At 42.5% G+C, this 144179-nt stretch overlaps 3 protein-coding genes across 4 annotated transcripts; all 3 read right to left on the reverse strand.

Moving 5' to 3' along the window:
- Positions 1 to 727: 727 nt before the first annotated feature.
- Positions 728 to 38563, reverse strand: NSG2 (neuronal vesicle trafficking associated 2). Its single transcript, XM_037398476.1, has 5 exons — positions 38370 to 38563; positions 37841 to 37991; positions 23824 to 23943; positions 4254 to 4364; positions 728 to 2701 (listed from the first exon to the last, which is right to left on the reverse strand). The coding sequence occupies exons 2-5, from the start codon at positions 37967 to 37969 to the stop codon at positions 2510 to 2512; spliced, it is 552 nt and encodes a 183-aa protein (XP_037254373.1). The 5' UTR covers positions 37970 to 37991; positions 38370 to 38563; the 3' UTR covers positions 728 to 2509.
- Positions 38564 to 49760: 11197 nt separating this feature from the next.
- On the reverse strand, positions 49761 to 56146 carry C8H5orf47 (chromosome 8 C5orf47 homolog). Its single transcript, XM_037397452.1, has 5 exons — positions 55681 to 56146; positions 53962 to 54050; positions 52415 to 52517; positions 50164 to 50213; positions 49761 to 49787 (listed from the first exon to the last, which is right to left on the reverse strand). The coding sequence occupies exons 1-5, from the start codon at positions 56144 to 56146 to the stop codon at positions 49761 to 49763; spliced, it is 735 nt and encodes a 244-aa protein (XP_037253349.1).
- An 8150-nt stretch (positions 56147 to 64296) lies between these two features.
- Positions 64297 to 109617, reverse strand: CPEB4 (cytoplasmic polyadenylation element binding protein 4). 2 transcript variants are annotated; one of them, XM_037398904.1, is made up of 9 exons: positions 106565 to 109617; positions 96378 to 96459; positions 78908 to 78931; positions 76762 to 76935; positions 74258 to 74347; positions 73515 to 73633; positions 72480 to 72594; positions 72086 to 72267; positions 64297 to 68730 (listed from the first exon to the last, which is right to left on the reverse strand). In XM_037398904.1, the coding sequence occupies exons 1-9, from the start codon at positions 107684 to 107686 to the stop codon at positions 68503 to 68505; spliced, it is 2136 nt and encodes a 711-aa protein (XP_037254801.1). In that variant the 5' UTR covers positions 107687 to 109617; the 3' UTR covers positions 64297 to 68502. The 2 variants fall into 2 exon arrangements, with proteins under 2 accessions (XP_037254801.1, XP_037254802.1); XM_037398905.1 differs by lacking the exon at positions 78908 to 78931 and having other exon boundaries at positions 68361 to 68730; positions 106565 to 109616.
- Positions 109618 to 144179: the final 34562 nt, after the last annotated feature.

Raw genomic sequence — 144179 nt, forward strand, 5'->3', positions numbered from 1 at the left:
ACAACTCTGAACACACTTTTTTTTTTTTTTTTTTTTTTTTTTAAGGAAAGCCATCCAAAGGTTTTTATAAACCATTCTTTAGCTTTTGGGAATGAGCCAATTTAATGCCAGGGTATCATTCCATTTCAAAGAGTTGAAGGATTTGAGGAAATGCAATCTGCTTTCTGAACAATGTGAGATGAATATAGTTGTGGTTTCGTTAAAAACCAAGCTGCAGAGTTTGGGCACAGAGCTCAACTTTTCCCAAGTTCAGCTGTGGCTCTCAGTTTGTCAGCTGTATTTCCCTGCAGCGCTCGCTTTTCCTAACAGCCCTCTCCTGGAGCCTGAGCCAGCACACGTGAGCACTTGTATCTGGAGTAGATGGCACAGGCGACATTGCTGCCAGCCAAAGTTTCTATCATTTGTTGGCCTTAAAATGAGAAGGGAGAGGAGGTCCCTCCGTAAAGTCAAGAATCACCAATAGATCAGCTTGAGTTTTATTACTGTTTTTCCATTTGCAATTGAAAAGATGGGCAGGAATGAAGGGAATAAACCCCCAGCCATTAAAGGGGAAAAGAGCAAGCTCTGAAAATGCCTCCTGAAAGCCAGTCACCTCGGGGTCCCGTGCAAAGGTGCAGGCTCTGCTGCAGCCACACTGGCAGCACCAGGCACCCACACATCACCACCCACCACCTCCCAGCCCACAGCACGAGTCACAAAAAATAAACCTGCTGGAGCCACAGAGACGCTCAGTCACATCTAGCTTTATTTTAATCCTGTCAGAAAAGTTCAAGAATTACACCAAAAAATACTTCAGTCTCTGCTACCTACTGACAAAAAATACACCACAAAATTATAAACTGTTCAGTGGTTTGCTGGAGTTTTGATTATTGGTGGAGGGGGTGGTTTGTACATTTTGGGTGAGAAATGAATTTACAGGTGGCAGGGGCAGGAAGGATATGAAATCAGACAATGGCATTTGGCACTACATTTTTAGCTACACTATACAGTTTTTTTATCATGACGCCTGTTAGGACTGAGGAGTTCTGCCCTCATTTACACCCTCTAGTGTCTACGTATGTGAAATGGAGGGCAAAACTGCCAATGCAGGGGAAGAAGGGACCAGTTCCTAATTTCCATCCCAGTCTAGCCACAAATCTGAAAAAGCAGCCTTAGTCAAATGTGAACCTTGCCTTCCCTGGGCACTCTGCTCCTGCTGCCCAGTCTCACCATGCCTGCGACACTGAGGAGCAGAGCTGCTTTGCAGCACAGCTTGCAACTCTGAAAAAAAAGAAACTTTTTTTTTTTTTTTTTTAATCCCACCAGTCTGCACTAATTGCACAAGCCATTTGTGGGGAGAGGATGTTTTACATTGGCCAGGACTGGATTAAGCCTGGGGTCTGGTCTGTGCTTGCAAGCAGAGATTTGATGGGACCCTTGTACTCTGAAAGCATGCTTAAGCCATCCCTCTCCAATTACCTAGAATGACATTAAATACTGAAGTATCCAAAACTGAAGAAGGGAAGCAGGAGCATCCCATTTCATGGGTGAGGGAAAATTAGGGGCCAAAACGTCAGAGGCTCAGTACTCTTCTATAATGTCACCACTATTGAGAAGCTCCCCAGTTCATAATGGCATTTGTTTGCCTTTTGGTGACCCTCAGGGAGAGGTCCCAAAAGATAAAGTCTCATGTAAATCGCCAAAGGTCATGCAGGAAATCTGTGCCAGAAGCAGAAGTAAAGCCCCAATCTCCTGACTCCTAGTCCTGTGCTCAGAAGTATAATGCTGTCACTATAGCAGCCTCTGTCTGCTTCCATCCTGCTCCATATCCAACCAGGATTTCAGCCTCAGAGCCCAGCCAAGAACAGCAGCATGGTGGTGGCTCATTAAAAATGCCTAGATCTTTCTGGACTTATTTAGGCCACTGCACAGGGGTGCATGTACATGTGTGTTTGCACATGTGTATGTTTGAGGGAGGAGGGGATGCTTGTATTTCTCTATCAGCAAATGAACACTGATACTAGATTCAATTCGACAGCAAAATATCCCCCCCTTGGCAAGCTAAACATCATCACAATGTCTATGTACCAGGTTCTTTCTGCCTTCTCTCTCAAAAAGATTTCAGCTGTACCTTCACTGCATATTAAGCCTCTCACACAGCTTTCCAGCAATGATAAAACTTTGTGGGATTCTCTTTGCTGCTTTTATCCTCCCTGGTTGTTTATCTAATTTGCTTTTTTTGTTTTTTAATTTCTTTTTCTAACAAATAGTTAAGCAATGATTTAAAAATATTTTTACATCGTAAGGTACAGTCAACATCAAACATGCCTTTGTACAAGAAAGAGCTCGACTCAGTTACAAATCAACGAGAACAATGCACGAAAAGAAATATCCATTAAGATGACTCCTGCACTTGGGTTTTATTTATTCCTGTTGTGCTGTTAGCACAGCACCCTCAGCTAGAGCAATGCAGTATAGACATGGTGTTGTCCCCCCACCCTCCCACTTTGCCCATCACCACTCGTTAACTTTAATGACCTTCTGTCTTGGCAGCCTTGGCTTCGTGGTTTACGGATCCTGAAGACAGCCAGGGTGATACGGCCCGGGAGCTGGTCTGCTTGGCCATGCTGTAGTGGCTGATGACGGTGTAGAACCTGCCCCGCGAGTTGGAATCCTGTGCAGAGTAGTACGCGTCCAGCGAGGCCGGGATGCACCGCTTGTGCTGTAAAGGGGAAGAAAGCAAAAGTAAAGAGTAGTCCCATCAGCCTCAGGCTCTTGCTTTAAAAATCTCAGGGTTAGCTGTTTGCATGGATGACGTTTGACTCAGACTTGGTGCAGCGAGAGCATCTGCTGCGCAGCCCCAACTGCCTTTCAGCGCCGTGGGAATGCACAAAGTTTAGAGTTGGGCAGCAGCCTTCGAAACCTGTTGCTATTGGCAACCCTGATTGCAGGCTGATTTCATCTGTGGATGGGAAACGGGGACTGCAAAATGAAGACCTGACTGGTTTGGTACATTACTGGCATGCACAGAGACCAAGGCCCCTTGCTGGAGCCCTAGCAGGGCTGGCTGAGCAGCCGGCTCTTATCACGTGCTGGACTGAAAGCTCGGTACAGCTAAGTCCAGAATTAATCCTCAGACAAGCAGAGGACAGGCAGAGCAGAGTAAGCTGCTTACATGCTGCTCTGTTACCGTGTGTTATCTCTGACCACCTTGGTTGGGGATGGTAGGAAGCGCAGCCCAACTGGCCAGCCCTTGTCAGAGCTTCTTGCCTGTACAGATGCTGCCCGTGCATCTCCGCTGTGCTAGTGCAGACACTTGTGTGCTAAAAACTGCACAGATAAAACAATTTGCTTTGCAACAGCTGTAAAAGAGCAATCAAATGGTAACAGATGTCAGACTGGTGGGTATTCACCAGCGTCGAAGTAGCACCAAGGATACAAAGGGCCCCAGGTACAATTATTATTGAATTATGAGATACTCCAACTCCCAGTTCAGTATGATCAGCTGAAATCTGAGTCAGCTTTTCAGAAGTTCAGGTTGGGATCTGATTCTGAAATTCATGAGTCTGTCCTAACCATTTTTGTATGACCTAAGAGAATAATTCACAATGACTAATGCACCAACATCCTTACTCTATTTTCCAGCCCACAGATTATCCCCAGCATGGTCAAGGCTTCTGTAAGCTTAGGAGTTTACTCACAGTAAGGAGTCAGTGAACTATTTTACAAACTTTTTTTTTTTTTTTTTAAATCTCAACAGTCCGGGAAAATAGTTCTCTGTGAATATTCATTATAAAATCATTGGGCCGTGGGATTTAGCAATTAAAGTTACATAGTTTTGCTCTTGATAGAAGCTCAAAAGCACCTAAATATGAACTGCATGGGCAAATTCAGGTTTCCTTTACAAAGGGCAGATGTGCCAGCACTCTGGGAGTTTGCTTTGCCAGTACGTATGCCAGTAAACCTCAGTTACTTGAATGTGTGGGAAGCAAACATGGGATTCCAGCTGCAATAAATCCATTCACAAATATGAGGGATTGTTCCTGAACATCTGTCTGTAGTGTTCACCAAATGCTAATCCCAACAATTACAGTGTAACAGTAGCTGATGGAGGCAGATGCGAGTCCACATTTCCCATCACACTTTTCCCATTTCAACACATACTTGCCAAATGTCCTCTTTAGCCTGGTCAAAAAAGCAGACTAGACTGTAACCATGTAGTCAATTAGAGTCTATCGTTATCTCAGGCAATTCATCTGTCTGAAGTTTCTTACCTTATAAACAAATCCATCTGGGCAACTGTGGTCGTAAGTAAAGGCTTTGTATACCACAAGAAACACTATGCAGGCAAGGAATGCAAGAGCCAGACTTATGAGAATAGTGACCTACAAAAGAAGGATAATGTTACTCTACATATGTTAAAATGGCATATGAGCAACCTCATAATTAAATGACTTATAGTAACGGCCATCCTAACAGACTGCAGTCTTCACTCCACTGTGCAGTACTTAACTAAGCATGGTAATTGAATGAATGCTGGATCCAATAGCCCTGAATTCTCACAGTCGCTTCCATCCCCCCCCAGACCTTCAGGAGCGCACATTCCTGTGTTTAACCCCTTGCAAATGTATGGATTTTGCTGAGGTGTTTGGTGTTCCCAGTGGCTTTGTGTTCCCATGCTCTCAGCTGTTCAACCGGCAGCATCAGCTGCTGGCCCAGCAGGACCCGCCAGCAGCCAGAGTCCACATCGAGGTCTAATCTGTGCAGATAAGCTGCCCTGTAACCATGGCGAGATCCTACTTGTCCAACAGCAGAGGCAGGTGAGCAGATAGGAAGAATGAAGCCTTTGTAGCACAGATCCCTTTGCGCCTTCTGGGCAATGCAACAAGGATCATTTGTACCTCAAGCACCTTGCAGAAGGGGCTACGGGAGAAAGGGAATCCTTCTCTATTTATCAAAGCTGTAAAAGGACAATACCCCGACCACTAACAAAACCCAGCATGTAAATCCCACAGCATGTACAAGAGCAGATGCTGTGTTTGAGGTGCCAGACACAATTCCCTCTTTGGGGCTCAAATATTCCCCCTCTCCTCATTCCCAAGCAGGTTACTTTGCTGCACCATCCTGTTTCTTTGCTGTAGCTCCCTTCTCTCCAGCCCTGCCAGGTCCTTCTTAAATATTTCATTCAACAGCAAGTTTCCTGGCCCCATTCAGATGTCTGGACTGAGGCTCTGATCCTTAATTTTAGCTGAGCTGTCTCCTCCCTAAGGACTGTGCATGGGTCCCAAACGTGGTCCCGTTCTCCACCTCCCCAAAGCTTTCTTGGTCCCAGCTGGTAAATCCACAAATGCAGCACAAATGGCTCTGGACTTCTATCGCCTACATTACAGCAACCCATCCTGTCGAGACTGCTGTCTCACACTGATCGGGATTGGCATGAAAAAAATATCATAATCCCTGGGGCTCCAGTGTTACCATGCAAACTGGAGTTCCTAATCAAATGAACTCACTCACAGAGATGATGGGGGCGGGAACAGCAGTAGGGGAAACATTTAATGCCGCTGCATGGCCAGCAGCATGGGGAGGGAGCTGCAGCAGCTCCCCAGCTTGCTTTGCCTCGCTGGGGCTGAGCACCAGCAGCATGCATTTTGCAGGATGTGAGCCTGCATGGGGAAGGGGCTGCAACGCTCCTGTGCCAGGTGAGCCCATGAGCGCTCATGCCGAGGAAGTTCGTACAGCAAAAGTTTGAGGTCAGGGTTTACAGGAGGGATGGCAAACAACGAGGCTTTCTCCTACCCACAGCCTCAGTCTGTTGGCTTCAGAATCCCACTTCCTCATCATGTCACCAGAAGCCAAGCCCAGGGCGGCAGATTTTCCCTGGTCACATCAAAAGCCACCCACTGAGAGAACTGCAATGGCAGGACGCAGCAGGGACTGTGTACCTGACCCTGGCTAACGGTCCCACATGTTAAACATGCCCCCATCCCCAGATCAGGGTTGATCCAACTTGTACTAAAAGCAATCACTATCATTTACTGCCCGAGCGAGGGAAAGCCACACATTTTTCAGCTCCCTCTAGTCATTCAGGGTTCATCTGCCCTTTTGTTGTTACTGTCATGTCAGAATCCTCTTTATTTTCTTGCATGGGTGTTCAAGGAAATTGAATAGTAGGTACAGGCAGAAGTTGTTCCTTATCTAATATACAGGAGACTGGTGATGGCAGAAAGTGGGGAAATACAGGGATAATGCCTACAGTATAGAGGACAGGTTTGTCAGGAACAGCAGCTAATAAAGAGCAAGGTGGCCACATCTCAGAATTCATCAATAGAATTTTATCAATATAACAATAATATTATGTAATATTAGTACTATTATATCAGAAAAGATATACTAATTGCTTAATATCGGTTCACACTGAAGTTTGCTCTAACTCTCCCCTTTGGTTATCATATCAGCTGTAATTCTGAGAACCTGTATGACAGGCAATCCCTGCACAGACTTGAAGGGGCCACTGTAATTACTTGCTGTGCAGGAAAAGACTTCTCACCCTCACCAATCCTGCAGAATGATGCATTGCCTGGTGAGATATATTCCTACACCGCACACAGCACAGTGGGACTATTAGGGAAGCTAAAGCAGCCCTGGCAATGCCACCTGCAGTGCTGGAAGATCCTGAGCTACAATTTTGGTGGCTGTTTTAAGACAAAAAGAAAGAATGAAGGTAAATCTGCATGCATGGTGTTAAATCCGACCCAGCACATCCAGTTCAGAACTCAGGAAAGAGAGAGGTGTGGAGACTACATCTAGCAGGAGAGATTCATAAGTTCATTGTTAAGTCAGAATATTTTAGAATAAAGCGTAAAAAAGTAAGAAGATTGGGGCTAACAGTTTTTTCCCATGATGAACAGGTCACTGAAGTCCTGACCTGCCTTTTAGAATAACTGCTCATATTAACCTCCTCCTTGGGGCCTAATCTGCTGCAAAACGGGTCAATTAAGCAAAAGGCAGCTGCAGAGGGAGAAGCACTTACTGCCGGATCTCATAAGAGAACATGTGTAAGAGAGTCCCAATGAGCAGGAAAGGTAGCTGGTAGGAAAGGAGTGCGGTGGTATGAATTGCACTAGTCTGACCAAGCAAATATGGGCTCCACCTCCTCTCCATCAAAGTGCACGAGCCTGCAAGTTTGAATAGAAATATCTCAGAGCAGCTTTATGGTAGCCCATGGGTTCCCAACCTAGGGGAGCAATATCCCTTTTCATAGTGCTGAAGTCTCAGTTGGATTCAGGGAGATGGAAAAGGAATTTGCTTTGTTTTCTGCCCCCAAAAGAAACTATATTATACCTGAAAAAAAATGAAAAAAGGTCACTTTGAAAAAGTGTAGTCAAAACGAGAGACTTCCGTGATTAAGTATGCTAACACTCTCTACTTTTTCCAAGAGGAGACCTAGGAAGAAAGACCCCTTTCCACAAAGACCCATCACAACCCAGCTCTGGCAGGCCAATGTAGAAGAGCATTTCTCCCTGCAGAATACATGTCCACCAACTCTTCTTCATTTAAAAGGGGAGCACATTAGGTCTTGTACTTCCTCCAATAATAATTTATATAGTAATACAAAGACGACAATGGCACAAGACCCTTTGAGGTTAGTTTGAGGGCACTAAAGGAAGACATACATCTTGCTCTACCAAAGCCGATGCTTAGAGGGCAGCCCTGGCTAGAAATTCAGAAAATAAGAAATTCTCAGCTCTCCAGTTTGGTTGCTCTGCCCTAAATACAATGTACAATGAAATTAGAAATCTTGCTTGGGTTAGGCTGAAGGAACAAACTTGTGCTCAGGGCAAAGGAAGAGACAAAGGGCAACGAAATTACACTGAATGCCACCTGGGAATGCATGGAGCGTAACTCGGTGAGAAAGTACCTCTTGTTCCTAAGAAGTGAGAAGCTGCTCATCCTCTAGTCCTCTTTAGTAAATACAACCTGCATCATCAGGGCTAGCAAGAACTGCACACCAGCAGGATGCATGCACCCTGTGCTGATTCCTCCTGCTCTAATGTCTGCCTGGTTCCTTTCTTCCCCTCTGCATCACCGTTTCCTCCATCCCAGAGGGATTCATCAGGGCTGACTGCAGCCAGACAAGAGGCTGTGAAAGGGGAATATCCCTGAACTGTCAGATGTCTCCCTCGCCCGGGATGGCTGTGTCTGTCTTCCCCAAGAGTTGCCACCAAAGTTGCTTTGAAGACTTCCCACTCCAACCAGTTAACATGGACAAGTTCTTCCTTTAGCCTTCAGAAAAAGAAAGAACCAAGCTGTCTGGAGCGAGAATGAACGTCCCTTCTTTTGTTAAATCCCACGTACATGCACAGCTCATGGAAATGACCACCAGTAATGCCACCTGACAGGTTCCTTTCCTCCTGTCTGCCCACTGAGCCCCTAAAAATAATAAATCCCCCTCTGTTCTGTCTCTCTGCTCTGGCAAAGTGCTGACACCTAATTCATTACCTCCCAGGAACTGGTCCCTCTGCTGAGCTCTCCCCTCCCTCCAGGGTGTAATTGAGCCCATTCTCACCTCCCTCCTGTGGTTTCATGCACTTGCAAAATTACAGCGTGACACAATATTACACATGATGATACATAGTGTAAAATTGCTCTGGGATGAAATGTCATGTAAGATGTTAAAACCCAGAGGAAAGGGAAGAAACCTCCCCCCCCCCCTCCCCGATATTTTGCCATGCCAGAGGTAAGATCTACCTCTCCAGCTATTCCAAGAGCATACAAAGCATCGTTAACATTCAAACACCAAAGAATCACAGAGCTGCAATACCTAATAAACCTCCACTTTTTTTTATGATTAACATGAACCTTGGCAGTCTCTAAGCAATATAAACATTCACAGAGGGGAAATAAAATTTAGTGAGCAGATAAAACCGAGAAGTGCTGCAGGCATGAATCTGTCATGTGTGACTGCTGGAGAGGATAAAAGAAGGGAGGGATTTGCCTGCCCTTTCCCCAAAGTCTTATACGATTCCCATAGGTTCCCTTAAGAAGGGAGTGTCTGCTGGAATGGAGGAGAGAGAGCATCGTTACCACACTAAGAAACTCCCCATCCTCCACAAACACAGAAAAAGGCCCTTAACATCTCTGAAAGATGATGTCAACCTCACATTAACAGCAGCCCACTTGGCTTGGTCCCTCCCCACCTTTTCCATAGATGAAGTACATGTTGCACTTTCACAACAGCACGGATATAAGAAAGATATATCCTCATCAGGCAACAGGACATCAGCTGACAATAGGTTTTGCTCTAGTGAGGTACCTAATTGCAACGCTGTTCTAGTTAACCTGGCTTTCATGCTGTCCATTGGAGTATCCTTCCTACACTCTTTGATTTCAACAGCTGCCCCTGATTTTTTTTTTTCATCAAAAATTCCTTTTTGCCCTCTCTATCTACAATGAAAAGCCTTATTTAAAAGCAAACCAGAGAACAATGCCACATCCAAACAGCAGGGCATTCTTTTAATAGGCTTTTCCATTGTAAGGTTTCTACATTTTTATTCCTTATTGTTTTCCTTGGCAAAAATTTGCACTCTTGATTTTCAGAGAGGGTGTACACCCTTCACTGCTCATGGAAGTCAACAAGAGAGGGGAGCTGCTGGTCCCTCCAAAAATCGAGCCTTAGGGGCTCTGACAAGCTGCTGAGCTACAGAGCCTGCAGGTAGCTACACACCAGCACAGGGCTGGCACTGTCACACAAACCCGTGAGGTACTTCAGTGCCTGAGAGTCCTGGGAAACCTGAACTCTCTGGAAATACCCAGGGGGAAAAAAAGGAAGCAGAGAAAGGCGGATCCTGAACAGGGGTTGAAGGGAATACTACTGCACAGAGCCAATATTCATAAGGATGGATTTTCAGACAGTGTAGGTGGGGGAAGGGTCTGTCAGCAGATGGCAGTTCCCTCAAATTTATGCACTGTTTGAACTGAGTTGACAAATATTTCTTTCCCCAGTGGGGACTGGATGCAGACAGCTCTCTATTAGCATGCAGCATCCAGCCTGTGCTGGGGAGTTGTGGGCTGTGTGGTTTTGTTCCCACTTAAGCCACATATTACTTGCATTAGCAGCTGGAGGAACATAACTTACAATCACAGCCCCGGCATCAGGGCTTGTCATTCCACCTTTATGTTTCGTTCTCAGGCTCCACTGATGGTGTCACACACTGTGAGGACTCAGCATAAAAATGGTTAAAATAAAAATTGGATCGGGAAAGAAAATAACATGGGCATTCAAATGCAATGCACTTTGTAGTGAAACACGAAAGAAAACATCCTACAAAACTGTGAAGCAACGCTTCTTGAAGAAGGGTTGTTTTTTCTAACCCAAACCACAGTTCTTCTATGAAATTAATCACAATTAATCTACCAAATTTATTCTGTATAATATGATGAACAGAAGGAGCTCAGTAAGATTCGACAAAGGTAAAGCATTCATATGGAGAGCCCCCACATGGTTTGAAGTAGGGCTTAATAAAAGAAATACAGCCCCCTCTTCTCCCACCGAGTTCCCATATTTGATGGCATGAACCAGTCACTTAGACCTAGATCCATAAAGGCAGTCAGGTGTCTAAATCTCCTTTAGTTTCCTATAGGACACAAGCATCATTAGGCACCTTCTGTAGGCTTAGGTGTCTTCAGAGGGGTAAGAAATTGTCCATTTTGGATTTTCACACATTGCTCTGACACATCTGCCTTCAGGTCACTAAAATGGGTTTCCAAATGGGATGGTCAACTAGCTGGTACGGCACTGCAATCCTTTGCGCTCCACTGCTAAAGCTCAAACCCATCACTGCTCACACTCAGGCAGTAGCATTATCTACTGTCTAAAAATCATTTGGAAAACCACTGTGCTGCCCTCTCTTTGGTGGAAAACAGCTGCATTCGGTCCAGCTTTGGAGGAACTCAGCAAGTATCACCTGGTGTTTGTGGATCAGGCATAAGCCCCAGGTGCCCAGGCACTTGAAATCACCCTCCATTTGCCAACTAAGAGGAGCAATTCTCAGGATGCAAACAGATGATGTGATGTCTATCAATCTGTCTGAAGAAAACAGTGCAGAACATCTCTTCTGTTCTCATGCAGCTCTTGTGAGAGGCTAGCAAGCAGGGGGTTTCATCTGTGTGGGTGGCACTTCTTCAATATCAAGCATGATTTTTTTCCAGAAGCTGGCAAATAAATGTTTGACTCTGGACACCTTTCCCAGTGCTCAGGGCATGCAATAGATACACTTATATACACTCAAAATAGGAGTACAGCCAAGAAGATGCCACAACCAGGAAAAGCATTTATGTCTACAGGAAAATCAGCCAGACAAGCAGCACCCAGAGAAGAGTTAGTGCTCTCAGAGCGTAGAGTTGTGTGTTAGGAGATCAGTTTAACTCCCAGATAAAGATAATTTATCATGGAAAAATCCCCACAAAGTTCTGCGGTCTTCCTAGTCCTAGCTGTAACGTGAATAAGGGATCTCAGAAGCCAGATGCCTCCGTTCCTGCAGTGCAGCCTCACCCTCTTCACATTCAAGTTGTCAGGAAAGGATGCCACTGCTGATGCCATGCCTGGTTCTGCAAGATACCTTCAATGTTGATGGGTATTGGGAAATTTTGTGACCTTTAATAGGCAATTCAGTTGAAGAAATTATCTTGGTTTTAATTTTCTCTTTGTAGAAGAAGACAGACTCTGAATGAGACAAAATTTGTTATAAACAACATTGGCAGAAATTCTGTCAAGGTTATTTCCACAGAAGGGCATAAGAGCTATGCTTGGGTAGGCAACAAGGTTCTTTCCATAGTCCATGGCAATGCCATTACACCTGGAGACTTATTAATCCATTGACAACCTAGTTAACTTGCATGCAAGAAAAAAATATGACAAAATCATCAATCCATTTGCCACAGGGCCAGTCCCTGAGGTCTTGCCGCTCAGCAGAACGGTTTCAGCTGTTAAGGGCATCTCAGTAGATGTTCATACACTCATCATGTCATTACAGGGATTTCTGCTTGACAGTGAAAAATTCAGGAAGGTAATTTTTTTCTCCTTCATCTCATAACTTCTTTCAGCTGATAATTAGATTGACAACATTAGATCTTGACATGAAAACTACAGCTAAAGTGAAAGACTCAGGAGCACTTCCGAGCTCTTGGATCCAGCTGTCTATCCTGGCTGCGTCCCACCTGTACGCCAGGATGAAATCCAAGTGTGAACCACCCCACCATTTGAACCCAGGTTGCTACTGTAAGAAAGCTCAGGCATGTAGGCAGGGAGTGAGCCATGGGCTGGCAGGATACAGAGGGATCGACCAAGGCAATAAGGAGTCTGAAATACCCTCCAGGAAGAGCTGCTCCACCGTTCCGACTCAGACAGAGAAAAGCTGTGGTGCATTGCCCAGCACCCTGTTATACAGCTGGATCCTTTCTGCAGGTAATGATTTGGCTGCACTCCAAAAATGGCATTTCACTCCAGATTGTTAAGAATCTTTTTGCAATAAGCTGCTGATTTTGCTGATTTTATGGCAACAGCTTAGCCTCTGAAATTTTGAAAGGCTAACTGAAAAAAAGCGACACAATTGGGTCTTCACATTTGCTTAGTATGGTTCAAGATGTAGGATTTGTCCTTTACTATTACAGCACAGCTTTATTCCAGATGGTGTGCAGATTCCTAAGTAACATCTCTTGGGAGATGCTTTATAAGAGGGAAACGTCCTTCATCACGTATCTAAATCTTCCAAACCACGGGAAAATACTCAGTGCTGCATGGCTTCTTACAGGAAGCTTAAGGGATTGGGGGTTTTGTTCCTTTATCTTAGAATTCATAATTGTAAACCAGCTTGGCCCCAGTTCTCCTAAGAACACTGAACGCTGCCCATGAGGACAGTATAATCTTGGGGTCCAAAAACATCTCACGTTTGCTTCAGTATTTCATGGGTTCCTTTCAGACCACACAGCCCAGCAACCAAAGTCCAAAAGACACACAGAGCAGAGCAAAGGGAGGGTCATTTCTCCAACTGCCCTAAAGCTCCCAAAGTATGCACCTGAAACAGCACTAGCTGTCTGCCACCCAGTTTGCTATCCCAGCCATGTCCCCCGTGCCTCGACCCATCCCTGCGTACACTGCCCCACCACAACTAAACCAGTGAACCTCCCCCAAGTTTGCAAATCTTAAAAAAAAAAAATTCTCTCTTCCAAGATGACTACATACCCACCAGCAATTCCTCTGCTCTGCGCCTCATAATGCTGCAAGTGCAGCACAAGTGTAGAACAAGAACACCGTGTTTCTAAGCAATTTGTCAAATAATTAAATTATGCACACAATAACTAGCTGGCTCAATTATATTAGCCAGTCTCCATCATGTAATATAATTTCTAGTGGCTGTTTAGGCACTAATAGCCTCAGATCCTTTTAACTGTGTCTGGTGCCAGCTGCGGTCTGCATGATGTCTCTCTGTGCCAAGTCAAACCCCTTGAATGGAAAATTCACGGCTCAGTTTCCAAGCCCCCCTTCCTTATGGAAGTTCTAAAATGCCATTTTCAATAAGGATGCTTCCAACATTGAATAGTGCAGAATTTTCACTTAGGTAAATAAAAAGCTCCATTTGGTTTGCTTTTTCTTTTTCTGCCATTTAATGCCATAAAAAGAATCCTTCATCAGAATAGGCTGGTATATTGAGATGCTATAAAACTGTTTCTAGGAATACCAAATAAATACATGGACTTTTTGGCAGACCATAAAGGTATTTAAAGGTCTTTTCCCCCACCTCCTACAAGAATATCTTCTTCCTTTTTCAAATATCGTATGCCTTCCCTTCTAATTTCTGTGACTCTGCTGCCTTCAAAAGAAGAGAAGCAAACCCCCAAAATTACACAAGCGTGATGACTCAGGAACACCGCTTATAAAGGTGCTTTGTTTCCCAAACCCATGGTCCTAATAATGCCTGACAAACCATCTCATGAGCTGAGCAACGCTGGAAGGGGCTTCCTTCCAAATCGCTAATTTGAGACTGGTTTTCTGTTAGTGGTATTGCAGCGGACAGATACGTCACCTCCCCAGCCAGCCCCGCATCAGTGACATGCTGCTATGTCCCACTGCACTGTGCAAAGCTTGGCTGTGACCCTTCCTCCGGTCACTTCACATGGGACATGGCAATGGATGCCTCAGCTCATCGAGGCCCCTTTTTAAATGCATTAACACGCATACAAGATATATCAAGTCATCAGTAAAACGTCTCCTTGCCCACCTTCTGCCTGCCAAGACGCCTCTGAAGAGTCTCACACATGCAAATCCTCCCCCTCTCCCTGCTTCCCTCACATTGGATTTGGTGCAGGGAAAGCATTAGGAGCCCTGAGCAAGAACAGGTTCAGGGATCAGCACACGGCAGCACTCCTGGGAAATGCAGGTTGTGTTGCTTGTTCTGCTGGTGGCTTTCTTTGACACCTGAGGCACACTCGGGCCCAGCTCCACATCTTACTCCCCACTGCTACTCACAGACACTCCAGCAAGATCCACCCAAAGCTGCAAGCATCTAAGTCCCCAAAAGCTTGGCTTTTTCTGGGCCCGTCTGGGCAAAACCACCCATCAACATCATTCCACGGCCAAGGATCAGGCTGGTTCTAGGGAAAAGCTGAGGTCTGTTTGCTTTATGGAATTACCTTCTTTCACAGGCAGGGCAATTTTCAAAGCAAACCTTTCAGACTTGAGTATTGATGTACTGGACTAAGGCACAAAATGGTATTCCTCCAGGCATGGTTTTTCATGTATTTGCTTTTCTCATCACTTTATTGTATTTTGATTTTACTTATGACACTACCATTTTCTTCATCAGCCAGCAACAACAGAAGACTGGATTTAAAATTGCCCAGAACAATTTAAGCTCTTTATATGCCAGGGCACATGATAACTTTCTCCTGCCACTTCCCAGTCCCATGGACTTCTTAGATAAAATGAAATCAAAGGTTAAGCTTGCACAAATTAAAACACCTTTGTTCAGTGCACTCTTGTGGTTAAAAAAAATAATCAGTTGGAAGTTCGTTCCTTCAAGAAGGTCAACATATTCACATGATTTCAGCACCTATGTCTACTATCATGGGTCAGGAAATCCAGTTAATAATATGACAGCACTCATGGTCCAGTGCACCCATCTCTCTCAGAAAACTTACTCTTATTATGTGGGTGCTTCATATGAGGACGAAGTGATGACTTGGCGAGCAAAGTGTCCCCTGGGTAACTTAAGAATTAAAAGGCTTTCCATTTTAAATTAGAAATGTGAAGCTTTATTGCTGCAAATGACTTACAAAAGCTACTCTTTTAAAAACAAACAACAAAAATGAATAATCTAGCTGATTATGATGCCTTCAGAGGCGTGAGGCCAGTTCCATTAGCTGTGGATCTGACCCAACAGGCTTAATACATCTGCAAGTACTAACAAGAGGGAGCTCAGGTCTGTTTAACATTCAGTCAGAAGCCTGTGCTGCTTTATAAATACAGAGAATGAAACATTATATGGAAAAAAAAATGTACCAGTGAAGCATTTCACTTCCCTGATTATTATTTTTTTTTTTTTAGCATTCTGTGGTTTGGCTACAAGACTCAAAATGCACTTCACGACAGTCAATAAACTTTGCCTTGGCTTCAGTCAGCTGAAAACTCTTTCCTCCTCCATCCCATTCGGTCCCTTTTGCTACATTAGCCAAACTATCATTAGGCATATTTCATTCCACCTCAAACGATGACAAGAAAATTACCCAACAAATAAGGTTTACTGTGGAGTGGCAGAGGTACCAGAATGAAACATGCATTGTGCTGTTGAAGACAAAGATGCAGTGTAAGAAATCATTCAGACTAAGTGGAAACCGCAATTATGTTTTGTAATTAGCAGGATGGGTATCACCATGCAGATGCTTATGAAAGTCTTCAAGCATTTTATTCCAAAGCAAAGGGTCGGTTGAGGTTTCTGCTCTTTCATCCACCAATGTATCACGGTTTAGAGAATTTATTCAGCAGGTCTACCCCACAAACCCTTAGGCATGTGAATATTCTCTGTGACTTCCAATTTTAGACATTTTCTACATAGCAATTAACTTTCTTCTTCTCTCCAAAAATCAATTAAAGGAAAAAAATAACCCTGAACTAATCTCTGCAGCTGATTACACTGTCAGTGCTCACAGATGGCAAAAATAAAATATATTTCAGATGTTTTTTCTGACTTTGCAAAAGAGAATGTGTCTGTGTTTCTGTAAAAAAGAATATAAACCAAGAACACACTTTAAGGAACGATCCACTTCCTATAAAAGCCATGGTGGTTTTCTTGTGCTTTGCTAGGTGGTCCCTAAGCCAGTCATATAGAGCATTCTAATTAAATCAAACTACACTTTCCTTGTGTGTGTTTTAGACATGGAAATTCTTCCTGGCTTTACCTTGTTGGGACCTAGCCTGTACCAGAAAGCCAGGTATTAGCTGGGAACACTTAAAAAAACACACAGACTTTTACCCAACCAGAGGAAACCTTGTGGGGTTTATAGTACCATACCTGGTGATGTGATCAGAAATATCTGTTTTCTGGCAGCTGAGCCAAAAATCCACATTTGGTTCATCCTCACAACTCCGAATTGTCAACCGATGATCACAAATGGCTCCATCAATCTACCTCCACACAAGCTGCGAGGCCAACCGGGACAGATATGACCTATCCTCTTCTCTTACCATTACAGCCAGAGGAGGAGAAGAGTGATTTCTGAGCTCAGGCAGAAGGACGATGAGCAACATCTCTCCTGCCCTTTCACACACACCACAGGTGAGTCTGAATCCATGCACATGCTAGTTTGTAAGTAGACGCAAGACCAGGTGGGGCTAGGAAGTGGATTTTTGAGAAAGGGGATATTGTGACCCTCTGCACTGCAATGGAAAATATTCAACCTCTGAAGACAAGACAAAGCTTGGGCTCCAAAGACAAGTCACTCCATCACTGTCTGGAGAAGACTTAGGTGCAGCCAGAGCTGCCTGACACCCCTGCCAGAAGAACATGCCCACCGCATCTGAGCCCACTGGGAGATGAGATTGCCTGATGATAGTTGAGAATTCCCAAAGGGAGTCAAAGCCTTTGAATCAGTCCCTGGAGACTGAAATCAACCCCTTCATACTGACACGTCCCCCTAAGCCCCTGTTTGAATGCGAGGCTCAACAGGAGACCACCGTACCGTCCCCGATGCTGGTGCCAGTGCCACAAAATGCCTGAATGCTATTGCCACTGCTCCTCTGTGCCTGCCACCTTCCTCTGCTTTGTCCCTTGCTCTCCAAAATCACACCGCTCATCCAAGTGCTGTGCAGCTTGGAAACAACATCTCAGCCACATTAGCAATTATTACCGAAGTGAGAAAAATCTCTGTGTATTAGAGCATGTTCCCTCCCTGGAGCACCACTCGCATTAGTCAGTGTAATGGGATCTTTCAGCAGCCACTCTGCATCTTCCAGATAACTGATGCCATGTGGCAGTTGCCATGGTAACATTGTTATTGTTAGTATTAAAAAGCAGTAAGGAAAACTGTCCTGCTCACACTCAGAGGAGTCCTTTCTGTGAGTAACTCCTGCCCTGTGGTACCTTAACAATTAAAGGAATCTTTAAATTTATTTAGCTATTGAATGGGCACAATGAAAAGCCCCATGCCATTTTTCTGGGATTCATTCCTCTGCAGATTAGAGGAAAAACTGTCAGCATAAAGCAAGAGACTACAGGTGAAAGCAGAACATCTATGGAGAAATTTGCAGGAACCATGGCATGGAAGGGGAGTTTGGAAAGGGGGAGCAGGGGGAGCCGAATGAGAGGAATGCCACATTTGGGGCTGGGGGGGTGTGCAGCAAAGCAAGGGAGAGTTGCCGCCTACACAGCTGCAAGGGTTATGTGCCCTTTAAAAACAAGGGCAGGGTGGGCTGGTAGATAAATATATGCATTCAGGGAAATGAGGTGTTTCTCAGAGCTACGCTCACGGTGCAGACATTTGGCAGTGCAGAGGCCACACAGCAAGTCTCTGCATGCCACTGTACAAGACATCTTGTGCTCACATCTCAACGGATCTTACCTGCAGAAAGAAAGGGACCGAGACCTGCTCCTCACCTTCCTCCACAGGCATAAAAACCTGGGACTTTCCTTCCTTCTGAATTGCAATGCCTGTCACAGGAGGATCCCTCCACTACAAGATCTAGCTGAATACCCTAGGGATTCAATGGGTCACATTCTAGTGATGGGAGCAGAGGAAGCATCTTCCATTTCAGCAAAGCTGCTAATAACAGGAAATCAAACCCTGGCCCTGGCCCAGAAAAATCTTTCTTAATTAGGAGCTAAGCATTTCCGATACTGGCTTGTTTTTTATAATAAACAATTACTGCATCAGTGTCTGCTTTGTAGGGTGTGGCTGGAGACAAAACCGATTTTGTTCTTTCACATTAGGTCAGAGGAAAATAATTGTTTCAGTATGAGCATTTCAATAACTGAAATACTTGAATGGGTTCCACTATATTTTAAGAACCTGATGAAAAGTGTGGCCAATAATTACATCCACTGGTTACTGGATCTGCATGTATCAGAACAGTTTTAGGGTGGAGGGAGAAGAGAGCTGGTCTAATAAGAAATACAGTCATTGCATACTCAACAGGAATGGATTACACAGCCAGTGACTCTGAAGATGGATCTTGCCAACTTGTAGCAAAACGAGTGAAGTTCCCAGTCTTCTTCAGTGAAGTAATGATCAATACTTACAGATGATTTTTCCAGGTAGATAAACTGCTCATAAGAAAACATCTTACATACCTCACTTCCTCCCCCATACGCCCACTCCTAACTTGTTCTGTTAAAGACAAGTACATAGTTTAATTATTCCAACCCTGAAAGACCGGTAACTGCAACTTTCTTAAGAAAATGATCCATGAAAAGGAAAGAACTGTGGAAGACATGAGAAGTCAGATAACTATGGTAGGCAACTATCACCCAACTAACCGTCATTAAATCCCTGTCTCCCTGAAAAGGCAGTAATTAATAGCTCCGTGGCACTTAGCGATAACAGAGGTCAAACTCGTTGCATGTGAACTTACTTGTGTAATAAAGACAGCAATTGGCACAAAACCAGTAACCGGCAGGCAGTTATGTGTGTCAACCCAACGCTCCGCGTTGTGCACCTACACTGAAAGACCCCTCCAATATCTTTCCTGGTGCTATTTGGAGATAAAAAAATCTGGGCAAACTCAGAGCTAGCACAGCTCTACCTCTGCTCACTGGGTGTGACTGGATAAAGCACAAAATTCATCAGCAGCTATTCTCCAGCTTGTTTCATCTTAAGCAGGGTCGTGATGTCTTGAACAGAAGGTTCAGCTAAGTGACTGTCAAGAAAGTGGATAGAAGCTCACTCTTCACCTTATAAATGCTTCTGGTTGTTCTCTGTGTTATCTGGACTGATTGGAAGACAAAAGGAGTCACTGGAAACCCTGTCCTCCAGAAGTAACAAGTTTCATTCAATGGATAACCTGCTTGAAAAGCAAAAGAGCATTTGATCTCATTTCAGTACTGATAAAAAGAAGTAAGGGCAGAAACTCATGGGAATGATGATACTCACATATAAGAGACTGTTCTTAAAAGCTGTAACACAGGATATCACTGGCAAAAAGAAGTAGTAAGCCCTGCCTCAAATGCAACAGGTTAGATCTGTTGTCCCGCACAGGAACATCACACCTGCAGACTTTTTCTAATGCACCTCGGTGTCACCACTGGATGCCAAAGCACGGTAACTTGAGCTACCTTCAAAGCATGCAAAATGGAAGGCAAACACCAGACACCATTCCCCTCCAGACTGAGAAACCTCGGTATACATCATTACTGCAAAATAAGATCTTTGCAGTTCAAAAACATCCTAGAGGGACACACTCCAAAGGTATAAACAGTCTGGAGGAGGCAAGGTCTATAAAATCACTGCCAGTCAGCTTAGCAAAAACGTTGTCATTGCTCCTCTGTGAAGGAGTAAAATGATAAAAAAAAAAATATTTTATGTACGGATGGCTCAACGATAATGCTATTTTAACATCATTTTCTTGTAACCCATCTACACACAAGTATTTAAACAGCTGTTATAAAGTATGTATGGGGTGACTCATCCAGCTGAAGAATAAGCCTAATTGGTCAGACTTCCAGGACACTGTGTGCTGAGCTATAGAGAATCATAATCTCATCTATTAGGAGATGTGACAAGTTGCAGAAGCTATCTAAAATTCCTGGAAGAGGTAGTGTGAAATAAGAACCGTTGCCTAGGGACAGTCTCTTCTTTACAATAATTAAAGAGCTCAGATCTGTGCTATTCTGGATGGATGAAAAATATGCATGCATAAGCTTAAATTCTGGCTTTGGCTTACTCATGCGAGAAAGTTGTCTAATAATTCATTAGCCTCTTCAATAAAAGATGCCCAAAAGGCAGAATAAAGGGCATCTGTGGATTTGACTGTCATGTTCATATGGTCCCAAAATTTCCCCCAGAGATCCTGCTCTTCTGTATAATGCAACTACATGACTCAGAAAAAAACCCCCAAGAACTTGGGAAGAGTTTCCTTCTTCCCTGAGAACATTCTCTCTCACACCAAGTGACCAGAAGTAGAGAGGGAAGAAAAACACTTCACAGACTGAAACAGAAATGTTAAAAACCCCTCCAGAGAGGTTATTAGTGGGTGGGGAGCACAGTCATAAATATGGAGTCCAGCAGCATTTTTTCACACACACATTAATTTTATTCACTTTGCTGTATTTCTGTTTGAATTGCTGGTAATGCTACCATTTGGGTGAAAAATAAAATACAAGGTGTCTTACTCTGTATTCACCAGTAGCAGACAGGATAGGATCTCTGGGCTATTTTCACATCCTCTTACTGTCCTTTCTCTTTCCCCAATGTACAGGTACCATGTGCTGAGATGTATTGCTCCTCACACACAGACTAGTAGAGCTGTAGTAGCAAAATGGCTCCCTACGAAAACCCTTGAACTCAAGCATTGCTGTGGACTCACACTAGTTGTACATGCATTTCCCATACAGCTCTCACACATTTGGCGTGCACTAAACCACAGTTTAGTTTAAACATCCAAGTCTACCCTTGGATGGACTATTGGCCTTTCCCTCCATCATTTCTTTTGCAGAAATCCAGGGGATTATTTACGTGCTTCTACCAGTGTGTAGCTACCAACAGCCCAGTTCAAGTATAGAGGAATACTTCAATTTTAATCAACATGTTAACAATAAGATGTGGATGATATTTCCAACACATCACATACTGGAAGGCTATAGCATAGCATATAGAATAGCAATCAGCCAGCAAAAGAAAACACAATGATCTCATTTATATTATCTTTTTTTAAGCTTTTAAAAGTGTAGCCAAACTGAGATAATAAAAATTAAGTATTTACTATGATTTCTTCTTACAAAAAACAAATGTAAAATGATTTCATCAGTACCAGATAATAGGCCTGCTTATAACCAGAGGGCAGTATTTTTAATAACTTCACTAAAAATATGCACCGGTACAAAAATGTAGCGCAATAAAAAAAAAGTACAAAAGGTAATGAAATATTACCTATTATCTCAGCTCATTTTTGTCAGGAAATAATACTACAAACTTAATACGATAAATGGAAGCCTTATGAAAAGCAGGCAGGGAGAGGCTTATAGTCTTATCCAGTATTAGACGAGAGGCTGAGTGATTAATAAGTTGACATTGAAGAGCAGAGAATGGAAATCATATGGACTTTGGGGAAAGGAAATAGCTTAAAAATGAAACTGTCATGCTGCCAGGCTGCCTAGGAAGAGGCACAGCTCCCACAGCCAGCCCCAGCGTGCCACAAAGGGGAAGGCAGCTTAAACCTCTGTCGGTCCGTGCACGCGGCTGGAGCCCCCAGCAGCACTTGAAGAATGGGAAAAATAAGGTATTCTATAGAAGGAAAAGATTAAACGAGATTTATCCATAGCAGTGGATGAGCTATACGTCTAACTTATGAGCCTCCTGCACACACAGTGTGTAAGGCTGACCTGCTCTTGATTGCCTTTTTAAATAGCAAGGCCAGATCTTTTGACAGGATTGAAACTTTGTCTTACACTGACCTTAACGCCGTTCAGGGCTGCAAGATTAAGTTTTAAATAGCCAGTGAAACACCACTACTTACAATATCAACAATGCCATTTACTGAGGGTCACAAGCCAAAACATCACTTCCAGGAGGCACTACACTTACTGGTGTTTCTCAGGCACATTGTGTCTGCTTCTGATCTGCATATCGCTCACCCTGAAAAACCTCTGCTGCAGTTTCCAAGGCTGGGGTTTTAACTGTGGCTAATTCGTTTACGTTAAACAGAGTATTTTTTATATATATATATATATATATAAAATATAAAATCAGTATAAAAATAAGATGTTTACTTTACTAGTGGTACCAATGGAGAGTCACCGTTGGTGGTAAACAGATGCTACACATGCAATAAGATCAGTAAAGAATTCAACCAAAAGCAACAGCCTGTAAGCCCCTGGCGAGCTGTTTAGATCAAAACATGTGATGTCCACTTAAAAAAACCCCAAGAATCTATAAACACTTATTCACAGACTTCTTAAGAATAAATTATGGCTGTAAATATCGTGGATAAAAGCAACAGAGTTGTCCTTGAGAAATAAATAATAGTGAATTTCTGGAAAATACATAGTGCCATTCTGTAGTGCTTCAGAAGAGAGTAGATAAACATTTCTTCTTTAACTAAGTTGAACAAGCCTTACCTTGAAGGTTATCAAGGATGTATGGTAACAAATTTTCCTGTATCACATTCCAATTTTAGAAGTGATAGTTTTCTTCTAAAGTATTGGAAAATAATTAAACTTCTTTGTTTCTTTCAAAACTGAGAACAACTGAGCCAAATGAAAGACTGTGCAGTTCCCTGAACCAATTCCTGTTAACTGTTGAGGATTACACCCTTTCACAAAAATTCGTAAGCCAAACACCAGCTTTTCAAGCAGCAGGACTATAGCTAGGCACTGTCTCCTCAAATAATTTCCTCTGACTTTGGAAATGTAAAATCAGATCTTGCGGTTTTATCACTCCCATTGTCTGTGGTTTAGGAAAAAGCACCATATATCTTCTCAAAGAAAAAGGAAAAAATACTAGCAGCTATACGTTTGGAGACTAATTTTAGGAAGAACTGAGCCATTCTGATATGCTGCAGTCAACAGGAACTGAGGGCGCTCAATAATTCATGAGTTTCTTTCCATGTTTGAGCTTGTTGAAAATTTCTCAAGGAAACATTTTTCATCAGAAAATTCCAACTCCTGTGAACCAAAACTGCATACACGACAGGATATCCTTGGATACTTGTCTAGTATCTCTCCTTTAATCCAGTTTGAAATGGCTTTTAATCTACAATAATATAATTATATAATAATAAAATATTTAAAATATTAAATAGGTTGCTTGACTACAAGACAAAAGAATTTCTAAAAGGTGAAACAAACTATTTCGATCAATCTTCACCGTGATTTTTTGTTCTTTTAAAACACAAATGTTTGAGAAGAAAAAAAGATTAGAACTTGTTTTTACCTTCAGTTTGAGCTGCAAAATATTTTCATAACATTTCCTGGGAAAAGGTAAACATTTCCTACTTTAGATCTAGTTATGAATGGATTTTTATGCCTCTTCTTAGTGATGAGTGGTGTGTTAAATTTGTTATGTCTTTACTGTCGCTTTGATCCCGTTATTTTAAAATGAATGGCATTTGCATCAGAAGGCAGCATAATAACCTTTTCTTACCTTTAGTCTTTCTGTTACACCATCAGTGAAACTGACTGTGAATTCAGCAATTTTGGGCACTCTGAGTTTTCCTTTGTTCTTCTGGTCAGGCTGATATTCTGTTCTTGTTTTCACAATTACCTGGAAAATATCAACACGTTAAAGGTTTCTGCACACATGATATGTTTTTTCTGTTATCTAAGCTTTTCTGTACAAACCATCCCCTGGACCTACACAAGTACCTTAGAACCATAAATTAACACCAACTCATCGTACCCTCAGGAACCGAGACAGAGAAATGAATAGTCAGGCAGATACACAGACCTAGGCCAGTGAGCTTATCATCATACCGAGTCTTAAAATAGCTGACAGCAAAATGTTTGACACCCACTTTTGTTTAGGACTAGGCATATAATTTTTATATCGTCTCCAATGGGTAGAACGCACAGAAAAACAGCCCATCCTAAAGAAGAGCCTCACTTACTAAAAACCCCATCCCAACAGTTCCACTGAAGCCAATTTAAACTTGGGCCATTTGGTGTCTCATTTATTTAGGTTCCAAATTATCAATATTAATCTCATGCTATCACCTTGGGTTTTCCCCAGAAAATCACAGTGTCATTTGCTGACTAGTCCAGGTCCTACTAGCCTTACAAAAATGAGAACTGAGAAGTCCTAAGTGGCTTTAAAAGGGAATGGTCAAATTACCAACACTGCATTGTCAATCTACACTGAATTTACTTGTAATCTAGAATAACCCTAAATATTTTGGGTAAAATGCACCCATTGTAAACACAGAAAAAGTAACACCTAATGCCAGCTGCTCTCAGAGGGGACGAGCATCAGGGCTATACTCTGAAACCAACAGCCCTTCAGAGGAGTGAGCGTATCCATCCCAATATACACAAGAATCTTAAAAGACTACCCATCCATGAGCCTATGCAGCTAAATAGCATCATGAGAACATGCCAGCATAGCCACACTAGCTTACTCTGGCTCAAAAAATGCAAGAGAAGACAAAACGGCCTTGTCTTCAGCACTGGCCAAGAGCTGGAGCTCATCCCTGGAGAGGGGAGCTGTGGTTGTGAGCACACGCTACCGCTGCGCTTCTGCAGAGGGTTAGAAACCCGGAGCAAGGTCCGCAAAGCATACGATGGGTTGGTGTGGTCTACAGGGCTTGGGCAGATTAAACAAAAAGGACAGAAAGAACACTGAAGCTCTTGATCCTGGGGCCAACACTTCCACTTCTTTGCCTCCCATCCCAAACTGCAGGACTTAGGCAGCTGTCAGCCTTGCCAAGGTGAAAAGTAAATATTTCAGGAGTGGTGACTGGTTCATACGCGAGTGACAAGAATGATCCAAAAGCTCTTTGTTAGAAACAAAATGTCTTGAAGGACTGAAAAAGATTAAGTGATGCACAAGGCTGAGTTACCAGCTAATGAAGAACTTATTTGCAAATGAAGATGGCAAAGTCTGGTTTGGACCAGAGAAAACCCCAGGTATTTAATCCTCCTGCACTTAATGCCACGAGAAAATCAGAGTGAGAGAAAATCAGTGAGGAGTCATAAGCCAATTTTCTGGATTCAAATGCAAATCATTAAGGACTGATGAATATTTACATCCCTCAGCAAATCCCTCTCGATAGCATTTACTACAGTAGCATTTGCAACATTAGGACTCGGGAAGAAGAAGAGACAAAAAGCCACCCAAATATATTTATATTAGTAGTTTGGAACTCAGAATTTCTAATGACACGACATAGCTGATGGGAAATGACACATGGGGACAAGCCTGATTCGGTGGGTTTGGGATGAACCCTGACACTGCTCTGAACCTACTATTGCACCAAACCCCGCAGTGCTCTGAAATGCAGTCCAGCACACTGTGGACCAAAAAAAGCAAAGCTCCCTCTCCAGCCCAGACAAACGGGCCCAGGTTAGCTCTGAGCTACAACAGGCGATAACCTCATTTTCTTACTCAAAAGAAGGCGAGTGCAGTCAGGACTCCATGCAGCTGGCCCCCAGCTTCCCAGTCTCCTCACTGGCCTTTTGTAAGCCCAGTACAGTAAGTTACAGACTGTCGGCCATCAACACCTGCCAGCCAGTGTTCAGAAATTGCACTCGTTCTGTTTTCAAACTACCAGTCACAATATCCAGTTCTCCCAAATTCATGCTTCCTGCTTGATATAAATCTTACTGCAGACAAAAGTGTTAAATATACATGAGGGCTCTTCCACAGACTCTAATGTTAGGTCTTAATGAAGGACCACAAAGACAGAATATAAGAAAAAAAAAAAAAAGAAAAAAAAAAGCACCTTACTTGTTTCTAGATATAATTTAATTTTATTCCATTCTTTGTCATTAATGTCAGTTTTATTACGGGTATTCATTAACTGTTGTTACATTCAACAAATACCTGCTAAGCAGGAAAGTTTAAATTATGCTGTCTACAGGGATACAGCATGAGACTGAAAATAAACCCACACAGCCCTTCACCAGGCAAGTCCAGTAGCAATGTCAGTCATGTCTGCGAATAAATAAATTAGCTCAGTCCCCAGCCAGATCAGAACCTACTTGAAACACAATTTGCTGACTGTGCCAGCAGCGAAATGTGTGTGTGCGCACAGCCATAGTCATCCTGCTGGTCAGTGTTTTGCAGAGAAATTTGCAGAGGTGTTGAAAAGCTTCACTAGACGAGGTAAGAAGTGCTTTTGCTAAATGCCTTTTGGCATTGCAAAAGCTAAATATCTGCTCTCCAGAAGTATCTTTGTCAGACACCTGGTGGAGTTACTCAGCAGAAGAAAGACAGTCAGTAAGGTCTCCTCTTTAAAGGAGAGTGGAAACCTGTAGTGTAGGGGTAGCAAGCATTCAATATTGTGGCAGTAATGATAAAAATGTCATTTTGTCGAGGGCACGGGCTGCACATTGAAAGGAAAAGAGCTAACTCTTGCTTAGTCCCCTACAGCCTAAATAAATAAGCCTGAGCACGGGTGCCACTTTTGCAGCCACGTTCACCCCTTCTCCATCCGACAAGCTGCCATCCCCACCCCATGCAAAGGCTTCTGGAAACTGAGTTGTGTTCATCACACTCCTTGAGCATTACCGAGGCCACACCAGCCACGGCGACCATAGCAATATCCAGAGAAAGGAGCAAACACTGTCAGATGGCAACGCACGGATACGCACACACACACGCACCACACACAGTTGTCAGCGGAGCGTTTGCTACAGCGACAGCCGCCCAGGCACGTCAGTTGTGAGTGCCTCTGAAACAAGTTCAAATGAGAGCTGCTCAAAACCCCAAAGAAATTTTCTAAAGCACAAAGTATTAATCTAAGTGCAAATTTAGAAAAGGAATAGTTAATCTTGTAAAGATTTTTTTTTTTATCTTTTTAGCATTATTGGGGTTTTGCTATTTTGGTTGGTGGTTCTCCTTTCATTTTCCAGTTTTCTCATTTGGGTTGGATGGGAAAGAAGATTTGCCTTCCCCCTGTTCCCTGCCATCACTCCATTTTTACCTTTTCTTTCTATTTTGTCACTGAGAAAAAATTCCTGCCAGTAAAGTCTTTCAGATATTCTAACCAAATTGCTGTTGGATGTACAGTAATAAAAATCGCACTGACTCCACAGCCAGTGCAATGATCAGCATTCATTTATCACCGGCTGCCCCAGAGCAGTTCCATCAGAGCCCAGGATCCCACTGTTCCGATGCAAACAAGGTACATTCATCTCACACCATGACAGGTTTCCTGGGAGAGCTACTGGCGTTTGTTACAAACCACAGCAAACGGAACGATCCCCATTCCTTCCCCCTGCCTGTTTTGCAGCTTTGCTGACTTCCATAGAGTTATTCTTCATCGAAACCAGAGGAAGGGAGTGTAAGACTGGGGTCCTGTGCAGGTCGCAATTCAAAGCAAACTGAAGTGAAAGAAATGCCCATCTCCTCATTCCCTGCTCTGCAGTGCTGTGAGGGTAGAAATGAACCGCTGAAAGGGGGTAACTTCCAGAGCTGGCAGCAATGCTTGGCTGCGCTCTGGCCTCCCGAGTACAGACAATAAATGCAAACAACTGAACCAGTGCTTAAATGGACAAGTAGTCTCTTGGAATGTTCCCAAAAAAGACAATTAGCTCCTTCTCCATCCCCACTGCAGAAACACCGTTCTGCTTATTCTCCACACTTGCCACCATGAGCTCTCACCTCCTCCTGCATGCTCCCTAAGGCTTGTCTTAACTCATACTCATGGTGAGAAGGGTCTGGCTGTTTCAGGTTGGCATCCCTACCCGTGAGCTTACTCGGGCAGAGAATTATTGCTACGATTTTTATTCACCTCATGAAGCAAGCCCGCACACCTAAAAATTAACATCAAAGAGCAAGGACAGTCCCATCAACTTTTTGGATTGCCTAAGCCTTTGTCTTGTCAGCCTTTGTGTTTTATTATTTAGGTCCTGATCCAGCACCAGCTTATGCCTGTGCCCCACTTTGTGTGTTGTGATCAGCCACCACAGAGAGCAGCCTCTCCGCCAGCTCAGTCCAGCCTACCCGCAGTCCTTTAAAGCTGGTACTGTGGATGAAGCCTAGATGAACGCTAGCTCAGGGGATGGCCCTGCAAATTATGTTGCTACCATGACCTGTTCTTAAAGTTTTCACGCTATTTCCCAGAAACTCTCCACCTTTAAATTGCAGAGAGACTGTGCTGCTCATGGCAGATGCAGTAAAGGGGACACAAATAAATTACTTGGGACTTCCTTCATTTTATATCCAAAATAAAATTGTTCTTTGAAAGTTGCTTCCTAGATGAAGTACTACTAGATGACGTACTACTGACTCTAGTACAGGAAGAGAGAAAAGGGTTTCCAAGGACCAGCAAAACGACATCTCTAATTACAGGAATCCACACTGCAGTCCTTGCAGCTTACTCCATAACCAGGTTTATCTAGCATTTGAACTCATTAACTTCCAATTCAGCAAAGCACTTAAGCTTGCAATTAGTCCTATTAACATCAGCAGGATTAGTCAGATATTTAAAGTTAAGTGTGCATTTAGGTGCTTTGGCCAGATCAGAGCTTAAACTGGCATCAGTCACCTTCCTACAGCCAGTTATAATACTGATGCAAGGCTCCTGTGGCATTCTTTGGCAAGATCGCTCAACGCGCTTCACATACCAGCATGACCCCAGTATCCCCATATTACTGATGGCGGAGTAGGGAAAAAAAAAAGAAAGAAAAAAAAAGTTTAGTAATCATAGAATTTTCACAGAATGGTTTGGGTTGGAAGGGACCTTGAAGATCATCTAGTTCCTGCCCCCCAGCCATGGGCAGGGACACCTTCCACCAGGGCAGGGTGCTCAGAGCCCCGTCCAGCCTGGCCTTGAGCATCCCAGGGATGGGGCATCCACAGCTGCTCTGAGCAACCTGCTCCAGTGTCTCACCACCCTACTGTGCTGAGTCACACCAGCAATTGGTGGCTGAGTCAGGAATATGACAGACCACAGCTCGCTGCTACTTACAGTGCACTGTGTTTTCTCAGGTTTTCATTAATTGAGTGATAACAGTAGCTCCAGCACATTCTCCATTTAAATATAACATTCTTGGGATTAGGGGCTAGCAAAATATGGCTGGGGTGGGCAGGAAGTCAGCTGTCCTATGGAAAATGGCAGCTCCCTGCAGAATCGTTGTCCTCAATCATCCTAGGCTGGCAGCTGAAATAATACTCTCCATGTCTTGAAAGGTATTTATTTTCTGTCCTTTTTTTTTGCATCTTCTGGTTCCCCATTCCAATCCCTCAGACACTTTTCTGCAAAAGCTCAGTAGCGGTCTATACAGAATGGCCTGTGAAAGTCATAAAACCTCAGACACGACAGGACAACAAGCCGTATCTATCATGCTGCTCCACACAAGAAAGATTTTTCTAATGATGCTGTTTGCTAACACACTTATCGAGTCCTACACCTAAATGCACTTATTATTCTAGGCTTAATGCTAGTGACACCACTGGAATCAATAGAAAACCTTTCCTCAGCTTTAATGAATGCAGGACCAGGCACCTTCTCTGTAGTGATGCTTTGGAAAATTATAGGTGTGCTGAGGTGAGAAACAACAGATGAGAGTCTGCGTACACCAGCAGGAAATCCATCATCAACCACCTTGAAAAAGTAAACAGTAGGAGACTGCTGGGAAATCTAGAGATTTTGGATGCTGAAAGAAAAAAGAAAGAAAGCTTCTAACGAAGTGAACTATACTAAAAGCATTTGCTTTGAGGAGGAAGGAGCAGAGTGGACATGAAGTAGGACAAATGGAAAACCAGCACATTAAGCATGGAACCTGAAAAAGGGTTTTCCTGCAATGGGATGAAGTAAGTGTTTCAGAAAATGAACTGATATGAATTCTGAGTCTTGTCTCAGACTGACTAAACGCAACATCATTTACTGCCACTTTATATTTGCGTTTGAGCTCTATGGTTTTCCCTGAAGAAATGAGTAATAATATTTAACATAACTGGCATTGTGTTTAAATTATTCATTTGGAAAAAGACATGCAGCCCTTCTGTAATTCCCACTTCACTGCCACGGTGCATGTAATATATTGTGGTTCAGGTGCTGCAAAGTGCAAACCATAAAAATTTAAAATACTACTTCCCGGGATTATTAATAATGAAGAGTCTCTCACTCAGAGTGGCTGTCAGCTTGACAGAAGAGATAAACAAAATGTGTTTCTCCTAACAAGGAGAAAGGTTTCTTCCAAGTTCAAAGCCGGACTTTGTAGTCCCACAAAATGGTTGTTAACACGCCCATCAGCTTCCATACGGATTAGTCATGCTCACTTTTAAATGAAAATGAGACTCTCGGCTTCATTCCTTTCTATGTCTTTCTTCCTCTCTTGCAGAGAAAGAACCAGAAAATATAAACTTACCACTGGCACCAACGACGTGGTTTCCTTTGCCTTCATTACCCAACTGAGCACCAACAGCTGAGAAAGACCTTAGAGAGAGTCCCCGCTGTAGCATGCCATCCAGGTTACTGACAACAGCAAAATGGTGACCCCCAGTCCTGGCGCCAGATCTGCTCTGGCTGAGTTGGTTTCTATGCTTATGTGCTGCAAGCCAGGGCTTGGCTAAAATTCACCACCTGCTCCCACACCAAATTCTCCAGTGACCTACCAGCTCTAATCCTCACACATAGCCAGCTTCAAAGAGCAAACGAGATGTTCACGTTGCCAAAGTAGCTGAAGTTAAAATACTTAGCAGTAGAAGAGTACAGGAAAAGAGATGGAAAAATCATGTTTCAGGGCTTAAAACAATCTCTTCCTTTGCGGGCTTAGGATGAAACATTGATAGACATGAGCAGGTCCATGCCTACTGCAGCATCTCCTGTACCTTCTGCTGACTCTTGCACTGACTACTACTGCTAATACCAGGACACGCTGGACTGATTGGATCAGTAATCTCAGATTACCTGGCAATCACTGTGCTGCCAATTCCCAGATCTTTAAACAATCAGGTCTTTAAAAAATTTCCTAAATAATTATGACTATGTCCCATCCCATGGGAGAGGCAGCTATGCTTCCAAATATACAGGATGGACACATCTCAGCAGGCACACCTCCCAGAGATTAATATTAAAATTGGCATTTGGGATGTATGTAATGGTAGTCCCCATGGCATCCTAGTCACTATCTGAACACATAAAACACCTAAAATATCAAGCAGAAAAAAGAAGGGGGGGGGGGGGGGAAGAAAGAAAGTTTAAGCAAAGGATACCCTGAGAACAAATCCATAGTCAATAGAGAAAGCCACAGTCAGTAGAAACACTGCTTTTTCTCCCCTGTATCAGCTCATCTAATGGGTGTTGTGCTGGAAATGAGTTTCACAGAGGGTGGTAGAAAAAAAGTGGTCTCCTGAATCAGTGCCAGGAGGATATTCCAGGCATAAGGAACATCACAAAAGGACAAAGACAGCAAATGTAATCAGCCCTGACATCACCGATGAAAGGCAGCACAAAATGCAAAGGCTGCACTGGGAGCTGAAAGCAGCTCAGAAGGGAAAGACATAGTTTGCAAGCACAAAGGGAGCTTGGAAATTATTCAGCTAAGTCCCCCTACAAATCCCTAGGTGACCATAACCATCAGGAACCCACAGGAGGCTGAGAATGGGTGACAAAAATTTATTTCAGTAGGTTCAGCCAGGAGAAGGTATAGCAAAGCAGGAAAAAGAATCAATCACTCTGCTGTAGTGATGGTAAATTGGCCAGGGTAAATTAGCAGAGCTCCATTGATTTCATCTAAACTACACTGATTTATACTGGTCAAGAATTCTGCCCAGTCTTACTTTCGAGACCAGTAACTGCTATGTGGGGTTCACTTCACGGTCTTGCTAAAATAACTACCACCTGCAGCAACGGGCTTTCATGTTAGGAGAAAGACTTGATTACAACAGGCTTAGCCAAGCATCCGTACCCTAACACACTTCTCTTGTGTCCATTTCTGCTGTTTCTGCAGAACGCAGCTCTAAGAAGTGCAGTGCAGACATAACAGGGTTTAAGAGAGGCAACGGAGGTCACAAAAACGGGCACGCGGTGGCTTTAAACCACCTAAGCAGTGCAGTTAAGGAGAGACATGTCTGCACAGGCTGTACAAATCCCGAGATTTTCTACAGTGAAGATCTGCAGCAGCAACACGTTATCTGTATGCAAGCGAGGCAGTTGAACGCTACCCCAGGTGTCTGCGAAGGCTGCGAGCACATGCCTGGATTGCAGTGCAGCCCTGCACGAGCGGATCGCCGGCGAGCAGAGGTCTTCGGTGCCAGGGGAAGGCTAGCCCAACAGCAGCCATGTCCAAAGAAGAGGAGCTTCTTTGAACTGCCAAGAGCCTGAAGTGGGGCTGTCCAAAACATGCAAACAAAACCAAAAAGGTTACCCTGAAACCCTGCGCTGCCACAGTGTGTGTTGCTGCAAATATTTATTACAGCTTAATGAGCAGAGGCGATGTTTACATTCAAATACACACCTAGAGGACAAATGGATTTGCGCAGCGTGGGAGGAGGACAATGTCACAGGAGAGGAAGGCTCAGACTTTGGTATTTGTGGGGATTAGGCAGAGTATCCCAAGTGGAGAAAAGAAAGGATGGAGAAAGGCAAGACAGCCTGCCCATTCCTTCATATTCTCAGTACTCCCTTTTTATTCCCTTCCTTTCTTTGATTCATGCTTTATTTCCCTTCGCATCCTCCTCCTGCCTTTTACTCTTCCTTCTTTCAACTGCCACTATTACTAGCCCTGCCCCATCTCTCCTTTTGCCATTTGCTCCATCCCACCCAATTCAGCAGCAGCTGCACAGCAGCACAGACGCCTGCCTCTGGCTGCATCAGGAGCCCCACAGGCAGTGGCAGGGAAGGCTGAGCTGCCTCTGGCCCCACCACACGTAGCAGCACCCCGAAATCAGCTCCATGCTGCCCCGATGGCGTGTGCCTTCAGGCTGGCTAGAGCTGCCATGTGCTGCTGGGCTTCGCCGAGGGCAGACTGACATCAGTATTTCAAGACAGAGTTGCAAGTAGTCCCCCAGGTACAAAAGCACTCATCCAGCATACTATTAATTATGCCTGCTCAGCTGGCCAGGACAAAACATTATTTTCTGTAAAACCAATAGGGACAGGCTGTGAACACAAGGGACCCCCCTGATTTTCAGGAACTCCTGATTACTCTGTGTGAATGCGTGGCCTCGGCCACTCAGAGAGGGGTGCCACTGAGGAGGGCAAGTGGCAGGAGGATGGGATGGGAAAAGCATCTGAAGAGAGCACTTACATCTATTTTTTTTCTTTCTTGGGCTGGATGGTAGGAATTTGTCACTAGAGAAATTATTTCTCAAGCCTCCAGATGCATTCAAAATAAAGAACAATGGGCCACATGATAAGCCTTCTGCAGCCTTCACCACAAAAGAGATGCCGGATGTTTTTTTCAGCCCTGACAATAGCGTTCATGCACTTTTGTGTTATGTAAAATTGGGATTTTTACTGCCAGAACAGAGGCATTTCCTGCTGGATTATACTGAAGTGAGCCTATGAGACCAAGGGGTCCCCAGTTGTTGATCTCATTTAAAATTTCAGTGAAACAGTATGGTCCCTGAAAAGCCGCGTATCTTTTAGCATTATCATTGCAGAGACATGTAACAATTACAGGCAAAGCTTTGTCTATACCTAGGAAAACAAGTGAAGAGCTAGCATTTTTCCCTTTGGTCCTAAAAGAAAAAAAGACTTTTTTTTTTTCTCTCTCTTTTCTTTTTGAATAAGAAGAAATTAAATTCAGAGACTTAAAAAGCCAGGTCAGGAGCTTGTCACCAGTGATGGCTATTATTCCTGTTACATAGATGGATTTCAGCAAAAAGGCCACGCAGAAATGATTTAAGAGCATCTGTCTCTGCCTTCTGCAAATGTGCCACCCCAGCAAGAGAACAGGGGGCAAGGGAAATGCTTGAAGATAGTCAATAAATACAAATACTCAGCACGCTTAGCACCCTGAGGGAGAAATTACTGTCCCAGGTACATTTCTCCCCTTGCAGCCATACAACTGCTGACAGAACGAGGAGAATGCTGATGCTGCAGGAGGAACAGCACAGGTCTTAGGAGGAGACATCCTCATTTGGTGGAAAAGGAAACAGTCAGTCCAGTGGCCAATAATTTTTAGAAAAGGTTACCAAATTCCAGCCTCCTGAATTCCTGCCTGCATTTTTTCAACAGCGTCAAGGTGGAAGTCGGAGGGAGCTGCTAAGCTCACAGTGCTTTAGAAAACAAGCCTGTTAGGAAAGCATCTCCAAAAGGACGGACAGTAAGTTTAAGCACGCCTTTAGGAAAGCGCTTCCCCCTATCACCCCCCACATGATTTCTTATCATCAAGGAGCAATCTGAAAAGAGACGGGTTTCAGGGATTACATCACATGAGCAAAAGCCTCATTTTTATATTCTTTCACTGTATCCTCTCTCTGAAAGGGGCGCCAGACACAGCAAACACTTCGAAAGAGATGAAGCTACGGTGAAACAGCTACAGAGGTTAATGCTGAGAGTCACTTCAAGTGACTCTCAAGTGATCCAGTGACAAAAATATCCTTCAAATGAAGAATCAGGTATTTAAAGCCCTTAAAACATGATTTTTCAGTCTGTAGATTCCATAGGCTTCATGGGGTGCTTTTAGGGAGCTGCAAAGGGAAGTATACTGACAAACAAAAGGTTTCTCTTCAACAGGCAGGCAGGCGGCTAAGACTTAATTAGAAAAAGCCTACCAATTAAGACAGCTTGCAAACCTTTGCCATGCAATATACATAGACCAGGCGAAGGCATTCTGGCACACTGGCAGTAGCAGCACTTGGGTTGCCCAGCACAGTATACTCTTGGATTGCTAGCCAGAGCTGGTACTGCTCCTCCTTTACCAGGCAGACTGAAGCTAGAGCAAGCACACAGCCCCAGGCTGCAGCCAAACCTCCTTGCTCTGGTTTTCATGCACCCTGGACTGCCCTAGACCCAAGGTTAGACCCAGGCTGACAGCCAAGTTTCTTAAATGACGATACCCTCTCACGGAGAAGAGAAGCCCAGAAAAGGGAGTATTTAGCAGGGTTTTTTTCCCTAGATCTCACTCACAGGAAAATGCCAGGGCACACCAGCTCTTTGTTGCAGTGGCAAAGGCGATGTGATCAGCAGCTGGTGGGCGGGCAGGGAGCAGGGCCGGGAGCATTGCCTCCCTGTCGTTAAAAGTGAGCGGCAATGGGTTTGCATTTAAGAAAACAAGCAAGCAAAGTCCTTCTGAGCTGTTGGCACGCAGACCCCAACACCAAAGATGGTTTGGCTCTGGTTGTTCATGCAGCATCCCACGCAAGAGGCACAGAAAGAGCCTTGGCTTATGTTCTCACTCTCCCAAGCTAAAAATCAACTGCTGCCAGGTTTTAGGAATAGATGGAAAAAAAGTCAAATCGATTTTAGGTCAGCTTTTTTTTCAACCTTGTCTCCCGACTGCAAGGCAAGTCCAAACAACAGACTCTGAAAGACTTGAAATCCATGTCTGCTCTTCCTCAGGCTCACAGACTGACTGAATTCAGTAGAAGTTTCGCTTTCCTAAGTAGAAACCTGAAGTTTCCCCCTATCACTTAGCCTTTGCCCAAGCTTTTCACCTGAGGCTCAACTCGTTATTAGACACTCTTTAAATAGACCCTCTGCCCTAGGGTGAACTCACCCCAGCAGAATCTGTTCTACAAAAAGCAAAGGAAACAGATTGTGAATTATTTTGCTTTTACCATAAATAACCGCTCCTTCTTGTGAATGGGTCTCCATTTGCTGTTAACTCCAGGCCTACTGCACACAGGAGCTGAACCACAGCCTGCAGAAATCAATACCATTGACTCTAATGAGTTCTGAATCACGCTTAGCACTCCTGGAGATACATCCCACTCTTCCAGCAAAGAAAAATATGGATGTCAGTAGATGCATTGACAGTAATGTATGCTAATGAAGGTAATGTAACCTAACAACATGTGAATTATTGATGTAGGCATGTTTAAACAGAAAAATCAGCAAGGAATCACACCAGACCAATACACTCCACTGTTTGTTCACCAACAGGCAATTGGAACGTGGTGGTTGTTAGAACACTCATTACCACTTTATTAGCTTGAATGGATTTTTGTTGGGTTATCCATGTCTCACCTGATACGTGAGTCCTTTCACATCGTGTGACACTGCGTGATCTCAATGAGCCTTTGTACTAGCACCAAATAAGCTACTTTTACACATCTATGGTTTCCTCTGAGCTTTTCAGATGTTTGTGATAAATCGTACTGCTTTGCCTGAATTATTTTGCTCAATCTTATTTATCGGTCATAGATAAGGGCTGGTTTAGCTCTTCATTCACAACAATTCATGTAAGTGTAACTCTCCTGAAATGCAGCAAAGTTGCTCCTGATTGTCATGAGGCACACAGAGAACAAAACTAGCTCCTTTGTCTGGCACAGCTCTGGTCCCCAGGATGTCAAGGCAGTTGACACAGCTCTATCATAAAATAAATACAGTTTGTCTATCTAGACAGTTTTGTCATATCCATCATCATGTTCTCCTAATGTATTTAGAGAAAAAACGTTTTGTACTACAGTAAACACAGGATATATATTCAATAATCATCAGTGTAAATTTTACTATTATTCCATTAGCCTGTGAGATGTAATCATTCTGTCTGTACTTATGGGTGAGTTGGCTCCATCTCTGTGGTATCTGGGAACTACATTGCAGACAGGCTTTGTTTTTGTAAGGACTGTTGGGGCATACAGATTTTTACAGTCTCATCATGTCCTCACCAGGTTACATTGATATGCATCATCACCCCATCGATATAGACAAAAGATTTCCTAGTACATACTGCATCGAAAAAATCCCAACCACCGAACCGCAGGCGATTGCCGATGCACGTTATCTGGGCATTTTGGTGCTGCATCCAGGTCTGAGAGGGCTGAGTGGGAAGGGGATAAAGCTGTCCCCGGGCTGGAGCCAACTGGGGGGAGCAAGCCCTGGATTGCTCCATCACCACCCTACGCACGAGGGAACTCTGCCACTCTCTCCAGAGAGATCAGCATCCCCAGTGCCCAAATAAGCTTTGCAAAGCCATAGGGAGAAAAACAAACGTTAACTGGCTTAATAATTAAAATTAAACTCGGAAGAGTTACCATGTTACTCTCAATGCAGGCAATTAATCTTACTGATAATAAGGCATTGTAAACTGCTCCTCAGTTTCTCCAGTGCCTGCAAGAGGAACGCACTAAGCTTTTCCCAGTTGTATTTCTGGAGGGATATTTGGGGTTTTTTTTTGAGGAGGGAAGGAGTCAGGGGGCAGTTGCGTGCTTATTGCCCGCGTTAAAACAGATAAACACGCTACGAGAGATAAGCCCTTTTATTTATCGACCAGCCACTACGCCACAGCTCATATCATCGGAGACCAGCAAGACCCCAAGGCGGTGAGAGCCAAGGGGCATGTACGTGTGCGCAGCCATGCCGGAGCAGCGCCTGATCCCGTTTTACCTTTTCCGGAGCCGGGAACTGCAGGTGATTTACTTCCAAAGGCGTGATCAAAGGAACCGTCTGAAAACCATCTTCGGTGGATGGTGGTTTGTTGTTCTTGTCGTTCAAATTACTCCCCAGCTTCACCATCCTCGGACCTTGCTTTCCAGACCTACAGCCAGCGAGAGGGTCAGCGTCAGGCGGGTGGCGGGAAGGGGACGGTTGCCGCGTGCCCGGCCCTGACGCCTGGCTGCCCCCCGCCCGGCAGGGTGCCTGCACGGACACCCCGCAGCACCCCCAGCGCCCCGCGCCACCCGTGGCACCGCCACCGCCAGCCGCCGCGGTGCAGCCCCTGGGGGGATTTTGATTTGACACCCCGCCCTCCCATTTATGTGCAGCCCCCACCCCGGGTGCCGAAAGGGGGGGTTGGGGTCCATCCTCCCGCCTGCCCGGGGGCGGCGGGGCTGGGGGGGGGGGAAGCTGGGGAGAGCGGGGGTGCGGGCTTACCCCCCCCCCCGCGCCCCGCCCGCGCCGCCGAGCCCCTACTTACTGCAAACCACGCGGTCACCGGCGGCGGCTGGGCCCGGGCGCGGCGGGGGGTGGCGCGGCGGCGGGGGCAGGTTCCCGCTGAGGCCCGTGCGCGGCGCGGGGCGCGGGGAGCGGTGCTGAAGGGACAGCGCTGCGCCCTGCGCTCGGTGCGGCTCCGCAAGCGCGACTGAGGGCGGGCGCGGGCGGGCGGCTCCCCCCGCCCCCCCCCCAACCCCCCCCTCCCGCCACCGCCCGCTCGCCGCGCGCGCGCCCGCCCCGCGCGGCCTCGGGCACCCCCTGGCGTCCCCGCCGCGCACGGCCGCGCGCCCCGGCGGGCGGTGGCGCCCCCTGCAGGTCGCGAGTGGCGCTGGCGGGGGCGGGGCGGCGCGGGGGGGCTGCGGCGGGGGGGGAGGGGGGGGCGGGGCTATGAGGGCACCGCGCCGCTGCGCACGGGGACGGGTGCAGCCGGGGAGGGCGGGGGGCGCAGGGCGCGGGTGCCGCAGCGGGGTCAAGTGCGCACCCCACTGTCCCTCCCAATGCCCCTGGCAGCGCCCCTCACCCCACTGCCCCCCCGCCCGCATTGCCCCGGAGGTGCCACTCACCCCACTGCCCCCCCCCACATTGCCCCTGGCAGCGCCCCTCACCCCATTGCCCCCCCCCCCCACATTGCCCCTTGCAATGCCACTCACCCCACTGCCCCCCCCCACATTGCCCCTGGCAGCGCCCCTCACCCCATTGCCCCCCCCCCCCACATTGCCCCTGGCAGCGCCCCTCACCCCATTGCCCCCCCCCCTTGCCCCTGGCAGTGCCCCTCAGCAGCACGCTGTGCTCGGTCAGTCCCTGCTCCCCACAGCCCGGCTGGCTGGGAACAACCCCCGGCCCTGCTCGGCTTTGCCCAGGATTCACCTCCCGTTTGCAGAAGCGGGGCCGGTAACGCATCACCGCCACGGCAGCGCTGCCGTAGCCTGCCCGCCAACGCCGGCCCACCCGCCAGCACCCCCGAAACCACCAGCACCCCCAAAACCACCAGCACCTCCGAAATCACCAGCACCCCCGAAACCGCCAGCCCCTGCGGGATGGGGCCAAAGCACTTTGCTTGGAGACAGAGATACTTTGGGACGACTTTAGCCTGATTTGTTTATAAATATAGAATTTGCCTCCAGAGCTTGCAACTTGGCATCTTTTAGAAGACCTAAATATACTCCTGAAAGGCATGAACTGTTTCCGTAATAAAGCCTTTTAGAACTCACTTGTGAAAATTCCTTTAAGGCCGTGCTTTGGCGGGGCGAGGGAGAGCTGGCTGCAGCGCTCAGGGCTTGCTGCAGCGCGGTGGGTCAGAGGCAGGCAGAGGTGTGGCAGCTACAACTCACTTACTACTGACATACCTTACACGGCCCATTAAAGAACCTGTTTCCAACAGCTTCGCCGGTTTTTAACGCCTGGGTTGGAATTTTCCGTATCACATTTCTGCACAAGGCTAAACTTCTATGGTAAATTTCATCCAAGAGTTCTTCTGGTTTTAAGAATAAGGTTCTACCATATGTAAAGTTTAACTTGGAATAACTCTTGCTCAGAGTGTTAAAAATTGTTGGCGGGTAGCTTTTGGATGTTCTCAGATTTATCTGCAACAAATCAGTCGCATCATAAGGTTTGGGGAGTTCATACTCAGGGAATTCTGGAAAAAAAATCTTAAGCTCAGTAGCAGAGATCCTCTCAGATCCCCTCCATCAGAGGCACATTCAGCCCAAGACTGAGCAAGATTCTCACTGTAGCTATCACTCCAGGCTGCTGCAGACTAGACCAGGAACAGATACCCACAAAGCAAGCTGGCAGGTTGCATCCCACAGACATGGGGATGCACTATAGATCTGAAGAAGCACATAAAAACACTCAATGAAGATTATTGATTACATTGCTACAATAAAATGTTCTAATATTGCAGTGACACCAGAAATCAACCATTAATGTCCATCTGGGCTAGGATCTGTGCAAATATATAGCAAGTTATAAACCCTGCAAAGTCTTTTTCTCATGCTCTTCACAGAGGCGAATGTCACTGTGACAGTTTGGCTCAGGATGATAATTAGGACCTTCAAAATGTGGAGGCTGTAAGAAAATCCCAAAGCACATATTTTACAAAGGATGACAGAAGCCCAGCCTTGTCCCAGACACTGCCCATCCTCCAGACCCTGAGCCAAAGCCCTCTGACCCTAGAGGGGCACTGGACCAGGCTCCTGCCCAAGCCTTTTGTATCATTCATGTGCAGCATCAGTGAGGCTGGCAGGAACCTCTGGAGGCTGTCCAGTGCTCTCCTCCTTCTCAAAGCAGGGACAGCAAGAGCAGGTTGCTCAGGGTCATTTCCAGTTGGGCTTTGACTATATCCAAGGATGGAGACAGCACAAATGCTCTGGGAAACCTGTTCCAGTGTTCAGCCACCCTCACAGCAGAAGCATTTTTCTTCTGTTTAAATGAAATTTCCTGTGTTTCAGTTTGGGCCCATTGTCCCTTGTCCTGTCATTAGGCACAACTGGGAAGAGACTGGCTCTGGGCCCACTGAACCTTCTCTGGGCTGAACAATCCCGACTCTGTCCGCCTCTCCCCACGTGGCAGATGCTCCAAGCAAGCAAGTACAATTGCAGCAACTCTTTCCTCAACTTTCAATATATTACGGATTATATCATCTAAAGTGATTTGATGACTTAAGAGATTCACAGCCTCTACAGCTATCTTCCACTGAATGCACACATTTGAACTAGTCTAGCTTCTCCATCAGCAAAATGGCTATTTTCAACTCAGGGACTAGGAGTTACTATTAGAAAATGCGAAGGAAACATCGCGTTGTAACTTCATAGAAATGGCATTGGGGTGGTCCGCCTGAATCTGGTAATCACCAAGGGACACGAGAGCACTTTGTTGAAAAAACAAAGTGATGTCTTTCATAGCTTGCAGATGCATTCTGTGATCAGAAAACCGAATTATTTTCATGCACGTCAACATTGGTAGCGAGTATCCTGCTAGCCAAAATAGTACCTTAGCAACACCTGGGCAGACCCTCTGACTTAAGAGATGCTTTAAGCAATGCTTCACACACACACTGATGCTAAATCTCCGAATCACTAGTGCAAACCCATGGAAAGTATGGTTATACAATGAAAAATAAGGTTATCTGCTTGCTCGGCATATCTACTCACCAGAACGCACTGATATGCTCGCAGAGCTTAATATATTAACTTTTTTTTGGTTATACTTGAATACCCTTCAGAGTAACATAGCTAAGGGGCAATGAGGTGAATCCTATTTTTTGTGCATCGCTACCACCGTAAAACACCTTTCACGTAGCTGCCAATCTACTGATAACTAAGCAGGGCTAACTCCTCTGGAGATATTTTATATAACCCAGAGAACGCAGCTGAACTTCGCGAGCACTCGGGCACTGGCAGTTAGAGCCACTTTTTCACTAGAAGACTTTCAGTTGTGAGTACTAGCAGCAAGAACCTGCGATAAGCAAGCAGGTGCTGCTTTTACGTTAAGACTTTTCAGGGTAGAAGCACCTTTTAAGCAACACCTTTCAGTGGCACCATACGAGGATTTTGGCAGCGTGGTGGAGGGAGATGTGCAGACATATTGAATCTCCCAGAGCCCTCCTTGGCATCACATCCAGTAACTTCCATTTCCTCCATGAGACTGAACTAGCCCTGTAACTACTCGGGGTCAGTATGCCCCATTAAATTTGAAAATGCCTCTTTGCAAAATGCCTCTTTCACATACAAACAAACTACCAGGAGTAAATTTACATAGCCGGATGCTTTATGGAAAAAATAGATGCCTAAAGTTGCCAGCAGGATCCTGAACATGACCATTCTTTAGGGACGGCATTAAAGCAAACCCAACTGAGCATGAGAAATCAAAGAGTAAGATACCGATTTTCTTATGGCGCAAATACAGTCCCTGGCATTTCCACCCACACAGAGCAGCTCAGCCATGGTCAATAAGACAAAGCAGCAACATGAGCAACATAAGACTCCAGAGGAATAAACAAATTATTTTTTCTGTCAACAAAAATATATGCCTCTCTTCATTCATTTAATGTTTTCCATGATATATAAATGTATCAGGTTTGCATGGTGAGGGTTTGGTAGCGGGGGGGCTGCAGGGGTGGCTTCTGCAAGAAGGTGCCAGAAGGTTCCTCCATTCCCGATGGAGCCAGTGCCAGCCGGCTCCCAGCCGGACCCAACATTGGCCGTGGCCGAGCCCATCGGCGATGGGGCAGTGCCTCTGGGGCAGCGTGTTTATGAAGGGGTGAAACCCCTGTGCGATGGCAGCTGGAGAGAGGAGGGAGCTACGTGGGAGCAACAGCCCTGAGGGCACCAGCTCGGGGCAGGGGGGCAGGGGGGCTCCAGGGGCCGAGCAGGGGCTCCCCGGCAGCCCGGGGAAGGCCATGGCCAGGCAGGCTGTGGCCCCAGCCCACGGAGCACAGAGGGGAGCCGGTCCCCCCGCAGCCTGGGGACCCCGCGCCGGGGCAGGGTGTGAGGACCCTCCCCTGCAGGGCAGGGGCGGCTGTGAGGGACCGACCCCAGCCCTATTCCCCATCCCCTGCGCCACCCGGGGAGTGGGAACAGAAACCGGGAGTGGGGTTGAAGGGAGAGGTGGGGGGAAGGTGTTTTTAAGGTTTGGGTTTATTTCCCATTACCCTACTCTGGTTTGATAGGTAATAAATTAAAAAAATCTCCCCAAGCCGAGTGCGTTCTGCCCATGATGGTCATTGCTCAGTGCTCTCCCCGTCCTCATCTCCACCCACGAGCATTCTGTTATATTTTCTCTTCCCCAGTCCACTTGAGGAGGGCAGTGATGGAGTGGCTTTGGTGGCCACCTGACCTCCAGCCAGGGTCAACCCACCACAGTTATTTTCTATTTTCAGTTAAACAAATCAGAGCAGAATTTCTGTTTTCATTGTCAGTTTACACTGAAGATTACTGGCCATAGTTAAGAGGCATAATATTTGTAATAGGGCTTGGGTATAACATTTCACTGTATTGTAAATTCTGCAACTTGTAAACAGAATGTCAGTCACAGAGTAGTTCAACCTCTACCCACTTCATGCCTGAACATATAAATCAACTTCTCTGCAGTGTTGATGAATATTGTTTTACTTATTTGGTCCTTGATTTGTGAAATTCTTATACTCATTTTTTGTCTTCATAAAATAAATTTCCTGCACACTATGCATTTCCTAGGAAATCACCCACCTCAGATTCTTCTGCCAAAAGATCACATTTGTTTCTCAAGTAGTTGTGTTAATTCATTTCAAAATTAGTCTCATACAGCAATGAAAACTAGTACAAAAGTGCAGGAGACAGCTTAAGCCAAACCCAGCCCTGAACTGAGTCCTATGACTTAAAAAATACATACAGCCAGAATTCAGATCTATGTTTCCCTGGAGAAAACACCATGACGTGGACGGAAAGTAACATTTAGACAGAGCACATCAACATGGGAAGGAATCTCACCACAACCTCCAAGTAAACCCCAGATACGGGACTATCGCCATTAAATGCTTGCCTGGCGGAACTTCAGACCTGTAGAAGTTATAAAGGGACGAGTCTCTGTTCCCTGCTCATGCTCCAAACTGCTCGCCACGGCTCAAGCCCTGATGTTTCGCTCGGTCTAGGACAACAGAGTCAAGCGAGGAGGGTTTTTAAGTTCTTTTCCTTGGGAGAACCTTCCACAGACGAATTAGCACCACAGTCAAGAATTTTGACCCTCTATGTAGTTGAAGGAATTTAAAATACCAAGGGGTCTAAAAAGTGATCATGTACATTCTAAACTGGGGTTAACTGCTTGCAGTCATTGCTGTGGAGGAGCTCATCCGTTACACAGAATTACATCGGCGCCACTGACTTCCTGTCACACACACATTAGGAACAAGAAAATAAGCATACAGCAGAACAAGGGAGGAAAAAAGCCACCTAAATTTATTATTCATTTCAAAATACAAGAGATTGCAAAGATCCTGGAAGAGAAGGAGCATTTGTCAGCGCCTTAGTGAACCTTCCTGCACAGCTCTCCTAATTTGCCTCCATTGCTTGCCCATGCAGGAATGCCGGGTGTGCAATAACTTCCACACATTCACAGCATGAAAGTATTCTTGGCATAATCTCTGGGAGACTACACCATCATCCATCCGCTCCGTACATACAGCACAAGAGACACAATATAGCCCATTCTAAGAGGTGCCACAGTCAATGGGAGGTGAAAGTACTCAGCATCTTCCCGGAGGTATTCAACCTCTCTCAGGATCAAGGCATGCTCCTTTTCTCCTTAGGGGCCTCCATATCTTTTGCTTCTAACAAAAAGAAACTGCAGCTACACACATTGATTTTCACTACCCACAAGGCAGGCAGAAACTTTCAAACATGAATTTTTCTGCATCAGATCAGATGGCCGCGATGCTGTCACTAACAAGCGAGCAAATTCCTGTGATATTTATTTAAAATTCACTGCGGTGTTAATATGCTTCAATAAATTTTTGCTCTATTCCTCTAAAAGTAAGCTCCCACTTAAGCCATATTTTGCCCTGCTACTTCAATTTGCTGGAAAGCTTGTAAAGTTAAATCCATCAAAGTATGGCTGCTTTGGCTTTTTATGCAAATTCCTCTCATGATAGTTATGTAAGTGCTTATGCAATGAAAATATACATAATACACAAACCTGCCCATGTCACTGAGAATTATTTACAAGAGCCATAAATCAAAATTACATCCTGTCTTGTTTTATATTTAAGGACCTATTGTACATACAAAATGTCACATGTGCCCAAAATTTGCTTTCAGTCACTTCCCCCAAAAAATCCCTCAGAATTGAACTGCCTGCTGAAGGCTATTCTTTAGTCAGAGTCCATGCAAAATTGTGTTAGAAGCTGTGAAGTTAAAACATGCACATTGACTACCAGAGCGGGCCCTAAAGACACAGACATTTACTGGATGTAAATGTTCAGTGGAGACAAAGGTCACCTTATCCTTTCCCAAAATCTGATCATGTTAGAAACTCCACATCCCGCTCTCAAGTTTTGCTCCAGCGCTGAAATGTTTCCATGGAAGGAATTAGCAATGAAACGTTATTAAGCTTGGTGATTGATTACATTGTAACGGCCAAGTTACGATAACCTCACAGGCCACGGGACTGCAGAACCTCTGCTGTTAGGGCAGAGGACTGATTCATCACACCACCGGAGCAGATGGGGCACGAGCAGAAGAGCTGCCTGGCAAGCCAAGCCTCCAGCGTGCAGGAAATGAGGTTTTATCTGAATTGGTGGCTCTGGTCCAAATCAAGCAGTAAACAAACTCTTTTGAAAATGCCCACAAACTGGAAATTCCCAGAAAGGTCACTTCAGAAACATCAAAACACTTCCAAAACACATTTCCCAAGTTCCCAAGCCGGCAGCTGATCCGTGACATAGTCTCTGGCAATAGCTGCAGCATCTGCAAACGCCAGCTCCACACAGTAGCTGTGGGAGCTCCCAAGACCCTCCGGCTCCACCACAGCCTCGATGCTGAGGACTACCCCAGGAAGCCTGCCCAAAGTCACAGCTCCACACCAGGGAGTGCAGGAGCTCCGGCAGTCCTGCTTCAGCCAAACCTCTTAGCACTTCCAGACATGGAAATCAAAGTGGAGTTCACGCTCCCAGGCCTTCCCTGCTTTTTTACAGCAGGTTGGACGTGGTAGCCCAAGACCACCAGCTGGAATTTCAAGCCCCCAAGCCCTGGATGGTCCTTGGTGCCATTGGACAGACTATGCCAAGAGAGGAGAGGCTGCATTGCCTGGGCTGATCTGCCAAGAAGTGCTCCAGGAACCAGGGGAGCTCAGTTTGGCAAGAACTCACCAAATGGGATGACTTCAATTGAAACATTTCAGGCCCAGCAGATGTGCTATTTCGAGCTAAACTTTGTTTTATCAATACATCTCTAACTAGCATGGAATAACAATATAAAAACCAATGACCTTACTCTCTATTGTTTCCTTCATACAGTGTCATTTGTACTTATGAAACTCAGTACAAAAGAGCACTTATTCCCACCAGCTTTAAGATCTCGAGACAAGTGGCTGACACTATTATTTACGGATAACAAGAATGCAGCAGCAATGCCTTAAGCTACTCTGTGTGCCCTGGCTGCTCCCTCCCATCTCTGTGCTGCAAGGTGCCTCCTCAGATCCCTTGGCAACTGTTCACAGGGCTGAGATGAAAAATTTTCAAACTTATAGAACAAGCTAGAGGGTTTTTTCTGTGTAGAAAGGTAAATTATGTACTGAGAACAAGGTAAAGCGAAGACCAAGCGTGACCTCTATATTTGCACATCTGCTTCGGTTCACACTCCAAGTGAGATTTGTTATTAAAAACTTCAGGTAACTGATATGCATTTTGAACAATATGAAAGAACAACATTGCTTCCCAGGAACCACAGCAGGATGGTACGGCACTTGCTTTTGGTTCTGCAGTGATGATTAAGGACTTCAGAGGAGGATCAGCTGTTTTCTGAATCTCAAGTATACGATCTAATGCTCTGAGGTTCCCTTATTTATTTATGGCTCCTTTTAACATAGAGTGTTTAAATAAAGCTTTTCCTGTGTAAACCAACCCTTTTTTTTAACTTGTGGAAAATGTTACTTACTTGGACCATCTAAGCCTATTTTAATGCAATACTACAATTACTTTCTCTTTTGCAATTTACACTTAAAACAGTCATCTGAAATAAAAAGAAGAATGTATTACTACAGGAGTCCGAGCGGATGGTAGTGGTGTACGTGTCAGCTGGTCTTGTTTGCTTACCTTGAGCTCAGTTCTTCTCCAGACTCGTTATTCAGCAGTTTAACTGCTCTGACTACCCTTGTTCATAGCAGTACCTTTGAAATCTGGTCACTACAGCAGAAAGCTAGGCTTCCTCACCCAGAGTTGGAAACTGAACCTGAATCATATGTCTTTTTGCCCCACTGCATCAGCTGTTCTGGTCCAAAGTGATTTTAAATGTAAGAGCCCTTTCAAAGCACTGCCAACTGAACAGTCTGCTCTGTTCATAGATCCCAACCAATTAATTAAGTCACCACCACCACAGGGTTTCTGAGGAGGGGGCTGCTGTCTCTTACTTGCTGTTTCCCACATGTTGCAGGCTGAGTTGGAGACTGCTGCTCACCAGCCTCTGCTCTGGTGAGACCTGCATTCTGGAGTGAGCTGGAAGCAAGGTGAAAGCAGAACAGCGGCGTGTCGGGCAAGGGCTAAGTCAAGCAGGCAAGATTTGCTGGGATTAATAAGGAAGGCAGCAGTTACTTCTTTTGCTTGATGAGCAGGTTGTTAACAAGTATAAAACCATACGGCAAGGTGGATGCTGCATAGGCCCTCCCCTCAGATCACACCTGGGTGAAAACAAAGCAGCACAGCACGTTAAGTCCAGGTTACTCTGACTCCCCGCAAAATCTAGCAAAGCCGTTGTATTTTTCCCTAAAGGCTTGTTATAATATTAGATCTGTAATTCCCCCCTCCAAGCAATTTCACAACACTGGGCAAGGCTGGGGCTAGACTATTGCACCGCACTGGTCTCTGAACACACGAAGGAGAAGCTGGTACTCGTCCATTCCCGCATGTGTACCAATAACAGATCAAATCTGTTTTACAGGGCCTGAGTCTTCCCTTGCACCTTCTGGTCATTTATGCACACAAAGTGGCTGCAGCAAGCAGGTAAAACGCTATGAAGATCACCCTGGCAGCTACTGACAGCCAACCTGCATGGACTTTCCAGACTGTAAAATGTATATGTATAGGAATGATCTAGGGCCATATTTCATAATTTCTTTCTTTCAAAATTATTTAGCACTATCCCACAGACAAAGGTCTATATTTATCCAAAGAACTTCCACAAGTTGGCTGAAGTTCATTCAGAGATTTAGATCAATGCGTCTCATCTATCCTGTAAAAGTAGCCATTACACATCTGGAAGAAAAACTTGGTTTCCAGGGCCCTTTAAGTCTGTGCCAGTAAAGGTGCTAACTACAGCTGTAGTTTACAAGAAAAGAAACATTAGAGTAACAACTCTACAATTTAAATCCAGGATTATAAACTAAATGCCCACTATGCAAACATTTCATTGACAGAACTGTGGGAACAGGGAGATCATGTCATTTAGTACAAAAACAAACAAAAAAATCCAACAAAAAACCCCAAACATGTGACTCCAAACTTGTATTATGAAAATACCAAAGAACTATGACATTTTTGCTCTCCCAGAAAAATGATCACATCTTGACTGAGTACTTTGCTTTCTCACTTCCTCTTCCAAGCTGAAATGTCAACTATTTTAAGTAAAATCAGAATATTACTCAACCACATATCAGAAAAGAACCTCGATGCCAGAGCTGTCATCAAAAAGGCACATTCCAGTTACACACTTGCAGTTTTACTATTAAGAAAACAAGAGATGAAACCCCTACACATGCTTTGCTGCTTAACAACACAATCACTAGCATGTTAGTAAAGCTCAGCACTGATACTCCAGTCATTATATCTGCAAACAGTAAGACACTATGCAGTGAGAAAACAAATCTTTTATTGAAACCAAGGATGTCTAATTGTGACAGGTGAATGCTTTACCTACAGAGATTAAATCCATATACATACTGGTTTTATGCAGTCTTCATGTTCTATTTACACAATTTGCTTGCTTAAAAGGGTTTAACAGTCAATCAAGGGTTCAAGTATGAAATTCCACAACAGAAGAAAATTACATCGTGTTATTGAAGTCAGCTAGATAAACAATGCCTTCTGATTATGATGATATCATTATGTGCTTCACGATGAACAGAAACGACAGAAAACATTCACCTGGTTTCATATTCAAAATACTTGCTGAGATTCATGTATAAATGGATGAATGAACAGAAGGGTAATTGTGTATTATTTTAATATAATAAAGTCAAATTTATTCGAATCAGTAAGAAAAAAATGGTTCTTTCTATCTTGTGTGGAGTTCTGCCTTACTGCATTTGTGTTTGTTTATGATTCTGACAAGCTACCAAAAAAAAGATATAAATACAGAGTCAACGCTAAATGTGTATCTCTATTCTTTTGCAAGCAAAGTGTCACAATATTATGCTCATTAAAAAGCTTTCAAAGCCTAATAGCTAAGTGAAACACTAGACCTAATGACTTGAAATAAATATCTTGCAACCGAGCTGTTTAAGCCACCATAAAAACAAACCTCTTAAACACCAGAAGTGCACACAAGCCAAACCAACAACAGAGGACCTGTGTTCACTGAAATCACTTGCAGTCTTGCCCCTGACTTCAGTAAGAACTCTCACTACTCAAAATAAAAACTCTCACTACTTTTGTCTTTCCTTTAGGATTGAATCTTCTTTTATTGGCTTGCTATACCCAGCCAAAGATGGACTCCTCCTAGAGAAAAAAAGATGACAAAAGTGATACGTTCCCTTTAATATAAAAAAAGTCAGATACGAAGCATGACAAAGACTTTATTCAGATTCTTCAGATTTTACTTTAGACCATCACAGGATTTAGCTCAATGAAAAGGCAGAATCTACCTCTCAGCCTTGGCAATGCACACAGCCCTTCCAGCTGAGGACAGAGCTGTTCTGCTTCCCAAACTTGACTGAAATCTTGAAAAACATTTAAGCCCAATGTCATTAATACTGAAGTATAAAACCAGTGCTTATTAACAACATTGATCAATATCAGTGCATCTTTTTATTATGATTCTTTTGATTATTTTCTCATTTCAGCTTGCTTGGCAATTAATGGACTACATACATACCCTGTCCAGGTAGGATACCTCATCCTGTGAACTCTGGTTCATATCATTGCCTGTGGGAGAATATTATGTCATCATTTTCAGTCATGCTGAATCTAATCTTAATTACAACATTCCAAGGAGTAAATAGGTAGCATTAGAAATCAAGTAGATTTTTGTTCTCCCAAGAAAAATATTTATAGAGGCAATAAAATACAGCATTAATTTTCTAGCTTTATTAATCTAGTTTTTTAAAAAAAGATAAAAATTAACCCAGTTTATTCAGATTTGTTGATCCATATCTAAATGTCTGCTAGAATTATTCTATTTGCTTCTTGTTTAATGAAAAATTCAGATCAATAGAAACTTATCTCCTGGATTTGAAGTTGTATAAAATCTGCTAATTAGAAAGAAGGTATTAGAATTGATGGTTTTCACATAAATAGGGCTTAATAGTAGATTCTCAATTAAAGCTCATGAAAAGTGAGGTACAATTACAATTAAGGGTAGAGTAAGTGTTGGGGGAGGGAGGGGCTGGTTAGTTTGGGTTTGGGTTTTTAAATCACTGGAAATTGTATACAAAGATAATGTTCTCCCTCCAGATGACAAAAAGAAATGCGTAGCTGAAAAGGGAATGGGCCCTGTCCATAGATACAAGCCTGACAAAGCAGCACATTGCATATCCATAACAAACAGAAAAGCTGATTAGCAGTCATTATGTTATGGTGGTAAATCCACCTAGGAGATCGTATAGCAGCCGACTTCGGGGGTTTTGTTTTACAGTAACTTGAAATTTTGGAGATAATCTCTTGTTAAAGATTTCTTCTCCTTTTTCCTTGCCTCTTGTTCTCCTTTTTCTTGAAAGCAAGCAAACAAAAATCCTGGAAGACTTTATTATTTCCTTCAGTGTCCTAGACACACATGTGTATGTCCTACATACACACATATATGCCCACTGTTCCAGTTGACCCTGAGATTTACTGGCCCTGCCTGGGGAGAGGCGGACAGCTTCCCGACTTGCAGTGTGTCTGGAGTGCTTATGGTTGGACTTGATGATCCTAATAGCCTTTTTCCAACCTAAATGATTCCATGACAGAGGCCAATGGGATCTTGATTGGTATAAAAAATATGAATAGCACATAATTAATAAGCAGCATCTCGTAATATCAGAATTAATCAGGAAATTGTTTTAAAGCAAACAGAAGTGCTTTTCCACATAATGCAGAATATTTGCAGAATAATTGCAGAATATATTATTGCAGCATATTTTGGAATTTCTTCTACTGTTCCAGTAACATCCCCTGTAGGTCGCAGGGGACATTCATTGGGGTAGACAGATTTCTGTTTTGAACCTGAATAGCACTTCTGTTCTCGTGAAGAAAATCTTTGAGGGAGTGTTTTGTGGTCACGTATGTGGAAATCTAATCAGTATTCAACATACAACATTTTACAAAAATAAGATACTGGCAACAATGGGCATTCATTTTGGCATATACTCTAACATGCCTACATGTGGAAAACTTCCATCAACACAAATGTAAGCTAGGCATAAGTGGTGTAGGTGAATATGCCATTTTTTAACTTGCCTGGTAACTCTTCATGGATTAGTATATTATTTTCCCTAAAAACTCATCAGACTGTGAAGTTGGAAATTCCAATTACATTTGAAAGCATACACTGTATTATCTTAAATTGCGCAGCAACTACAATGTGTCTAATTGAAATTGGCGCAATGCAGAGCACCAGTTTTAATTCCTGAGTCATTTTCCAGTAATGAAATAGCTGTATTCAGGGCACAGTGTGAGAACATGTTTGAGGGTTACGTTAACTTGTACTACAGCTACCTTTGGGGAACATCTATTCATTGTCTGTATGACACCAACCACTATTTTTCCTATGTGAAAAAATATATTATTATTCCTACAAGTACTGCCTTAGACTAACCTGTGAATAATAGCTTAATTACATATTTCACATGTTCAGAAAAACTTGCAGGTATTTTCTGTTCATGTCTTTAATGTTAGACTGCAGCAAACACTTCTGCCGTCCTTCCCCCAAATGAATACATATAAGACCCTCAATGGCACACAAAGTTTTTTTCAAATATGGCTATAAGTGTCTAAAGTATGCAATGAATTCCATAATTTGTGAGTTCTAAAACCTACTACCCAAAGCAAACCGCTAAATGGGCCTTAAACCTAGGGATCTTATGTCAAAGCACTTGCATCAATTTGTTTTTTCTAGTACAACAAAACATTACCAGTTCATTGACTACCTTCTCCACTGAACTGACTGCAGGTTAAGAGTCGACTTCTGAACTTTTCATTTTCTTCAAGCATTCTTGAAATTACTTTCCAGACCTTAAGCCAGACTTTGGACTGAAAGGTAAAATTGAACTTTCTCAGTGAAGCATATAAAAAGTTTGCATTAAAACACCTATAGGGCAGAACTTTGAATTCTTCAGCATGATTAGGAAGTCCAACTGTTTTTTTGCTGAGGACTGAGATGGGGGAGGTGTGGAGGAGGGAAATATATGTGGGATATACTGGAAAAATCACCTCTAAAAATAAAAAAAACATAAATTACTCCACAATTTTCCACATGAAATATCCTCCTCCTTTCTTGCCTGGAGCTCTTGTTTATCCAGGACTAGTAAAGTGACCTTCTAGACAAGAAGAGCTTATGGAAACGGTGTGAGAGCCATCAGACTCTCTTCAAAGTCATCCAAAATGGGGGGAATAACATTGCTTATTTTTCCAGGAGCAAAAACTATCCCATGTAATCCCTCAACAGCAGCATGCTCAGATTCCAGAACAGCAACAGCCTTGCCTATTTCATATAAAATCCATATTAATCTATTTTGTAGATGTTGATGACCTTTATTTTAGAGGCACAAAGCTCCATATATAGTGGGCACGTTTCAGATATGTGCACTGAACACATTAAATAGGAACTGTTGACAAAGACATTCAGAGAGGCAGCCAAACAAATATAAATGCCTCTTAACATGCTAACATGGCTTTTGCTGGACCCCATCTGTGAAAATAGTTTAAATCTAAAGATAATTCTTTTCTCATGGGCATTTATTGCTAAAACATAATACATTTTCCTGATTCTTTTTGAAGACTGTTGAATGTACTAGAGGAGTAACATTATAGTATGCTATTAGCTGTTCCTCTGAAGTCATTAGTATTTTGCTGGTTTTAAATCAAGCATCTGTGACATGACTATATTGTAGTCTAGCTGATTACTTGTACATCACACATTACAAAATCTCATAATGAGTTATTGGTTTAATAAATGTGCCTTTTAAAATTTCAAGCATTTGTTGAACTACTGAACAGGAACAGAAATACGTTTGTGAAACAGAAAGTAATTTCATATTGCTACTAGTCTGGTGCTAATACCTCGGATTCTTGCCTTCGCTTATTTGTAACCTGTAGGATTTCTTTGCTTAAAACATAAGAGGAAGAGGAGCTGCGGAGCTTTTCCCTGCTGGGTGTGCACCAGCAAGGTGTGCAGCACCCTGGCCCCAATCCAGCAAAGCATTTCAGTACAGGCTTTTAAGTCAACAGCATACTCTCATTCTTCAAGGTAAGCACATACTTAAGTGCTTTATTGAATGAGAGCCAGAATTTTAAAGACTCCACAGAGGGAAAATAATACCATTTTTCTTTTCTGTAAGTAAGGTTTTCAGTAACAAATTCAGTACCAATTCAATCTTTTAATCTCCCTCATGCTCTCACATAGACATACACCGAACAAGCAGGAAGCAATTTTCTCAAATGCAAAGGCAGCTCATTCAGTTCCCACATTTTATACCTTTTGCTTCTTCCGTTTAATTACTTTATCACTATTTCTTGAAGGGAAGGGAAAGTCAAAGGTGTCAGCCTTAGCCTCTCGAAGGTCAGCTAGGAAGAGAATTTAGAAAGCATATTCTGAGTGTCTACAATATACTCCTGAGGAAGCTGTAGATCTGCCAGAGGGATACTTATTTCTGATCCCAGCAGGTCACAGGTTATCACCCCGTACATCATGCTATCGCCTTACTTATTTTCTCCATTATAACCATGGGGCAAGTGGGTGTCTCTCAAACTCCACAGAACAGAGCTCAAAACCGTACAGCAACAAAAAATTAACACAACAGGCTTCTGGACAACACAGGCTAGTTTTTCATTCCCTCTTTTTCCCCTTGCTATGGCAATTGTCTGAGCTCAATTAGAAAGTGACTGGACTGAGGCAAGAAACCAGACACATCACCTCTGCTAGCACTAAAAAAAAACAGAAGCAAGAAGGGCAGGGCTGATCTTGTGGACTCAAGACACACACAGCCGCGAGGAAGGACTCGAGTGAGTTCCAAGCAGGGTGAGGATGGCAGCTTTCCAAGGAGCTGCTGGGCAGGCAGGGCACGGCATGAGCTCCAAGCAGGGTGAGGATGGCAGCTTTCCGAGGAGCTGCTGGGCAGGCAGGGCACGGCATGAGCTGAGAGGAAGGGTGACCCATGTGGGGATGCTGAATGTGGTCACAGACGTGGGCTCGTTCCTTGCTGCAGCAGGGCTTCAGGCAAACCAGCATCCTCCAGGCCACCCCAGCCCCGCCACCAGATCGCCAAGGCAGCCACGCTTTGGGAGCAAGGCTTTGAGTGACCGATAGTCACAGGCTGCCTCCGAGGCACAGGTTGGCATCAACGAGACAATAACCCGGCAGAACCAGTGCTTTTAATTAGACTAATGTAACATTTCACTTTGTCATCTTTGGGAAAATGGCTTTCAGGAGGAGACAAAAATACAAGAAAATGAAAACATCTCAAAAGCAGCAAGTTAGTAAAATTCAGGACCACCCTCTCTGTGTCACCCATCGTTTCCAGCTCACACCCCGGCTTCTTCTCCAGAAGCCAGGTCATGTTCTCCATTTTCACTCCATTTCACCCTGCGCAGCAGAGCTATGTTTCACAACAGATCACAGTGGAAAACTGCCTAATCTTTTTTGTGTGCTTTTATAGAAAAAGACACCCACGCCCATGCCCATCCTAACTTTCTTTGACCCTAGCCAAAAAGAAAGAAAATTAAAGCAACATCTTCAAGCTGTCACAGCGATGAGGCAGCCAGCAGCGCAGGAATCTCCTGAGAAGAGGCAGGAATGACCCAGAAGTTTGGCACATAGCAGAGCAGCCCTGTCGGACACAGCTTGGTTTTGGCCTTATCTACCACAGGGCAGGACGGGGACGGCTGCGCCGGTGGCAGCCACCTCACCATACGGGGTGGCAGTGCTGCAGCTCAACACTGTAAGAGTTTGGGGCAAAAACATTAAATTTTTCACTCTCGTTAACACCGTGTTCCACCTCCTGCCTAAATACCCAGTCCAACTATACCAGGCATGTTAAAAAAAATAAATATTGTGCCACCTTCCCGCCTCAGCGTGCGCAGTCTGGTTGAGAGGGAAGCATCACACGCACTGCAGGGAAATGGCTTCCCGCCAGAGGAGGGGACATGGCGGAGGCTCAGCCTGGCGCTCTCCCTGCCCAGGCTCAGCCACACTTACCGTGATGGTGGCTGACAGGCTTCCCGGCACCGCCGCTCCCCACCGCCTGCGGACCACGGCCACGGTGGGCCTGGTCCCCTGGGCCCAGGGTCCCCCTCAGCCCCCCGGCCTGCCCCGCGGGGCTCGGCTGGCAGCGCAGGGCCTCGTCCCAGCCGCCCTCAGCCTGCCGGCGGCCCCCGCCATAGCGGACCACAGAGCCGCAGCGGTGGGAGCCGAAGCTGTTGCTATAAAGGAGCCGCAGGCGCGTCCTCCCCCGGCTGGGGCCGGCAGCCATGGGTGGCGGGGCAGGAGGGCGGCCAGGCCCTGCTGTGGCAGGGTGACAAGTGGTGGCAGGGGCTGGGGGGGCCGGCGTCCTGGCTGCCACGCTGAGGGGGGACACAGCGCCCGTGGCCCCTTCCTTGGGGTAGGCCTGGCCGGGGGGTTCCGCAGAGCTGCCCTCGCGCCTCGTCCTGTGTGATGGTGCCATTTCGGTGCCCCAGCTGGACGGTGCAAAAAGGAGGAACCACTGAGCGGGGGGAAGGACGAGCCTCGCGTGGCACAGAGCGGCCCCGTGCCACCCCGTCCCACTGCAGCCTGCCCCCGAGGCTGCTGTCAGCCAGCCTTCGTTAGGGTTCAGCACAAAGCAAGCTGCCTGCACTCATCTATCGATATATTTCCTGCAAGTTATGGATAAAGTGACCTAGGGGACTCCAGGCTGAAGGCTGCGATGTCTTGTTTGTCTCTGCCACCACGCACTGCGGAGGAATGAGCGGCACCCGTGATGTGGGTCCTCCTGTGGTTCCTGCAGCCATAAGGAGCGGTCACAGCGGGCAGCCTGCCCACCGTGTGCCCGCCGGGCTCCAGTCACCTGCTCAACAGCACTGGTGGAACATGAAATACCTGTTGCCATTTTGTCCTTCAGGCAGGCGTACCCGTGCATTGCACGACACCAGGGGGACACCCCTAGCAGCCCCCCACGGGGGTGCCCTGCAGAGGCGTGCCCCGCTGCAGTATGTTTATACCACACGGCCAGCGACAAGCAGGATTGCTCAAACCACTCCGGAGCACAAATCCCATTGATTTTTGCTTTGGGACAGAAATAACGTCTCTGTGTTGCTTCCCAGAGTGTCAGCAGCTCAGAGGAGGGAAAGCATTACGAATAGAAAGAAAAAATTCCACGGAAAGATCTTTTCCTAATTGTTTTAGCAGCACCAGCAACCTGAACGGCGCTGATGGGAAGAGACCCGGCAGCACACCGCTGCCTTGCCCCGGCCCGTGGCGGGGCAGAGCCCCCCGTGCCCCCCGGCGGGGCGGGCTGCAGCGCGGGCGGCCACCACCAGGTGGCGGCCGTACCCAGGGAACGGCGGCGCCGCTCCGCCGCCCCCCTCGCGCCCCGCAGCCCCCCGCGCCGGGGAGACCCACGGCGCTCTGCTGCCAAGTATCCCAGGATTTCCAGCTATTTTCTACACGGTCAGAAAAAAGGCGTTCTGTGTATGCTGTCGAAAAAGAGGAAAAAGACTTCCAGAGGCACAGCCTGACGGCTTGCAAGAGGGATTTTGTTCTTTCCCAGTGATCAAAGTCCAGGTGCCAAAGCGTGCGGACTAAAAAGGAGGTCACGGACACTATGCACTCACCGAGTCAGGAGTTTAGAGATCGGCTGGGATCACAAAAAACAACCCCAAAACACCGGGGACCCCCTTCTTCTCCTCTGCAAAGAGCTGAGCCGCCACGCAGGCCCGGCGAGGCAGCAGCCGGCAGGTTTGGGCTGGGGGTGGTTTTGTCCCCTTCTCCCAACAGCACTTTGCCAGCACTTTGGTTTCAAATGTAAATTCAGCCCAGATCCCTTTTATGATCTATTGCTACTGACAAAAAACGATGCTACCTAAAATCTGTGAGTAATCCGCGGAACTGGAAAATTCAGCTATTTTAACCGCACACTGTTCTTCTGCCTCCTTTCCACGTGTGAACCGACTACCAGCTAGTCACTGTCTCCGTACTTATCACTTCCAACAAGCATCTCAGCCCCCAGACAGGCAACCAAGTAGCTGCATCAAAAACTGATCCTGGAGCACAACCTTTGTCATGTCCATTAATCACAAAGCCCCGTTAAAGAACACTCCTGTTGCTGCAATACACGAGCCTTGGTCCACACCACTAAAAGCCACTGAACACACGTGCTTAAGCCTAAACGGCTCCGTTTCCATTCCATGACTGTCCCTGCACTGTGCACGAACACTTTTGGCTGTATCTTCCCGGCCAGGAGCTCCCTGGGCCGCCTGGGAGCCGCTTCCTTCCGATGGCCCCAGCGGGGCATCGCGGCTGCCAAATTGGTGGTTTTCTCAGCATCTGTATTTATGGAATATGCTTCATCCTACTCATACAAATACACATGCCTTGTGTGGCACATTTTGTCCCCTTCTCCCAACAGCACTTTGCCAGCACTTTGATTTCAAATGTAAATTCAGCCCAGATCCCTTTTATGATCTATTGCTACTGACAAAAAACGATGCTACCTAAAATCCATGAGTAATCTGCAGAACTGGAAAATTCAGCTATTTTAACCGCACACTGTTCTTCTGCCTCCTTTCCACATGTGTGAACCGACTACCAGCTAGTCACTATCTCTGTACTTAACACTTCCAACAAGCATCTCAGCTTTTCACATCTTCAACTGTCTAGTTAAAAATAGAGCAGATTCTAGCTTTCAGACTGCACCTCAACATGCCTCGTTTTGTATTCAAATGTCAGCTTCTCCAGCTCAGAACTCGCATTGTTTCCTGAATTCTATTGTTTCAGCTTTACTTTGGCCAAGTATGCATCATGTTCTATTAACCTTGACTATCGTTTTAAAATAAGTTAGGTTTTGCTGGTAGCAAGGCTACAGCTTACGCCACAGAGAAAGAAGGAGCTGATCGGATATTGCTGCATGCACTTTTATTGATTCCCCGATTCCCTAGTGGTTCCCTGCAAAAAGGAAACTCCTGCTGTTGAAGATTTGGTTTACTAGGAGAATTCTTCGCAACAGAGTTAAAGTACTCACGTGATTCACCATTGTAACTCAGGCAAGGCAGACTGCTTATTAAGTATTACACTATCTTGATCAACCGCAAATTGTGAATACATTCAAAATACTAATCTTAACACCGTTAACAGGGATTTTTATGTGGAAAGTATGTTAATACTGGCAACAGCTACAGTCAAACCTTGTTAATTATACCCTCAGCAGTAGCACAAACAACTACTGTATCTCCTCCGTTTTTACGGAATATTTAATAAGTGTCACTGGAGTGAGGTATTTTATTAGAATGCTGTTACTTTACAGAAAACACTGGGAGCCATGTATTAGCGTAACTAGGAATCATAACAAAACCAAAACTCACCATTTCTGGTAAATCGAAGCAATGCATTATGTCGTCTTCAGCTTTTGCTTACTTTTAAAATTTCATAATTTACAATGGATCTCACAGTTAATTATGTAAGCAATAACACAATGCAGCAGAGAGATAAAATGGCCAGCTGCCATTTTAACACACCTGCATTTCATATTAATGAACCTGCCTATCTCAGATTGCTTTACAAACCATACGTGGGGGAATCCTTTCATCCACACCAGTCATAAGGAGAGGCACAATTTCCCATTTCTCCATGCTGCGCATAAAAATATTTAGCAGACCATAAACTAAGTTTGTTACATAAAAGTCTGAGCCTGCCCTTGAGAGATTTTCAAATTGCCGAGAAGATTCATTGACTTTATAATCAAAACACAAGTCAATGAGACTGAAACCCTTGGATTAGAACCTTGTGTTACAGTATTTAAGCAGAGATTGCCCATCTGAAACAAAAATATGGGGGAAATGAAAAAAGGCAAAATTAGTAATAACACCAGAATTAAACAGCCTTATTTCTGGGAAAGACTTGTAGTCAGGTGGATACAGCAAAAAGGCAGGCAAGGACTTCAGTTTCTCTGATTTCATTCTTCCACACAAATGTGCAAGTTATTAGTATTTCTTGATGACATTCTTTGTTTCCAAATCAGAGACAGTAAAACTTTACCAAATTTTTAGTCTGCAGGAACTATGCTATTAAATGGTTCTACTGCTGTTCTGGGGAACGTGCAGTTAGACCCTACGTGAGCACACAGATGAGGAAGTTTAGTCCTACCTACGATAAACCTCCAGGTATTGTTCTCTCACATCCTGGAAGAATACTGGTTCAGTACAGGACATCAAAAAGAAAAATCACTAAATCATCCTCAGATTGAGTGGTAATGTAGGTTTTCCACGACCATCTGCCCAGGCATGGAAAGCTCACATTTTCTCAGGCTCTGTTCTGAAATCTAACGTGATCTCAGGCCAAAGTGTGCCTGCGGGCTAACGTGATCAACAATACATGTGTCTGCATATATGAAGTGATCCTGTTTCACTACAGTATAAATACCACTGAACATACCCATTCCTCAGCAGTAAGTCCCTTTGTAATGGTACTAGGGTCTTCGCAGAACTCTTCCAGATACTGAACATTCACTCCCTCCCTACCCCCAGAGGCATAAATGCTGCCAGAAAAGGAACAGAGCAGGGCTTCTGTCTCCAAGGATTGCTAGCTCTGCAGAGAAAATTGAAGCAGTCACTGCTTTGTTCTTCCATCACATTTCTCCAAAGACATCCCCCTGTAAAAGCAAAGCTTGAACAAATTTTCTTGCCACTAACTGAAGAGCCGAGTTGATTCTGCCAGTGTGTACAGAGCAACATCTGCCTGTGAACAGCTGGCCCACCAAGGCAAAGCTGGGGGCTACTGCCTGCTGCTTACAATGGGAATGTTCCTCAAAAACCTAAGAAATCTCATTTAACTCACTGAAAGAAAATTCAGAAACACTTGGCATGAATGTTGGCCATACACAGACCAGTACTGGGCATGTGCTTCAAGCGACAAGCACTGTCTTGAGAAACAACACGGCTAAATTGACAACTTAATGCTTTCACACGCATAGCAAGGCATAGACAGTCACTAAGCAAACTGATCCCGGCTCATGAGTCAGCAGCAGCCGAGATGGTGATTTAGATTGAGCAAACATGTTCTCAAATGTTGGGTCGGAGAAGGTTGGCGACTTTTTTTTTTTTTTAATGAATTGCTCTGTGTGTGAATTGCTACCCTTCAAGAGATTACAAAACTGTGTGAAGAGTTACTAAGGCACACGGCATTTGTCAACTGCGTCTCCACCGTCAGTCTGCCATATAAGTAAAATCAGCGTTCTCCACTCATATGAAAAACAAAGCAACTCAACCTGCTACAGTTTTGGAATAAAAAGAAAAAAATACCACACAGCTGAAAGCAGTAAAATTCAGTCCATTTTAAACATTAAGATTAATGCAAAACAAAAAACGTGTTCTCACCATCACCCTTTACCTGCGTCGTGCTCAGATGATTTAATCTCAGCTATCATGACTCACCAAAATTAGATTTCAGGAAGAAAACCACAACCAGACACAGATCTTACATGCTTCCGTATTTTATATATACTAGGGGGACTGCAAACTTCTGACTAGCAAATTTTGTGAAGGAACCTTAACGGAATAGTACCGCACTATGGTCTCCCAAGCTCCATAAACAAGGTGACTGAGGGAGCTTCCCTTAGGGATAGATACATTCAAATAGATTAACTTTTAGTATCAAATTGTCTCTCTGACAAGCCCTACAAAAAGTCAGCAAATTATAGTTCATGTGTCCCGAAAACAGGTGATACCCGATAGCATTAATCAGAGCTTTGACTTTCAGAAAAACTTTCTCCCCATCTTAAATGGGCAGCTTCAGTAACACATTCAGAGCACCGATTCAGCCTCCCGGCCCCCTTCGATTTCTGTGACTGCCAAGACAGCTGGAAGTATATTCTTATCCCAGAGGCTGTTTTTCATACCGACAGACTGAATCTGCTCATTTTACACAGAGGAAGAGATGTCAGTGTTTTTTCCTCATCTATCCTTTCTGAGGCTATTACTCGTCTTAGATTTCCTGTAGGCAAGCAATGTGCACTTCGGACCGTGGCTGAGCAGGCTTTCATAGCGCTGAATAAACAGCAGCTGGAGAATCAGGACAGATAGTAGAAACTGTCCAACAACAACTTGAGAGCTAAAAGACTCTCTTTAAAATATACCTTTAAATATTTTAAATGCCTTTAAATCTGTACTAGATGGGTTATATCCATCTCCATCCCAACTAAGTTTCTTCACCGACATGGAATGTAGCAGTTCATTTAGCGAAAGTAGCACCCAAGAGAAAGTTGATGGCTGACTGTGCTCGACCAGCAGTTTGTGCTGAAAGAAAATAGTTGAGATTCACATGCTGTGGAAATTCTGAAATTCCACCCAGCAGGCAATGTCCATCTTCTGGAGTCTGCCGGTAGGATTTATTTGTAGTTTCAGGACAAACTGAAACCCCAAAGGGATTTGCTATATCATCTTTCCTAGAAAGTTACTTCTCAGCAATTGAGAATCAGCCAAGGCCATCCCTACCAAGAGCAATTATTTTTAGTTTTGAACACTCCAGACTTCTGGCGTTTCACCTCATTGAATTTTTTAGACTCTGCCTATGTAAGAAAATATAATTTATTAAACAATCAGAATGTATTTCACAGTCTTCAGAATAGGAAAATTTTAGAATGAATATACACATCCCCAACTGTAAATCAGATGCTGTATCCTGATAAATGCCTCTAATAGTATAGCATTGTGAATTGAAATAGGCCAGGGAGTACCATTAGTGAAGGATGCTGCTGGTTCCACCACCATGACATCAAAAGACTTAAATGCCCCCATATTCCAGGACCAATTTTCAGGTCTATCATACCTCTTAAACTTTTATCAGAAAAACCACTGATAAGCACATGCTTTCTAAAAGACCATTTGCACTTGAAAAACACATCAAGAACTTGTTAGCACATTGGGAGAGGCTGAACTATGACTGTTTCTTAACAATACCAATGCAGAAAACAGACCTAACGCTTCCCTTACCAGCCAAGTCACACGCTAAAACTGGTCAACACCGTCTAGTGCTGTTTGGCTGGCACAAAAAGCAGCACGGAGAAATCAGTTATTCACTGGGCAGTCACCGCATCGCTAGCCTCTCTGTTTTTTATCCAAAGCATACCAGCATTTTCTGTTAATTTTAAGGAATTGGAAGTATCTGCACGGAGTCACCAGCAAAACTTTTTGTTCTTGTTAAAAACTAGTTTCGAAAGGCATGAGCTTCTAAATTTGCATCATCTGAAGACAATGGCAATTTGAAGCAATTAGCATCTTGCAGAACTAATCCCTTTACAGCTCGATTCTGTAAGACCTGCATTTCCTGAAGCACCCACAGAAAAGAATGATACTCAACATCTATTTAACATTTACAAGACCATTAGCTGATGGCACAAGAGATTAGCAGCTCAGGTGCCAAGAGCAAAGTGCTGGTCAGTGCAGTGGGCACAGTTTGATTCCTACTGCAATACTGTATTTTGGCCTTCAGCTTTTTCTCACAAGGTACACGTGCATGTTCCAACTCACGGTTCCGCTCAGCAGAGTGGCTTCCAGACCAATCAGAATTATACTTCAGTGAAGTTTAGCTGTTTGTATCAATGTAAGAATAAAAAGTTTGGGGAATTCCTACCAAGGATGCAAAACTCCTGAATCCTTCATGCATGGTTCCCATTGAATAGTCCTTGAAGGGCAGACACGTTAAGGTTGTAATGCTTCACATGACTTTTTAGACAGTTCAAGTTCCGGTATTTCAAATTAAAAGGCTGACCCTAACAAGCTCTTTGAAAAGACAGACTTTTCCCTTCTGTTGGTATTGGATCACAACCAGAGGACAATTAAAAAAGAATCCTTGTCTGTCCACGCCTTGCTTGGCTCTACTCTGGCCTTAGTCTAGTTATCTTTTTGTGCCAGCTGCACAGTGGTTTCTGACTTACATGGTACATTACGTGTGCCTCAGTGGTATTCTTCTCATCGAACACATCACCTGCCCAGAGAGCTCGATTTCAGAGCTGTACATTATATTTTCACCTTTATCCCTACGAATTAGCTGCAGAGAGCACGAAGTAGAAACAAGTGATGCAACTACAATTCTTTGGCTAGGTTGACGTGCTTAAGGCTGTGCAAAAAATAGAAACATCAGTGCTGGAACTGCTGAAAGGCTTTTCCAAAGCCACACAAGATTTCTAGTGAACAATTAACAAGCACCAAATCCACAAAATTAAGCAGTTAGCATTCAACATTCCCCAAAGACAACATCCGGACAAACAAGCAGTAAAAACGGTTCTTCTTACAGCCCGATTCAACAGACAGCAGTTCTACAGGCCTCTAGACATCACCCTTCCATTTCTGCAGCATTGCACGCGGATTTTGTACCAAATGAATGCAGTGTTCAGGGTACTCAGCACCTCTCAAGCAGTTATACCGTCCCTCACCCCCCCCCTACAAAAGCACACTCCACATGCCGCCCAGAACAGGACAGCAGACCTTAGCCTACAGCACTTTACAAATCGTACAGCCAGACGTGTGCACGTTATCAAAATCACTTCCCCAAGCCCCACGAGCTTCAGCCACAAAGGAACATGTTTCTACAGGAAGCTTAAAATAAAAAGGTTAAGAAGAAACATTGAGTTAAAAGTTTTATTCATTCAACATCTCACATTACAAATATTTAAAAATTATATGCATACTGGTATAAATAGTCATTTGCAAACTATTTAATAACATTAATTTTCACTAGCACTTCAACAAATGAACTCTTTAAAAAAAGTAACTTGTGTTATATAACTTAGAGTAGAACATACAAAAATATGAACTTAAACGTGAAAATGACTTTAATAAAAAATGAATTACCCTTATTTAAAATGCTATAATAAATACTACAACCTCCCCATACACAGTAAAAACTATATGGAAATTCAGCCAAGTAGTACAATTAACTGACATACTTAAATAACTTTTCCTTCTGATAATATGAGCAATACATTGGGGGAAAAACATATTAGGGATTAGTAAAAACTAGACACCCACTTGCTAAAAGTTTCACTTCCAAAAAATATAACAAAAAAATCTGATGAAAATTATAAAAACTAATTATACTTTAAAATTTAAAAATATAAAAAATAAAACAGTTGAATACAATATTGTCCCAATTCTTACAATGCTATCACAGTAGCTTTAAAATAAGATAATAAAATAAAGCAAATGACCAAAACCTTTTATTCCATTTTTTTAAAAATAATCTCAAATTTACATTAGTAGAAAGATTGATTTCTGATTCTTTTCTTTAGAAACACCAGCAAGAAAGAGGATTTACTAGAACAGTAGAAAATGACATTTTTAAATGTCTGCAATTAAAAACAAAGAATTACACTGCAAAGATCTTCCAGAAGTCTGAAATAGGTATTGCACATAACTTGAAGTTAACTTGCCACAATTCATCACATTCAAGTTTTAAATCACCTTTTAACAGAAGGTTTTAACTCTTCAAAAACAAAAGGGGTGAATTATCAAGTCTTTCCAACAGCATCCTTATAAAACGCTAAATTCATTCACTGCAAGTTTTAAATTTGCATTCTGCAGAGGTCTGTGTATGGAGAAGTATATACTATACCAAAAAGCACAGGGCAGTGGGGTTCCTTTACATATAAAATAATCAGAAACACTTTATTTTACATTGCAAAAATAACCATGTAATTACTCTGTAACTACATTGTAAATACATGGCCAGTGCCATGCTAGTGTGATAAAACTACATGCTTATTAACCCCTTTGCAAATTGAAGTGATACCCTAAGACTGGTAATCTAATTACATGTTAATTATGTTTGGAGCTACATGGTAACCCCAACTACAAATCCCATGTAATCAGAAGGACATGTAATCACTATTTAAGTACAGAGTAATGTATATAATTGTTTATGCCCTGTAAATCGAAGTGTAACCAAATAATCTGTAAACACGCTTGTCACACAATCACAAGTGAATATTAGTAGAATAACAATTTCTTACATTAGTCATGCATACTAACATTACATGCCTGCCACCTAGCAGGCTCTCTTTTATTCTTTAAATATAATTTAAAAGAGCAGACACATTTCTGCATCAAACACCTAACATCAATTTTTTTATTAATAATAAAAATGGCTAAACATTCACCAAAAACGTCTGCATTTGTGTGTAATTTTTAAAAACTTAGTAAGAAGCGGTAGACAATTTTGATGTTTCTTTACTTTTAAATTTCTACACTATATTTATGCATTTAAATTTCATGGGTCTAAAGACAGTGTCATTTGTCACTTTCATGCTTTTCTTCTTTAATTCTCAACTTTACATATACTATTTCTTAAATTATATGAACACCAAATACCTGGTGCTGGGCTAAGATGTTTAAGCAACATGCTTTCTTTTCTCTGCAGATTCTAAAATAGCATTGCCAGTGCACAACATCCATAATTCAAAATGTATGCAGAGCACTGAAATGTATAAAAAGCAGAATATAAGAAAATAAAATTTATTAAAATTATTTATATTAAAAAATGAAGTATATGAAGATCTCTCAGTAATAAAAGTACAAAAAGCTACTCTTTGCAATATGAAAAATTGAGGTATTGCATAAAGAGATATCCCGTCAGTGAAAAGTGTGCCTAAAAATGCTCACTGTTGGAAAAACAAGATATACAAAAGTAGTGCATAACAAATATACATTATGTGCATGACAAAATAAGTTAGCTACAAAAACACTGTACCGAAATTCAGCAGGTCATGTACAAAGGGAAAATTATTATTCAAAGCTAGTTCTCAAACAGTGTTATTTCTGGTAATGGTAACCCATCTCACCTGTTTACTGGGTAGGATCGGCACAATAGCACACCCCAAGCCACCTACAAGCATTAAAAAAATTAAAGGAACATTCCAACTATAATTATGTACTTCAGAGAAAAAAAAGTCCCTGACAATCTACACAAGAGCACTCTGCATTTGCATTACTGTTGTCAATATTTTCAGGGATTTCATTATAAAAGCAGCTCCCTTTCTATACTTGACTAGTAGACAGCAAATGTCTCCATTTTGACCTTTGGAACTTGGTAAGGTATAGTTCATTAAAGCCTGTATTGAAAATAAAAACTGCTTCTCATAAAGATAATCTGGGCTGGGGCAATGGGATGAGGGGGGCTGACAAAGGCTTTTAGCGGAGCAGACGTTTTCCAAGCAGTGCTGAGGCAAGTCTTTGGTTTGAGAGAATCTAGGATGGTATCATGCCACTCGGGCAGTTCAGAAGATTGCCACTAAATTTGTTTGTTTGCACACTGCTAAATAATCATTTGAGAAGTTGGCCAGGGCATTAGTTCAAAAGTAATAAAAATAATTTTCAGAACTACTCCTTCATACAGCTATTTCAAACTAAACCCCTGCACCCACTCTTTATCGTTCCATTCACATGTACTGCGTTAATGCTTCTCAAGGTAGAACTTAATAATAAAGCAGGCATTAACTTAGCAATGTTGGCACTTCAAATACCTGTGTTTATTTCCTCATATTAAGTTCTGAAGAGGTGGAATCATAGTTGGGATTCTTTCTACAGGAAGAGTAAGAAAGGCATATGCACACTTGCACCATTTCATGCTCAAATTCAGAAAACAGTGCAAAACAAGACTTGGAAACTAACGTAGGTTCATGCCTTCTGTTACAACTAAGTTAGAGGGTATTTAAAACTAACTTTACATCCAAGATGGGAAACGAATAAACAGCCAATTTTAGTTTGTGTGACACAATGGAATATCAAAACTTCAATAAAAATCAGTGATATCCTTGAGGTATTTTTAGGTTTTCTACTTTTTCATGTCAAAATGGAGAGCAAAGGCTGGCCCCTGATGAATGTTAGTATATTAGGATATAGAGTTATATATAGCCATCAAAAATAAAATCTATATATTTATCCTTCAGGAGAGGAAATGCCAGTTAACTAGTTGTCATTACTCTAGCTTTGGTAGGATTTCTAGGGCTGTAACCAGACAATTTTCTTTTTAAGGAAAAAAAAAAGTGCACTCCCCCCTCAGTAGTAACTTTACTCAACTTTTACATTCAGGAATTCTTAAAATGCAATTAGTTTGATGAAAATATAGTAAGCTCTGCCTATCTCATTAGTAATTTGGATGTGGGTGGTAGTCAGAGGCATGGTCAGATACATACCGAGCTAAAATTTCATCCTCAAAACCCTTAACAGATTTTTTAAAAAGATCCATTACTATAATGCTGCTTCAAATTTGCTCATGCATTTTTGTTGCTTTAAACATGCTCTTTCCTGTTGGTAGGTAAATGCTAGCTTCATCTGTTGCTGGAAAAAATCCGAAGTCAAAATAAAAAGAGAGGCAAAAACAGGCTTCCCTGGGGGAAAAGTGTCAGAACAGACTGATAGTGTTATTGTTACATGGTTATTTTAATAAAAGTATTCTTATGCTCTTTATTAACAATAATTTAATTAAAAAACCAAAATACTCTATTGTTTCAATTCTCTTAATATTTTTCTCTCCTCTAAGAAAATGTTGCATGAAATTAAGTGTTCTCTGGGTAGTAAAGACAAGAGAATGCAACTCACTTGCAACATGTTATCAATACGAAAAGGAGCTCCCAATACAGTTTTCAATGACAAGATTCTACAAAAAAACCCATATTATAGGTCATTCTTTCGTTATACTATTGTTAAATTACAGACTACTACAAAAGGGCATGCTATCTTGAATAAGAGAAAGGGTAGGGTGGGGTAGGGACAATCAGGATAACAGAAGAGTGCACTTAATTTGAGGCCTGCATATGAGCACTGCAGTGATCATTTAGTTCCAGCGGAATGAAATATGTCTTGGGCGATCTCCTCCCTCCTTCACCAGGGGCTTGTGGAATTCCCTGCCAGCGCGTGAATGGATAGCAGCCCAGCAATATTCACAGTAATACTGCAGACAGGTAACATTAGCACAGAAAAATGGAGCAAATTTTCCACCGCAACGGGCCCCCTGACATTCATCACAAAGCTGATCATCCAAGACATATGGCTTAACTTCCACCTGTATTCAAAAAATGAGAAGAAAGTTTAGAATTCTTAATAGCAATGTAGATAATGACAATTCCACACTATTTATTATCCGTGTTCTAGCAGGACTGTGATCACGGTTCTGTAGCAGGGAACATCGCACTCAAGAACTTTCCCCCCCCCCGTACACATGATCATTGCCATTAAACACCCAAAATTGCAGGAACCTCAGAACAATTCTGCTCCCACTGTCCTGGATCCTTAAACACACCCCAAAACCAATGCTGACCATCAGCATCACACACGGTGTCACTGATTTACAGAAAGGACCAATCAACCTATTGTTACAGAACTAGTACACGGATTCACATCAAAACCCTGGAAAATTCTGGGGGTTTATTTTTAAATATGGTGATGCACAATTAAACTCCTACCCTTTCAGGTAAGAATGTAAGCAGTTTACACAACACTGTAACTGCAGATTAAATATGCACGTGGCCTGCAAATCTCAATGGCTGAATTTCCAGCTTTAAAAAATGTATTTTATTATCTTAATAAACTGCTCATTTCTGTCTTCTTCTTCTGTGGCTTAGTCCTCTCAGCAAAAGGAAACCCACGTAATCTTTTTGGGATCAAATGAGAAGCTTAACACGGGACCGATGCCCACCTACGCTGTTGGCATTAAGGGCCAGATGATGAGCAGTAATTCAGTACAACAGACAAGAAAAGAGAAGAAACACTTCAAGTTCTTAACTGATAATGACTCACAGGAACTTACCAGCTGGTGCTCCAAGGATGATACATCTACACTGCAACATCTGCAGGCTAGTAGCTTTTAATGTAGGCATTTGCATACCAAAACCAAGCCTGCTGTACTGTGGGCTACAAAACCCTGCTCACAGCACTCAAGAGCACCTTCTCTGTGACAGCAAAGCAAAGCTTGCTGCTCGCAGTATCCAAGCTGGCTACAGCACAGTTCATTTAGACATGCCTACATGTTTAAATCACAACTGCGGCACTGCTATCCCCTAAAAGGCTCAGATTCACCTCAAAACCAGTAATCACCTCCATTCCTTAGGTCCACAGAACTGTGAAAGGTCCACGTGACATATCAGAAGCACAACATAAAACTCCATGTTAACAAGAAGATAGGTACAAGTTCCTGTTCTAGAAGTGTCTGTGAGCCTTCTCTGAAGCTCATGTAATTGGATGTTTTCATAAACATTTCCAAATATCCAGATTGTGGCTGGTGTCTCTACTGTTAACCTGTTAACTCTGCCTCTGGCTTAGGGATGTTCCTTTCTGTAACTCACAAGCCTCAGAGGTATGCCAGCTCACAGAAATAAGAACGTTCACAAGTTCCTGCATTTTTAAACTTAGCCAATTTTATCACAGTCCAGACAGAGCACTGCAATAGTTTGATGTCATTTGTGCTTACAGTATATATAAACTACCTGTAAACAATATGACAGCCTTTTTATTTTTCAATTTTTCTCCTCTTCCACTGCTAGACTTGCATTTCTCAAACAGCCCTTCATGCCAACTCAGAAGAATGAATTTGTAAAAAAGGAGACAAATATTCCTAACACCACATTCATCACCTAGTTTGCTATGTAGTTTGAGGTTGGGTACTCATTGATGAGTGTTGTCTTCTATAAGTGCTAAGAGCAGAACCTACAAATACGCTATGCAGGCCTCCTTAGTGGCAATTCTGCTGCTCTATTATGGCTACTCAAACACAGAGGCCGAACTACAGCACAGCTAATTGTACCTCTGCTTGCTTTCGCTACTGCAGCACTGGTTTTCCTGCAAGTTTGCAACCCATAGATACTAGTCGAGTCCTCGGCGCATTTATTCAGTGTGTTGAAGTGCATGTGTCAAATACAGACAGCCTGCAACTGTTACTTGTGCTACCTACAGCAAGATCGCCCAGCTACAGAGAAAAAGCTTAAATTACAGCAACTTCCATCAGGGACGCTTAGGGTGGCAGCACCCATCAGAAGCTCTGCAGTGGTGGGTGCTGCAGCCACTGAGTATTTAATTTGCATTACCTCTTTGAATGTCACATCTTTTAGCAGCACCTCCTTGCCTAATTTTACAGGAAATCCCTTCTTACTACTAATTTTACTTTGATTTTTTACAGAAACACTTTATTAGAAGAAGTATTGATAAGTAGTACCTTATTAATAAAAAGTAGCATTACCACTGTTGTACTTTTCTCTCTCATGTGCCCAGCCCCTCCTATATGAATCCTCTGAGCACTTATCTCCCCGTATTTCTTCTGAACCACACACAAAACGGGGAAATAAGGAGCAGTGGGAAGAGAGAAGGGGAAATAGATTGCAAAATCTTTGCTAGAGTTCACAAGTACTTACTTAAATTTGTAGTCCCACCAGCTTCAATGGACCTATTCACCCAAGTGTCTGCTTATGCAAGCAGAAGTTGCACAAGGGCGGCCCAAATTATTTGTTCAAAGCCGTACAGAACTTATTTCAGAGCCAAGATAGAACAAAGACATTCCAATTCACAGGCCCACAGTCAAACTGTTGTTACAATTCTTCCACCCAAGCTTTACGGTCAAAGCAGAAGAGAAATGATAATCAGACATAGCCAAGTTTGGGGTTTTTCCTCTAGTAATTATAAAATTAAGATTAATGACAGTCATGTAAGAAAAATCCAGAGACAAAGCATGAATTAGACAGAACTGTAGGATCCAAGTTTCTCAGAACTGTGGCCTGAAGATCACTGTAATTGGCAAAGGCACATTTTATATAGATGAAGGCAGAAGAAAGCAACATGCAGATCTATTTGGCATATTCCTTTAATTTATAATAGCAAAGGAATAAAATAACCAGACACGACCTTTATGTAAGCTATGGAGGATGACTGTGAGGCTGTAATGCACACTGACGAGTTCACAACGCACTACTATGGTGCTCTTTAGGAACACCCAGCACACTATGTGTAACACTAGGGCCATATTCTGCCCACTCTCCCGAAAGATGCAGAACAGGAGTAAGAACTGCTCCATCCTTGGCAGATACCTTACTCCCTGACATTATACAAACACTACAAGTGCAAATACTTGCAGTGGGAGTATATGACGAGTACAATATTCTTATGAAAGGGCAAAGCAGCTGACATGCTTCCCATCATGCTATGCAATTTGAGAAAGTCTGCTTCACAGTTGCCTCCCACGTTCCAGAACCCACAGCTCTGTACCACTCCTTCATTTTTATTCTGTGTTGTATCTAAGCGGAACAATCTAGCCCTAAATATGCAATTAATCTGATATAACATTTACAGTCTTCACAATGACACACATTTACATGGAAAAGCATTTCTAGAGAAAGCACTGAACAAAAATAGAATATGCTTGAAGACCTTACCCGTTTATCTATCTCTCCATGCTGCAGCTGAACAAAGCGAGCACTGATAGCAGCTATGTAACTCTGTTGATTAGAAAATGCAACCCGCCCAGCTCCTTTTGGGTACTTCAGCTCAGGGTCTGTGTCAATTCCAGCATAGCACACCCCTCCATACAGCCGATCCATTATCATTGCAAGTTCCACTAAACCAGAAAGGAAAATGAAACAGTGGTGTAGACTTGGCATTTTTTTTTCTAGAAGCATCAAATGAAACAATCCAATTGTATTCATGTTCCCCACTGTAAGTGTCAAGAAGACTTAATACTTCCCTTGCTGAAATAACTTGTTTCCCCCGTTGCTCCCCAAATCAGACTGCATATTCAACATGCCCAGTGCTGCGGAACACGCAGTGTACCTGCTCGTAAAGGCCGAGGAACACCACCAACAAAAATGGTTTTTCGTGGGTCAAGAGGCTGTGAACCATCCATTACAAAATCACTATCACTAAGGTTCCAAGGCCGGATCTGAACCTATGGACAAAAAGCCTTTTTTTTTTAACCATTCACAATTCAAAGTATCTCAGTAATATAAATTAAAACAGTATCCTACAGAGAAGAAAACCTCTTTAATGGCTGTACTTTGTAAACTTGTTTTCTACTTGTTCAGCAACCATTTCTCAAATTGAAATGCTAACAAGCTCAGTTAAGACAGACCACTTGATCATACCAAATTTTACCACTTCCTTGTTACCCAAATTTCTGGGAAAAAAAAACCCCTCACCCTCTACTTACGCATTTACTTAATCATGACCAAACTGTGCTGTACGAACCACACTGGTGCATACGTATCAACACTATTTGTGTTGTTCTAGGCGAGTGTAAGCACTAGACTAGCGTTATCTCAATGCAACAGGCTCCAGCGTGCAAAGCCGCGTGTTTATTTACTATGCAAAACTAGCTGCTTTATACTTGCCTACAGCTGGCCAAATATGAAGCACAGGATTATAGCAGAAGTCTCTCCAACTATTAACAGACTCACATCAGCCCCAAACCCATCTGTACTGATAAATTTACAGTTCAATACCACGTTATGTTGTTTTTAATTTAATTTGTCTCTGTCAAAACATATTACATACGACACTCAGGCAATATGAATTCTACATTTTAATCAATAATAAGCGTAAAATACCTGTCTGGAAATATATTGGTTACATCAGCAATGGTGAAATTTAGCAAAACTTCTTCTAACAAAAATATGAACTGTAACTAGACTAAAAAACTTCATAATGTCTAGTTTAAAAATAAGTAAGCTGGTCTTCCCTTTGAGAACTTAAGGCACCATAAAGAAAATTAAACACTCTGAAGACATAAAAAAGGAAAAAAAGGCACCTGAAGAGAACAATTTCTGGTTATCATACAGGAATTGTGCAGGCCCTAACAATTCCACCTACCGGTTTGTCTTTGATAGTGGGGCTGGAAACACAAAGATAGAGCTTTCCATCTTCTTCAATACATGCATCAATCAGGGCCTGTACAGAGCTTTCATCTTGGAACAGCAAAAATGCATATCCTATGAAAGGGAAAATGAACACGTGACTTCATTTGTCTGTTTGCCTACAGGAGAGTAATTTAACCCAGAGTTATGCTTGGCACCACGTCATCATGCTACCATACACTAAGGGTCAATCTTTAAGGTGCTCACACACATTTCCAAGCCAGCCTCCTGCAAGTCCTCTGCACTGACATGATGGAAAGCAGGGAGCCTGCTGATCAGCACACTCGCTCCCCACTTCCTTTAAAAAGGGTAAGCCAGCAGCATGAACTGAACAAAACCCACAGCTGTAGAGGCAAATCTGCCAAGATGGTTGTTAATATCAGGTACGAATCCTTCCCAGCTTCTGTGGAGGGCATTTCATCCCTTTAAAGAGGGCTAGTCTTGACTATTACAAAAATGAAGAACAACAGGGAGAGAAAAAGGAAAATGGAATAAAGTAAAAACAGGAGTTTAAGGAAGAATTCTTTTAGTGCAGAGTAACTGTAACGCCACTTTCTAAATTCCACCAGTTTATAATAATCCCAAGGATTCAAGTTTTTCCCTCTCAATACTGGGTCACCAAAATGTTGTCTAAAATAGAGTCTTATCAAGAAAAAATATACTAAAATGCTCCTATGTTATTGGTTATCAGACATTTACCTTTAGGAGGAAAATAAGATTTGCTCTCTGCCTTGTGTGGCCAGTCTACAATTAAAGGTCCAAAGCGACGAAAACTAGCAGTGATCTCATCTGTGAAAAGAGAAAGGAAGAGGCACAAATTGAAATTGAAATAAAACTGAATGGAAGACATCTAAAGACACTGATTTCGGGTAGCTTCATCCTATAAATAAACATTCTGTGACCCTAAAGGTTCAGCAGCTCATAGCAGTGCTTACTAGCTGATGGGGAATCTTTATGACCAGTCAGAACATCCATTATAAAACAAGACAGGACAAAGATCAAGCCTTTCTTTCTACTGATGATCATAAATAAAAGCATGTAACCCACCAATTTGCAGAAATGGATTCACTGCATTTATACAGCTATAATAACCCAGCTTCAACTATTCTCCCACAAAGAGTTTAGAGACAATTTGCTGACTTGCTAGTAAGCAATCAGCTCTGCCGATATGACTTATAATTGCAGAAAGACTTGGAAAAAATGGACAATCACAAGACCCAGCCATGCTTGTTCATACCACATGCTAGTGACACATGTGCAATCACTATCTGAGCTCGACCTCAAACTAACAGAGTAAACTGGCAGGACACAGTTTTGTAATTTTATAGGAGAGAGCGTATCACTATATCAAGAAGCAATTCTTGCATCCATTTAAATTCTGCCTCTGACCTCAGATTACTGGTAGAGATTTGCATATGCTAGCCCCACAGAAGTCTAGTTTCAATTGAAATTGAGCAATTATTCCCTTTTCCTTCTCCACAAACACACTTGAACCATCACTAGTTAAGTTTCCTGAGTAAGAATTCGTCATTAAAAAACTGAAACAAAAGAACAACTTTCACATTGCTGGAATGTCATCTAAACTGGCACGCTGCTCAGCTGTGTTCTGTTGATGGTATTACACGGCTTTCTATATTAGGATGCTTTGTTGGGGGTTTCTAATACACAGTTTAGAGGATTTTCCCCATCCTCAAATTTGGTTAGAAATCTGAAAAGGTGTTACTAATTATGCCTTTTCCAGTTTGTTTACATTCTTTGATGGCATTGCTAATGAAATAGCAATTGACAATCCACTGCTCCGACAGCTTCTCTGTGCACTGCAGATCATCAGGAAGATATACAACAATGGTCACGTGTCAAGGTTACATGCTGCTGCTGAAGATACAAACCAAGGAGAACAATATTTACAAGGTATCTACTCTTAATATAGATCTCCATTTAGAACAGCACAACACAAATTTCATGCTGAAGCCCATACATAAAATGCTTTCTAGAAACAGGACCAGAAAAACCTAAAAAACTCAGCTGTGATGTAGATTTTAGCTTGTGTACTCCTAATTCTAATTCACATTTGTGCATTTAACAGGAAGAACACTGACAGAAACAAATGAAAATTTCAAGCCACCCTCCTAGCAAAGGTTTAGGAAGTGTCCTATTCTTAAATAACTAGGGTCCACAGAGATCAAACTATTCCCGTGCTCATCTGCTTTTAAAACCACAAAGGTGTCAAAAGTTAAAAAACAAGCAAAACCCCAAAAACAACAAAGAAAAAGATACCATATGACCATTCTTTCATATAACACCATGTCATATCTGACCTTTTAACAATAAAGTAGCTCTTATGCTTGACACGGAAGTCAGGGTGTCATGTCACAGTAGTATATACTGCAGTGCATTACAAACACTCTGTGGGTACTAAAATGATTCTGTGATTAAGAAAAAGCAACTTTTCAGACTTACAGTTGCTGTAGCTCTTTATAAATGCCATCTCAGCACATTCATACATAGAGAATACAGAATTCTGGTGAAATGAAGCTTCACAACACTCATGCACGACTTTTTTTTTTTTTCTTTAATAACAACTGCAGTATTGTGTCACCTTTGTCTTATATGATGGACCCACCACAAATTCCTGGCTCCTCACTGTATGCAACTGCCTCTGCACAGATTCATTCCTGTCTCAGTCCTTGCCATGCCCACGTTACCAGCTACCACAGGACACAATCACTGCTGGAAACAACTTCTGAGAACTACATATAAGCATACAAAGAGCTATGACTTACCTATGCTATACAAAGTTTACAAAACTACTAGCAATACTTTTCCTACTACTGGCTTCTGGTGCCTATAAAATGATTGCCATGTATTTATGAGTTTCAACAAGTGATATTTACTTGTTTATTTTTGCACCATTATCCCTTTTTTTTTTACAATTTTTATACTGTAAGAAGTCAGTTAAATGTGTGGTAACGCACGATTTTGTTCTTTAATGACAGAACAATGCTATAGCCTAAACTATCTTGAATCATCTCACATTTGCCATGGACTGAAAGTGGTAATATGCAAAGAGCCATTTACATATAAAAGCCTTTCTGTAGAGTTTGGAAAACAATCATTCATGAGCTAACAGACAAAAGGTTTCACACCACAGCTTTGTCATCAAGCCAGAAAAAGCTTTTCTGGATAAGATTCTCTGGGCGTACCTTCATCAATATCTGGTGGCAGTCCCCCAACAAAGACTTTACGTGAATACCGTTCCACTCTTTCTCCATTCTGATGGGAGAAGCAGTGAGGTGATCCTAAACCACTGTGAAGAGTCTGATCCCCACGTCCATCATCCAAGAACCCGTCTTCCATTGGAAACAGTGAAGACTGACCTAAAAAGGAGGTTAAAGAAAAAAAAAAAAGGAAAAAAACATACTAACAAAGCACACACAGTTTATATAATTAAAAAAAAAATGCACTAGCTGCTACATTAGCACTAAAACTGTTCGCAATTTTCCCCTTTAATGAGCAGTTACATTCTCAATTTCATATGACCTTTTAGTTTTCAATATCATTCGGTAAATCGAATGCATTATTTCAGAGAAGATTGCTACCTTCTTCATAACTGCACTACAACTGATGAAGAATTGAAACAAACCCGAATTTCTAATGGATGCTCAAGTTGACTGTCTTCCATAATATTTCATGTTGCCAATTAAATTTCTTTTTAAAAGGTGTAAAATCAGAAGAGAATATAAGCTTTTTCTTCCCTGAGACTTTCCCAATAGCAGACATCACTAAAACCTAAGCTGTATATATAATTTTCAGAGAAGAGCTTCTTACAATGAGTAGATATAATTTCATGGTGCAGATGGGAAAATAAGAATTCTATCAGCTAAATATATTTAACATTTTAATTACCTGATATCAAAACATACCATAAGCCACCCACTTGTAAATTACAAAAATAACCTGATAAAAACAGGAAGATCCACTGCAATTTACCGCAAATGAAGACTGAAAACTAGGCAATACTGTGTCATTCCTAGAAGCAAGTTTACTTAGATGTTACAACAGAGTTTCGTTAATGGACTCACTCTAAGAGAAAATGTTGTAAGCATGCTTCCCCTCACAGCCCAATATTCTATGATAATCCTTTACCATAGATTTCTTTAATAATATTTATTACTTTTAAATAAGATTCTTTGATTTATAAATGCAACTGTTTAACATCATAAATAGAGCACACAAGCTGATCTCTTCCATGAATTCACCCTTTAGTTACAGTACTCAATATCTAGGCAACAAACTGAATAGACTTCTACTCATTTAAGGAGCAATTTGGGAATAAATAAATATATATAGGGAAAGTAAACACATAAATGAGGTGTGCTACAAGTTTTCGGATATATTTCCTTTTACCTATGATGTGATATACTCTAATTCATTACAATCTACCACAGTAATGTATTGGTAAGGTTAATTTATCTTGCTCTTCCTTCTTTCCTCTGAAATACATTGATTTTTAAAAAAGAAAGCATCTTGAAAACAGAAAATTTGACCAATTCAAATATCCAGACATTTTATATGCAAAAATCAAACAGCTAACAAGGGGGGGGGGGATACAATAAAACCCACAGTCCATAGAAGTTACACAAATAAAAAATGGAAGACTCTGTCATCTTGCTTTATTTGAAATTCCAATAATCCTTGTACACCTTTCATTAAAATAAAAGTCAACTATAATCAAACCTATTTCTGTAGCTAGACAATCCTGGTTCCTACTATGATAACAATATTGAAACGTAGACTGAAATGTTATTTTGTCTTCCCCTAATGAACTGATACACATGTCATTTGTTTCACCTCTTAAGATCCCAGTCCTGCAGGTACTGTTGGAAGGGATCAATTCTCCATACCTTACATGTAACCTTTTCAGGTTGATCAGCATTACCACTGCTGTTAGATAATTCAACATGCATGCTTGCAGGATCTGGTTCTTTAACCTAACAGGCCAGGATGTATATTCGCTATGGTCTATGCTGCATCAGGGAAAGCATCAGCACTCAAAAGAACCAAAATAAACTTCTCCAGCATTGGCATTCATAGCATACCCACAACCACAGCAACGTAGCCCTTCAGTCCACTGTAAGGACTGTGATCATTTCAGCCTCAATACTACTGCTGTGAAGTACTACCTAATTCAGTTAAAATGTTTATTTATCGCATGCAGACTATGTAAACTGTTGTGAAACTGATCCTTTATAAACTTAAATTTTGGAGTTTGCCCTCTAGTAACAACTTAATGTTATTTCTCCCATGAGACATTGTCAACATTAGAAAATTAAATAGGAATATTGTTACCTCGCCTTCTCCCATATGTCCTTGCTGCATGTTAAATGAGAAAGAAAACAGCCTTTCAATCATTGTTATAAGGACCAGAAGACCTTGTTTTATCGCCTTTATACTAACTCAGTGCTTCTCAAGCCTTTTCACACTCCAGGTCATTTAAAATGGTGTTCACAAGCTGACCTCCCCCACCACCCGCAATACCATGCCTTCCTTACACCATCTCTGTCACTTACTGATAAAACATGTTGATAACGAGGCTGACAAAGTGTATCTGTTTACTCAAAGAGACTTGTTTGAAAAGAATTTTAGTTCCTAATTTGCACATTTATCTTCAATCTATTCCTTAGTCCTCTGCTGGGTGTATGCCTACAATTAAATTTATCTTTCCTCGTGCACCAGGTCTCCTGACACATTCTGCTACATCCCATGCTCTCTACCCTCCCAAATTCAAGCATACTCTTAACACTGAGCTTCATCTGAACTGTAGGAAACGACCTAACACAAGGAAAGCGGAGGACTATTGTGTTAAATTTATTTTTGAAATTAGGTTGCTATAACAGCTTTGCACAACTCGCCGAATCCTTGGTTGAATTCCTACTGGCAAATAAACCTGAAAAACTTAAAAGTCACGGAGAAAGGTCTGGGCCACTAAAACGGCCTTTCAGACCTCCTGCACATAGTGTGCACCAGTCTGGGTTCTCTCACACTAACTTCATACTTTGCTGTAATTGTTCGACAGTTACCCACTGCTTCCTACTTCTCGTTTTCCAAAACAAATCAATTCTACCACTAAAAAATACAACATTTTTCTGTGCTGGCTTCCAGAATCCACTGTCAGAATATGGCCAAACTTTCTAATCAAACTTGCACATTCTTTCTCTTTTAATCTCATTAAAATCTAAAAGCAAGCCAACTGTTTTCAAAACTTGGATTCTCCTGGCAAGTACTATGAGAAACTCTGAGCACATCATGCATTTTATTTTGCTTCCTCATTTAAAACTGAGACTGACAATTAGTTTAAACATTTAAATATTTGTAAACCACAACAAAACAGGAGATGTTTCCTCTTTCAAAATAAAAATTCTATCAATCCAATTTACTTCACAATTATTTAACGTCTGTAAGATCATTTTAATTCTCTGATCTTTTGCTGATAGAGATACTCATAATTAACACCAAGAATACAAAATAACAAAGCCCTAGTCTTCAGACTGCAGCATATTCTCCAGTGTTCACACAGGCGCTGGCTTTACTGGAGAATCGTAAAGGCTGAGGGCCTTTGCAAGTATAATGCTTTCATGGTAATCTTTTATTTAGAAATCCAAGAAGCTCACGTAGTCCTCAAAGCAGAAAGTTTTAAGGAACCTGTCCTTCATGGAAAGCTATCAGCAATCTTACCACATTTCTGACAAGGCTCAGAAGCCTCTGCACATTTTAGAAAACGTTAAGCACTTTCAAAAACAGCTCTGCCTATAAAGCCATAAAAATCTTGCTTGTGGTTTCTAAATTACTAACAAAACCACACAAACTCCTTCACTTGGTACACCCATTCTTGGCAACAAAGCATGCAGCACAGATATGATTCCCACTGCAGATCTGTGACCACAATTTAGGTCAGCAGACTCCTCACTGCTTTGCCACCTGTGTCACTTCAAGGCAATAGGATTTTTCTCCTTTACTAGTAGGGAAAAATCCAAAAAAAACTCAGCCAGCAGCTAGGAAGTATTTCCAGTGCCAAATACTACTGAAGAGGTTTTCAGAATCAAATACTAAGATTGTATTTTCCCCTTCATTTGATTCTTATTTTCTGCATTTGCTTCATCTAACCCACAAAATACCAACACTTGACATTTCAAAACATTTCTCAGGAGCCAGTTTATAAACTGCTCCAGTACAGAACAGATACAAACTTTCCCTGCTCACTGAATTCAGAGCTCATCACACGCCATTAATTTCACACAATGCAATACACAACACAAACTAAAGAATGCTTTTTTGGCAGGCCAGGAGGACAGCTAACTGTGATTTACCAATTCTGTGTCTGGCTTTCGTAATTTCATATTAAGATAAATCTTTGCTACAGGAGTACCCTACCTAAGCTGTAACATAAATGAAGCCTTAAGGTAACTTATCAAGCAGAGAAAAAGATTTAATTCTGATGATCAGGATGCTTGCCTATCCCCTGCTGAGCAATGAGGCAACTACAACGTTGGTTTGAATTCCTCAATCCCGTTTTAACTCTCCCCCTTTCTTCAACATTTCAGATAACTGCATAAAGGGTCTAGGACAGATTTACTAATCTCACAAGACATTTGAGCAAGGATTATATTACAAAACCTAAAAAATACAAAATGTTTATGCAACCAATTCAGCTGCTTATTAATAGCCTATGCAGAGGTATTTTTCTGATAACGTGTCTGAGATTTAAAATGCTATTACCTGCTTCAATTATTTTGTCACCTCAGTCCTTCCTGCAATACTCCTCCCCATATAAGAAATAAAGAAAGCCAATGATCTTTTGCAAAAATCTGCTTTTACTGTCTTTTATTTTAAGGAACTTAATGAATAAGAAACACATTCAAATTTTTGTGTCTTCACTTGAGACACTTAATGGGCCCCTGCCCATCTCTCTCCTTTTTTATTTTTTTAATCAAATTTTTTTGTCTAACATACCTCCAAATAAATGTATTGCGCTTTCTTCTCTCTATAGGATGCACCAAAAAGACTGTTGTGCACAATCACACATGCAATTCTGTATAAAGTACACAGTTCCCAATGACAAAGATATTCTGCTGAAGGGACACGAAAAATGTATGAAGGAATCCTACAGCACTCAAACACCAAAACTCACTCCAAGCTTGTCCTGCAAAAAGTGTGCCCAGGCTGAAACACCTAGTGCTCTTTATTGGTTCTTGCTGCCTTCCAGTCTGCAGGGTGGTAGCAATTTCAGGTGTATTTTCTGCCATTAACTGTGGAATATTTACATGAAGAGGTCAGCTCAGGAGCAGACTGTTGAAAGCAAAGGGACCAGCAAGCAGGAAGATCTCTATCTCTAAGGCCACGTTACAACTAGGCAAATTATACAAGCATCCATAGTTAGTATTAACATCATAAAACCATGGAAAGGACAGAGTAACTGAATGCTCAAAGTTAAATTACATTCGTACCCTCCTTCTCACTACCTTGCTCTAGTTGTTTGACAGCATGCAAAGACTAAGTTAATGTAGTAATACCTGTGCAGTTCTGTACCTAACTCATTCTTTATTCCAAGAGCTCCTCAAGGCAGGGATTCTGTTCTTTACCTTGGCATAGGGGCCAATATAGTAACACACTGCCATCTTGTACTTCACCCATTGCCACGCTCTCATTTCTTTCTTCTCAAAGACCAAACCAGATTAGCTTCATGAAGGAGTTCCAAGGAATTTCAAGTTTCTATGCGGACTAATCACTGAAGCTACCAGATTTAAAGGGGACAAATATTCACACTGACTTTTTACGTAACCTGACTGTGAGAACAAGTGAGACCCAACCACAGCCTTCTACCAGGCATTAGCTCTACCACCAAGACAGCTTCCCACCAACCAACTTCAGGAAAGCTAGGAAACTTACGTCAATTTGCATATACTCTTTCATATTCTACACCACTCATACAGGCTCTAGGAAAAATATCCAAGCTGAACACAACTTTGCTGAAGTGATTCCAATTTCATAAGCTTTCATGAATGAATTAATCATTTTAACCGCTGATTTTTAGGGACAAAAAGTGACAAACAAGAACCTGTGGTACAAGCAAGGGAACCACTACAGGGGATATGAGCTACAACTCTTGCAAATGAAAAGAGTAGAAAGGAAAACAAAGCCTCTATACCATCACCAGCCACTTGTTAAATATTATATAAATGCAGAAAAGTGTAAGAGTTCAGATTTTTAAAAAAAGGGGGAGTGAATAGGTTTTCTCTAAGACTATACTGAAACCTTTCCATATTACTTTAGAAACTTCTAACTGTAGATGGTCATAGGTGGCCAGTTTCTTATGCTGGAAGGAAAGTATGATCAATACACAAACAAAAGAGTTTCAAGCTTTCACTGAAACTATTTATGCTGCTAGTCATTTTTCTTCTCCTAAAGAGAAGATAGGGAGGTAATCTGGTGCTGGTCTGTCTTTTGTTTAACTTGGGACTTGCCAAATTTCACAGGATTAATTCTAAATGTGAACTAGGTATCTTTGAATCTAATATAGAAAATACTTAGGGTTTCATATGTTTTATTTTTAAATTATAGAAAAATATTTGAAGTACAATCTAGTTTTACCATTCCAACAGCAAAGCCTTATTCTGAAATTATTCTACAGCGAACTATATTTTGTAATTGTAGCCAGATTGACAATGCTGTGCACAAGGCCATTAAAATATGAACTATTGTATTTTATTACCTTTTTACTCCTACTACTCCCTGAGGGCAGGTAGGGTTGATTATACCTCAAGAGTTAGATTTTATCATCACTTCATGTTTCACAACACATTTCATATGCAATACATGGACCAGATGTTTCTACCACAGGTAACAGTACATTTCACCAAAAGTTCTGTAAGGTCACCTCAAGCCCTATTTCACTAGTGAAGAATGTAATTGTATCCTTAACCAAACCAAAAGCAGAAAAATGAAAACTATAAAAAATATCTATATTTAACCTACCTTTGGTTAACTTATCTCTATATATGAAGGAGCAATTCAGAGACCAAGACAGGTATTTTCAGAGGTATATATACTTTCTCAAATTAGAACATTAAAACTGTACCTACCTATATGTATTACACAGAAAGGTATTTTTTCCTATTTAAAAGAGCCTTATAACTGAAGTCTTAGATTACATTTTCAATAGGGAAGCAGATAGTGTTATGAAGTGTTGCATGGCAGGCAAAAAAAGTCCTGGGTTTTATACATTCCTTGATTTTTGTTCTAAAATATCAAGGACAAAATACTTAGGCTACAGTTCCATGATTGTTAACGCAAGACATGCACGTGTGCAAAAATTTGCCCAGTTCAAGCACATAACCTCATTTTTGTCAAATTACCCTGACCAAATGATACATTGACTGTGGAACAGGCGCCAATGCATGGAAAGAGCGGCTCAGACACGTGATACCTGATCCAGGATAAATTCTGTCAATATAGAACAAATTAATCAAAATTTTAACAAATCTACACTGACAGTGAACTTACTGCGTGACAAAACTTTGTGTCTTACACTCACAGCCATCTTTACAGTATTGTCAAATGTAATCCCCATTTTAAAAATTGTTTTCAAAAATAAGCTACTAAAAAGGGATATGAGAGATGCCCTTTTTTGTGGATTTCAAACACTGACTTCAAAGAGCGAATAATATTCAAAGAGTATTTTCTTTTTCTAAGACAATCTCACAAAAATTAAATACCTGTATATAAACACATCTGGAGAATATCTATGTGTCACACTTAGCAACGTCAAAGTCGGCATGAAACCACAACAGTAGACTACATTTGGCCACACAGTAAAATCAAGGATTAACACCTTTGGAAGTACTGATTCTGCAAAAATAAATTGGCAGAGATGCCACAGCATTTTTTCTAAAGCCAGATGCCTGAAGACAAGTATTTACCCATTCCTTCTATCAAGAACGCTAACAAGATTAAGTTTCTGGTGTTCTGTAGCATTTCAGTACAGGTCTGACTAGACTCATTTTAAATTCCAGGTCACTGTCACAGAACACAACCAACATACACAAAGCAAACAGGTTTCTTCCCTTCTAAAACACTAAAGAGAATCTACCTATAAAAACCTTCCATCGCTGGCGCTTCTGATGGTAACACTGTTTTACCTATTATGCTGAATTAATTAATTAAATTCACATGTTAAAAAGGTAGAACCTGACTACGATATAAAGCAGATTATCAGCATAATAATTTACAATAGTTTTATTGTTGACAACTTTACACAGCAAAAAACCAGGGGGAGGAGGGGGAGAAAAGCTGAGAAACAGTGAAAATGAAAGCTACGATTTCCAAGGCTTGTGAAATGAACTTCAAGTTTTTAGACTTTAATCTGCCTAAAGCAAAACTGTCTCGCTGAAGAGATTGTGCAGTTATATTAAGAAAAGAATAATCTTGGGAGAAAAAAATCCCATTAATGTCTCTCATTCCCATTCACTGCACAAACCCAGCTGCAGTGGCACTCAAGAGGCACTGCCACTGCGCGACCCAGGGTGGAAAGGCACAGGTGCTTCCAGCTCAGCACTGTTCAAGTCCACCTCCCTGAGAGGCCCAAGGTAAGTCCTAGATGGGGCAACTGAGACAAGAAGTCCTAGACGTGCTTCCAGCATGCTATTCAAGCACAAGTCTGAAGGTGAAATGGGGGGGGGGGGGGGGGGGGGGGGAAGGAGGGAGGTTAACTATGAAAACACTGTGGTTCGGTATGTGTGAGAGCTTTCAAAACCACCATTATTATTCCTTTACTGCTGATGCTCTGGGTAGCCTGTTCGGTATGTGTGAGAGCTTTCAAAACCACCATTATTACTCCTTTACTGCTGATGCTCTGGGTAGCCTGCCATACCTAACAGTGCCACACAGACTGAACCTCAAGAAGATGATCTTTCATACATTTCAACAACCACTTAACTACTCATGAAAGGTGACAAAAGTCAGCCTCACTCCTCTCAAAAACACAGAAGCTTCAAAGCTAACTTTGAAGTTTTCTTCACCGTCAAACAGAAGAATACAGAGCTATCTTCTCCTAAACAAACCTGCTATAAATCCAAAATGTGACTACAGCTTCGTCTACAAGGTATCAATACTTTTTCTGTAATTCCAATTACTTTACACTGGGTTACTGCAAATCAATTTAAGTGGACCCCTTAAGTATCATACATATTTGAATATAACACTTCTCTCTCCTTCACGAACCCCCACCAGGGTCAGAAATAACAAACCAAAAGCAGAGAAACAAATCATGGAGCACAAACCTCTGCTGGAGACTGGATGTTAACTGGAATTACACTGAACTTCATTTTATATTAATATATGACTTCTGGAGGATAGACAAACAGTTATAAAAACATCCAATTTTTTCCTTAATACATCTTCCAGTTTATGGTATGAAATAATTGGCAGCATTTATCTTTTGAACACTTGAACTATTACTATATTATCTTTAAAAATAAGAAACAAAAGGCAGTTTGCAACTGGGAGAAGAAAAAGCATCACATAGCTTTGCCAGCAAAGAGCAAATCAGGTTATCAGCCATAGAACTACTTCAAATGTGGTAACTTCAGTAAATTCCAAAACACTTACTAACAATGGACTTTCTGACAGAAGGAAAGAATGGGATGTCATATAAAATAAAATCTAACTAGAAATTTTTAGCATAAGTGACAAGAACAAATTATTGAACCCACTATAGAATTTATTGAACAACTTCTGAAAACACATGGAAAAGGTACAAAAACTTCACAAACCACCTATTCACAGTCATGGTTCATATGCACTGTGCTCCGGGATTCTTTATATGTAGCACTTTGCCTCAAGAGATGCTGGGATTTGCCTATAGAATCACACCTATACCATGAATTCTGCCCAGCTTTGATGAATAACCTGAAATGTAATTCCTGCATGTGACTTGCAAGAGCTGCATTTACACTGCCACATACTTAACACACTGTGAGATTTAAAACTAGAGTTCCTTAAGAACAGTAACAGGTTTAAAGCTACTTATTTTTGTCTGTGGAAGGAATGATCACAAGACAGCCTGCAATGCAGCATGAGGGTTTTGTTCCCTTTTTAAGCATCCTCTTACTTCACTCCCAAGCAATAAGGAAACAGTAACACAAGCAAGTCAACATGCAGCACGCTCACGTCTCTGAGGCATAATGTTTTCCCATTTTTAATTTTTACAGTAAACAGCAGAGATAAGGCACTAATTTTTCCAGTAATATACCTGAAAAATCTGTACTATACACTTGTCACATCCAATCCAAATGGGAAGAGAAACTGAAAACTGTACTTTAAAAGAATCAGTACTTCATTTCCTCTGTGTAGATTCAAAATACAGGACCCGGCACCACACTATTTATTCTAACAATTTAAAATGACACATGAACAACAAAGACGTTCTTTAGAATGCCTTCAGAAAGCTATTCCTATCTCCCTCATCATTTGTGTGCTAACATTAATGACAATATGAAGATTTCAGTGTCACACTACTATAAATTACTGGGAATTTATTAATGGATTATAAATTGTTTTATATATTTGATTTTATCTATCACAAATATCCCCACATTCCATACACAAAATTTATCCTTTTCTTGTACCTACCCAATCTGACTGCTGAGCTGGGATTCTTGTTAATAAGATTTCTAAGTAAAGCTGAAGGAGCACCACTCCCTGCACCTCTAAAGACACTCGATATCTGCATATCTACAGACAGCAGGTGACTGCTCCACTCACCTTAAATCCAACTATTAACATTATAGTGAAGTAAAAAAAACCCACCACCCAACCAAAAACCTAGCATCACAGCTATCCATCTGCATTACACCAAATAGTACATTAAGCCAATATGGATAAATCTACTGTAAGATGTATTTTAAGATTTGCCTCATCAATAGTTCTTATCATTCTACCTAATGCTGAATTAAAATAAGTAGATACTGAATACACAAGTTCTATATGTGTCACCATGCTTTCTCGAAATACCTTAACTAACTGATGCAAAAATCAGATCTCAGGCTGCTGCATAGTTACTCTTGGATATATGCAAAGACTGTTTCTGTTACGTTTCTGTTATGAGTTTCCTACGAGCTTGTTCCCCTTTACACGTACACCTCATCTGTCACCTACTTATCTTCCCTCAAAACTCATCTCCATCTCATTATACCTCCCATTTCTTCTTTATCTTCAGGTTTAAGAATAAAGCACTTCAGGCTTTTTCTTTCTACTCCTTTCCTGCCATTTCTAGCCTGATAAACATGATGGTAGAGTATGCAAAGCGTGGCTAACATCACCAAACAAAATTAACAAAGTGAGCAAAAGACAAAAGACAGGTAGTTTCAGCAGTTTGGGAGGGAAGGCAGGCAAGCCCTCTGTCTTCTAAAATAAGGCACAGACACTACTCACGGAATACAGCTCCAAATTAAAGGCTGCTTTGAAGATGATCCAGAATGGTCAGAGATTATCAAAGCAAGAATTCAGAAAAGGAAAAAAAGAAAAAGAAAAAAACCACCAACACCCCCTAAAAAAACCCATTTGGTGGATAGTGACATTAAACAAAGCAGAAGATTAAACACATTTCTAAAAAAAAAAAAAAAGGATGGAATTAATTTAACAAAGATAAACTTAAAAAAAAGAAAGCATGAAAACCTTAGAAAGGTTTTAATCAGATTAGCAAGGCTGCTGTCATGGAATTCAGCACAATTTTGTTGGCTGTAACACTTCTGAGGATCAAATCACTAATCTAGCCATGAAAATTTTTAGCAGTATTTCAATGTTTTTTAAAAACATTTTTTGTGTTTTAAAAATCTAACTGCCATGTCATTTGCAGCACATACATTCCTAGGAAATATCTTGTCTAAGGACTAGGAGAGGCATTTAATTTTCCATACAGACTCTGGAGATGGGAGGGCATAGCAAGAGGCCTGCCTATGAGAAATGTTTCAAGACTGGACAAAAAAAAAAGTTGGTCTCATGCTCCAATGAAGTTAACAAGAATCCTAACACTGATTTCAAAGCTGGACCAGTATCAGAAAACCCTGGGATATTTGTACTGCTCTGTGGTGGTAAGGGAAGGAATTTCCTGGCCTCAAAGGGTGGTTAACATTAATGCCATCTAGCTTATTGCTCAATGGCTCCAGTTTAGACAGACAGCATAAATCAAGGTGTTGCTCTTCCTCAGCTGAATTAATACCCTGCCTCAAAATCCTTCAGTAGTGAAGTCTAAACATCTAGTTGTTTGACATCAGCATTATCAAGGCCTGTACTTCTATAAAAACACAGGTATTACCAAGAAAGTTTAATCCACTCAGTAATTCTTGTGTAAAAGCAGTACCAGCATAGGTAACCAACAGCATCAGCTTCCTTATTTTATTCCAATACTATATTTAACATAATATATATTTAACATAAGTCAAACTCGAGCTCTGAATGCAGTTCCAAAGGCCCATAAATGTCAACACTTTGAAAAATTCCCCAAACTCTAAGCAGCACCATAACCTACAAACTACTTCCTACACACTTGAAATTAAAAATATCAGTAAATCCAAGCGAATTAACTTAATGCCAAGAGTAATTCACCTCTTCCAACTAATGTTTTCATTCATTGAAAACAAATACTAAATGTAGTGCTACATTTCAGTATAATTTGGATTCAGCTATAATTTCCCACATTATTCCAGATGATTGCAAAAATGTTTACTGTATCATCTTAAATGTTGCACCCCTGTCTTAGGATTTTTGCAGTTTTCAGCATAAGAGAATTTGCAGCAAATAGTAAAATGAACAGCAGTAACTTAAACTACTGCTTTATTTTTTAAATCATATGCATCAATGTACATGGATACAAATGGATTAAATTATTTATTAGGTAACACATTATCTTTTCTGAGATAGTATAAATGGGTCTTGACTTTTCACAGTTGGTAACAGAAAATTAAGGTGCCAAAGTCAAGGAATAATCAGGGGGAAAAAAAAATCTCATAGTCTTTAAATTACACTCTACCTTTGCCCCAGGGCAGTCTGTGTTCCAGTCCACATGTCTTCCAAAGAACAGGCAAATTCTCGTTTAATTTACGCTTGCCTAAATGCTGCCAATCCCAGACTGCTACAAATTAAACCCCTTTTTTTAAACTGAACCCATTTTCATACGTCATACAGTGCCACAAAACTAGGCAATCATTCGCTAACAGCAATTAGTCTATTTTCAAGACTTTAACTGTCAAACCCACCCTGTGTACACCCATGTTCCCTCTCCTGCTACACAAGCAACCCACCCCCAGCGCACTCCCACTGCTGACGGGCCTGTGGGTTTTGCAGGTGAGGAATCGCAAGCCTGAATTATGCGGGGGGGGGGGGGGGGAGAAGAGAAGAAAGGGGGGCCCGCCTGTGACTTTAAGAGTACAGCCATATTAAAAAGCCTCCATTGTTTAATACTGTTAGGTATTAATGGTGTTAAGACAAACTGAGAAGAGCATGCAGACTTCAGCACGCCTTCAGGAAGCACAACACAAACAGTGACCTTTAAAGCAGAGCACGATCCAAAGTTTCTGGAACCTGCACCTGAAGGTAATACTCTGCAGGATTTTCCTCTCCCCCCTCCCAACTACAACAGAAGTCGTGTCAACTTGCATCAGCTTGCAAATACAGCAGAGGTACGGCTACAAGGACGAAGCAAGGCATGCGGCCGCCCATCGCTGGGCACAGCCCTAAAACGAGCAACCGCGCTAGGAAAGCGAAGATACCTCGGAGTGCGAGCTCCTCGTGTGCCGGCGCTGCGGGCCCCGGGACGGGCACCCCGGCGCTGCGGGCCCCGGGACTCGCAGCCGCCGCCGCTCCGCCGCCGCTCCGCCGCGGCCCGGGGCACCCAGCCCAGCCTCCGGGATAGTCCACGCAGGCAACAACGGCAGGGGGGTTTCTAGCCCCCCTCCTTTCCGAGGGCCCCCTCTAAAGCAGAGAGCGGCCGTGCGGAGCGGGGGGCTGGCTTTGACCACGCAGTGTTTTCAGCTGTGTTTCGCTGGGCTGCCACTGCAAAACGTTTCTCTTGGCCCGGCCCGCGGTGCCAGCGGCGCTCACCTCCGCGCGGGAGCCTGTGGTAGTGCCAGGTGAGACCCGGCAGCCACCGCAGGGGCCGCCTGCCAAACGCGTCCCCCCCGGCGCGGGGGCTTCAGCTGGGGCTTCTCCCTGCCTAGCCTCGTGGTTTTTTGCAAGTTTGAGGCATGATTTTTTTCCTCCCAAATCAAATTTTGTCTTTTAATCCCAATCAAATTAAGCATCTCTCGCAAAGAAGCGTTTAATTTAAGCCACAAACCCGAATGTCAATTTCAATCGGAAAGCTGGAAGTTTATTAGAAAACAGCCAATGAATGTAAAATCATACATTATGTATGGTTGTGCTTACTTTATGTAAAGGTAGAATCCAGTCTATGGTCTGATTCAGTATTTATTAATAGCTGATTTCTGTTCATCCTTGTTGCCCAGGTGATTTCATTTTCATACTAGATGGCTGGCTGTTCCTAAACAAAGGCTCTGGTAAACCCCAAATACTGGAGAGCTGGGGATATATCAACACACTTCAATTGCTAAGAGGGGAACTGGGGGGTAAAAGAAGCACACCAAAAGACTAAAAAATGATAATATGGAATATTGCCCCAACATTTTGATTATTAGCTGCATTTGGAAAGAAAGCATGCCCTTACTTGTTAGTAGCAGTTCTAATACTCCTACTCTGACCAACTGAAAATAGTGGCTTGCAGCAGGAATGGAAGCTGCTCTCATACAAAATTCACACGGACTGTGCTTCCCCGTCACAGCTCTGCCAGCACAGGCTGTGGTTTACTGCTATTAGACCTGGTTCAGGCTTATTTTGAGATAGTAAAACAATTGGGTTTCCTCTTAATTAACGTGCACTCAAGTCTGCAAATCCCATTAGCCTTTCCTGGTGACTGCATAGGAGGTAAAATTCAAGAAGATCCCAAGTAGGAAATATTCACCACAGTAATTCATTGACAGTTTCCAAAGACAATTAACGGCAAACTTTAATTGTCCACAAAAAATTGTCTACAGGCTGGTGCAGTAGGAATGAAAGGTTTCATGCATTTTATCCTTAGTTGGATACATTAAAAAGTTGCAAATGAGTAAGCCTTAGATCAGATTGTTCTGAAACAATGCACACAAATGACATCAACCACTGATACTGGTCTCACAAGCCTGAGGCGCAGTTCCCCTGTGAAAGCTTGCTCACGTAAAGGAGGCAGCAGAGGCGTGAATATGACTGCAGCATCGGTACAGATGTACATCTGCCAGAGGCCTTTGCCTTTCAGAACTCAATAACTAGATCATTTAACTCTGCCCATAGACCAAGAGTAGGGAAGAGAGGTTGATCTTAGCCATCAACCTCAAGCATTCCTCATTGCTATGAAAACAAAGATGGTTTTAAAATTTTAAAACTTCAAAATCTATTATTTTACATTAAAATAGCTCAGATTTTGTCCTGCGCATATATAAAGGAGCACTTCCTTAAAAAAAGAATTGTAGCCTTTGTTATCTAGCCCTTGGCAAAAATTGGGACTGATTCTCACCAGATTCTCATTAATTTCTGGATGGTATTGGAAACCAAATTGCCTATTCTACTAAATTACTACGAACACATTGCATAATCCATACAGCTAGAAACAACTAGTTCAGTTTCTTATCTGATATTCAGAAAATGCTGTCAACTCTTTTGATCCCTTTCTTCAAAGAACATTTTATAAGGTTTACATACTTCCTTCACTTCTGAAATAGTTTTTCAGATCAATATTAAGAGGCTGATGATTGCTTTAAAAATAGGTATAACCACGTTCTTGCAGAAATCCTGAATGGTGCCAGTTCTCATCATTCTGGCTTTCTATAACTAAACATTAGAGCTGCTGTTTGACTCTCTCATAGGGTCTGTATGTATACTCTGACTTTACAATACTTCTAAAATCTTCCTTTTTGCACTTAAGTATGTTTAGTTTTTAGGGACTATTTCACACTTAACAGCAGTCATGCAGATACTGAGCTATTCACACCCAAATCTTACAGGAGTCCTTTGCAGTGCTAGAAGCAGATACACTGGCCTGCTTCTTTAATCCATTTCACCTTGCATAATTTCCAGGCAATAATCTTATATTCTGAACTGAGCCATAGGATATTTCAGTAATGAAACAATCTGTGGTTATAAAGTATTCAAAGACGTTTTGGTGTCACTTAACAAGGAAATATTTAGTCAATCTACTACTATTACAGTAATGCTCAAATTGCCATCTGGAAGACTCGGATTCAAAAATCAGTCTCTGGATCCCAGGCTCAGCTCACGAAGGCCGAATACATTGTAAAGAAGATGCAATTAGTCTCCAGGGAAAGGCTTCTGCAGGCTGTCATTGGCTCTGCAGCATGCAGCACACTCACTCATGTGGATAAAAATAACATATTGAAATGGCAGCTGCTCAGTAAAGGAAGAGGATTTGAGCAGGGATAAAAATATACCTTTAAAAGAGGAAAGAAAAAGGTAAAATGCCTATCAAAAGCATTAAACGGTAATACTGAATGTACTGAATCAATGACACTTAAGAGTCACCTTTGAACCTTAAGCAGGAAACACTATTTATTTCATGCAAGACAACCCAGGAACATAATCAGTGACCTAAACAAATCCAAGGCTAGCATAGCCTAATCACCTCAGTCAAGAACACACACTGTGAATGGATTTTGTTAAATTTTGAAGAATTCCTACTTACAATTTTATTACAGGGCACCAAACCTGCTGTTCTGAACATACCATGTGAAGACAGAAATTATTTCCAACAGACAGCAGGTTCTAAACCGTGACTGGTATTTATTACCGTGTTCATAGCCTAAGTTGTTTTGAAGGTATATTTTAACATCGTACCTTTTTCTCTTGAAGTCCATTACAATATGAAAGGGGTGGTGTTAGTGTTACACACTGAATTCATGTTGAGTCAGTATTAAAGCTTCTTGAAGACTCACAAGACAGCAGTGAGACCTATTAGATCATCTAAATTATTTCCATGCCATTCTGAGATTACTCTCTACAGTATGTTTTATTAGTGTCTTGCCCAGGCTATTTTTAAAGTCTCAAACCTAGAAGCTTTTCCTTTCTGAGAGTATCCAACTTTAGTTTAAAATCACTGTACGCGCTGATTAACCCATTTAAAATGCAAACCAAAAAAATTCTTATGGACCTGCTTATTTAACTGCAAGTCTTTGAAACGGCAAGCAAGATTTGAACTGGCAACCATAGTTTGTCATATTTTAAGATTTCTAGATGCAATGTTTTTAAAGATTGCCTTCAATCAGTTTAAAGATGAGGCAAGAAGACAGTGAAAACAGGAGAGATACAGAATCTGTTAAGACATAATCATACACTAACTGATATGGATGGAAATAAAACACAGAAGGCTTGTGATCACATGAGCCCTTCTTCACACTCCACTTGAACTATGTTCTGTACCAGCAAGTTACAGTTTTTTCCAGCTGTATCAGTTGGTTTAACTAAAGGTATTTCCTCTCCTTACAAATCCCGCCCTGCTTTATGGATGATCACTGCAGCATTACCATGACACAGTAGATGCTAGTTTGAATAAAGTTCCATTCTTAAGTATATTACAGCAACTAAGTTACTGTATGCTATGCCAGATAAGCTGCAGTCCAATTCAGTGTCCTGCATATTTCCCTATAAGCAAACGTAATGTTTTTGTGGAGGAAATTGTTGAAAAATGAGACTTTGCTGCAAAGTATTTCACATAGGCTCACTTGAATTTTTCACCTGTTTTGAAGCTTTTCCTTTATAGTTTTATAACTATTAACCATGAAACAGAACAATTTATAAAGAACAAATAATTCCCTGAGCAATACATGACTGATAATTACTGTGCTTTGATCAGTATGAAACAGCACACACAAAACTTTAGACAAACTATAGCTGACTCTGCACAGGAGATTAACAATCAAGCTCAAGCAGGAATTAACACGTATCAGAACTATACTTATTCTTTGCTGACACACATATTCCATCATTCTTAAAACATGGCAAGCGCGCAAGAATTTTTTTCAATTGAAAAAAAAAATTCAAAACATTTAAACAAAAAATCATAGTACTGTACAGAACTACCCTTGTGTAGTTGCTGAATATAAATACATATGAACCTGAGTTTGTTAAATTTAAAGAGAAATTTTGTTTGTTCTACAGCCATGTTCCCTTGGGTTGTTATCTTGCCAGATTTCAGTGGCTAAAACCTGGGCTGGGCCTGCCTGACAGTCGAACAGAAGGTCTCAGGGCAAATCTCACATGCTGCAGTCAAGGAAGGGGACCTGATTCTTGCTTTAGTATACAATGCTGGGGGCATAGGATGCTGCCAGACAGCATATAAACCCAATTAAACTATTACTACTTGTCATTAATAAAAGCCTGGTCGCCGCTACATAAGGAGAGAATGTATTTTGGTTTTTTAATTCATTTGGCATTACTTTGAGCTACATCAAGCTCTCCTTGTCATTTCAATAGAAAAGTGTATTTTTTTTGGTGTTTCTCATCACCCTGACTGCTGCATAGTACTGGGGATGTAAAATGCAAGCTGCATTTCAGACCACAGTGAATGCAACAAATGCAAGTTATTGCCAGTTTATCAAAGGTCGGTCTTCTGAGCAAGAATCACTACTAAAACAAGTCAGATTTCATTAACACTGCATGCCTTGGTATCAAGAAATTTACTTTCAGAAACCACAAGTTATTGCCAGTGTATCAAAGGTTGGTCTTCTGAGCAAGAATCACTATTAAAACAAGCCAGATTTCATTAACACAACAAGCGCTGATAGCGAAAGAAATGTACTTTCAGAAACCACAAGTGCAGATTTGGGTTTTTAGTGGTCTTATGACTGATAACAAAACTAAATGTTTAGATAATGAGCATAAGTAAGTTTGACTACTTTTACTTATACAAGCAACCATTGAACCGAAATAGATACTCATTATACAGAAGAATAAGAAACTAGACTTCTGAATTGTATACCATAAGCAGTTTCTATTCAGGTTTAGATAAAATATGTAGACAATGTTTTGAATACTTTGTAAGTTGAAGTATTTTCAAAGTAAGATTACCTTTGCTAAAAAAAAAAGAAAAAAAAAGAAAGAAAAAAAGGTAAATCCCAACTGCAAGTCAGTTCAATCTCCCTTTTCCTCTCTCAATGGTACAAAGAATTCTGCAATTCAAGGCAGCACCAAAAAGAGAGGTAAAAGAACTAAAAAAAATCATGATGAACTATTCAGTGTTCTTCTCAAGATGACACAGATAAACCTCATTCTTCCCCAAGACAGAAAGAACTATGACTTCAGCAGGAAAACACTACTAAGAAAAAAGTTACGTCTCACTGAGCTGCACAAGATTCCTGAAGTTGATCATTTTTACAGCCTGTACACATCATATCTATTAAAAAAAACCACTGGCAGCTTAAACAAAAGATCAGCTTATGTTTGTGTTTTGCATTGTTTTGTATAAAGACAAAACACACTCAAGTGCTCAGGTGTGGCAATAGCTTCATCGAGAGACAGCTGAAAAGGAGGCCTACCGGAGCTGACTCACATGCATTAGGTGCACTATGTAACTTTACTTTTCCTAACCAAAACTTAAGTTTTTTATTCTAAGTAAGCACAACTTCCCAATTATTTACTGCAGTAAATAGTCTCTTTCTAAATTTACCTTTCAGTGAATCATTTTCAGCTCTCATTATGTCAATTAGGGAGTTCTCCAGTGAATGCATGTCAAAAGTCCTTGTGCGATCCTGCAAGCAAATAAATTAAAAAAAGCACTAGTTTAGGCAACACAGAGTGTTAAACAAGACCATCTGAAACATAAAAACTTCAGTTTTGTTCTACATTACCACAGCAGAATTAAGCAAGAATACATACACCACTAAAGTCAGTCTGATATAGGAATATTAAAAATCAGAATATTCTTAAATATTAATCTGATCTACAGCTCTCATAACCAATCATTTAAGAACCCAAATTCAATATTTAGTCTGTACTCCTTGCTATACAGTTAAACTTTGTTTAAAATTATTTCACAGCTAGGAAGTAAGCATCACATCCTGGGAGACAGAATTGCAAGGAGAAATCACGAAATAGGTATTTCAGCCCAAATTTAAGAAGATCTAAATTCCAGAAACACACAGAATTTCCTTCACCTAACCACTACCTCAACTACTGAAATAATCAAGTTCTGCACAGTCAGTTCAAATTCTGCATAATTGTAAAGCATTCAATACAAGCAGTAGTGGTCCAAACACTCTGGTTTACTAGGTGACAACTTTGCTCTGATTTTTAATTCCCTGAATTCAAAAGTTTGGTATTCCAAGCATTACTAAAATTGAAGGATGACTCAATATCTGGGAGGCAAGACGTCTCATGTACCTTATTGTTTCATTATCTCAAGCCATTTGAAGTATACTTACCAAATATTTCTCCTTCATATTAACCAAAGGCATCATTTAACACACATATGGTTCAGATCTTCCCAACTAAAACAATCAATTCCACATCTTACAGATCTGACATTACAGTAGTATAAGGCAACATAAATACCCTGGCACTACATTAATCAGCAAATTCAGAGTAACTTCAATTATATAAAAACTGAAATCTTTACAGTATCATAAAAGGTCACTAACAGAGGCAAAAAATCACTCATGTTCCCAAAACTATTCACCTATCCATGTTATCTATGTATTTATACATTTGGACATTTGTAGAAACACTTGGATAGATTTTTATAGAATTATAGTAATCCACCTTGAATTTAATTATTCTGTGTCCAAGAACTCTAACATCAGTTCTAAGGATTTTATTTTATTCCTGTTCTAAGACATTCACCTCTGAACTGAGATCAAGCACGGAAAGTATCTGTTCAAATAAGAAAGCAAAATGTGAGCAATTCAAGGCAGGCATTTGCTCTAAACTGCTGCTCCACAACCATTGTTATTACAGCAGTGAAGATATGTTTTTTTGTCCCTAACTCTAGCTGTGAAGCTGAAATTTCTCCAAAGCACACAGATTCAGCTTTGATTGCTTTTAAAACCAGTGGTGAACTAAAAAACAGTATTGCATGAAGACTGTTGCGTATCAAGTTATAATGTTCTTGACTTCCAGTGATGAAGTGCTAAAGTAGTATTGATTGCAGTGTTGCAAGAGGCGTTCTTTGTATCAGACAATGATCGGTCATCTTGGACTTTTAACACCTAATACTATTTTAAGAGCAGGAACCCACTAGCTCCTAGAGCCCTGATCCATTTCCAAGTTCATAAGTTACAATCTGACTGCTAAAAATATACTATTCTTTAATGAAATTTTCTAATATTTTTCCTCTCTTCAGAACAGTTTATTACTGACACAGAACAGGTGAAGTATTTCTACCCAGATGAGCTGCATTTCAACAGCATTAGAAAAGACCAGAGTTTGGAACCATCTGCTTTATTAGTCTAGCCCAACATCAGATTTGCTATAAAAAGCATAGCGCTTGCCTTGTCTCTCCACAATATTTATTCCCTTTGTCATTTATATTACAACGTAATTAAGGCATCATAGAAAAACTATCATAAGCATTTAAATTCTTCAGTTCTGTGGTTTACTTTCACATATTTCCTACTGGTTTCTTCCTTTCCCAGTAGTATTTATGGTTTTGTTTTGATTTATATGTTACTAATTCATAATTATTTCAAACTCTAGTTACACTAAAATACCTTTGCAAGATTGACTAAAAATCCTTGGGTCTGTATCCTAGACCCATAAGAATCCAACAGCTGTGTAACTCGGGAATGGATACTAGAAAACAATCTCTAAATTTTCAGCAGTCCTCACAACATGACAAAAATAGCCTAAAACACAGGTGGGAGCATTTTCTGAAAAACTGACATCCCTCAGTAGCTACTCCTTCCATTCTGGCTTTCATAGTGTATTGTGTTTCTCTGTGTGGAATTAACCTCCAGCCCAACCCATGAACAGCTACAAAATTCTTATTTCACAAAGTGCAGAACCTCAGTAGTTCTAAGTCTTTGTTGAATCTGTGGCAATTAACATTTCAGTTGTCTGAGATATGTGAAGGAAGAAACCCAGGCTGAGTAATTTCTAGTTTATTGTGCTGTGTATGATCTGGAGTACAGGAGCCTGAAGACAGTCTCTTGTCTCTAAAATGTCTGTGTTACGTTGGGTTGAGCTACAGTAACAAACAGAAGGTTTTGCTGCAACGGTTAAGTTTTTAATACCGAGAACAGACAGTTTAAACATTTGACAAGAAAAAATGGAATTGAACTGGTTAGCTGATAGGGACACCACATTCTCCCAATGTAAGCTTTTTGTGTTGAGTAGTTTATAATTTTCCCCTTCTGAGTGAGCCAGCAAGTTGTCAATTTTGTAGTATAAGGTCCATAACCTTCTAATCATACTGCAAGCTTTTTACAACACGACCCTGCACACCGATACAAAAGAACAACTGGTCACATTCCTACCTGCAGCTATTAGCAAACACGTAAAAAGACCTGGCTAAAATGCGGCCCACAGTCATACTCATGCTTTCCAATGGTTCCAGTACCTTGTCACAGCACTGGAGAAGAAAGACTGTCATAGGCTACAGCACTCTCAGATTGCTGCTATGTTACTATTTATTTCTTGCCTATCTTTCCAACAAAAGGTCTCTGTGCTACAGCATATCTAATCGTCATTGTCAATTCATGGTGCTGAATTGCCCCAGCCTCAACACCCTTGGGAAGATCAGTCTTGTTCCTGGGTTGTTTGAAACAGTTTGCTCCTCCAAGTCTCTGCTTATCATTAGAAGATAGCAAACCACGTTAAGCACAACACTGAGAGCCACTACTAGTGTTACATTGCATTTGGATATATTCCTGAAATTAATGCAGCAGTCTACCTCTCCGGGAATGCAGAGTAATTCAAGAACTTGGTATATAAGTAAGCCTGTATACATCCATCCAAGGAAAAGATGTCAGTCACTTATGTCAGCAATATAAACCAGTCAAAATGGCATGCTCAACTGGTTCAGAGGTTCATACAGTGCTTATTATAAAATAACTCCATTAATTTAATTGACTACTTGCCCTGATACTGAAAGGGTCCACACTACTAGAGAAAGTCACCATTAGTAGCTTTTTTAGAATTTTTTTTTTACAATTTAAAGGCCTTTTTATAGTGAGGCTATTTTGAAAAAAGCACAAATTTTGCCAGTCTTCCAAGATGGCCAGCACATTTTATCAGAAACACATATCTGAAATATATATGTATTATATATCTAACATAAAAATAAAGACTGATGACAGGTAAGTGGTAGTGGTCATATTGCTGAAGAAATGTGTAACTATACATTTAATTCCATAACATCAAAAAAGCTATAACAATCAAGACATTGATCATTAACTGATAACTAAATGTGAGCTTTTCTCAGATACATGTTAGTTGAGTTATAATGCACATAAGTCATGCTGTACTTAAGAAAAAAATACTTCTTTTTTTTTTTCCAAAGATCTCATGTAGAGAGAATTAATAAAAATATGGTGGTGTTTCTCATGGATCAACTCACAAAGTTACAGTGCTTTCCATGGAGCTGGATTGCTTACTGTATACTTTTTTTATTTATTTATAAAAAGACTTAGGAGTAATAACTACCCTGGAATAAAGCAGAGTATGTTACACTTCAGTCACAAAATAAGTTAACTACAGCCTGATATTATTTACCCAGGTTGATTACAAGAACATGGCTTTACATGTATTTGTTTAGGGCATCCAGAATTTTGCTTTATTGGGGGCTCAAAGCACACACACATTTACCCTTGGAAAACAGAGCTGAGGTAGAAAGACATCAGGTTGAACACAGGGCCACCAAAGAAAACACAAAAAAACCCAAAAAACAACAAAACAACCAAAATCCCCAAACAACCTGCTGTCTTAATACATGACCATGTTTAAAATGTCAGCCAACATTTCAACAGACATTCATTAAACGTAATTTTGAATAAGCATTATTGTTTTCACAATTATATAGAAGAAGTGACAGCTAACAGATCAGGTTAAGAGAAAGCTATCGAGACCGTAAATATTCTACAACAGCAAACACAATAGTTTCGAACTATATGCTGGCCAGCTCTGTCTACAGAAAAATAAAACTCTTCTGATTCTCCCACTGTCTAGAAATCATTTGTGTAAGTATGTGAGTGCTCATAACAATGCGATCTTATTGTTAAAGCACAGGGAGAACGCAGGACTTCATGTCACAGTTTTGTCATTGGATTCATATAGCATGGGCAAACCAGTCTGTAACAACAGCGGTTTCCCCACTAACACCTATACAGATTATTTTATAGTTAGCGGTCTTGTAAAAAATAGAACCACGTGTAAATAATCACTAAATTCTGGTTCCTATTCCAATTTTATTTTTCAAATTCCGAAGACATTTCATTCCAAAAAGGAAGTTGCTTGCAACTAAGCCTGTACAATATATACTGGGACAACCTCCTATGCCAAAGAAATGAAACATTAATTTTTCATGCACAGGAAGATCATACTTTTCACTTAATAATCCCATACTGAAATACTCTCGCACATCAGAAAAATGTACATGTAACTTAACTATTGAAGTGCAGATTCCTTATATTTAATCTGTACCCACAGCATTATCATCACCTGAAAACTGAGATCCAGAACCTAAGGATTTCTATTCAGTGCTTCCCACGACGGGCCCCCCCAATGCTAAAAACCCAAACTGCACAAAAAAGTAAAGCCTGGCAAAGCCTGAGCACTTGCTGGTAGCTAAGGCTGTGCCTGATCTTAAGAAATAGGACTTCTCTGGAGACAGAGGCATCAATAATAATGCAAAGTATGCCACTGCATTAAGGAATTTATCGAAGGTGATTAAGCTGTATTTATGGAGTCGGTGCAGTTGTAAAACTGGGCCTTATTTTATATATTTAAATCTTTGTCAAACCAGAATACTTGTGAAATTTGGAAAACTCACAACTACATTTGCTACCCACATTATAGCACGGGAAGCCTGAAACTTTCTGAAACCTTGTATGTATTTCCCACAATTCAAAAGCCTTTTGTCTCAGGCAAAGTAAAGTGTGTAGGGAGAGGTAATATTGTAGGTACTAAATAGAAGTTCCACATTTTTCTTTTAATTGCAAAGCAAATTTGGACTAGATTATGATTCTGGGTAAGCTTCTCCTCCTTCCCACCATGCTGCAAATGCTGTATTCCAGCTCCTAGTCCAGTATCCAGTGAATTAAAGGCTTTGAATAAACAGGTTTTTCCTGAAAGGATGTTGCTGTATGCTGCCCTGATCATCTTTTATAGCTTCACCAGGGAACAATAAGAAAAAGCTGGAAAAGTGACGCATAACAGGAGTTTTTTTGGGAGGGAGCACTTCTGGTTTAGTCAAACTTGAACTTTTTTTTTTTTTAAGTGTTAGAAATTACAGACCTTTATAAAAAATTCCAGTAACATGTCTGATTCTATTTTAGCCACACATTAAGTTTTTATGTATCTTCTAGAAATTATTTTCCACAATATCTTACATTCTTAATCTTTATGCTGGACTGCTAAGTATGCAATTTTCAAAGCAAAATGCTTAATAAGAGTACTCCTTTTAATCTTACAAAAATACAAACATAATTCAAATAGCTTCTAACAAAAGCTCTCTTTAAAAAGAAACCCTGAGGTCAAAAACGCACAGGAGGGCCAAAGCTGAAGTATTAACGTCAGTCGTAAGTTTATAAAACAAGAACAGTGTTAACTTCCACAGTACTTAACTTGTGCATGTCATACCACATTAGAGTGCTTCTAATTCCACAGATCAGTAGCTGTGGGGAACAGCACACAAAACACTAATTACTACACAGCTGATGTAGTTGTAGAAAAATGGGTGAACAGACATTCAAAAATCCAACTTCAAGTTTATATTCTATTTTAAAGTGATAGCTTGAAACTTCTTGGAATAATTGCTGCTCCTATAATAAAAATGTGATTCTGCAGAACTTTTTGCAAAACATGTAGCCTCATTTTATGCAACCAGCCATCATGACTTATGAAAAGGTTCCTCAAAAACAAAGAAGAAATATTAAAATAAAGAGGCACGGTAAAGAAATTTATTTGCAAAATTCCTTCAAGAGGAAAGATTGGCAAATGCATTCAAGAGGTTATTTTTTAATTCCAGCTTCCCATGATTTTGTTTAATGCACTTATTAAATCAACCCATTTCAAACAAATCATGATGTATAGCTCAGAATTAAAACACATTCTGTAATCACGTATGTGTTTTCTCAAACATTCCATATCTGCCTCAGGGAAGAAAAAGTCTCTCTGGCACAGACCCTCAATGGATTTGGAAAGGGTTATATACCTGGAAACTAGCCACTACAGAAGAAAGGAAAAAACATTTTGAACAAGTGGATATAATGAACTGCTCTCATGTATAAAATTCTTTGAAATGGGCAGTTATTTTCAAGCCTAATTCCAGGAAGAAAGACAAATTATTTTTAAGCATTTTTACAGAAAGCTGGACGCTATTGCTTAACATGCTTGTGCCTTCAAAGAGCAATTTAAAAAACATCGTCACACATTTGAAGATGAGATCTGGAAACCTGGAAATGCCTATCAAAGCAAGATTTATGCGTTGCATAACAGGCAGGATGTTCTACTCTTATGAGGAAGTACAAGTACATAGCAAAAGAAAAGCCAAAACAATCTTTACGGCAATACTGCAGTAAAATGCAATGAGCACTTAGTTTGTCAGTGCTGCTGGGAGAGAAGTAGAAGGAATTATTTTTAAAAAAATCAGTAATTTTGTAAGATGCAATAGTCATAGTGAAAGCATTTTAATTTGTTAATTCTCAGGGAAGGCTGTTATATCCAAAAGGCCCAAATATTTTTTTTTTTTATTCAGGAACCATTTTTTCATTTGGAGACCATTTCCTTTTCAAATGAACACACAAAGAACAATGGCTTTTCTCTTTTCAAAAGATCTTTGAAGGGGGAAGCCTGCCCAGTGGCTAAAGCACAATATCAAAACTTGATTTCATTAACAGATCTGGTAACAGTCTTCTCTGACCTTGCTTCCAGTTCCATCTCTGCAACAAGAGGTTCCTACAGACATGCTACTTCTGAAATGTTACACGAGACAGAATTTCAAATGAAGAACAAAACCCACAATGTTTTGCATGCAGCTCTCAATACCAAGCAAGCAATCCTGAAATTGCAAGATTACCAAACAGATCATCGCAGTATTCTCCTTTCATCTGCACTATTTGGAATGCCCGTTTCATCACAAGCATCTAAGGTCTATGGGCAAAAACATTTGAAGTGAGGAGCAGTTCACATTAGTGGTTTATAGGGACATTATGCAATGTTGTCCTCTCTGAAGAGGAAATGACCACTTACACTTGGTTACCCTATTTCCATCAAAACAGACTTCTGTGTTTCACCAAGCTTTGGAGTAAAGACAACCTCTGAGAGAAAAAGAGAGCGATCCCAAAATATTTGCAGTTGATGGTTTATATATTGCCTTCTAAAGAAACTAATTTTCACTAGATTGCAGCAACACTTGTTAATGATTTAAGCAGCAACACATAAATATTAAATGAAAGGGATAGTTGTATCAAATTACTCCATTATGTTGCTGAAGCAAAGACAGCTTTCAATTATTTCCTAAACAGGAATCTAAGAAGATTCTAGTAACAAAATAGCCTTGTCCAGTACATGATTGCATCAAGGATACTTCATATAAATATATATATATATGCATGAACACAAATATACAATAAGCAAAACTTATTTCTGCTTTGAGTCAGGCATACAATCAGCATAATAAAATGAAATAAAGAACACATCAAAGGTCAATTTTTACATCATTTGTTTCCAGCAATTCAAAAATTCAGTATGCTTTCAACACAAAAATGACGAAGTGACCAAAGGAGCTAAAGGCTTTATACAAAAAAAAGTTATAAAAAGCAGTTGTCCAAGATGGCTTCAAAATTAATCAGCATCTTTCTCGATCTGCAGTGCTGAAGTCCTGTTTTGCTGTCCTGCCCTTTTCTTCACAGAAGTGATAGTAACAGACTGCAAAGCACTTCACTCTTAACACTTTCCTTTTTCTTGGCATGAAGGAGTGTCAGACTTGGTCTTGACATGTACAGCTTCATCTTAGTGTTTATGTAAACAGATACCAACATGCTACACAAAAATTATTTCTTTACCAGGATCAAAATAAGTGTGTCTGATATTTTATGTTTGGAACACAACCCAGAACTCAAGGTTGACTTTGCCAATTTCCTGAAATTTCCTTGATGTCAAACCAAGCATGTTTCTATCACTGAGTATATATTTGGGCCTTACACACAGCAGCAAGGACACACTTGGTCTCATTCTGTCACTCTGAACATCAGCTATGTGTCAGGGTACAGAATGAATTAAACTGTGAGCCAAGTCTCACTGCAGTGAGGCTGAAAAAAGACCGACTCCAGCTGTGTCCTTTTTTTCTAATGGTTTCAGTGTATAAATTTGGTATGCTGGACACAGGTTCATTATATTAATGACTAATCCTGACATTAAAATCAATTATTACTATGCATTCTAAATTTAAAAGGGCTCTACCTGATATTGAACCAGCTAGTAGCTCTGCAGTAGAAAAAGGTCTCTTGACAGAAAGTTATTGCCAGCAGCTGCTCTGTTGTCAGAAGGCTGCATAGGCAGGCCCCGCAAACCAAACAGAAACTGAACAGTTTACAAAGCAGAACTGAACTGTTCCTATGTCTGAATCTACAGAGTCATTATTAAATATAATTCTGTTTCTTTAGGGTGGTTTACAATGTGAGACATCACACAGTTTTTATCTACAGATCTTTCAAATTATTTTAAAGTAGGTCACCCTGGTTCTTCCAGCATGGCTAGAAATCATTTGGAAAATTTTACTTTTGCCCTCATTTGAAACTTTGAAACATTGAAAAACAACCCTCTAAACGTAAAAGAACTCTTCATTTTTTTGATTCACCTTACAGTTTACAAAAGGTGCACACATACACACAAAACCTAGTTTTAACTAGTGGTCAGATGAAGAAAAGAGTACTCCTGTTTTAATTTTTACTGCAAATTACGTTCAACATTATACAGTTCTTCTCAAATTCCTAAGAAGTCAGCCTAGAAGGAGACATTGAACTGCCAGACAACCTGCCTCCTGCCAGGATAAGGCCACATTAAAAATATAGGAGAGCACCAACTGACACTCCTCCAGATCTATTTTTGGTGATAATTTAATAGCCTGTGACAAAAATTTGCTGTCATTAATGAGGAAAGCAAACTGCATTGATTACCATCATGTAAAAAAGTCAAAGCTTCCAAAAATGCTACAAAAAATATGTTGCACTACAAGTCCATATGATACTGTAAAACTAAATAAAATCACCTAATACTTTTTCTCAGATATGGCACATTCTCAAATACTTTAGAAGGCCTCAGATCTTTCATACCTTCAGCAGCAGCAGCACTTTTTTCCTTACTCCTTTCTGTAGATATACTTGCTACTTGTAACTATGTTTGCTCATCAGCTATTTCTGAATGTGTCTTAAGTATTAAGCTGGACAAAACTGGCTAATACAGACGAGTGGTGGGCAACAAATACTTACATGACTAGCACTATTGAAAAAAACCCACCATGATTCACAGCTCAGAGAGTAATTCACACGATGACATTTCAAGTAAGCCATATATTTTTTTTTTAGTTGCAAGCGCATTAAGTCATACAATCAGATGTACTGTTGAAACACCAGACTCTTTCTAGGTCATTTTAAATGCACCTACGTGTTATTTTTCTTATGGATATAACAGCGTGCTCACCTGAAAAGGAAAAATGTTGTCAGCTCTATTCAAACTGTCTTCCATCCATGACTTTGGAGCAAAGGCCGAGCTGGGTCGAGCATATTTCTGCAACTGGATATGATTACTTGCAAAATTCTTCTTTAAGGGCGAGATGGAGTTCAAGGGTGTTATCCCTCCGTTCAGTCCCCTGCGGTGGTCTCGACCTTGGGACCCACCCCACCCACCGTATCCACCGCCACCAGGGCTCCACGAAGATGGTGTAGGCGATGGACTTTGGTAGCTGCTCCATGGAGAAGGTGGCTTGTTAAGATTATTAGCCAAATGAGGCAATTGATTAAAAGCAGCATTTCTATGTGTGAATGGAGGTGGATGAGGACTTGCAGGAGACCTCCTCTGTTGCTGATGCTGATTGTGATGATGCTGAAAATGGGGGTGATGAGGGTGGTGTTGAGAGAGGGGTCCAATTTGGGGGGAAAAGCTACCACCAAAGCCAGGGCTGACGTGATGTGGAAAATTCTGAAACAGCAGAGCACCATTATTAGCTGAGGCAGTAGGGACCCCTCCCTGGTGAAAAAAACTTGCATCTTCATTGATTATTGTAGAAGAAGAAGGAGCTATAGCTGCAGACCAGTTACTAAAACCAGTCAGAGAAGATGCAGTGGATGTCAAGGGCTGTGTCGAAGTACCTAGCCCCGAAGCTTCTTGATAATCAAATCCTGTTAATACCGGCGATTCTATTCTTATTTTCTCCTTTCCATTGCCGTTCTCTGAAGAATTATCGCCCTGATTTTCTTCAGTTTTAGCTTTCTCAGGTTCAGAGAGCATGCCTGCTTCCTGACTTTGACCAGGGGAAAGCTGCTGTTTTTCTAGGGACTCTTGCTTTTCCTGTTGCTGAGTTTTAGATTTTTCTGACCCCAGAATCTCATCCTGAATATTATGGGCAGCTGGAGCAGGAAAGAGCCAAGCTGACCCAGCACTACTGCCATTGGCAGCTGTGTTATTATTTATAAAAGCAGCAGGGCTGGGGGTTGCATTTTGATGATGGTGTGGAGGCTGCAGATGTGGATGAAATCTGACTGGAAAAGCTGACTTATTTCCAGTGTTGTTTTGCACTAACACTCCAAACCCGTAATCCCCCATTTATTATATTTAGGGTTTGAATCCTCCCTGTAAGAACAAGTTGATGTTTAGTGTTTACCTTGTCCTCTTCTGAGGCGAGATTAGTAAGTATCCTGTTTTTAGCTAGATATTCCAGTTTCTCCCTCCACGCTATTTATTTCAGATTTGGATAAAGATGTTCGTTTTTTGCAAAAGATAGATCTCTTCAACTATTTAAATATGTCAATTTGTGTCTGTTTCCTTCCTTTGGCCAGGAGGAAGGGAAAAATAAATCTTTGGTTCACAAAATAAGAGGCTTCCTTTTTCTAAAGGAAATGCACAGCAATAAGAGAAAAAGCTTCTGGGGAATAAGGATAAAGAGATTCTAACTATCCTGTTTTTTTCCTCCTCAGCAGCCTTGACTCGCCCATAAATGAGTTAAGAGGGAAGGAAAAAAAAATAATATACAATGACGTCTGGTCCCCCGACCCCTTGGCAGCAAAAAATAGATTTAAATCTGGAATAATTTAATACATCTCTATAATCTAATATATATTTGTGTCCTGTTCAAAAAGAGTCTTTGCTGTGGGTAAGGGAAAAATTTACCTCAGGATCTCAGCATTCAGAAGGGTGAAAAGGAAGAGTGAGTTGCAGAAGAGGCTTTTTCCCGTGCTGCTGGGTTTAACCTATTATATTTAGTAATAATATGCACTCTGTGTGTGTGTGTGCGCGCGCGCGTGTGGTTGTTTAAAGGGGTAAGATCTTATCTCAGGAAATTAGTATTCTATGTGTGTTGGGTGGGGAGTGAGTTGTGCAGGAGAAGGGTGGATTCTTGATGCTGCTCGTTTTGGGCTGGGTTTCTGAGCTCGCCAGACTCGCTTCTTATTTATGATCCAATATTTGCGTGTCCTTCATATGAGTCCTGGCTGTCCGAAGAGGCAGATTTACATCTCAGAAATGAGCATTCACCGTTCGGGAAAAGGGAGGGGAGGGGACAGCGAGTTGTGCAGGAGGAAGGGGAAGGAGGTTTTCTTGCTCTCACTGCTGCTGGGAGGGTGGTTTCTGGTGCGGGGCTCGCCTCCTTCCACCGAGATACGGGGGTTCCCCGCAGACGAGCGAGCCCCTGGCTGAAAGGCCGGGCGGGTACGCGTGTGTGTGTTGTTCCTCCTCAGGGACCAGGCATCCAGCGGGGCAGGGGCGGCGCTGGCAGGCTCGGCTCGCCAGGCCCCGGCTGTGGGGTGTCCCCCGCGGTGTCCCCCCTCCCTCACAAGAGTCCTGGTGGCGGGGAAGGCAGGAGGGATATTTTTTACCTCAGGAGAGGAGCAGCCTCCGGCAGGGAGGGGAAGGTGCAGGCGGCGGGGGGCCGGGCTCCTCTCTCCCCCATGGAAGGTGTTTAACCGGTTCTCCCAAATCGCCCGGAGATTACGGGGCAGGGGCTCGGCCGCTGGGCGCAGCGGAGGGGGGACCCGGCGGACTAACCGGGGCGCGGGGTCCGGCGGCGGCGGCGGCTCCTCGGAGCAGTCCTTCCCCAGCTGCTGCGCGTCTTCTCGGCTCCAGGCGGGCTTCCTTCCCCCTCATGTAAACCGGCCGGGCACCGGGAGGGTCGCCGTGGGGGACGCTGCTGCCGGGAGCTGAAAGGAGGGGGGAGGCTCCGCAGGCGAGAGCCACAGGAGAGGGGGGGAGGGCTGCCGCGACACCGGCTCCGGAGAGTCGGGAGGCGCTTCGGTAGCCGGCGAGCCTGGCTGCGACGGGTCCTCCGCGCTGAGCCTCCGCTGCTGCTGCCGCCTTGTTTTGCCTCTTTTTCTTTTCTTTTTTTTTTTTTTTTTTTCCTGTCTCCTTCCCCTCCCCCCACCCCCCCAGCGGCCGCCGCTTCCTGCCTCGGTGCCGCAGCCGGTGCCTCCCTCCTCCCCACCCGGCCGCTGCCGAGCCCCGTCTCCTCAAGACCGAGCTGCCGCACGAAATGACAACCAGCTGGAGGAGGCAGCGCGGCACTTCCGGTTCGGCGGCGGGCGCGCCCCCGCCCCGCCCCCGGGCCCGGCTCCCCGGCCGGAGGCCCCGCCCCGCCGCGCCCCCGCCCCCCTCTTCGTGCCGCCATCTTTGGTAGGGGCAGGGAACACCCTGTCCGGGGCGGCCACTTTTGGTTTTGGAATATCGCCTGCAGCTCGGCAGCCATCCTAAGTATGGGCAAAAGGTCAAGACGGAATGCTCGGCGGGGCAGCCATCTTGGACTGAGGAGAACGGTTCCCGCCTCGAGCGGCCATCTTTGTGGAGGGCAGGTCGTCCGCCTGGGCGCAGGGCTGGCGGCGGGGCCAGGCTGCTCGGGGGCACCCCAAGCCGGTGTCCATTGATGGTCGTTCCCTGCAGCAGTGTCATGGCTAATATCTAAAAATAAAATCCTACCTGAAACGCTGCCTGTTTATAACACCCTTTGGCGCCCAGGGGCTGAGGTGAACCTTGTCCCCCCTCAACTGCCCAGGCCGCCACATTTGCACCATCTTGCTCGTGGAACAAGTCAGCAAAATAATGTAACAGTGTTCAGAGGGCAACTTACGTGGAGAAAATACCACAATACCTGAGTGATACTTGCTTTTTGGCTCTTGAAACATGGAACTGGGATACCATGGCAGAGGGTCATAATAAAAAGATGTGGAAACCTTTGGGAGTTTTCTGAGTTTGTCATTCTAAAAATCTTTTGAAACTCCAACTCACGGAGGTATTTTAAAGGCTTTCCCAAATAACTTGTGGTTTTTTGGTTCTGAAAAAGGCAAAAAAACTAGTTAGTGAAAGAGAGGCACAGAGGGAAACAAATAAATGGGCAGTAAATGGCAGTTACTCAGGGATGGTTCGTGCCGCAGGGCCCAAGCGGTGCCGGCCGTGTCCTCCCTGCCCAGCGCCAGGGGAGCTGCTGCCTGTCGCATGGGCTGCAGGCGGATTTTTCTGATTTTCAGCCGTATTTGTCAATAAAGGGGCAGGAGGTTTGAGCTGTGACAGCCAGCAGGTCTCATCTTTCAGGATGATGGATGAGGCCATTACAACATTTTAAGCACTATAAATAGAAGTGTTTATGGGGAGGGGGATTACAGAGGCGCATTTGCACTGGAGCGCAGCTCTCAGAGCTGGGGTGGTGGTGGGAAGAAAGGGCCTTTGCTGCGTTACTCTGGTATCTTGAAGTTTTCTGTGGCTTGTGTGGTGCCTCCTGGACCACCATACCTTCACCTCAGCCTGGTGTAAAGCTGGCCTGAGTGCGTGCGTGCGTGCTACCTCAGGAGCAGGTCACCCCAGTGAGAAATTCTGTCCCAGTGACTAACACAAAGGCCCTGGTTTCTAATACATTTTTAGGAAGCTTTGGATTAAAAGTGAATGCGTATTACAGCAAGTTATACAATATAAAATATTAATTCAGCATGTATTTTATATAGCAGTGTTACTTATTAAGCATTTAGTGATTATTACTTCATCACACATAGCAAATTCTATAAAAGCAATGGGCTCTGTTGTCCCCAGCTGCCAGGCATACAAAGAGAAATTCCAATTTTACTTCAACTGCGGTTACTGGATGGATAACAGCACACATTGTACATCCGATTGGCTTTCTGTATATACAGTTACATGGTCTATGGGCACAACTGTGGATCCAAAACTGACACAGGCTTTAAAATTTATTCTTGCACAGAAATGTGGATTGTTCGAGGGCAAGCATCAAAATGTTTGTCTGTTACAGATCCATGTTGTAAAATTGTTCACTTCTGGGATGGGTGCCCTTTTTGCACATCTACAAATTAAGATATGCAAATAAAAATATAGTTCAAAATTAAAGAAGAAAAAATAGTGAAATTAAAATAGCTATATGTAGAAAAATCAAGTGGAAAAGGAAACATGCAGAAACACGTCCTGAATAATACCCATTGAGTAGTGGAGTGTCCACTACTACTTCCTTCAAGACTCTTTCCAGCCTACTCAGTCACCTGATTATAAATTTGGATGATAATTTGAATGATACAGATACTTTTACAAACCCAATCATTCTGAACAGTTTTATCAAATAAACCCTTTCTTTGCAATCGTATATACGTTCCGTGTGTGAAAATGGACTTGTTTACATATGGTGCAAGCATCATTGTCTGTGAATGTGTAATTACTGGGTTGTAATTTCCCCTTTTGTTTACTGTTTGCAACCTATGTGAGTCCCATCTGATACTAAGTATTATTTTTCTCTGTATTTTTCTAGTCATACAGTTATTATTATCATCATCACATTTAGGGATAACAAGCACTTCTGTCAAGAAGCTATGAACCTGGCTCCAGAAGTAGATTACTATTACGTGAATAGTTTGGGAAAGACTGAGTAGATGGCCTTAATTTAATTTCAGGCACACCCTTGCAGTGCGTTAGGGTAGATGCAGATCAACTGAGTGATATGAGCAGAACTTCCAAAATCTGACTCTAATCACTTTGCTTGACAAACATGGTTTGCTGAAACCATGGGACATTTCTTAAGGGCTGACATTTTGATGGTATCAGCTGCCCAGCAGGATTTGTGTCGTTTTATTCAACCTCTTTGAGGAAAAATGCCTGAACAATATGCAGGAATTGCAGTCACTACATTAGTTGCAAAGAAGAATAACCACTGAAAAATATCAGTAGTGTCTATAAATAAGTGCATTTAGCAACCTGTGAGGAAGTTGGCACTCTGATGGCCAGATCGTGTGAAGAGACTTGCAAACAATGTGTCTGAACTTTATTTGGAATGCATGAAAACCAACAGGATTTTTTTGATTTGCCACGTAAGTTTTGCAGAAACTAATCATCAAATCAACTGCATGATCAGTTTAAAAATTTGTCCAACCTTTTAAAATTTATTACTTTTAATAGCAATAGCGTTTCATTTACCACCTTGTTTTACAGGAGAGAATCTTCCTTTCCCAGCTGTCTAATACTGCAAAACTAAGCTGGTTTCCATGGAGTGGTGAAGATACTATGGCTGTTGCTTTTCATTACAGACACACAAAAATAGTGACAAGCATTCCTAAAACCCTACTACTCTAATTCAACAGATAGCTAATGGTATAAGGAAGATTTCTGAAATCACTCAAGCCATAAGCTCAAGTCTTTGTGCAGTCAAATTAACCCCTTATCGTGTAGTAAGTGACACACTGATTTTCCTGTAGCTTATGCCATGACTTAACTTTTGGATGAAACTTGAAACATAAGATCCAAATAATTAAAAAAAAACAAAAACAAACAAACCCTTGGGCACCAAAATAATGTGAATCCAACTAATTTAGAAATCTAATCCTAAATTTCCCTTTACTGCAACAATAAATATCCAAGAATATTTTCAATGGGAAGGAAGAAGAGTTTTTTCAGTAGCATTTGCTCGCATACAGCTGTGAGATTCAGTGCCCAGATTAGCTGCCACATCCACCAAACAGATACCTGCAGCTCAGCCGTGATGTATCTAACACTTTTCAGCTAAAAGGGGTTTCAGACTGAATTACACTTGAAGTACTTTTAGTCATCGTGGTACCTTCCACTAATCACTATCAGCATCTAATGGATTCACTTCTGGAAGCGCTTTAACTCTTGTGGCTACCTTACAGGAGAGGATTCCCCTGGCCACTCCAGCTGACATCGTTTTAGGCAGCTTTAGCTGATGTCTGTCAATGGCGCTGGGCACTAGGCAGGCTCCCCCCAGAATCAACCACCAGGACTGCAACCCGCTTGACAACCTCTTCACTGCGAGACTAAATCACAAGTGGGAGCATATTGCTCTCCTTTGAGGAGTAGATTTCTTAACCGGCTTTTATTCTGACAGTCTCACCGTAACACGTCACCCAGTAAGTGCTTGACTGTGACTGAGGTCACAGGAAAAACTGAGGATGGCTGAACTGGTGTAGAAAAATCTGTTTGCTCAATTTTACTCGGTCAGAAACAATCTTTGAGATCTGTGGTTTGCTTGGGTTTGGTGTAGCGCCCGTTCACCCTTTCAGTGTTACACGCGCAACGAAACACAGCAAAGAGGGAAATCTTCAGGGCAAAACAGAACAATTTTGTCACGCAGACCACATAGCCTTGGTAAGGTTATATGACCCATAAGATGTGGAATGGTTAACGACAATTTAATAGAATGAGCTCACAGATAAACTAAACCTGAAAAAAATGGAATCCCCAAGAAGCAGCCTTTCCAGCTCAGTCACACCCCTCATCCTGGGAGACTCCGGGAGAGCAGATGTGCCGTTTGTGATATACCCTGAGTGTTATCAAATCAAGGTCCTATTGAGCTAAGAAGTGAAATGACTTACAGAGCTTAGAAGGAACTCCTTATGGAAAACGCCTTGCCAGCAACCCTCTCTTTTTGAAATCAAAGGACTGTCAGCTCTCATGCATCTGCTGATTGCAGCTGTCACGGTGTCATCTGGAAAGAAAGGTGAACCCTTGGTGACTCAACACACGAACTTCAAACGTTAACACTGCACACATTGCCGATTACACATCAGACCGATGCACCTATTTAACACCATTGGTGGGGAAACTGAGAATTCAAGTCTCACTGCCATACATTTAAAGTCATCTTCTGCCTTTGAAAAAATAGGAGCAGAAGGAGGATAAGATTCTCTTTTCTAGCAGCAGAATTACCAGCTGCATCTTGTGTAGCAAAAACTAACAAGGCCTGCCTGATGATTTCTTCAATGTCAAAAGCCTTATCAGGATGTCCAGCTCTCCAGTTTATATTAATAATGGTGGTTGTGTCTTGTCCCTACAACAGTCTACAGCATGTTAACACGATTTAGTAAATCAATTAATTAAAAGTCAAAATTAACACTATACTTACAGCACAGGGACTATAGGAAAGGTGCACTGGGCTATACTAAAATTCAGAGGGATCATTTGTGGCATTATTAGTCACTCCGGTGTTCCTCCACATTACTTTAGGTCTAATGTATCATGTAAGATGTGGGCTGTGCTCACATTCAGTGATAATAAAGGCAAGCAGTGGACTAAAAAGCTGCATCAACGTTTTATCCTAAACAATTGCTCCAGGAAGGCTGAGCTAAAAACTCTAGGCAAGCTGTCAGTAGCTACTATTAGCCTACCTACACATCGAGATTTTTTTTTTTTTTCAGAGCAATTTTCAAAACTGCAGAAAATGTTCTCTAGGCCAGAGAGAACATCCAACAGTTCATTTCTGTGCTGATGCAGCTGCAACTGCTGTTTGCTACATCATGTCTCAGCTTGGTCACTGCAATATCAAAGAATGATTTTATAAACCCAGTAAACCATTTAACTCTTGTATAAAACACATTATACATGCTAACGGCTTCATTTGGCTAAGCTAGCTTTGTCATTCTTCTGCAGCTGGGAGAAGGTACTATATAGTGATACACCCTCATATGTTAGGCAACCCCTTAATGGAGCACATTGCCTTGGAGTCTTTTGTCTTTATAAAAAAAATCTTATCACTGCCCAGAGAACTATTTTGTGTGCAGTAATTATGTAATATTAATGAACAGTATTACGTACAACTGTATTTTCCAGCCCTATTCTTCGTATGGAATGTACTTTAGAATGACCTGACACTGCAAAAATGCTTCTAGCTTCCATGGCTCATGTAAAATACAATAAATACATAAATAATTTAAACGAGGAAATAGGTAGTGTTGCAAAGATAGTGGCGTTCTTACCACTGTACTTCAAAATCTGGTGATGTGGCCTTTGGAAATGAGTCTTTTTTTCATTTAAGGATACCGCTTCCTCAAGCTGGATAAAAAATTCCACACAGATAGAGAACTTTAAAATACAAATCTGAAACCTAATTTTATAATCTTATTTCTGAAATTGTCTAAGAGAAAAAGCACACAAGGGGTATTTGTCTACCCACTGCAGGCTTTCGCAGAGAGCCTCACGTATCTCTGTGCTAAGATGGGATTTCTGAAGCTGAAAGCTCCTAAATTTTGATCCCAGCTGCATCACAGCATTGCATCCATGGGGGAAGCGAGAGGGAGATAGCTCTGTGGCGCCTGGTCTGTATGCTAACGGCTGCCCCAAGCCCCTTTCAGGGCAGGGTCACCTGCTGTGAACACTGTTAGCCTGCAAGCACAGCCTTGGGCACAGCCAGGGTGCCGTTTTCCAAATATTTGGGAGGCTGAGCAGGAGCACAGTGGGCGAGCCAGCCCCAGGCGTACCAGGACAGCCAGTCCATGGGCACCCACCAGTTGTCCAGGAGGCACCTGGAAGGCAGTCGTTGTTCAGTGCATTTAATGGCAAAGAAGCTGTTCATGCTGTAGCAACAGCTTCTCAGTTTCTTGGGTTTGAGGTTTTTTTCCCTACTTCTAAAATAAAATAATTGGTTATTCCTGTTAATAAAGGAGGAATGCATCAGGGCTGTTGCAAGGGCCAATTAGTGAGGGTTTACAAAGTGCACTGGTACTAAGTATTATTTTTACTGCAACTCAGTGACACCTTCATTTCTCAAAATAAGATTTCATAGCCTACTCATTTACAAAGTGGGCTAGTGCCTTTGGGTATTTGGGAAGGGCAAAAAGACAAATTGAAAAGCACCAAATCGTTTAATTTGAAAGTGCATTAAGCACACACCTTCCAATTTTCTGACTAAAATGTTCATCGGCTTTTTCCAAAGAGGTTTGTATTCAGGGCACAGAAATAGTTTGTGGATTTTAGATTCCTGAAATACTTAACAATGCTATTTGGGGAAAAAAACAGTGGCTTCTTGTCCTAAAAAAAAAAAAGCCAGGTTCACGTGCAAAGTGTTAATGAATCCAAGTGACAGCTTAAGGATAAAAATAGCATAAAACCCTCCAAATGTTAGCTAATCATTTTCAAGAACAGAATTTCCAAAAAGTGTGGGATATAATAATGAAAAAGCAAAAAGAACAATATGAGGAGTCCAATTCAGAGTGACCAAAATGAGCTTGGGTCTTTTTTTTTTTCTTCCCCCCCGGGAAGGCACGGTACCCCTTACTGCAGCATTCCAGGCTGGAGCGCTTGAGGCTGGGTACCGGTGTGCCATGCTGTGTCCGGAGCGGATGCCTGGGCTGCTCGGCTCCTCTTGGAGCATTGCTTGCTGGAATCTGTAGTCTCCAGGCTGCATCTCCTTTATTAAAAAGGAGAGCAGTGGTAATCTGCTCCATTTTAGGCAAATCAAATGCAGCTCTTTGGCTCCTGGCATATTCCCAACACGGCTCCGAGATGAGCATAATTCCACAAAATCCATAAAATTCAGAGCCTAAGACCACTACTGTTCCCCCTTCCCCATGGCCTGCGGGTAATATAGCGTGCTCTGCTGGGGTACTTCACAGGGGAGAGAGACGCTGTGCCCAATGAATGTTGTTTTTCTGTGTGCTAAGGGGACGAGGTCAGATGAGAGTTTGGATCTTACCTTTGAATTCTCTACCTTATGGGTTTCATGTCATATTTCCACTGGCACGGGAGGGGGGGATGGGGGTGGGGAAGTTGCATATTCAGCGTTCCCCTCCTTCTCCCTTGCAGGGGAAAGAGGGTGTGTTTCCACCAACAGAGTAGAATGAACTCATGCTTTCCAATTTTTCCCCATGTTAGGAAATAGGTCCTGTCTCATTACTGGTGACAGCACATATTGGTAGGTCATAGAGCAAAGGGAGAGCCTTGCGTAGAACAGCTGGGGCCCAGAGCCAGAAATCTCATTAAAGTAAGCTGCTGCTATTTCCAGCCTGTAATGGAGCTTTGGAGCTTGATTATATTCAGTGAAAGCAGGTCATTACAAACATAGTGCTTTTTGCATATTATCTAAATTGAAATAATAATATGTTCTCTCCTTTCATGTGCTATATTGATAAATCCCAACTTATGAATGAAACATGTTGATTAGTTAGTTAAAAATAATTAGCTCCATATTATGCCTCCAAGTTTAAGGCTTGATTAGTGCAAACAAATAACTTTTCTTGATAATAAGTCATTTACAGATTATTCTCTTAAATGGAGCACACAGGCATAAAAATAATCTGCAGCAATAAATTGTGTTATTTGTTCTCTCTTTTCTCTTTGACTTGAAATATAACAGTACTTTTAGAACTTGAGAGACAGGATATCTATATGCAGATTCTGATCTCAACAGCAACTGCTGCAATGCAACTCTGGCGTTATTTGATTGAGGCAGTGGTGCACTGAATAAGAATGTGACCCATAAGTGTTCTTTGATTCAGTCTTTCTGGTCATGTGGTCCCAAAAGAACAACAATTATTGCTTACAGTGACTGAGAATATTTCTCTGTTTAGCTTCTCGTTATTGAACTTGCATTTAAATATTCCAATATTTACATCAGAACTGAGCTAATGAGTGGTTTTCCTTAGTAGTGGTAGCACTGAGTAACCTTTTCAGTTCTTTTGAAGGAAAACAAAACCCTGCACGAACATTTTTTTTCTAGTCTTCAGTTCACTGAAGCCAACACAATTCAACAATGTCCATAGAGCTTAAGCACAGTCCTGAATGTGAGCATTTTCCTGAACCAGGGCTTAAGGCAGTCATAAGGGTAAAGTCTTTTTCTTAGCTCCCTTAGGGTTCTTCTCACACTGGCAAAAGATGGGTCTATAACTGTGTACAGGAGGCATCCACTAAAGAAAGGGTATACTTTGATAGGATTACAATACATACACTATAATAAAATTAGATAACATCCTGGTAAGAAGCCTCGACTCTGTTGATACTACTGTCTCTGCTGTTGCTCCCACCTACAGAGCCTCCCTGGTGGAAAGTTATGGCTCTCAATTATCACTGTGAAAATCCAGCCCTATTTTGGGAGTGCTTATAGCTTGTAGCAGTCATCTACGGTGTGGGAGTTTGACGGGGTTCTTAGAGAATATCAGCCTTCGTATTTAGGCGCTGGAGCATGACAGTTCTGGATGAGGCGAATAATACACTTTGTAAAGCATTTTTACAGAACACGTTCCTTCCTGGTTGACAAGAAAACTTGCAAAGCCTGGGAAGAGAACCAGACCCACGCTCCGTTTGCCCTCCTTCCAGATTGCCAGCAAGGGAGCTAATTTGATAGCGGTTGTAGCATGGACGCTTGTCCACTGGTGGTTGAGACCACCAGTTTGCTGACTATACGTAATCACCAAATAGCGGGGCACTAGAAATGGCTAAATCTGTACCGATTTGTGAAAGACCTCAAGCGACTTACTGGTTAAAAACTCTTCAATCCTTCCCAATCCTCTCAGAGGGCACTTACTGAGAAATGGGAATGGTTTACAGTCTCAGAGTGCTTTTAAAGCACTCAGTGTCAGAGAAAATGGCATTAACCCACTCTCCTTCCCATATTCTGGCCCAGATTCTCAATGCTAATCAGGAATAATATCACTGAAGTGAAAGGAGTTATACAAGACCTGTGTAAAAGTGGAATCAGATCCATGTATCATACGTTTAAGATTCTTGGCAAAATATGCTCTATTTACTTGAGGAAATTAAAACATTTCAAAGAGTCTGGATGATTTAAGGGCCGTGTTCTTACTTCCTAGAAATTAGAACAGTACATCAGGTAATCAATAAGTGTATAAAACTGTCTAAAATGCAAGCGTTGCAGAGGTCAGGAATGGAAAAAAACCAGCTGAAATCACTTTACATGATATACTGGAAAAGCAACGTTATTTTTACCAACAGCACTAAGAAGTCATTGCAAAAGGCAAGAAACTGATTTAATGGTATGGCAAACAGCATTTGTTTCATAAAGCTAATTTTGCCACATCCTTGAGAAATTAAACACAAAATTAGACTGTTCAGTTAAGCACTTTGGCTCCAACCTCCCTTGAACTTCAGGGAAGAAATTCAGGGAAACAAGCTCTTGGGCTGGGCCCTTCTGTATCAGAAACAGAGCACTGCGTCTATACCACATTATCAGTATTTTTTTCACTTCAAATCAGAAGCACCAGGCAGTGTGGGGTGTTACATCTCCTCGATGATCTCTAATAGAAATTCCTCAGTTACATGCAAAGCCTCTCCAGTGTCTTCCACAAGAAAAGGCTCCATTAAGACTAATGAAAGTGCTGATTCTGCACAACAGACACCACGGATCCTCCAGGAGAGCTGTAGGAAAGAAATGGGCTCTTAAACAGGTAGGGAGTCACTCAGTTTCTGCCCTCGAATCTGAAAGAGCTGCTTGATAAGGCTTGATGAGACTTAGGGGTAAGCAAGAAATTCAAGAAGGAAATACCCAGGACTCTGCAAGCATAAATAAGCTGAACATATTTTTCTGACTTGTTATAACTCACAGATTACTGTGTCGGCTCCTGGGCTACTGCAGGGGTATAAAGAGGCTGCTAGAAAGAGGAACAAACACTCCTTCATGCTGCTCCTTCCCCCCATTGCTACAATAAGCCAAGGCTTGTGATGTTTGGCCAAAGAATGGGGAAACCTAGAAGCAACTTTGGACAATGCATGCTGGTGACCGTGAGTCACTGACTAATGTTAAAGACAGATCTGCTTTCAGACGTAGTGTTATGTGTAGCAGTGACTCTGCCATCAGTGGAGTTGCCATTGGATTTATGCCTGATCTGAATTTTGCATCACGTATACTCCTAATGGCATTAAAAGAAATTTTTGTGAATGTACAGCAAGGGGAATAGACCCCTGCAGTGTCAGTCTCAGTTTTGAATGGGCTGGCTTTTTTGGCTTGTCACATCTTTCTCGTCTCTAAACCTCTGCCTTTGTATTGTAATATGGCGTGCCATAAATATCTGTAATGGAACGGATTACATCAGCTAACTTAGTGTTGCCAATCTTAATATTAAACTCTGCAGCAGTAGGGAGCCCTGCCCAAAGGACTATGACAAGTATTCAGCTCCATTTATATTAGAATACAAAGTACAGAATAAACCCACATCGTTTCTGGCAACTGATACTACCTGTCAGATAAGAATTGCACAGGGGAAAACAATGGCAGAGCACTGAAGTTCCTTCTCAGAATTAAGAGCTGTGGAGTACTTGATACATGCCCTTCCTGATTTTGCTGTAGGTTAATGATTTTGTTAGGTTTTTGGTTTGGGTTTTTGTTGTGGGTTTTGTTTGTTGCTTTTTTTTTTTTTTTTTTTTTAATAGTAGCTCTCCATCTCCAGTACCCAAGCAAAAGCAGAAAGTAATTTCCTATTTCTACACCCTCTGACTCTATTAAGGGCATGCTGGCTGCAGCAAGGGAGAGAGAGCTCCAGTGGGACTTTAACGTATTTTCACCTCATTTCAGATACACAAAAGACACTGGTTAAAATGCTTAAAAATATGTTCAACATTTTCTTGCAGTTTCTATATGCTCAGTCAGCTGCATATTGACTGTATTGCTCTCCCAGCAATTTCAAGTTTGCTTGAGGTTGGCTGGGGCCAAATAAAATCCCATTCCTATGAGATAAGTCAACATGAGGTTCCAGTGAGCTTGACCAGAACTGTTGTCCCCATGTTATACTGTTCATCAGAACTTTCTCTTTTTCAACCCCTGCCATGAATATTCTTGGAATAGACTGCTCAAAGATTTATGTAGCAAGTGTGAAATAATTAGACTCAGTGGAACACAAGTTCTAAAGTGTGGGAGGCATGATTCAGCACTTCATCTTTCCAATGTTAATGATTTGTTGTTTATCTTTTTAAGATTTTCAAGGGAAAAACTGGGCTGACTTCTCTGCATGGGACTTAAAGATTCTGTAACTGGAAAGATAAAGAAGTTGGCAAGAACTTCCCTTATCCACCATGCTGTTTTCTGACTGCCGCTGGCCCCACAGAGATGGCTTCATTCCATTAGTATTTACTGCATATAAATTGCAAACAGCATGTTGAGATGCTCTGAGGAAAGAAGCAGTGAAAACACAGAAAATATGAATGCTCAAAAATTGTGTTCTCTGTGGTAGGAATACAGAACCAGATCTTCGGGTCCTGTGCCTTTATTTCAGCAAAGGAGCCGGCCTGTTGTTTCTATTTAAAATTGGTTGCCATGGTGGTATCATCCGGGCTTTCACCCTGATGAAAATTGTTTGCATCTGTGACGCAGTAGCACTGGCAACCCAATGTTTGCATCTACCTCTAACACAGGAGTAATTGTGAAAATGGAACCTGACTGTTTACCTTTGCACAGTAAACAGGTTCCTTGAACACGCACGTACCTCTTGCTGTTACAACTGCCTGGATGTGGAAAAGCAGTTGGTGTGATAGCTTCTGAGGCTGCAGAGACCTCAGACAAAATGGAAGTGCCGAAGTGAAACACCGTGTCCAGGCTGACCCTTCCCCAGGCGTGACACTGGTGCCATTTTGATTTTGCAGCAAATTGGAATTTCAGGGAAGTTACAGGTCTCGCGTTTTCAAACTGATAGGATGCCCTGCCTGACATTCAGATCTGCTGATATGAGAGTCTCCTATTTTCTAATGAGTCTCGGTCATTAGCCTCCTTACTTCACAGGCGGCTAGTGATCCCATCAGTTAGGTGAATGGCAGCCACTGCCAGGAGACTCAGAAATGTCAGAAAGAACAACAGAACAGGTTTAAAAAGGGACTCTTCATATGCGTTTATTTTAGGTGGTCGTTCAACTTCTGTTCCAAACTTGCTATGGGTTCAGGTTTAAGAGCGCCAGAATCTCATGAGGGTCCTCCAAAACTTCACCCTGCTTCCCAGTTGGTGCTGATCCTGTAGGGCCACATTCACAGAAACCCAAGACAGTCCCAGGTCTCAAAGGGGCTTAAATATTATTTAGGCTTAAAGCTTTCTCTCTCATTAAAAAAGTTCTCTTAGAATACTAAACCTTGTACAAGGAACAGATGGGGTTAATGCTCCTCCCTGCATAAGCTGTCAGCACTGTACTTTGAACAAAACAGCAGCAGCTTTACTAGCTAGAGTAGTGCATGTTAAATTGAATTAGATCTGGATCATTAGTATGAGTCCCCTCTCTTTACCTTTATTGGGAAATCCTCCTTTCCAGCATATGTCATAAGTGGGGGAGGAGGAACTCAAGAGCAGCTCTGAACAATGAACAACCACCAAACGTTATCAGCAGGAAAGAAAACCTGGTAGCGCCAACCCCATAATGGCAGTTAGCATTTTGCAGAGCAGAACTGACCCGGGGTGCCGGCTCTATATTCCTTTCTAGTTTGCAAATGAAAAAGCTGGGCAGTCTGTCTTTCCAGCATGCATATTGTATTTCAGCTGATGAATCTGCAGTGCCAATTCTGCTGAGCTGTAAGCGAAAGATCTGCTGAGTAAGAAATTATTAAAGGCAAGCAAGAGCCTCGCTGTCTTTTGGTGATGTCAGTGTGACCCTTATCAATAATTGAACAGCTTTTCCAGGAACACAATCTAGAGAGACCAGAGTCTCTGTGTTCCCATGTCGCGGCTTCAGTCAAATGTTCCAGGAAAGACTGCTCTCCACAGAGGCAATATTGTGCCGTTTCTTTATTCTGCAGGCTCACAATGCTGAGATCTCCATCTGATACGCTGTTTCCCACCCACACGCTGTCATACTTAAAAGCATCGCAGGCTTGAAATAGGGACCATTTTAAAAGGGACTGGCCTGCCTGCTGCAGACTGGAGCCCACTGGGGTGTCTGGAGGGAGAGCTGTGGGTCTTTCACAGTTCCATGAACCTTCACTACGGAGTTTTCCATTGGAAAGAGGAAAGCTGCAGGTCAGAGCTTCACCCCATTGCTATCACAAGGACTTGGTACAGGGAGCAATGGTCATATCAGAGCACCCAAATACTGAAGCCAGGAGGTCTGTATAAAAACTGAGAAGTGGATTCCTGAAAGCTCCCTGTTAAAAAGCTGGCGCCCAAAGACTGGGAGAAGCCAAGTGATTTTGCATTCGTATCACTCCTGCAGAAGACCTCGTTCTCTTAAGCCCTCCAAATCAACATGCCACTCTAAGAAGGGGACAACTTGTAATAAATGCAGAAAAACCCACCCCAGCATGTGCGGGCAGAATATCAGAGGTTGCACTGGGTTAGGCCTTTTATACAGGTATATTCTGAATGATACAAGCTGATAGCTGTGCTCCCCTGGCAACAGATTCTGTGGGACAGAATTTCATCCCTCACCACAGATCTTGTGGGTTACTCTGATGGCATAAAGGGGTTAGAAACTGTGGCCCCCAAGGCTCTGCTACCCAGGCACACTGTGGCTAAGGCTCTGTCCCCTTCTCAAGCTCAGCTTTACCATTACACTGTGATTGGGAGAGGGAGGAGAGAGATTTCTGCAGTAAATATTGTATCAGGCAGTCCGGGCTGCTTCAAATGAGAGCAGCTCTTAAGGAGCTACTAAATATAAAATCATCCTCAGGGCAGCTCCAGTTTAAGCCAGGGCATGTCAGCCCTCAGAGAAGCACAGAATCTCCTGGATGTAAATAAGATAAAGGCAGGATGAGGAGGAGAATTTGAAGTTTACAATTGAAATTCTGAAAAACAAATGGAAGGTGTGCCATGTAAAGGGAGAGGAGCAAAAAACCAAAACCATCAGAAGCATGAAATATCCAGTGTCTGCAGCCCCAGCGTTCAGAATTCCACCAGTTTCACGCATTGCTCCCTCACACTAGTCACCTGTGCTGCATACCTCGGTGTCCCCTCTGCCTTGGAGGGTCTTTCAGCTCATTCTAACCCTTCTCTGGTTTGTTCAGACCATTTCTTCCACTGTGTTTTTACAGTATCCTACAACATATTGGTGCCTTAGAAGCCACTAGTAATAAAAAAATAAATACAATAATTAAATCTTTCAGTAACAGAACTGAGTCTTGCCCTGCTGCAGTCCAAATTCCACCTGCTAAAAAGGCAGATGTTCTCTGTGGTTTTCCAGTTTGCCTGCCCCCAGTTCTGTGGATGGTGGAGCCAGACCCAGTTCTACACTTCACACTGGTGTAACTTGGTCTAATGGGGGTAGAAGTGTGCAAGAGAAGCAGATCTTCAAAACCCCCAAAACAGACGGACTATCTGGTGGGGTCAGGTTCCTGCTGGGTATTATTGAACTAGTTCAGTGATCCAAAACTAGATCTGAACTTTGCTGCTCTGGCCTATATCTGACAAGAGATAAAAGATTCTATCTATATCCTTCAGGCCGCACAAGCCCATTTCTAAGCCATATTGTGTTTCCAGGTTATACTACAGGCAGCTGACTCTGCTGACTTCTCGCAGCTGAATTATTCCTCCACTTTTATCCATATTTTCATCTGCAGAACATAGCTATTTCAACAACATATGGAACCTGACAATTATCAGTAAATGCCAAAGTTTAATAAGTGACAGCAGGACACACCGACTAGTATTTAATCACACGAGGCAGATCATGCTGACACGTTTACAAATACCTTTTCTAACCTTCAGTGTCAACAGAATTTTATATAGCAAAGGCAGGTCCTCTCTTGCAGTGTTCTTGCGCCATCCCTAAGGTTGGTGTTCTGGTACTTTTTGTATGTATACTCTATTCCATAAGAATGCCTCTGAGATGTTGTTCAACTTCTCACCATATCTGGGCCAACTGCACTGCATGTAATTAATCTGCATTCCGAAAATAATCTTTTAATCATAGCATTAAAGGCATAATTTTAAAAGAAAAGAAAAAAACCAAAACGAGTTCTACAGTACAAGGCAAAATTAGTAAGGAAAAGTAGCTACAACCCAATCTTCTATAATCCAACCTAATTTAACCTGGGGTTTTGCGATGTCCTGCTTTATCAATTGAGACCTATCAGGGAAAGTACACGCGTCTTCTAAATGGCTGTTTACCACTGAAGCAGGTGCCACACAGTCTTTTATCCCTGGCACCCTATGAAAAATGAGCAAGGAAATGGAGCAAGACACATTTGACAAGTAGGAGTAGGTGGGCACCTAAACCAGAACTGGGAATCTAATTTATCTTGGTATCAACAGCATTCAAGCATCTAAACATCTTTTAGTACTTCGATGCAATTGACTTGGACACAGTTCACCCAATAAATCTGTAGCAAAGCAATTCAAGTGTCCCCAGGTCATCTGCTAGCACCCAACATAATAAGCTATCTTTCTGCCGTTATGGTTGGGCATCATAATAAATGGTTCTTCAGGACAGTAAAAGTGGTACATTTGACCTATTGGACCAGTAAAAACCCACCGGCTTATTTCTTCTTGTGCAGCCTTGACTTATTCTGGCAGCTTTCCTGAGGTATATGTGGTTTGTCCCAGAGTCGACTACTACTGTAGGCTGTGAGCTGAAATTCATCCAAGGTTCTGTAGATCCTCAAGCCAAACGCTGCTCTCTGTGCAAAATGTGTTGCAACAGGCAACTCCTGCTGAGCACCAGAAACTTCACCCGGGAATTACAGCAGTGAGCATTCAGGTTGGTGACAGATTGCTTCTCCGATTGCTTAAAACAAGAACACCAGCCTGCAGAGATAATTAAGCAGTTGTTGCTAGGAGGCTTCAGAGCTGCTTTCTGAAGTTCTCCTAAACTGATGGGGGCTTTGTCTGGATTTTTAAGAAACTTTGAAAGCTAAATACAGCTGGATCAAAATCACCACAAAAGGGAATTGGATTTGGTGACCCTCCGTTTCTCAAGACTAGTATTTTCTGGGCGCAAACCAGCTGTTTGAATCTGTCTCTGAAAGGTTCAAGAATGAAAAACAGATTTTTGACACTGTTCCTTTGCACTAGGATTGGATCTCTTAGTCCAGAATGTATGTAGCACAGAAATGCAGTATACACATCTACTCATATTTAAAGTGGTATGTTTCTATATACATGTACATGCATGTATAAAAACAAACCTCCTTTTAGCATTCATATATGTCATTTAGCTGTCATAACACTTGTACTAGAGCTAGGCACCATTTAATTTTTCGTAGTCCTTGATCATCAACCCAAACCCACATGATCAATTTACACTTTTAGATGTCTATACCACAACTCAGATTGTTTGTCAACAAGAATCAAACTAAAAGTATGTCTTTGCTGCAGACAAAATCGGGTTTTCTACCCAAACAGTTAATATACAGTCTTACTGGAGACAAGGCACTATCATTTTTTTTCCTCAAAACTCACCTGTTTCCTTGTTGACAGTTTTCACAGATAGGTTAGGAATGACATAAGCATCATGGCTAAGGGAGGAAAGAGCACTGGAGTGACTTTAGAGAAAGACCTGAAGTTTTATGAGGCTAAGAGACCCACTGACGAGAGACACAAGGGGAGAAGGATGAGAAAGGTTATACATGAGAAAGTATGTACCCACACAAGTATTTAAATAATATTATCAAAAAGCAGAGTTATCATGTAAAGTCCATACTCTGTAAGTAAAGGACTTCTTTAGACCTTACTGCTGGGGTGGGACCCACTGGGCAGGGAAGATAACATTTATCCTGGGGTCCTACTGTAGCCTGAGAGCCACTAACTAATTAAAAGCAGATATTTTAGCCCCATCTCCACAGTAAGTCATCAGGATGAATGGAAAGTGTATTTAAATGAGGTAAAGCAGTGATGAATCACTAAATCTACTGCCTGCTGAGATGGATCACCCCTCCACATGGGATCTGCTTCACCTGCCTCTGGCAGAGGTACCACTGATTCTCAGTGAGAGAAGTCACTGGAGTTAAATAAAATCACAGCTTCTTCCAAGTACCTTCAGGAGTAATCTGTATATTTGATTCATGTTTCAGAAGCTGAAAAGTCATTAGGCCCATTAAAGGAATAATACTGAAAGCCACAACGCAGGGAGGGTGAAGCCTCGTGACACCAGCTGGATCAGGAAGAGGGGGAGAAACCAGCCCGGGAGCCCTGACTCTTGCACTGCATAAAGCACCACGTATTTAACATGGCTAAAGCATCTGCCTTTGACAGAGATCCTCTCACTAAGGACAGAAAGAAACGTTCATCAACAGCAACAAAAGGCCTTGGAGCATCCCTCCTTGGCCCTTTATTTCTTGAGTGTGTAAGCGGTGAATGATGAGTACGCTGAGGGTTAAAGTAAAAATAAAATATCACTCTCTAGGAAAACATACAAGAAAAGGGCAGCTAAATCTCTGACAGATGAGAACACTCTCGGGGTGTCAGCAACAGGAGTTCTGATTTACACTATCTGGAGGGAGAGATAAGGACTCTGCAGCACAGCAGCATCTAATAAATGATGCCTGCAGCACAATAACAAGAGAACGCTCTTCATTTTATTTATTTATTTTGCAGTTAATTTAGTGTTCCTGAAAGCAAAGGCTTTTTTTCTCTGGCTACTGACAATACAGCCAAGTTCTCCGTCCCTCACAGGTCTGTCAAAAGACACTTTATAAATAACTGGGTAGGAGGATCTTCACCCCTGACCTGTGGGATCTACCACTTGAAAAGAAAGATAAGGAGCACTGATGCCTGGCAGACATAGCATGTCCCTGCTCCGCAGATTGCTCACACAAATCGACCTAGTTCAGACCTGGTCTTCAAAGCAATAAGCAACAGGGCCATGTGTACGTAGCAAGTGCATGCTGCACATAACCGGCAGCTCTGGTTATAAAACTAATCTCATTTTGACTTCTAGGGTCTGCTACAAGAATTTGATATGAATTCCTGAGTCAAGAAGATCAGATCAAAGTTGAAATATAAAAGAACAACTCCCCCACTCTCGCCTCCCCCCTGCCAAACTGGAAAAAAACAACCGCTAATTTGGGGGAGGAACTTAAAAAATCATCTAACACCTAATCTAGAGCCATTTCCTCTCCTTTGCAGGAAGGATTGCTGCATAATTTCAGTGCACTTGTTCAGAACAAGAGGTGTTGCAAACACCTACTTTGTTTTTGCTGCTGCTTCCATGTTCCTCATTCCCTCCAGACTGTCCCTAGCTCATTAGTCATGTTGGGGCAATGATAAGGTGGAGAATGATTACATAGTTGGCTCAGACTTTTCCCTTCCCAGTACAGAGTGTGCTTGGATTCCTTCTGGGTGGAGACCGACCTGAATGCCTTCTCTCAACCATACACATGCAAGCCTGCACTGTAATGATTTCCAGTTTGGTTGTGTACCTGCTCCTGTTCCCAGGGCTCATCTTTCAAAACAGGATGGTCTTGGTTCAGGTCTTGTTGTTGGTTTTGTTGATTTGGGTGAAAAACTAGATCCCCACTGAAAAAAGCTCTCCTTTTCTCATTTATCTTCAGAAAACAAACGTTACTCTCTGCATTCCTCACCTGTTGTTATTCCGTGCAAGTGAATTCAGTGAGTGAGTGTGTTGTGACAGTCCCTGCAGGAATATTGCCTCTGGGAATAACTTTCTGAGCTACTCGGAAAGCTCTTTGTGAGTGACTGCGTTTGGAGATGTTCAGTGGTGAGATTCTGGGTTTGCCTGCCTCTCGCTTGAGTCCTGGGCTCCATGTTAGGACACTGGTGGGTTTTACCCATTCCAACAGCAACACGTACCTCTCACTCTGAGACAGAGCAGGACTTGCCTTACTGCGTAACACATAGTCATATCACAGGACAACTGTCCCCATATGCCATGCAAGTAGGTACGTGCTCTATCTGTTCCCCCAAACCTCCTCTTCTCACATTTTCTTTAGCAGAAAGTACTAATGTCCCCTCTCTCCCAGTCAGAGCCTTGGCTTCCTCCTTCCTCGTGACTCAGTTTTTGACTCAACATTATGTCGAAGGTTTGTCATTTCTTCTGCCATATGTTCAGTTTAGCCTTTCCTCTATTCCCACACTGAGAAAACTAACCCAAACACAAATCGCCTTGTGACTTGGTTGTAGCAAACTTCTCCTTTCGGCTACAATGCCACCAGTATTACCTGTTCGAAGCCACTCAGAACGTTCCTCCTGTTGCTCCACATCCTCCCACTGATTACACCCTCCCGTCCATGCCCTTCGCACACAGGGCTTATGGAAATGAAGGTGGAAGACGCAGGGTGAGGATGGGGGGTTGGGTAGGAAGTTTCAGGCAGTGAAACACAGAACTGCTGGCAGCAGGGACTGGATGAGCCCTGCCAAGGTACCACTGCTCCAGCCCTGAGCTCCTACTCGGTTCTACCTGCTCTTCCAGTTCCCAGCTCCCACAGCTGTCAAAACACTTCTGCCAGGGAAAGTAATGCTTTCCCTTGCCTGCCTCTGGCCGTACCCACGTAATAGCTTTTATGCCCTAGTCCTTGCTTAGAACATCTCCTGCCGCTTTGCACTTGTGCATCCAGTTCTTGCTCTGCCCCAGCGCAGCAGAGGTCTGACCCACTCAGGTCTGTGTCCAGCAGAAGAGAGGCAGTGACAGCTTCTGACCTGTCTCTTGTCCATCTGTAATGTGGAGGAGAACCAGGTGATACACTTTGCTTGCTCTCTCCCAGTTTTGCTTTTTTCAGACCCGGGCCTTAACGTCAACATCAGTGACACCAAATTCTCACACTGTTGTCCGAACATCAGCGTAGATCTGAACCCTGTTGTTGGCCATCTTGGCAGACTGAGTGGTTAACCCAGTTGTTACTGAGGCATCCATCCACTCCACCAAAATACATAAAACCCAAGGAACTAAAATATTCTAGACATTAAATCAGGTATCTGAAGTCATCACTAACTTGTTTTGCTTTTAAGTCCCTTAGTGATAAAAGGCACCTAGACAGAGATATTTCAGAGCTGCTTTGGGATTTAGCTTAATCTGATTTTGGGGTTTCTGCACCTATACATCTTAGTCTGCACTGAAAATCCCAAGCCAAAGTAATTTTCTTTGTGGGAGAAGATGCTGCTTCCCAAAGTGAAGGGAACTGCTTGCCTTGCAGCCAAAGTTCACAAAGTCAAAAAGGCTGGGGGGAGCTGGGGAAGGAAGGGGGGGGCACATTCCCAGTGGAAACTGCTGTTGATCCTTTGCCATAACAGCGATAGCCGGTAATAATGCAACATGAACTAACCTGCCCACCAAAGCAAAATGCTCAGTGATTTGTCAAAATCCCCTCTAGAATGTAAAGAACAAGACCAGAAAAGCTATTTAAAGTTTGCAGGTTTCCTTGGGCAATGAAAAAAATAGAAACCTGGTTAAGTCTCAGATTTGTTGCTTTGCAGGCAAGTAAATACATCCCCTGTGCTTGTACCCAAAACTTGCTTGGGAAGGGCTGGTGGCTGGGTTTCTCACTGCTGAGGGAGAGCACGGAGAGAGAGTGGGACAGGGAAAAAAGACTTTCCCTACCATGAGAAACGTGTCCTCAGCTGAAGGTGCAGCCACTTCTCCCACCTTAGGTTCATGCAGCTTACTCAGTCACAGCAATACTGGGCTTGGGGGAACACCCGACCTCAGATGCGTTTTGTGATAGAAAGGGATTGTCTCTGCTGCCAAGACGCTAGTAAAACTTCTTGTTTTCTTTTTCACTGGGCTTCAGAGCTAGAGCTTGCTAGATGCACTCTTAAATAAATGCTAAAGAAGCAATTCCCATTGGCACAGAGGAGGCAGTAGCAAGATTTGGTATGGTAATGTACTGTTCCAGATACAGGTTGAAATGAGCGTACCATGGTGCAAACAACTGCATGCTCCCAGAAAATACCCTCTGGAGAATTATTGGAAACCATTTCCATCTGACAGGTTGGCGCTCAGCCCTTTCCCGGGTCAGCATTCATCTCTCCGTAGCAGCTAATGAGCTCTGTGCCGAAGCGCTGGGCAGCACAGGTGTAGAAAAGCCACAGTAAAGAGAGGATGTCTGAGATCTTTTATCATGTGACTTGAAAGGGAAAGAAACATTATGCTGGACAACTACTGACTTCAGAGGGAAGTAGATCAAGCCATTTAATATTATTATTGTAATATAACAGTGCCCGATGGGCCTTAGTAATGAAAGAGACTCCATTGCGCTAAGTGGTGTATCAGCACTTTCCAACAAAAATGTGGCAAAGTACGAATGAGAGGAGCAAGTGGGTACACACAGGCCAGGCAAGGGAGCATGAAAGCAAATGAGTTTTCAGTTTGCTGACAGTTCTGTAAACATGAATGAGTAATTTTGTTTGTCCAAGATTTTAGAAGTTAGAAAGAGGCAGCTTGGCACTGAACAAAAATGTTTCCCACTAGACTTCATAATAACCACACTCCAGAACATTTTTAAATTAAGAGTCAGTCTGAATCAAAACAAGGATTAAAAAAAAAAAACCACCCAAAAAACCCCTTGTTTGAAATGTCAGGTGAAATGGTCTGGACATTTCTCTGCCTTTTTCAAAATTAAACCAAAATGGGGTTTCAGAGATTCTCCCCACGCCCCCAAATCTTCTGTTCTTGCCAGAGGAATAGCTGGACTGGAAGCAAACCATCTCACCCCACTCCCTGCAAAGACCACAAGGAAACCAGCCTGGTTATCTGGGTAGCATGTCAGCTGCCAAACCACTGCTGAGGTTTTCAGAGCACTTGTGGGCTGAGGAGGATGCTGAGGAAGAACGTGGAATGGGAGAGGGCAGCCTTGAAGGTACCTACCAGCACAAGAGAGGCTCTAGGAAAAAAAGATGGGGGTGTAGGGTGGAGTTGTTTTAAAAATGGAAGAGGAAGGTAAAACGCAGAAGGGATCTAAGGAAAGCCTGGCAGGCATGACAGATGGGACTGGGATAGTATACGAAGGCAGTCATTTCTCTGGTGTACCCTGGAAAAGGGGGAGCCCAGGATGAGAGATGCTCCAGCCCAAGTGATGAGCCAGGAAACAGATCCCCGTATCTTGCAGGGTTTGAGGCTAAAATACTTGCATCTCAGAAAGGTCAAGAGGCTAAATATTGTTTCCAACCCAAAGTGATGGCATCAGCCAGCACTGTGTGACTTATGGTCAGACCTGACCTCTCGGAGGCTGCAGAGGTTGGTGTGGAAAGTATGATACTGGCACAGAAGCGAAGAGCTGACCTGGCCGTTTGTGGTGAGTGAAGCAAGGAGGCATCGACCTCCTTGATCAAAAGTTTCCTGAAGGCTTAGAAAAGACTGAGTGCCGTCACCAGATGTTGTCTGGGAGGGATGAGAAGAGGACCCTTTCCAGACACGTGTGCCGGGGTGAGGAGCTACCAGAGGCAGAAGGCTAGCAATTATTTATTGGGTGAGTTTGGGAAAGATGGCAGGGATGCTGTGCACCCATGCAGTTGCGCTGCTGCTGGAACAGACCATGACTCCAAACAGGAGCCCCAAGGCAGGACCAGAGGGACCCCTTGGCAGAGATGGGCATCACCACAGAAGGGCATGGAGCTCCGCACCCTCCTGCTCCACTCCTGTTTTCTGCATCTCGGCACGCAGTGGGGAATAGCAGCCCAGAACAGCACAGGCAGGAATGGGTGAACAACCCAGTTATGGTGTGAAGGGTTCAGGGGAGAGGAGAGGAACTTGCAACACATGTAGGTCAAGGGGGAGTTAATTTTGGTGTCATGTGGGAGCTGGCAGTGACCAATAATTTAGGTCCCAGTGCTAGGGTCTGATCGAGCTGTCCTGGTTTCTCCCTGAGCTGGCAAACCCATCTCTGAGCACCCTGCAGAAGAGCTGGCCTCTCACACACGGGCTGGGAGAGACCTTGGCAAGCAAAGCTCTTTTATCCTTCTGTTTGAAACAGCCCATGAGTGGGCAGCATTTTTGTCTATTCTTCAAGGTCATTTGACAAGCTATTTATTTTTTACTCTCCAATCATTATTTGACATTAAGGTATCCGGTTGGAATTCATTCCTGCTCTGTAATGTAAGAAATAAAGCTGCTGGGGAGTTTTCCCACTGTGAAGACTCACGGTGAGCCCATATAAAGTTTGTCTCTTTGCAAACACTTGCGTACGTGAGCTCAGTATTTCCACCCATACCGGTGTGAGGACTACTTAACTGTGTGGGAATGCCTGGAGAAGGCCTTTGAAGAGGGCCGGATCAAACTGGAATTTCAGTTTTAATTAATTGCCATAGAAAATGTCACCGGTATTATTCACGCAGCTGTACTCTTATGTCATGTTTGCCTGAGACAAAGTTCTCCCATGTACTGTAATGAATCATAATATTTAAGATGAATACAGAGCAGCAGTGACATTCACCAGGGCTTTTGGCGGCTGGAGCTCGGGGTGAGCTCTGCCGGGCTCCTCTCCCAGCTTGCAGCTGGATGTGCTTCAACTTGACCCCATCCCAAGCTTCCTGAGGTCTTTTCATGCTCAGAGGCAGACAGGCACCCCACACGCCTCCTCCGCAGGGCATGAGCCATGGGGAGAGCCTCTCTGCACCCTCTGCACTGGGAATTTCTCCCCCCCACACGCTCCCAGTAGGACCCATGCATCTGCCCAGCACAGCTGGAGTGGGAGGGCAGAAGGAGGTGTTGGTAGAGCTGTAAATCACCTTTGCTTCCTGCTGATCTCCAGAGCTGCCAGAGATCAGTCTGCTCCAAGCTGAAGAAACTGAGCAGAGGCAGAAAGATGTTGCTATTATGTATGATCAGCTTACGCTGCAATTAATGCCTTTTTTTTTTTTTTTTTTAAATATCCCTTTGCAGAGCAGGTTCCTCTCTGTTCTCTCCTTTGAGTTAAACCTTCCACCACTCCCATTCCTGCCAACACCCAGTGGTAACGAGTACTGCAGTGAAATCTAATCAGAGTGGAGATCAACTCATTACCCTGAGAAGTAAACGCGTCTCTCAGACAAAGCAGCAATTTTGTCTGAGTCATTGCAGCATCCCTGAGTGTATCCAAAACAATCAAAAGCTGGCTAAACCAGTCCATTAGTAGCAGAGCCATCACCTTTTCCTCCTGCACAGTCCCAAGGAGAAGCCGTGCTCCACTTGCCCTACTCCTGGCAAGGAAACCTCCCGCTCCTTTGTTCCCACGATTAATAATTCAGAGAAATTCCATGGCCCAAGCGTCCATGTTTCCTCTTTGTTGCAGGACTCTAAAACGTGCCAAGAGAAGGGACACTTTTAATTCCTTGGACTAACTGGTTAAGGGCTGAGAATGGTGTAATTGTTGGTGTGGATGGGGATAAACAACCCAGACTTGTGTGTGCGTTTGCGGATGAACATAAACAGGAGGAGGAACGGCGTTACCATAGAAATGAAGAGCTGCCTGTGCAGACATCGTTTGTCACATCAGCATCCCTGCCACAGGGTGCTGCTTCAGCCCTCGAGCTGTAACAAGGGTGGTGGTGCCTTTGGGTGTGCAGGTGTTCATCTGCTCAGTTACTTCCCGGTGCCATTTGGGAGAACTGATACTGAACTCTGATAACGGTCAGAAAAGTTTTGGTGAAGGACCAGAAGATATCTTGGGTGGCACCCAGGAAACAGGCTTCCGAGCTGCAGCGGGGGCACCAGCCCTGCCTCCTGCCACAGAGCCGGGCGAGAGGCAGCTGACAGGAAAGCGACAGAAAAACTCCTTGTCAGGCAGTGGATGTGCACAGCGGGGCTGAGAGCTCTGAATTCCTCCCTTGGAATCGGAAAGGTTTGCCTCTGGCTCGATGCCAGCCCGTAATCTAGGTGAGATCCCGTGCTCTCCCTAGAACGGGGTTGCAGCGCTGCAGTGGGTAACAATCTCATTTACACAGAGACGGAAAGGTTTGGGGTGTCCTGCTGCCCTGGGAGTTATGAAGCCAGCTCTCCCTGTTCCCCTAAAAGATCCTCACTTAGTAGAAGTAGAAGCCCAGGCAGTTTCCTAACAACCCTCCCCAGGGGATGGCTGGGGTTGACAACACTAGCAATTTTCCTCCAAGCCTGTGGAATTTGGTATTTTTCATGAAGTCGAAACTCCTGGACTCTTCTCATTAACTGAAAGTCTTAGCTTTCATTTTTTCCTAGGTCTCATGACTGCAAAGAAAAGCTTAAAAACATGACCCTTAAGCCTCATAAATCAGAAGTTAAATAATTTCTTTTTTAAACTCAGCCCAAACATCCCTATTAAAGGAAAAAAAAAAAAAAAAAAAAAAGAAAGAGAAAGAGAGCGAAACAAGAGTTTATAACATTTTTTAACCAGTTTTTCTTTTTTGCGGGGAGAAGCTGGGGGCTGCAGAACCAAGTCTTGATTTTTCAACACTCAGAATATATGTAAGTATTACACACAAAAATAAACATAATACAATATCCATAATGTGTTTCAGCTCTGACCTTGCATGTCCTTCCTAGCTTGTAAAGAGAATTTATTGTCAAGACAATGTCTCCCCTTGGCCTCTGTGAAAACTGCCAGCGAAATAGGACATTCTTGGAGAGAACGGAGGAGCTAAAAACATAAACATCCATGACGCAGTCAGAACATAGACATCTATAAGCAAATATACCTGAATGCTAACATCTTTCTGTCAAGAAAAATTGTTGACCACTGGCCAGCAAGTTGGCGAATGGCTGTAGAAAACAGCCCTGTATCACCCTACAGTTTGCGATGCCTCTCAAACCACACAAGCAGAGAACAGGCTACAGAATGTCCCTCTGTGGATGCTGCCCCAGTAAATGATTTTCCTTGATCAAGACTTAATCCAATAAGGAAGACGCAATAAGAATGTAAATGTCAATTGTAGCTGAGAAATTTGACCTGTTGGTCATAGAAGCAGCTTAATTTAATCAGACCTACTTGTTGGAATAAAATAAATGCCCGTTGTAGTAAGATTCACAGACGATGTGAAAAAGAAGAAAAGAGGGACCTGACCTAAATTGCCAAAAGTGAGAAACTGCACGGTCACGGGCAGGACAGACACCTCCGCTCACCATCCCTGCCTCCTGGGCCGCCCAGGGAACCCCTGCACCACTGCGGCACAGCAGTAATAGCATTTCACATTTGGGAAGCATTTTTCATTGAGGCTGTAGGAGAGCTTTGTTGGCACTGATTATTTAAGGTTCAATCTAACATATTAGGATAGAAAAGCTGTAGCTCAAAGAGGTGAAGTGACTTGTCCCATAGTCACCCAGTGAGTCACTGGCAGTGCTGGGGAGCAGAGTCCCGCCTGACACTGGCACTTCTTTGCTCCAGCCAGCACGACATGCGCTGGCTTAAGAGGTAGCAATTGAGCACATGAGGTTTCTCTCTGCAGTCGATTCCTCTCATCTCCCAGTTCAAATTGGACTCCTCAGTTTTTCTGCTTTCAAATCTGGTATTTGGGGTGGGCTGTATGAATTTCGTGCCGTGTTAAAGGTATGGGCTGGTACCCACTTTGGATGTTTAAGGCTTGACACTGCTTTGGCAGACCAAGTGTGAGCAGTGTAAAACCCCAAAACCAAGAGGGTGAACTTCAGGCCAAACAGATTCGGTCTTCTACAATTGCCTAGAGGTACTAAAGCTTGATCTCCTTGCCAAAACCCTTAGTTTCTCTCAATCACGGAGACTTTTCAAAGTTTAACTGTTACTTGGCACAACAAATCACAGCAACTCTTGTAACACTCAGTTTTCAAGTGTTTATAAACAGCCCTTCAAAACCACCTGCAATTAAGTAAGCAAGTTTTCACACTAACAGGTCCAGATCTCTGTTTCGCATTTTGATGTGGTCTCAACAAAACAGTCTCAGAAAATGTAAATGCCAAAGACAAAGCGGTGTTTTCTCTCAGCCTGATGCTTAGCACGCAGGTCTACAGTCCTGGTTCAGATGCAGCTCTAGGAAGCAGGACATCTAGCAAAAAAATGCTTTAAGAAGAGATGCTAAAGGAAAAGGGTGGGAAAAGGATAAAAATAATTCTTTAAATGCCAAAAAAATAATGGCAGCAGAGACAACCCTTGCAGAGCACGGTAAGCACTGAAAAACATGCCTGAGAAAGTTATGGGATTCCAAGACATGGCTTCCACCCAAGAATCCTGCAAGCGTGGCACAAGAAAACTCAGATAAAGACATTTTTAAACAGTCCCTCAAAACAAAAATTAACAGAAGGAGCTGAACTAGAAAATGTTCACATGTAATTCCAGAGCAGATGGACTGTAAGTCTCTGAAACAGAAGGTCTCACCCACAAAAGTTCCTACCCATTCTTGGAGTACCAAGCGACAACAAAAGCAGCATTTCTAGATCTGGATGTTCTTGCGTTTGCTTACCTCTATGAGGCTGTAAGTCTCAACGCACAGATTCGGAGGTTTAACTCTCCTTGGGCTGAGCGCTGCCTGGATCAACTGTCACCACCACTGTGGTTGTGACACGGTCCATCACGTAAACCTGCCTGCAGTCAGATTAAAGGTGTTCTGCAGGGCCACATGCCTGATGGGGGGCCCCATCCCTCTCAGGCTGGTGGGCTGCGGGACTCTGCACGCTGCAGTTATGTCAACCTGGTACACAATGCTGCAAAACTGGGATTTAGATCTGGAATTCATTAGTACCTGGAGATAAAAACTGGAGGTTTAGGCTCACCTCTTCCACTCAGAGAGAGACAGACCATTGCTAGACAGCTCACCAATGTGTCTGGGGAGGAGGCACAGCCAGATGTCTGAACACCCTGTTGCACAATAATGCTGCGCTAGGGCTCAGGCTTGTGCAAACCAGAAAGAAAACATGTTTTAATTCAAGAAGGTTCCCCAGTAACAATATTCTGTTGACCTGAAGAGCAACCTCGTGAAGTGAAATCTTCAAGGCAATATATACTGGTATGTATCTTACCAGGAGGACAGATGAGATGTAAAAAACCTCAACTTGTCTGGGAAGCTGCCTGGGGTTTTGTCTGTCCGGCTAAACCTTTAATTGCACCTTAATTGCATGACATTAGGTAACGCACAGACCTTTTGCCTGTGCATCAGGAACCCCAAGCTCCTGCATGAATTCAGTGGGGTCTGGGCATCTCGGTCTTTTAACTGACCAAGTTCTGAAAGGGTGAATGAAACATCAGTATTGGCGGGGGGCTTATTGGCATGTGAACAGGCAGGATCCTCACGGGGGGTCGGGGAGTCTGCAATCTGAAAGGACGGAGGAGCTGGATTTGGGGACTGCAGTGAAAGCAATGGCTCTGCTTGAACCAATAGATACGGATCTATTGAACTGGTTCTTCCAGCACAGCCTGAGTGCCTGGACTCCTGGCATTTTTGTAGCGTAATAGCACATACATGAATGGTAAGGAGTGGCTGAATGAATAAAACACTGCAGCAGGAGCAGTAATTTAGGAGTCCATTTAACAGATGATGGCTTTCAGGGCTGTAAATACCTACAAAAGTGTCTGGTCACAGGGCCAGAAAGCCTGGGCAGGGCTGGTCTAGGCACCGTCGTGGCACTGATGCCCCAAAACTGGTGCAGAAGGCAGGCAAGCCTGCAGCACCCTGCAGCACCCCTGGCCCTGGGACCTTCACCCAGGTGGTCTCTGTGAGGACTCTGAACCTCATACCCAGCAGCCAGATTTACAAAAGGAGGCGGGGGAAGGGAGTCACATTTTCCAACATTCAGGATCCTTGAGAGGAGAAGTGATTGTCAGAAGAAACCATTTTATATTTACACACCTATGTATACAAGCTGGTAAACTCCCCTGGGAGCCTGATCCAAAGAACTTGTACTGCATCCTGCCTGTCCTCTAGGACGCTGGAGGTACCCATCCCCCTGCTTCGCCACACCTCAGTGATTTCCATTGCAAGCCCTCATAAGCATAAACCTGCATAAATCAGGGATACACCGCCGGGAAGCTGGGCATGGAGCACAATTGCTCTAGCTCCATACGGTAGGCCTAGCTAGAACACGGGAAGAATTCTCCCCTGCGGGGATTTTTAAGCAACTGCCAATAATTTCCCATGCTCCCAGTGCCAATAATAAATAAATAAATAAGGGGTGAGGGGGGGGGAATGCAAATGGAGAGGACACGTAAAACTGCCAAACCAAATTCAGGACGCAAAAGAAAAAAGGAGGGGGGAAAAAAAGGCATTGAGAAGAGCACAGTCTAGCCAGTAGCACTTGTCAGTCCCATCCATAGCTGAGCCCAGAACAGTAATTCCTTGTTTGCAGGCTCCTCTGTTAGAAGCTAAATGTGATTGCAACTGAAGTACATTGATTAACCCAAAATAACTTTCCCTCAATTTGCTGGCTGCTCAAGAATACTCAGGAGACCTGCTTTTGTTCTGAGCTAGTCACTCAGGAGCTCTGGCTCCGGTCCTTGTGCATCTATTGAAACTGAGTGAACCAGAAAAACGCCAGGAACTGCACAAGGACACATAGTACAGTTTAATTAGTTTAGAGAGAGGAGTTTATTTTTTTTCCAAGCATCACTTGGGCAAATTGTTGTTGTTGTCTTTTTTTTTTTTTTTTTTTTTTTTTATGGTCTTGTTAAAATAATTTCATGGTTGCAATTTTTATTCCTGTGCTTAGCAAAGCAAACTGTAGCGGTTACAGCTGGCGGAGGCCTGAGGGGGAGGGCTGGGACAGGCTCTCTCTTCATACAGAGAAAAAGTAGTGCGGCTTTTTATCACGCTGCTTGCAAAATGATGCGTTTAAAGGGCAGAATTGTCAATGTCAGATCGGAGGCCGAGGTACCTATTAATAAACTGCCTCTGCATAGGAAATTCTTTGCAGACTTTAATCAGGAATTTTCCATAGTAACGCCGTGTTCCTACAGTTAGCTCAGTGACAGCGGTTTAAATTCCACCCAATGGACTTTGCATTCGTCTTTGAAAATAGAAATAATACGTGTGAGATCACAGGTGCTTCTTTCCTTTCATTAGCAAACATTTTATGATGGCTTTTTATTTCGCCCCTTTCCTCCCCGTACATGCATGTGAGCTGAAAAGGGAAGTTAATTTCAGAATGACTGAGAGATCTGGAACCACATTTAGCCTAAAATTCAGGTTTAGATTCAATGTTGTTAATTATCACAAGAGTTGATCTAAGACATCCTTCCAGAAAATTATGGAAATTTCACAAGAGGCACTGCTTTTGTAAGACCCAATGTATCTTGCGTCAAACTCTTGCAGGAATGGCTGTTCTAAGCTTTTGGCCACATCTAAACAAGGAAATAAGCAGCTTCTGCTTTAGGATTTAACTCAGAACTGAGAAAATCAAATCTCAAGACTCTAAAGTAAATGCCTCCCTTTGATCCAAACTCCCAACAACTGCGGGGCTTTTTCCATCTCCGGATTTAACCATTCAGCCACTCCAGCATTATTCAGCTCATCGTGAATGCTGGAGGTGGAGGAGCCATGTGCGTAAAACTGCCCGGAAAAATGAATGCCAGCTCTCTTGCCACCATCGCCCTATTCCCTTCAATCGTTTTTAGTTTCTTTCAGCCAGTTTCATAAGTCTTTGTGAATGCTTGCCCTTATCCTCTCCCGAGCATGACTGTCTTCCTTGTGTGGCCAAACTCTCCTTTCCCTGGCTCTCTGAGACAGCCTCCCTGGGGTCTGTGTGCCGGCAGGACCTGCAGTCTCAGTTTAACATTCTGCAATTAGCAGGTGGAGTTCCTTTCCGTATGACCTGTTGTTCCCAATAATTATCTCACCGGCCACCCACTGCAAGATGGACCCCTAAAAGATCAGCACTCCAGTGCCTTAGATCTGACTCCTAGGTTAACCCAAAGGCATTTTTGTTTGTCACATAGAGTCCCTGACTACTTTTCTGCTAAGTTCCACAGGTGTTACATGCTATGCATGCCATAGGGTAAATAAAAAAAAAAAGCTTTAATAGCCCTATTACTCCAAGGATAGATGTCTTTCCACTTTATTCTGGTTTTCAATTTTATAGACCAAAACAATCTCAACTGCAGTGGATTGATGCCTAGACCGCAAATTGCTTGAAGTAAAAGAACATACTAAGGAGGTATCACTGGCTGTTTGGCTTGTTCATATATTTTTCTCTGTACCTTACACCCACTCTGAACCACTGCTGAAGAGAAGATACTGGGCTAGATGAACACCTGGTCTGATCCAAACTACGCTCTATTCTTAAGCTTTTATAAAGGTATTTCCTATATGGCCTAGCAACAAAAGGCTAAAAAGCTAACCAATGCAGACATCATGCAAATCTACCCAAAGTGCTGAAAAAATCACATCTGTAGGAAATGTTATAATAGAGAATCCAAAATCGTGTCTCTTAACGCACATGCCACTATCAGCGCATTCGAAACAGGCTGGAAATAACAGCTATTGAGACAACCTAATGGAAGTGCAACAGGCTTCCCGTGGCTTTATTTCTTTTTCAGGAGCGAGTATTAACAAATTCAGCAGCAAACTCAGACCCCACGTTCAGCAAAACTTCCACGAGCAGCTTAAGGAGTGATTGATGGGTAATTTTCCAGATCTCAACAATAATAATAACAGCAACAAACATGAAAGGATCCAGCAGCATTTTTGTGTAGTAATGTTTAATGGCTCAGTGTCCTATTGTAACGATTGTTCCCCGGGTCTGCGGGGGGAGCCAGTTTTAATCAATGGAGCCCTTTGGAATCAAATGCAGGTATTTACTCGAACGCGACACGCAGCCCAGTGTTTGTCTAGCTAGCAGTCTGCCTGTGTCAGCTAATGCAGTGTTTGGAAGAGGTTTCTAACTCTGACAAAGAAATGGATAACCAGACATTTCCTCATCATCCCATCTAAAAATCTGGGAGTGGACGGCGTCCATGAATGAGAGGAGAGGCTCTCCGCCATCAATAAAATGAAGCTGGCCTCTGAATCTCAGCAAATAAACAAAGCCATGATCCCAGGTCAGCCCTCGGATTTTCAGCAGTATAAAGAAGCGGAGAAGACAGGCTGATGATTTTCAGTGTTTGGCTGTAAGTCCGCTTTTTTCTCCTGGCGCCTGTGGGAACTTCACCAGACGAGGAGGTCAGGAGAGGGACCGCCGCTCAAAGTAATGACTAGGAGACTCTCAAGGCTCTTCTCTTCACAAAGAATGATTATCTCCTCTTTCCAAGCATACTGACGTGCCCAAGTGTCAAATCCAAAGGGACAGAGCCACAGTTACAAACCCAGACTCTTGAGGAAACACCTAATCTAGCGGATTGCCCAGCAGATTACCTTCATGTGACACAATACACTGTTGCCCCGTGTTCCCTGCCCGGGGAATCAAACCGAGATGAAGCTGAGTCACAGTTCCTAACGTTGCTTAGTCTGCTATTACTATGTAATGATGCTTATTATTACTTAGTGCTTGATAAGGACAGGATCCCATTTCACTTGTGAGGCACCTTTGGACTCTGGCTGCAAGCAGATAATTTGTAAAATAAAGAAACGAACATCCTCACACCTCATAAGTGAAATCAAACTGGGGTGAAACCCTGCCTCATTCCAACAGTTGACACTAGATTTTTAAGCTGTACATTAAACCAGCATTTCTGCAAGTTGGGAGAGTGATATGAACCCGGAATCAGAGGCTACAAAACCCTTTGTATTTGCACAGCCTCCACCAAAAGTGCTTTATTAGCAGGTCACAAAGTCTCATAGGCTGGAATTTCTGCAGTAAATTGCATTCAGGCTAAGCTTACAAATCATTAGCCCTGCAATCTTGTTTATCCTGCAAGGACTTGGAGTTTGTCCTGTTACAAAATCAAAGTAGCCAGTTGAATGGTTCCAAGTGAAAAGCCTAATAAGTGAATAAGATTCTCTGAGGAGGGACGAAGGGGCTGGAGGAACAGTCACTTAATGTAAACATGGCTGGGAGATAGCATGTGAATGGTCCTGTTGAGGTGGAATCCCACTGAAGCACCAGAGAATCCCATGGGTGTTACTGAGGGCCCTGTTGTTCATTCTGCAGTGTGCTGGGGAGTTTGGTCTGGTTGCCAACAGCCCCTGAAACAGGCTAACAGCAGTTTTTATTATTCCACTAATGCAGGTGATTAGGACATATACAAAAGGTTCCCTGGGACATTAAGCACACTCCAAGCTGGGGAGCTCTGCCTGGTGAGGGGCTAGGCACAGAGAACTGCTTTATGGGAAGAAGATGGGGATGGTGATTTCATTACCAAAAGCTTCTTAATTGATATCTATTATTTAAAAGACAAAGAGATACTGTATATTTTCTCCATGTGATTTTGCTCTGCAGAGCTAAGGCATGACCACAGTGCTCACACCTTCCTTAAGACCTGACGCTGTAGCTCATCGCAAGGGGCTGGCTGTGGCCCTCCCAGGGATGCTAGAGCAGCTCAGAGCAGCCCAAACTGGAGGGGGTGTGTTGAGAATCAGGCATGACAGGTTGGAGGAGCTGAGGAGAAAAGGAGACAGACCATGTGAAGCTCTTGTACCTCCTGGTGGTCCCTGTGATGGGCAGGGGCCACACAAGGACCTGCTGGTGCTTGTCCAGGTTCCATGGGGCTGGGTCAAATAGCACAGAGCTTTTGCTCCTCTAAAACACCAGCTTTTTATCATTTACTGTTGAACACTTAATTGCCAGTTTATCGGTGAAATTTCAGGTACTACCTAGACCACTTAGCTCTCAGACTGCACGTCTCCTTACACTTAGCATATCCTCCACTCCAGGCTACTTCTCAACCCCAGGTATTATCTTTGGCTACTGCTTCATGTCGTGCTGATACAACAGCTTCTGGGCTTGTTGGGACCTAGTATAGCACAAAATGTAAGTCAAATAAGTATCAAACTCCAATACCCTTCATGTATTTGAGACAGACTTATCCTCTGCACCAGTCACCTGCTATAGTCTGATAGCATTCTCCAGTTTAAAGCCTGTAGCTGCTTTTTCTGGGAGCAGTATTGAGATTCTGGCAGCCCATCACCCACCACAGATCATCAAAGCACCCAGTCTGCAAACAATTCATAGGTTGAAAT

Source organism: Falco rusticolus, chromosome 8 (genome assembly GCF_015220075.1).
Source record: "Falco rusticolus isolate bFalRus1 chromosome 8, bFalRus1.pri, whole genome shotgun sequence".
NCBI lineage: Eukaryota > Metazoa > Chordata > Aves > Falconiformes > Falconidae > Falco > Falco rusticolus.

Bases quoted from the DNA above. Each gene is read 5' to 3' on its own strand.
- NSG2 (XM_037398476.1), bottom strand. From the start codon at position 37,969: ATGGTGAAGCTGGGGAGTAATTTGAACGACAAGAACAACAAACCACCA. The intron at 23,944-37,840 runs GTAAAACGGGAT...GATATTTTCCAG, and splicing joins AGTTCCCGGCTCCGGAAAAG to GTAATTGTGAAAACAAGAAC. The intron at 4,365-23,823 runs GTAAGAAAAGGT...CTTCTTTTGTAG, and splicing joins GTGTAACAGAAAGACTAAAG to GTCACTATTCTCATAAGTCT.
- C8H5orf47 (XM_037397452.1), bottom strand. From the start codon at position 56,146: ATGGCACCATCACACAGGACGAGGCGCGAGGGCAGCTCTGCGGAACCC. The intron at 50,214-52,414 runs GTAGTCAATGAA...ATTCTCCCACAG, and splicing joins CAGTCAGTTCAGTGGAGAAG to GCAATGATATGAACCAGAGT. The intron at 49,788-50,163 runs GTATGTATGTAG...TTTTTTCTCTAG, and splicing joins AGGTATCCTACCTGGACAGG to GAGGAGTCCATCTTTGGCTG.
- CPEB4 (XM_037398904.1), bottom strand. From the start codon at position 107,686: ATGGGGGATTACGGGTTTGGAGTGTTAGTGCAAAACAACACTGGAAAT. The intron at 73,634-74,257 runs GTAAATGTCTGA...TCCCTTTCATAG, and splicing joins ATCTTATTTTCCTCCTAAAG to GATATGCATTTTTGCTGTTC. The intron at 72,595-73,514 runs GTAGGTGGAATT...TTTTGTCCATAG, and splicing joins CCACTATCAAAGACAAACCG to GTTCAGATCCGGCCTTGGAA.